Raw genomic sequence first — 144,179 nt, 5'->3', positions numbered from 1 at the left:
AGCTCAAATGACAAAAGACAAATGTTAACTGGTTGGGGAGGAAATGGGGAATCTCTGAAATTCATATCCAAAAGTGGTACTTGACAAAGCTCTCCTACAGGAATCCTGGGAAGATGGTGGTCGGCGTCCAGAATAATTTTTGGATTTTTTTGAATCCCCACATAAAAATAGAGCAACCAGAAAGCAAAACAAAAAAGCCACAGACAATGATTACAACAAAGAGTAGGTTACAGAGTATCCCATTGAATCCCACAGCACAGGTGGGTGGGACAAAGCAGCAAACAGCCACAGACCTGCTGGTTATTGGCAAAGTGCAGGAGGAAACAGTGGGAAATAATGCAGCAGCCGAGGGACCTAAGAACAGGAGAAGCCCTAAAATAACCAACAGGGGCCAATCTGAGACCAGCAGCTGAACCTAGAGGTTTTCCCACTCTCTCGCGGGTAAGGGCAAGACTGGAAGGGCTGGAGGAGTCTAGTCCCTTTGAACTCTTTTTTGGTAGCTCTGTTGAAATACAGTATATATTATATAGTTCATGTACCATACAATTCACCCATTGGAAGCATTTTTCACATATTCAAGGAGTTGTGCAACCTTCACCACAATCAATTTTAGAACATGTTCACTACTTCAGAAAGAAAGCCTGTACCCATTCGCAGTCTCCCCATTTCCCCCTGGCCCCAGCCCCTGGCAACCACTAATCTACTTTCTGTTCTTATATATATGCCTTTTCTGTATCTTTCATATAAATGGAATCATGCAATATGAGGCCTTTTGTGCCTGGCTTCTTTCACTTAACATGTTTGCAAGATTTATCCATGTTATCATGTGAACTGAATCCCTTTTTGTGGCCAAATAATAATCCATTGTATGAATATACAATATTTTATGTGTCCATGTGTCCACTGATGCAAGTTTGGATTGTTTCTGTATTTGGGTGTTATAAACAACGCTGCCGTGAACATGTGTGTACAAGTTTTTGTGTGGACGCATATTTTCATTTTGCTTGGAAATGTACCTAGGAGTAGAATTGCTGGGCCGAGCGGTAATTCAGGTTTACCTTCTTTGAGGAACTGCCAGGCTGTCTTCCAAAGTGTCTGCACCATTTACATTTTTAACAGCAGTGTCCAAAGGTTCTAATTTCTCCACATCCTCAACACTGGTTATTGCCCGACCGTTGATTCTAGCCATCCTAGTAAGTGTGAAATGATATCTCATTGTGGTTTTTTTTTTAATAAATTTATTTATTTATTTATTGGCTGCATTGGGTCGTCTTTGCTGTGCGGGCTTTCTCTAATTGCGGAGAGCAGGGGCTACTCTTTGTTGCGGTGCACGGGCTTCTCAGTGCAGTGGCTTCTCTTGTTGCGGAGCACGGGCTCTAGGCGCACGGGCCTCAGTAGTTGCAGCACGTGGGCTCAATAGTTGTGGCTAGCGGGCTCCAGAGCACAGGCTCAGTAGTTGTGGCCCACAGGCTTAGTTGCTCTGCGGCATGTGGGATCTTCCCGGACCAGGGCTCAAACCCATGTCCCCTGCATTGGCAGGTGGATTCTTAACCACTGCACCACCAGGGAAGCGCCTCATTGTGGTTTTGATTTTCATTTCTCTGTTAACTAATGTTGTCTTGAAGACTTTCCTCCATGTTGTCTTCTAAAAATTTTATAGTTATAGCTCTTACATTTTGGTCTTTGATCTATTTCAGTTAATTTTTGTATGTAGTGAGAGGTAAGGGTCTAACAACATTCTTTTACATGTGGGCATCTATTTGTTCCAGCACCATTTTTTGAAGACGATGTTCTTTCCCCCATTGACTGGTCTTGGCATCAGTGTCAAAAGTCAACTGGCCATATGTATAAGGGGTTACTTTTGGACACTCTATTCCAGAGGCCTTTCGTGTCTGTCCTTATGCCAGTATCACACTATTTTGATTATTGTGACTTTATAGTAACCTTTGAACTTGGGAATTTTGAGTCCTACAATTCTATTCTTCTTTTACAAAATTGTTTGGGCTATTTGGGGTCCGTTGAAATTCTGTATAAATTTTAGGATCAGGTTTTTTATTCTGCAAGAAGGCCATAATGATTTTGATAGGAATTACATTGAATTTGTAGGTCATGCTGGGGAGTATTTCTGTCTTAATAATATTGTCTTCCAGTGCATGTACATAAGTGGTCTTTCTGTTTATTGAAGTCTTTTAAAATTTCTTTCAGCAATATTTTGTAGATTTAATTTACAAGTCTTGAACCTCTTTGGTTGATTTTATTTCTAAGTAGTATTTTTTTTCTTTTTAATGATATTGTAAATGAAATTTTTAAAATTTCCTTTTTGGATTACTCCTTGCTTGTGAATGGAAATATAATTCATTTTTGCCTGTTGATCCATCAAAGCCTGAAACTTTGATGGATTTGTTTATTAGCTCTAACAGTTTTTTTTGGTGGATTCTTTAGGGTTTTCTTCATCTAACATTACATCATTTGTGACATGTCTTAGTTCTTTCTTTCCAATTTGGATGCTTTTTATTTCTTTTCTTGCCTAATTGCTGTGGCTATGACTATGGTGAACAGAAGTGGTGAAAGTGGGCATCCTTGTCTTGTTCCTAATCTTAGCTTTCAGACTTTCACCACTGAACATGATATTAGCTATGGGTTTTTCATATATATCCTTCATTATGTTGAGAAAATTCCCTTCTACTCCTAGTTTATCTAGTGTTTATCTTGAAAGGGTGATAGATTCCTCAAATTCTTTTTGTGTGTGTGCATACTTTTTTAAAGATTTGGGAATAACACCCAAAGATTACTTTATACTTTTCCTCTATTTCATATTCAAAACATACGAGGAAAAAGAAAGAAAAGAGAGTTTTATTTTCCATTGTGATTGACTGCCATTAAGCCTTCTTAAAGTCATTAATGTAGTAATCTAGTATTTGGCTGAGGAAGTTTTTAAAGAAAGACAGTCTGAGGATTTCTGGAATTTGTCTTGGAGTCAGTCTTGGCAGGGTAAGGGGTAGGTCTATTTGAAGCGACTTCCTTAGCCCTGTACCATTCCACCCTCAATAAAGAACACTATGATAGAAGGAGTTTCATATCTTGCCAACAGAATATAAATGTTACTCAAAAGAGACAACAAGGACTAGCAGCTCTTTTGACTAGATGAGTTCAAGTGTCAAACTGCTCAGGAAACAGAAAAATCTCCACTGGACCGTACAGGCATAACACAAGAGACCTGCCAAAGAAAAACAGAGAAAGAAAACACTCCGTGACAAGATCATCTGGGAAGTGGAAAGCAATTTGAATGGAGAGCTTCGTAACACATAAAGTGAGCTCCTTTAAGGCAGCTTAAGTCCAGTTTATCTATTTCTAAAAAGACTTACAATAAAAATCAAGATAGAGCTAGTTTATTAAAATTGTTGCAAAGGAGGGGGAAAGAAATAGGCAAAGATAATTTCTACAATTAAGAATGAAATATGAACCATAATGAGATACCAGTTCACACCCACTAGGATGTCTGTAGTTTTACAAATGGAAAATAACAAGTGTTGCTGAGGCTGTAGAGAAATTGTAACTCACACATTGCTGGCGGAATATAAAATGGTGCAGCTGCTATGGAAAACAGCTGCTGTGGAGAGTTGGGTGTCTCCCCAGGAGGTTAAACATAGAGTTACTGTATGACCCAGCAATTCCACTCCTAGGTACACACCCAAAGGAATCAAAAACAGGGACTCAGTTACTTGCATGCCTGTGTTCATCACCGCATTATTCACAATAGCCAAAAGAAAAACCCAAGTGTCCATCAACAGATAAATAGTTAAACAAAATGTGGTTTATACACTTCAATCCAATATTATTCAGCCATAAAAAAGAATGAGATGTTAATACATGTTACAACGTTGCTCCTGCCTAGATGCCAAGCTCCCTTCATGCCCCATTTGCATCAGTGGAATTTTCACCCACTTGCTTTCCTTCCTCCAATTTAGTTCCAATGCTGACCCATCATAAAAACTACTGGTGAACTTCCCTGGTGGCACAGTGGTTAAAAATCCACCTGAGAATGCAGGGGACCTGGGTTCCATCCCTGGTCCGGGAAGATCCCACGTGCTGCGGAGCAACGAATCCCGTGTGCCACAACTACTGAGCCAGCCCTGAGCCTGTGAGCCACAACTACTGAGCCCATGCACCTAGAGCCCGTGCTCTGCAACAAGAGAACCTACTGCAATGAGAAGCCCATGCACCACAACAAAGAATAGCTCCCACTCTCCACAACTAGAGAAAGCCCAAGAACAGCAACAAAGACCCAATGCAGCCAAAAATAAATAAGTAAAAAAAAAAAAAAAAAAAAAAAACTGCTGGCAAAATAATACTCCTAAACACGCAAGCGCAGGAGTGGGACAGCATAGTGGCACATGCCCTGGTCCCCCTCTCAACCTCCCTACATTACGTGCCAACATCCCAGGAAGGGGGAAGTGTAACTGCGATGCAACAGTCAACAGCTGATAAAACAGCTACGCACGTAGTGAAAGTTGGGTCCAGGTTCTACTTGGCAGCAAAGTGAAAAATAGTGGATTTTTGTTAAAATAAGTAAAATTAGGAGTGATTTTCAATAACTGGCATTAAGTATTACCATGAAATCTCTGCCCACCTGGCCCCAACAATGAGTCAGTGTCACTGATACCTGTATAAATTTCCTCATGTCCTCAGCTGCTCCAGTATGCCTAATTGTTCCTTACCGCTTGTGGATATTGGATGTCACAGCCTGGCTGTCAAAGTTGTTCCAAATCTAATATTTAACCACAATCCAGTGTATCCAAATCATATATCTAGCTCCCTTCCATCCCCTCCCCCCACCCCACCCCCCACCCCAGTAAATGTGGTCTGCTTTGCCCTCCTGAAACTCCTGTTTCACACACTAGGGATGTTCAGTCTAAAATCGCTTGAGTGGGACTTCCCTGGTGGCACAGTGGTTAAGAATACAGCTGCCAATGTAGGGGACCGGAGTTCAATCCCTAGTCCTGGAAGATCCCACATGCTGTGGAGCAGCTAAGCCCGTGCGCCACAACCACTAAGCCTGTGCTCTAGGGCCCACATGCCACAACTACTGAAGCCCGCATGCCTAGAGCCTGCACTCTGCAACAAGAGAAGCGACTGCAATAAGAAGCCCATGCACCGCAACGAAGAGTAGCCCCCACTCTCCGCAACCAAAGAAAGCCTGAGCACCAATGAAGATCCAACGCAGCCAATAATAAATAAATAAATTAGTTTTAAAAAATAAAATAAAATAAAATTGCTTGAGTGATTCCCTCTGTCTAAAGCATCCTGTGTTGTTCCTTTTCAAATACTTCCCATTGACAAGTCCCAGGACTTACAACACCTCCTCCAGGAAGCCTTCCCTCACTACTCTCACCCCATTGAAGTTTTCCTGTGAATGTGTTGTTTGAACAGTAACTTACAACTCTTTGTTAGCCATCATCTTGTATTGCTCTCAACCTATTTAGTACTTTTTCATCCACCAAATTGTATCTTCAACATCCTACATCATCACAGCTGTTGCAGGTGGGGTTCCCTAGGACACAGAGGCTGGGATAGAGATTAGTGTGCAGGAAGTTTATTGGGGTGTGACTCAGGGGAAAACATCGCCGTCAGGGAATGAGGGAGAAGCTGAGCTGAGACACAGTCTCCAAAGAGTCGCAGCTAAGCCTGTTGGGGGTTCTGAAGCTGAGATGACCCTTCTGAGTCTCAAGTTGGGAAAAAGGGGCTGAGAATTTATACTCTGTGTTGATCATGACTGAAAGGTCCTGGGAGGGGCTGTGACTTGAGCCAGGGACACCAGAGCCAGAGGCAATTCCAGAAGGAGCTGGGGGTGGAGGACTATCTGTGGCAGCTCCCCCAGTGGCCAGGAGACCAAGTCCTTTGATCCTAAAGGGGAAGCTGGTTGTCAACTCTGACAGCTTAAAAGGAAGTGAGGAAAGAAAGGGGGGATGGAAAAGAGGAAAGAAGGAGAGGGGTCCATCATGTTACCTTGGGTCTTGTTTGGAGCATGATATGATAAGGTAAGTCACTCACTCTCAGGGTGATGAGCTGCAAGGAAACAAGAGGACAGCTGTGCAGAGCAGTAAGGTGTCCTGACCGAGGGGCTCTGCTGGCCGCTAGCTGAGCCGAAATTTGCACCTACGCCTGTCAGGCTCCAGAGTCCCCCTCCTTTGTCCTCTCAGTTGGCACACTGAGCCTTGGGTCACATCATTGTTTGGAAAGTACCTGGAGATGCTGAAGGAAAAGTGGGCACAAAACCAAGAAAGAGAATTTTGAAAGTCCTCTGATTGCTCTGTAATCCTTAGAGACTGAAGGAAAAAGTTCACAGAAGGAAAATAATTTCGTGCACAATAAGTTATTTTTTAAAGGTAAAAGTTTGCCTAAAGTAAAAGTATCCAGAGACCAGACTTTCTGTAAAGTCCAAAGAAGAATTCAAACTTTTGGAGATAAAAGAGTGGACCTGGAATGTGCTGGAATCAGAAATTATAAACATCAAAGAAAGTCCATGGCGGAGACATGATAATGACTCCCTCTTACCACCCGCAGAGAATCAAATTCCAGTGAAGAGAAAGATCAAACCAATAGCGGCAGGGAGGAAAAAGCGGGAGGCAGAGGGGAGCCCAGCTGGCATGACTTGAGCGACTTGAAAGTATTATTCCTGCTTCCAACTCTGAAGCTCATTTAGCGGCCAGTTATCACACCAGGGAAATAGGAACCACGGAGGCCTCTCCTGCAGCTCAAGAATCTGAATTCATCTCAGATCACCCCTCCCTTCCCCCAGGGAGGAATGAAAGTCCAGGGCTTCTAGAAATCATAATACCTTCTGCCCCCAAGGATCTTGGGCTGAATTGGGGTTTTCATCCAAGAGTGTGAGGCAGGGCAGTGAGTGAGGGATTTTTCCTGGAATCTGTACTTAAGTCCATGCCTTTCTCAAAATATTTAATGCTTTTTTCTAACACCTTACAGTTAAAATTCACCAACAAGCAGCAAATTGGTAGGACATTTCTTTATGGCCCTCTGTATTCATCCTATAAATCTATACACTAAGTTTACCAAGTATCATGTGGTCTTGATCAATTTTTCTAATCTGTACTTCTCTCAATGAGGTGTTCCCTAGTTAACCTTTCCAAATTAAAAGACTTAGAGATCTTGGATTCATTTGTTTTCTAAGCTCTCTTCTCTTTTGCTCCTCTGGCGTTAGAAATTGCAACGATTGCTCATTCTAGGGCCGATAGTTCAGTTACAGGATCTGGGGCTAAATCAACTGGTCCTTGAAGCTCAGATGGGGTGCAGGATGCAAATTAGCCTGCAGGGGGAATGTGGATAATTCCAGATCTCATTACACCCCTGCTTCCCAATGTTGCCTTCCTGGAACTGCTTAACATGCAGCAAAAGTCCACTGAGACACCCCCTCTCTTCCATGCGCCCCACTGCCTTCCTTATTCTGCTTCTAGCTCCTTCTGATGCTGGGAGGCAACATGTGGGAAGAGGAGCCAGAAGAAATTAGACTGCAGTGGGAACAGACCACCGAGCCTGGAGAACACCCAACTGGGCGGAGCCCTCAGTTCAGTGGAGCCAGCCTGGGATGTGACCTATTGGTGCAGGGTGCTGGGAGCTCTAGCTTAGTCTTTATTATGGTCATTGATATTGGAGAACGTTCAGCTGTAGGCCTGGAGTCTTTGCTAGAGGCCTTTGCTTTGGTAAGAATGGAGGGATTTTCGAGGGTTGAGGTTTGAATGCACAGGGAAAAAAAATTATCTTTGGTCATGGAAAAGAAAGTAGCTGGGGAAAAAATGGATCCCACCTGCTAATTAAAACTCTGAGAGTTGTAGGAAGAAGAATTACTCTAAGGCACCATCTCTCCCACATTCCTGCAAAGAAATTAGCTTCACACCCACACACAGAAAAACAAAGGCCAATTATGCCTGGATGTTTCCCTGAACATGTTTTCTCTTCCCCATGGCCAGCTGATTGGTAATGTTACTTTGATAGTAGTTTGCAGATAAGTTTGTTGCTTATCTGGAAAGGTTATTTTCACCCACTTGTTTTTTAAGCTCTTTATTGGAATATAATTGCTTTACACTCTTGTACCAGCTTTTGAAGTACACCAAAGTGAATCAGCTGTATTTATACATATATCCCCATATCCCCTCCCTCTTGCAACGCCCTCCCACTCTCCCTGTCCTGGCCTTCTAAGGCATCACCCATCATCAAGTTGATCTCCCTTTGTTACACAGCAACTTCCCACTAACTATCTATTTTACAGTTGGTAGTGTGTATATGTCTATGCTACTCTCTCGCTTCATCCCAGCTTCCCCTTAGCCCCGTCTCTCTAACCCCGTGTCCTCCACTCTATTCTCTGCACCTGCATCATTATTCTTACCCTGTCACTGTGTTCATCAGTACCATTCTTTTCTTTTCTTTTCTTTTTTAGATTCTGTATATATGAGTTAGCATACAGTATTTGTTTTTCTCTTTCTGGCTTACTTCACTCTGTATTACAGACTCTAGGTCTATCCACCTCATTACATATAGCTCCATTTAATTCCTTTTTATGGCTGAGTAATATTCCATTGTATATATGTGCTACATCTTTTTTTTTTAAACTTTGGTGTTTTTATTTAAATTGAGATATAATTGACATACAATATATTAGTTTCAGGTGTACAACATAATGATTCAATAGATATGTATATTGCAAAATGATCACCACCGTAAGTCCAATTAACATCCATCACCATGCATAGTTACAATTCCTTTTCTTATAATGAGATCTTTTAAGATCTAATCTCTTAGCAACTTTCAAATATATGTGGCAGTACTATTAACCATAGTGACCATGCTGTATATTTCATCCTCAGGATTTATTTTATAACTCAAAGTTTGTACCTTTGATGCCCTTCACCCATCTTAGACATTTTTTTAATTTCAATTTTTAAGGATAAATAAGTTTTCAGTTTAAATAAAATGCTAGGTAGTCAAGTTCTTGGATATCAATATGGTACATGAGAATGCTAGGGATACACAGTGACTGCAAAAAATAATGTAAACATGCTTGTGGAGATTGAAAAATGTTTGTATGGACTAGCTACTTGTTCTTCCCTGGAATAAACATTGCGGGCCTTCTTGATTGTATTGGAGTAAAACAGTTTTTAGGATTCATACTTTTTTTTTTTTCAATAGTTCAACAAACATTTATTGAGTACCTGCCACATCCAAGAATTTTTTTTTTCTCATTTTATTTCTTTATTTTATTTTATTTTTTGAGGTACACCAAGGTCAGTCATCTATATTCATACGCATATCCCAGTATCTCCTCCCTCCCTCGACTCCCCCCCACCCTTCCTGCCCCAGTCCTCTAAGGCATCATCCATCCTTGAGTTGAACTCCCTTTGTTATACAGCAACTTCCCACTGGCTATTTTACAGTTGGTAATATATATATGTCTATGCTACTCTCTCACTTCGTCTCAGCTTCCCCTTCATCCCCCGCCCCCCCAAACCTCGAGTTCACCAGTACATTCTCTGCGTCTGCGTCCTTGTTCTTGTCTTGTCACTGAGTTCATCAGTATTATTTTTAGATTCTGTATATATGAGTTAGCATACAATATTTGTCTTTCTCTCTCTGGCTTACGTCACTCTGTATGACAAACTCTAGGTCTATTCACCTCATTACATACAGCTCCATCTCATTCCTTTTAATAGCTGAGTAATAGTCCATTGTATATATATGCTACATCTTCTTTATCCATTCATTTGTTGATGGGTATTTAGGTTGCTTCCATGTCCTGGCTATTGTAAATAGTGCTGCAATGAACGTTATGGTACATGTTTCTTTTTGGATTATAATTTTCTCTGGGTATATGCCCAGTAGTAGGATTACTAGATGATATGGTAGTTCTATTTTTAGTTTTTTGAGGAACCTCCAAACTGTTTTCCTTAGTGGCTGTACCAACTTACATTCCCACCAACAGTGCAGGAGAGTTCCCTTTTCTCCACACCCTCCCCAACATTTGTTGTTTCTAGATTTTTTGATGATGACCATACTGACCGATATGAGGTGATACCTCATTGTGGCTTTGACTTGCATTTCTCTGATGATTAGTGATGAGCATCTTTTCATGTATTTGTTGGCCATCTGTATATCTTCTTTGGAGAAATGTCTGTTTAAGACTTCTGCCCATTTGTGGATTGGGTTATTTGCTTTTTTGGTCTTAAGCTTCATGAGCTGCTTGTATATTTTGGAGATTAATCCTTTGTCAGTTGTTTCATTGGCAAGTATTTTCTCCCATTCTGAGGGTTGTCTTCTTGTCTTGTTTATGGTTTCTTTCACTGTGCAAAAGCTTTTAAGTTTCTTTAAGTCCCATTTGTTTATTCTTGATTTTATTTCCATTATTCTAGGAGGTGGGTCAGAAAGGATCTTGCTTTGATGGATGTCATAGAGTGTTCTGCCTATGTTTTCCTCTAGGAGTTTTATAGTGTCTGGCCTTACATTTAGGTCTTTAATCCATTTTGAGTTTATTTTTGTGTATGGCGTTAGGAAGTGTTCTAAGTTCATTCTTTTACATGTTGCTGTCCAGTTTTCCCAGCACCACTTACTGAAGAGGCTGTCTTTTTTCCATTGTATATTCATGCCTCCTTTGTCAAAGATAAGGTGCCCATATGTGCTAGGGTTTACCTCTGAGTTCTCTATTCTGTTCCATTGATCTTCCTTTCTATTTTTGTGCCAGTACCATACTGTCTTGATCACTGCGGCCTTGTAGTATAGTTTGAAGTCAGGAAGCCTAATTCCACCAACTCCATCTTTCCTTCTCAAAATTGCTTTGGGTATTCAGGGTCTTTTGTGTTTCCATACAAATTGTAAGATTTCTTATTCTAGTTCTGTGAAAAATGCCATTGGTAATTTGATAGGGATTGCATTGAATCTGTAAATTGCTTTGGGTAGTACAGTCATTTTCACGATGTTGATTCTTCCAGTCCAAGGACATGATATGTCTCTCCACCTGTTTGTATCATCTTTGATTTCTTTCATCAGTGTCTTATAGTTTTCTGCATACAGATCTTTTACCTCCTTAGGCAGATTTATACCCAGGTATTTTATTCTTTTTGTTGCAATGGTAAATGGGAGAGATTCCTTAATTTCTCTTTCTGCTTTTTCATTGTTAGTGTATAGGATTGCAAGAGATTTCTGCGCATTAATTTTGTATTCTGCTACTTTACTAAATTCATTGATTAGTGCTAGCAGTTTTCTAGTAGAGTCTTTAGGGTTTTCTATGTATAATATTATGTCTCCTGCAAAGAGTGACAATTTTACTTCTTCTTTTCCAGTTTGGATTCCTTTTATTTCATTTTCTTCTCTGATTGCTGTGGCTAAAACTTCCAAAACTATGTTGAATAGTAATGGTGAGAGTGGGCACCCTTGTCTTGTTCCTGTTCTTAGAGGGAATTCTTGCAGTTTTTCATCATTTAGAACAATGTTGGCTTTTGGTTACTCATATATGGCTTTTATTATGTTGAGGTAATTTCCTTCTATGCCCATTTTCTGGAGAGTTTTTATCATAAATGGATATTGAATTTTGTCAAAAGCTTTTTCTGTGTTTATTGAGATGATCATGTGGTTTTTATCCTTCAATTTGTTGATATGATGTATCACATTGATTGATTTGCATATATTGAAGAATCCTTGCATCCCAGGGATAAACCCCACTTGATCATGGTGTATGATTTTTTTAATGTGCTGTTGGATTCTGTTAGCTAGTATTTTGTTGAGGATTTTTGCATCTATAGTCATCAGTGATATTGGCCTGTAATGTTCTTTTTTTGTGACATCTTTGCCTGGTTTGGGATCAGGGTGATGGTGGCCTTGTAGAATGAGTTTGGGAGTGTTCCTCCTTCTGCTATATTTTGGAAGAGTTTGAGAAGAATATGTGTTACCTCTCTCGAAATGTTTGATAGAATTTGCCTGTGAAGCCATCTGGCCCTGGGCTTTTGTTTGTTGGGAGACTTTTAATCACAGTCTCAATTTCTGTACTTGTGATTGGTCTGTTCATAGCTTCTATTTCTTCCTGGTTCAGTCTTGGAAGATTGTATTTTTCTAAGAATGTATCCATTTCTTCCAGGTTATCCAATTTATTGGCATATAGTTGCTTGTAGTAGTCCCTCATGATCTTTTGTATTTCTGCAGTGTCCGTTGTTACTTCTCCTTTTTCATTTCTAATTCTGTTGATTTGCATCTTCTCCCTTTTTTTCTTGATGAGTCTGGCTAATGGTTTCTCAATTTTGTTTATCTTCTCAAAAAACTAGCTTTTAGTTTTATTGATCTTTGCTATTGTTTCCTTCATATCTTTTTGATTTATTTCTGCTCTGATCTTTATGATTTCTTTCCTTCTGCTCACTTTGGGGTTTCTTTGTTCTTCTTTTTCTAATTGTTTTAGGTGTAAGGTTGGGTTGTTTATTCGATATTTTTCTTGTTTCTTGAGGTAGGGCTGTATTGCTATAAACTTCCCTCTTAGAACTGCTCTTGCTGCGTCCCAAAGGTTTTCAGTTGTTATGTTTTCATTGTCATTTATTTCTAGATTTTTTTGATTTCCTCTTTGATTTCTTTAGTGATTTCTTGGTTGTTTAATAGCGTAGTGTTTAGCCTCCATATATTTGTATTTTTTACAGTTTTTTTCCTGTAATTGATACCTAGTCTCATGGCATTGTGGTCAGAGAAGATGCTTGATATGATTTCAATTTTCTTGAATTTACCGAGGCTTGATTTGTGACCCAAGATAGGATCTCTCCTGGAAAATGTTCTGTGTGCACTTGAGAAGAAAATGTATTCTGTAGTTTTTGGATGGAATGTCCTATAAATATCAATTAAGTTGAGATGGTATAATGTGTCATTTAAAGCTTGTGTTTCTTTATTTATTTTCTGTTTGGATGATCTGTCCATTGATGTAAGTGGGGTGTTCAAGTCTCCCACTATTGTTGTGTTACTGTAGATTTCCACTTTTATGGCTATTAGCATTTACCTTATGTATTGAGGTGCACCTATGTTGGGTGCATAGATATTTACAATTGTTATATGTTCTTCTTGGATGGATCCCTTGATCATTATGTAGTGTCCTTCCCTGTCTCTTGTAATAGTCTTTACTTTAAAGTGTAATTTTTCTGATATGAGTATTGCTACTCCAGCTTTCTTTTGACTTCCATTTGCATGGAATATCTTTTTCCATCCCTTTACTTTCAGTCTATATGTATCCCTTGGTCTGAAGTGGGTTTCTTGTATGCAGCATATATAAGGGTCTTGTTTTTGTATCCATTCAGCCAGTTTGTGTCTTTTGGTTGGAGCATTTAATCCATTTACAGTTAAGGTAATTATTGACATGTATGTTCCTATTACCATTTTCTTAATTGTTTTGGGTTTTTTTTTGTAGATCTTTTCCTTATCTTGTGTTTCCTACTTAGAAAAGTTCCCTTAGCAATTGTTGTAAGGCTGGTTTGGTGGTGCTGATTTCTCTTAACTTTTGCTTGTCTGTAAAGCTTCTGATTTCTCCATCAAATCTGAATGAGATTCTTGCTGGGTAGGGTATTGTTGACTGTAGGTTTTTCTCTTTCAGGACTTTCAGTATATTCTGCCATTCCCTTCTGGCCTACAGAGTTTCTGCAGAAAGATCAGCTGTTATCCTTATGGCTTTTCCCTTATATGTTATTTGTTGCTTTAAATATTTTTTCTTTGTGTTTAATTTTCATTAGTTTGATTAATATGTGCCTCAGTGTATTTCTCCTTGGGTTTATTCTGTATGGGACTCTCTGTGCTTCTTGGACTTGATTAATTATTTCTTTTCCCATGTTGGGAAAGTTTTCCACTATAACCTCTTCAAATATTTTCTCAGACCCTTTCTGTTTTTCTTCTTCTTCTGGGATGCCTATGATTCGAATGTTGGTGTGCTTAATGTTGTCACCATGGTCTCTGAGACTGTTTTCGATTCTTTTAATTCTTTTTTCTCTTTCCTGCTCTGTGGCAGTTATTTCCCCCATTCTATCTTCCAACTTACTTATTCATTCTTCTGCCTCAGTTATTCTGCTGTTTATTCCATTTAGAGTATTTTTAATTTTGGTTATTTTGTTGTCCATTACTGTTTGTTTGTTCTTTAGTTCTTCTGAGTCCTTATTAACTGTTTCTTGTATTTTCTGTATTTTGTTATCAAGATTTTGGATCATCTTTACTCTCATTACTCTGAATTCTTTTTCAGGCAATTTTCCTATTTCCTCTTCATTTATTTGGTCTTATGCGTTTTTTTCCTGCTCCATTACCTGCATGGTGTTTGTTTTCTCATTTTGTCTAATTTATAGGATTTGCTGTCTCCTTTCCCTATGTTGCCTAGTAGTAATTCCTCTCATTTCTGCCCTCTGCCCCCTGTGGTGGGGTTTGTCCAGTGTCTTGAGTAGACTTCCTGGCGGGGGGTCTGGTGTCTGCTTTCTGGTGTGTGGCTCTGTGTCTTTTCTCTCTGATGAGCAGGGCCGTTTCAGGAGGTGTGTTTTAGGGTATCTGTGAGGTTAATATGGCTTTAGGTAGTCTGTGTGCTGATGGGTGGGTTTGTGTTCCTGTCTTGTCTGTGGTTTGGTGTGAGGTGTCCAGCACTGGTAGCTGCAGACAATCAGACGAAGTCGAGTCTTAGACTCTGATACAGGGCTCTGTGAAAGTTCTCTGCAGTTAATCTTCCCTGTGTCTGAGGACTCCCTAGTAGTCTAGCATCCTGGATTCAGTGCTCCCTACCCAGAGCCTCCTACTTGACTTCTGATGGAGTATTCCAGACTTCAGAGGTTGCTTGTCCCAGTTATGTCAGGATCTTTGCAGTCCTTTCTGGTGTCTGAAGTCATTTGCTGGTGTTCAGCTGGTTCTCTGTGGGAATTATTGCATCTTTTGGTGTATTCCTGTTGCATCTGTGGAGAGGGATGCATTCCATGTCCTTCTACTTCACCGCCATCTTTCTTCTCCCTTCATTAAATTTATTGTAATAATCATTTCATGATGTATGTAACTCAAATCATTATGCTGTGCATCTTACACTTACACAGTGATGTGTGTCCATTACATCTCAGTAAACCTGCATGTGGCTTTAGGTGATTCAGCTCTGCTAGGGATGCTGTGAGAACCAGCCACAGTGCCTCTGCTCTCATCCACAGAGCGCACTGTCAGTCTTGGAACTGGCACAGCTCACGTGGAAAGCTGGGCGGCCATGGCGGTGGCTCGATTCTGCTGACTCACCTCACCCACTTTTACTCTAAAGCAAAGCTACAGCAGTGGGGAGGCTGGGACCAATACCAATTCCTTTGTGTGTGAGGTGAGAAAAAGACTACCTTCTTCAACTCCAGAGAGAACACAGATCTCTGGGTGGCTGAGGACCAAAGATAGTCATTCACAGCATAGGAGAGGAATATGCTTTTAATTGTTAAATTTCAATGTAAAACATAATTGAAGAACTGTAGCTAAAAAATAGTTTTATAAAGGCAGATGACACTATGACATATGTTAGTGTATAAAGGATGTGCTTCTAGATTTATTTCCAACTATAGTTATAATGGGGTACCTGGCTGAGACTAGCCCCCGTGCTTTTTAAAACCCTGATAAAGACAAGCAGTAGGTGTGAGGAAGAGAGATGACTATTTTAAAGTTGCAGGGACCTATTGCTTTCTCTGGAGGTGGACGCCTGAGTTTCGTCTTTGCTGGCCAGCAGTTCCTTTGAGCATTTTTGTTATGCCAAGGCAGGCATGCAATCCTTTCTGGAACAGAGAAGTTCAGGAACCATGGGGAGGGTAACTTGTTCTCATGGCTCCATAAAAGAGCTTGTTCACTGAGTGTGAAATACTGGTCACATTTCCTTTAGGGGAAAAAAATTCCTCCAAATGTGGGTTTAGACCATACTGCGCTTAAATTTTCTTTGTTTTTTTTGGGGGGGGTGTGTGTGTGTGTGTGCGCGCACGCACGCATGTTCATGCAGAAACATTCTTGTCCAAGAATGTAACCATCTGTATTAGGAGCAAAAAGGAGCTGGGACAGTAGCAGGAAGGATGCAGTAACATATCTTCATTTCGCATTTGCTTTGTAAAGCTTCATACCAGGCATCACTGCAGATTGAATAACTCTGCGTTCAGGGAAGGTACTTCTTTGGGTTTTGGTATTGTCTAGGTGAGGGGAGCAACTAAGGGAAGGCCTTAAGAGGAACATTTGTTTCTGATGGGAGTGAACATTCTAAGGGCCAGACATCCCAGAAGTGGGCTGGGCTGTGAGGATGGAGGGCTTGAGCTTGAACTCCAGACAGGTGAAAACTCCTCATGGGTCCCCCCTTGAAGAGCGCCCACTTGTCACCTACAATATGGTGATTCGGAACAGCCATATCCAGCCCCTGGTGCTGCTCTCTACGTGATTCCTGAAGAAGTGAAAAAAAAAAAGATGTAAGGCCATGCCAATGTGGAGGAATGTTCTCTGGAAAGCTGTAGGAAGGGAAACTACAGGACTAAGGACTAAGATTTCTGTGGTCAAGCAGGACATTTGAGAGGGGAGATGCTGGCCAGAGAGACACATCTGAATTACCTAAGTCAGTGGTTCTCAACTGCAGTGGTTTTGAGCTCCAGGCAACATCTGGCAGTGTCTGGAGATATTTTTGGTTGTCACACTTGGGGAGGTGCTGCTGGCATCTAGTGGGTGGAGGTCAAAGATGCTATTAAACATCCTACAACAACACCCCCTTCCCCCACAGCAAAGAATGATCTAGCCCAAAATGTCAATAGTGCTCAGTTCGAGGAACTCTGACCTAGACAGGGGTAGTAAATGCACTTAGATGTTCATATGTAAATATAATAAAAGCTGAGTCTCAAAAAGACTAGTAACGTAGGTTTTAAAAGAAAAGGTTGTCTGGCAAAAAACAACACAATGAGATGTGTTTATTGAGGGTCTAGTTTGTGTCAGGTTTTGTTATGTGTTCTGGCGTCCCAGAAACCAACAGGACAAACTTCTTGTCCTCATGAAATTTATATTCTCATTGGGAGGGTGGACCCCTAAGAACTGAGTAGGTTTCGGATCATAATTATGCTATCGGCTCTTATGAACTAACTCATTAACTTCTCCCAACAACCCTGTGAGATATGTGCTGCTATAATAATCTCATTTAATAAGACACTGAGGCCTAAGGAGGAAAGTACATCATCCAGGGTCCCACCACTGAATGTGAGTCCCAATCTTCATAGCATTTATTTATTTATTTACTTATTTATTTTTATAAATTTATTTATTTATTTATTGGCTGTGTTGGGTCTTTGTTGTTGTACGCAGGCTTTGTTTAGTTGCGGTGAGTGGGAGCTACTCTTTGTTGTGTTACACGGACTCCTCATTGCTGTGGCTTCTCTTGTTGTGGAGCACAGGCTCTAGGCACGTGGGCTTCAGTAGTTGCGACGTGTGGGCTCAATAGTTGTGGCGCACGGGCTTAGTTGCTCCACGGCATGTGGGATCTTCCTGGAGCAAGGATCGAACCCGTGTCCTCTGCATTGGGAGGCAGATTCTTAACCACTGCGCCATCTAGGAAGCCCTTCATAGTGTTTAAAATTGCTCTTATCAAACAGACTTTAGAGCTTCACTAGCTATGTGATTTTGGTACTATAATTTAATTCCTCTTGCTTCTTCCTTTATGTGTGGAATAGAGATAATAAAAGTATCACAGAAGGTTTTGTGAAAATTAAATGTGTCAGTTGATAGAAATTGCTTGCATACAGTGAGGGTAAGTTGTAGAAGGAAAGTGGAAAGTGGAGACAGAACAGCTGAAAACCTGCTTTCGACTGGTGGCCCTCAAAGTGTGGTTCTGGAAGCAGCGGCAGCATCTAGGAGCTTGTTAGAAATGCAAACTCTGGGCCCCCAGCTCAGGCCTAACTCTGGGGCTGGGCTCCAGCCATCTGGGTTTCACATGCTCTCTGGGCAACTCTGATATACCTTGAGGTTTGAGAAATAATGCATGAGACCATTCTGAGGCAGTGGTGTTTGGGCTGTGGCACTAGGGCGCTTCCCCACCGGGTCCTAACTTTCTCCCCAGCTAGAGACTTTTTTTTTTTTTCAGTTTTTTTGGAAATTCTATATTTCCTCCCTTCTCTTTTGCTGTTTCCTTATACTTGCTTGGCTTCATGCTTAATGGATCCCTTTTCCTCTCCTTCTACAACCGGATACCTTCCATGATATCCTTCCACACCCTCAACTGCTCTCCAGCTTCAGTGAGCTGGTTGTGGGCTCTCCTCATTCATTCACTCCCTCATTCATTCATTCATTCATTCGTGCTCACCAAGCCATGCCAGGGGCTGTGTAGATGCCAGCAGCAAGGGCAGGAAGTGACCCAGCCATGTCCTCAGGGACCCTGCTGCCTTCCAGGGGAGAGGCAGACACATGCTCTGTCCCAGGACTGGCCTCAGGGCCCAGCCAGAGCAAGGGCACCACCGAGGCTGGGGGTGGGGCAGAGGTGGGGACCAGGACCAGCTGCTCAAAGGAGGTGACACTTACACTTGGTCTGAAACTTCATGAAAGAATAAGAAAAGAGCCTGATAAAATGATATTAAAAATCACCTGCAAGAACACAAGGGCAATAATATCAAAGAACAAATGCTTTTTTAATAACAGCAGAAGAAGGTAACCGTGGGAGATGCATGGAAGCACTGAAGGGAAATAGAAGGATCAGCTGACTAAAGATGACAGAAATGTTCTACCCCTGGTTTTTTTTTTTTAATATTTATTTATTTACATATTATTTGGTTGTGCTGGGTCTTAGCTGCGGCAGGCAGGCTCCTTAGTTGTGGCAGGCTCCTTTCTTGTGGCACGTGAACTCTTCGTTGCGGCATGCATGTGGGATCTGGTTCCCTGACCAGGGATCGATCCTGGGCCCCCTGCACTGGGAGCGCAGAGTCTTACCCACTGAGCCACCAGGGAATCCCCCACCCCCCCACCCCCGTCCTCTTTAAAAGCAAAACCTGACAAACCAGAAGTGAATGGATGGCTATTCAGTCAACGTCAGGCACTTCCTGATCATTTTCTGCTGATGCTTTTGTTTTGTTGTCATTTTTGTTCTGCTTTTGCTTCTAAGCCTTTGCTCACCCTCTACCCCTGCCAGGTTTGCCTCCCTCCTCCCCCACCTCCATCAGGGAAAATCCTCCACCTTTAATGTCCAAGTCAAAGGCTGCCTCCCTCTCTGCTCCTTCTCACCAGAGGAGACTACTCTCCCCCAGCAAGAGCAGACACCTTTGTTTCTACCTCTAAATAGCTGCTGGCACATTTTGCTGCATTCCGGTCATGCGACAGATAGAGTTTGTTCTGTGCTGGAAGAAAGGTCCTTGGGGTCAGGACAACATCTCACCTGCCTCTGTACCACCTCGATGTCCTACTCTCAACAGTCAGGACTGGGCTTCCCTGCACAGGATCACACACAGTCTGCGGATGAGAAAGCCGATCACCATCTCCTGCTGCAACACACTCAACAACGATTCCAGAGGAATCAGAGTTAAATTCCCAAATCATCCCATAAACTTTAGTTACAGAAAGAAAGGGCAGGAAATCAACTTAAACAATTACAAAGTAAATTATAGACATTGGTGAAGACAAGATCAATGAGTCCTATTATGTAAAAGAAAAAAATTATTCAACAAAACGTAATAAAATTATAAATGCAAACACAGGAATGACAGAGAAAAAAGTATGTGACAACAACACAGATGAAAATCTGCTCTGTAATTACACTGATATTGATCGATAGTCATAAGGTCAGTACCCAGAGTCCTGTGTAAAATAGTTAAAAGGGGATGAACAGTTTCTATACAAGAATATATAGACATATGTCACCATGTGGAAAAATCAGGTTTTTTTAGCTATTGAAGAAATGCAAATGAAAACAATGAAAACATATCATTATACACCAATTAAACATTTTTTCTAATACAAAATTGATTTTGGCAAGTCTATCAGTCTCTCTCTTGTTTCTCCAAAGCCAGGGCCAACACAACAGTGAATCCATTAAACCTCCCTAATGTACAATTTGAAAATAAGTAAAAAGAACGATCGCACAGTTCCTACAGTTCAACTCAGTTATTAGATTTGGGAGAAAATGTATCAAGGAAATAATCTCAAAAGGGCAAAAGTATTCTGCTAATTTTAATTTAAAAATCAGTGAGCCAAAGGCCTGGCAAGTACTGTGCAGGGCCTGGGAGTTTACCCTGCTTGCAAGCTAACAAGCTACCCTGTAACTGTTTCCTAGATGCTGTCAGAAGACAGGAGACTCCCAGATCAGAGACAGAGGACTTTATTTCTCTGGGCAAAAGCTGTAGCCAGAGCTCCACATTCATGTGTGCCGGTTCCCCACAAGTCCCAAGTCCCATGGGGGTTACAGAAAGGGCCTGGGCTGGATCTTGTGCAGGCAGGGGACAGTGTTACAGGGGGGAACACTGAGCTTGGGGACTCACCACGGCCATAGGAATGGAAGCAAGCTCACCCTTTGCCCAGGAGAAGAGGTTACTTCATCCTTTAAGGTGGCTTGCTGCACACACAACCCTGAGAAATGGCCTAGACAATGAAGAGTCAGGGCCTTGTAACCTTTCCCTGCCCTGCATGAACATGCAGGGGGCTCAGGGGCCCCAGATCACCTCTCCCAATAGTGCCTCATTTACTCATTCAACATATCCATTTAAATGTATTGTCCCCTTTTCTGTACCTGGCACTGAAATACAGTTGACCCTTGAATAACAGGGGTGTGAACTGTGCAGGTCCACTTATACACGGATTTTTTTTCTATAAATACCTGCTACTGTACTGTGCAATCCATGTTGGTGAATCAGCAGGTACGGAATCGCAGATAGGAGGGGCTGACTGTAAAGTTACAGCTCGATTTTCCACAGCGCGGCACCCTTGATCCTCGGCATTGCTTGAAGGTCAACTGTAGAAGCTAAGGATACAATGGTGAATAAATGTCCTGCCTAAGAAGCGCTTACATAGTAGGGGAGGCAGGTATCAAAAAGGAATTAAATAAATAACATGATGGCGCTTCTGTGAACAGTTGTGAAGACAGATAAAGCAGAGGAGTGGGACAGAGCCACCTTTAGACAGAGCAATGGATTGTAGATCCGATGGTCAGGGAAGGCCTGAGATGGTGACACGGGACCAGAGACCAGAATGAAGTAAGCGAACGAGCCACATGTCTCTCTGAGGGGAGAGCATCCCAGGCACAGGGAACAGCACACCCCAAAGCCCTAGAAAGGGATATGCCTGTCACCTTCCAGGAATGGAAGCCAGGGCATCTGGAGTGTGGGGGGCAGGGGAGAGTGGTCTGAGATGGGAGTAGAAAAGCCCAAGACGACTTGTAATAGAGACAATATAGTTTTCAAAATGATGAACAGACTTCTTACATAAAACAATTTATATAAAAGAGTTAAATGAAAACCATCAGACTGAACCCCCAGTCCAGTGTACAGAGAGTCGCTTGGCACTTGGCGTCATGGACGAATGGGGGATGGGGGGACAGAAGAGCTGGGTCCCCACCGTCAGTCACCAGGCAACAAACCTCTCGCTGTTTCTCCACCTGCAAATGGGAAAGATGCCTGAAAAGCTTGTGGGTAAGATCAAGTGAAATAAAATGTGTGGAAGTATTTTGTGGTTACAAATATTTGAGAGAGTAAAACTGTAAAAACGTGATCTGCATCAAAAGGTCACAAGAGAATGGAATGTAAGCTTTGAACTGGAAGTTAAAAATAGCAAATATTCATCATTTATTGAACACAGTCAACTATAAAACTACAGTTTTATAATAATCTTCTGACAGATGTAATTATCCTCATTTTTAAAATGAGGAAACTGAGTCTCAGGAAGCCAGAGTTGCTCAAAGTCTCCCACCTAATACATGGGAATTGATAAAAAGTGTAACTGTGCAGAGAGTATACAGCAACACGAAAAATGTTAAGAGAAATCTGCAAAATAAAAAATTGATTTTAGGAGTGAAAAACATGTGAATAAAAGCAAAGATGGGAAAATAAAAGCATATCCTGCATCTGACTGGGGCAAGAGGAATGCTTTTACATTTTTGATATTCTTTGCTCTCATTATAATGTTTGCCCCAATAAAATAGGGAGAAAATTCTTGTGCAACTATTTCAAATGCTATTTGAACTATTTCCTTCTAAAGGATGGTCTCTGTCATGTCAATTTTCTCAGCATTGTCCCAAATCTAGCATTTTCCACAATCAAGTGCAAACCCTGCTCCTCCACATTTACACTCTGCATGTCCAACTCCTGGTAGCTTACCCCCAGCTGCTCACGCTCTGGTGAGGTCCCACCCTCCATTCATCTCATCCAACATCTAAATGCCTTCCTGGCAATTCAGTAAACCTAAGGGCTTCTCCAACCACAGCTTCCCCCCATCTCTGTGATCCCTGAATAGCGTATCATTTCTGATATCCTTATGGGACAGTTATGCCTGAAAATCCAAGTATTTTTATTTTGACTCCTTTGCCTATTGCTTTATGTGCCCCAGGAGTGAGTCTGTGTGTGTAAGCAAGACCAGTCCCACAACAGGATGCAGAACTGTGAATGGATGAGAAAGGGAGAGTAATGAGGATATTCTTGGTGTCCCTCCTGCAGGGTCCAGATCCCCAAAGATTGCCCCAGATGCCAGAGGTGGGATGTTTAGAGGACCAGGAAAGAAACCCCTCCACCCATTGCAACCTAGGGCACCTCTTCTGGGTGCCTTGCTCAGCCTGAGCCTGTTTCCAGGGTGTTACAAAGAAGCCAGTGGATGACCACCAGTCTAGCTGCCTGGACAAGAGAGGGTGCAATTTGGGCTCTGTGTTCTTTAGGGTTCTATTGTACTCCCAGGAACAGAAGCAATGCAACTTTAGGTTGATTTAACTATGATTGAACTATTTTTTAAAGTGTAGGAGACTGAATATGTGGGCTGGGTGGCGGGTTAGGGGAATTTCACTTCTCATTGGTTTCTACCTTTGTCCAGGGGTCAACAAACTATCAACCCATCCTCACCCTGGATTGGAAGAACTGGAAGACGTATGCTAGGTCAGGAACTTCAGCAACTGCAAAGGGAGGGCAGGGTGGGAATGCAAGTAGGGATGTGATGGGACAGGTTAGGGATGGTGAGGAGGTGGTGAACCCTCGCTCCGCAGGGCCTCTGCCATACTGCTTAGAAGCCACGTTCTTTCTGCATGCAGCCAGTGAGTGAACTTCTCCAGGAAGCAAGAAACCCTCACGGGGCAGAAGTGTTGCCAGTGAAGTGGCAGGCAGGATGGAGCCGGGTTGAGGAGCTTCCTGTTTGACATACCCAGTACCCGAGTCTCCTAGGACCTAGTTCACATATACTTAGGATGGGGATCGAGGAAACCAGAACCTTTCTGTCCTGGACAGAGCCGATCCTTCTGTTTCCAGATGTCGAACTGTGCCCCAGACCGGTCCCAGGGATCCGCGACGGTGGCAGCTACAGAATTCCTAGGCGATTGTGAACCTTCTCTGGGGACTCCAGCATCAGGCTTCTCTCCTTGCGGCAGGGGCGGGGATCCCCGCCGGACAGACTGAAGACCTGGCTCCAGTTGGCGGGTTCTCCAGACCAGCCCGCCCCCGCCCACCCCGGATGCAGCTGTGCCCCAAGGGCCGCCGGGTTCCGGGTGGGGGGCCACTCTCCAAGCCCGCTCTGCGCGCGGACACTCGCAGCGCTCTCGGATTCCCAGCCCTTTGACAGCCCGTAGCCCCTGGGAAGGCGAGGAGAGGCGGGAGGGACTGGCGCGCCAGGCGGAGCTAGACTCCTGAGGGGTCCCACTCTTTTTTTTTTTTTTTTTCCTCCGCTGGAAAAGAGGTCCACGAGGGCTCCAAGCAGAGGCGCCAAAGGAGGGCTGCGGTCCAATGAGGGACCAGAGTAGGACGAACAGGACCCCTCTCTGCTCTCCCCCCGGTGCACAGGGCCCCCCTCCCACGCCCCCACCCGCCCTGTCCAAGCTGAGCCCCAGGCGCGCGTGCGTCTCCGCAGGGGAGCCAGGATCCCGCGCGCCGCGCGCCATGGAAGTAGCTAACCTCTCGGTGGCCTCCACCGGCATCGCCCCTCGCCTGGGACCCGAATCCTGCAGCACCAGCCCAAGCCCCGGCGGGGTCGTGGGATCAACCCCAGGCGACGCCGCCTTGCCTGGCCGAGAGCCGCCCTTCTCCGTCTTCACGGTGCTGGTGGTGACGTTGCTGGTGCTGCTGATCGCGGCCACGTTCCTGTGGAACCTGCTGGTTTTAGTCACCATCCTGCGCGTCCGCGCCTTCCACCGTGTGCCGCATAACTTGGTGGCCTCGACGGCCGTGTCGGACATGCTAGTGATGCCCCTGAGCCTGGTGAGAGAGCTGTCGGCCGGGCGACGGTGGTGGCTGGGCCGGAGCCTGTGCCACGTGTGGATCTCCTTCGACGTGCTGTGCTGCACCGCCAGCATCTGGAACGTGGCGGCCATCGCCCTGGACCGCTACTGGACCATCACGCGCCACCTGCAGTACACTCTGCGCACCCGCCGCCGCGCCTCGGTGCTCCTGATCGCGCTCACCTGGGTCCTCTCTGCGCTCATTGCCCTCGCGCCGCTGCTCTTTGGCTGGGGCGAGGCGTAGGACTCTCGGCTGCAGCGCTGCTAGGTGAGCCAGGAACCCTCCTACGCCGTCTTCTCCACCTGCGGTGCCTTCTACCTGCCGCTTGGCGTGGTGCTATTTGTCTACTGGAAGATATACAAGGCGGCCAAGTTTCGCTTCGGTCGCCGCCGCAAGGCTGTGCTGCCCTTGCCCGCCACCGTGCAGGTGAGGCGAGGGTTGAGGGATGGGGATTTGGGGAAGCGGGTCACTGCGGGAGGAGGAAACTTGACGAAAGAGAGAGCTGGCGGTGGAAGTTTACACACTTGGCGCACGTGCGAAAATGTTGGCCACCAGCGCACCCGGAGCGCATGGGGAGTTTGCCATCTGCTCTCCCGTAGCGCACACCAAGGGGCTCATCACCTGCGCCTCGCGCGCACGCGAAGGGTTCGCCACCTGCGTAACTGGCGCGCTCTGGGGAAGGGGTTTCAGCACCTGCACACTAGGGCTGGAGCTGGACCCCGCACCGGCCCACCACGCGGCTGAAGGGGACAACAGGGGCAGCGTTGCTCGGTAGTGGTGAGGGCGCGTCTGATTCGCTGCGCCCTCTCTTGCTTTTCCCCTGGAACTACTGTGTCCGTGGGAGTCCTCAGCTGCCAACTTCCTAGTCCCAGATAGACCAAGCGCGACTGCAGGGGGCTGGGAATTCGTCCTGCAGGTGAGCAAATTCCTGTGACCATTCGCCCCTATATTTAATGTCTCCACTGCGCCCTTGTTCACACCCTGCTGTCCGGAAAGTATTCCCCAACTCTCTCGGCCAGCTCCCTGCCAAGGGGGAAGTGAGGATAAAAATGAATCCAAGTGTCACTTATCTTTCACTGTCCCAACTTCAGTGCTATCGTTTAATGACTTTGGAACGAGATAGAACCGTGGGTTCAAATCCCAGCTGGGGACATTGGGGCAATTGCTTAATTTCTGTGGGCTTTGTTTCCTCGTTCATAGGGCTGTTGGTTTACAGGAGATGAAGAATGGGAGGCACATAGCACAGTGCCTGGCAGATGGGGGATGGCGGAGGAGCTGGCTGGCCATAGCTAGGAGATCCACGGGGCATTGCCTGGCAATCTACCATGCGCCTGCACATAACCCTGGAAATGAATGAGATGGAGGAACCTGCATTTGGTAGAACTTCTCTCCATTGTATTTAGAGTCGTGGCTTTCTGCCTTTCAGCTGGATGCTAACAGATGCCAGTTCCCTCCTCACCCTGGAAGCCCCAAACTTTCCTTTTGGTTGAGTGGGGGTTTCAGGCTCTCAGTCCTAGAGAATAACAGGACTTACTGCCCCTTTCCTAATACAATATATGGACTGGGGAAAGGGAGCATAAGGGGGGAAGGAAAGGGACAAGGTACATTCTTTTGTTGTTAGTTTGATTTCAATTTTGAAAGTTAACTCAGATACTTAAGCTATTCAAATATGTGTATTTTTAAAAGCAGGCATCTCTTCCGCCCCCACACCCTTCATTAAATGGCAGAGGAGTTTTGTAGGATAAAATAGGAATGTCAAGTCTATAACTGGAAAGTGTTGGTAGGGGAGAGCTTTATTCAGAATTAATGATGTCCTTTGAAAGGTCCCTTGGAAAATTCCTGAGACCTTTTCTATCTGATTGCTGAAGTAGGGCTGACTTTTACTAGCTACATCAATCTAGTGTGCACCAGAGAAATCAGGGTGAAATGGATGCCAGACAGGCTTGTCAAGCCTGAGTTTAGTGTTCATTTTTGACAGAATCCATTCAGGCAGGTGATACAAAGCAGATGTGCCTGGACAGGAGGCTGGCCAATCAGGGTGGCCATTGGTGTGGAGAAAGTGCTCTGGGAGGCAGGGGCAGCATGGTGATTTAGCCACCTGCTGGCCATGGGACCTGGGGCGAGCCCCTTCCGTACTTTGGGCTGTAAGTTCTCTCCTCTAAGACACAGCATTGGTCTAAGTCATGGCTAAGAGTCTTGAATCATATGGTGCTGAGATATATCTACAGATACATCTACAGATGGGATGGGGTTCGAGAACATCCTGCTTCTTTAGGCTCCAGCAAGCTGTCACTCAAACTCCTGGGTAATGCTGCTAAGTCAACATTTGCAAGCTTGCTGACCACAGGATACCCAAACAGAAATTTTAAATAATGTGCCAGGAATACTCTCTGTGCGCCTTCTCCTACCTGCTTTTGTCTGCGCTCTGGGGGAGATGAGTCCAGTTGAATTTAGGTCCTGCAAAGCGTCTTTACTGCTTTCTGTGGGTGATGGAAGCGCTTAGGAAGACAGAAGGCCTCTCGTCGTGAGGCTGTGCACACCCTTCATCTTTTTCAGGATTCTGCAGCTGGGTCCCAACATTAAAGGAGTAGCAGAAAGCTATTAGCAACAGGGCCTCAATTTTTGAAAGTACAGAAGGAAAGAAATGCTCACTGAGTGACTTCCCTCTTCCAGGCACTGTGACGCTTTACCTTTGTCCTCTTATTTAACCCTCAGGGTCTGGAAAAATTGGCATTACAGTCTCTGCTTGTCAGGATAAGCTAAGATATGCTAAGTAACATAGAACCCCGAGACTGACAGTTTATCTCACTCTCAAAGTTCAGCGTGGGTCTGGCGCCCCTCCCCTGCTCGGCTCTCCTCCAGGCAGTAACTCATGGATCCTGGCCCCTTGTCATCTTTTAGTTCTGTTGTCTTGAACACGTGGTTTCCAAGGTTGCTGTGGAAGAGGAAGCAAGATCTGGAGATACAGCAGCTTTTACCTGCCTTACCCTGAAGTGCCCCTTCTGATCACAGTCCATTGGCCAGACACTGGCTGCAAAAACTCAGGGAGCCTGTGGCTATTTGGCGAGCACTAACGGTCTCTGCCACACAATTCTCATTTTACAAATGATCAAACTCAGATACCATAAAGTGAGTTCATCCACGACCACACATTTATGGGGTGGAAAAGCTAAAGTTTGTCCTGGATCTAAAAGTCACTATTCTTTTCATCCCTTTTTCATTATGCCATGCTCGCTCAGGAACTTAACTTCTGAGCACTGTCACAAGCATCTCACGAGCATCTAGACCTTCATGGGAGTGTGGCAATCGTATCCAGTCAAAGCAAGTCATGGCAAGGTCAACTAAAGGAAAAAAAAAAAAAACACACAAGCTAAAGTTGAGAATTATGTTTTATTCAGCGGACTTTCCTCTGAGGGACTGCTCCGAAGAGGTAAGAGAGTAGCCAGATATATAGGAGTTTTTGCAACAAAAACCAGATAGTCAGAACATCAAAAGATTACTGCTAATTAAAGAAAACCAGATATCTTAAGTTAATGACTTTAGCACTTGTCTCTGTCTGGAAGATGCAAGAGTCTGGGCTCACTGAAATCATTCCTTTGATTTGCACCTTAGCTCTCTGGGACCAATATCTTCCTTTTCTTTGTCCTGAATCCCCTCAGGGTGCACAGTACAGTGGCTGATGGCTTGATGGCCGCAACATCCTCTGTTTACTGATATGGCAGGTGACATTTTTCTTTCACAGGGAGCAGGATCTCAAAATTATGCCTGTGAACACCTTTCCAGGAGAGCTGAACACAGTTGCGCACAGAGGCACTGCCAGCTTCTCTCAAGAGATGGGATGAATTCCCACCTGCATCCTTTTTTTCAATCACATAGACTGAGCACGACACCTACAGTGTATTCTGCCCCCGATTGTTCCATACTGCCCTGTGCTTTAACTGCTTAGAAGAAGAAAGACAAAGTCAATAGAGATTATTTGTTTGGCTTTTAAAGTGTGACATCAAACATTGTGTTCTTTTTAATTGTCTGTCTGATATCTGTGCACTAGTTCATACTGGGGCCTGTGTATTCATAAGGCACCGCGGGTACACCACTGAGAGCCACCAGACTTTTAGGGGCCCATGGAAATGGTTTAATTTCAATTTCTTTTAGAGGGAAATTTGAATATAATTGTTAATGAATATGTAGTAATGAGCCCAGCCTTGGTTATATTAGTCTTTATAATAATATGGTCAGAAAATATAATTTTTAATATTTTTTAATGGAGGAAGGGCCCACAGAGGCAAGGATGCCTCAGGCTCCTGAAGGTTATAGTGCAGCCCTGGTTGATACCCTTCACTCATTCACTCAATCAATAAACATGTGTTGGGAGATGGTGTACACAGTGGTTCAGAGCATGGGATTTGGAAACAAGGAGACCTGGGTTTCAATTCTTTTTATGCCACTTATTAGCACTTCCACCAAGTAAGTTCACCTGCATCTGCATTTCCCTGTAGGTAAAATGGAAATATTGCCATCTGCCTCAATAGCCTTGTGAAGAGTAGATGAGATAACGGTGTATATGGAGTAACTAAGATAGCAAACCCTGAATGATAGATGCTGTACTATTTTATTATTATTTTTGAAATTCTTTGTATAAATTATAAATAATAAATTATTATTTTATACCTCTTACTCACCATTATAGGTGGATTCATTATGTATTTCTTAACAATTACCCCAAAGCTTAGAGTCTTAAAACAACAAACATGTATGAACTCACAGTTTGTGTGGGGCAGGCATTGGGAACGGCTTAGCTGGGGGGTTCTGGCGCGAGGGCTCTTGTGGTTGTTAGTGGGAGGTCTCCACAGTGCTGCTTGAGTGTCATCCAATATAGCAGCTGGCTTCCCATAGTCCGAGAGAGAGCAGCAAGGAGGAAACTGCAGTGCCTTTTATGATCTGGTCTCCGACGTTATAGTCCATCACTTCCCTTATATTCTCTTCATGAGAAGTGAGTCACTAACTCCAGCTCACACTCAAGAAAGGGGGATTAGACTCCACCTTTGGGAGACATGTCAATGAACCAGTGGACGTATTTTAAAACCACTGCAAAAGGACACACAGATGGTGTTCGAGGTTACCTGACTGACTTGTACTGACCTACGCAATGTGGTAGCCTCTGAGGTTTCATAGAAGTGGTCTCTGCTCTCAAGGAATTAATTTTAGTAAACCACAATTACAGAACTATACATGCAGTAAAGTCTTATAGGCGCTCTGCTAGAAGTGTGTCGGGAGTGCAGTGGTCCTGAAAGACTGGATGATTATGGGAAAGCACTGTGTAACCTATAAAGGTCAAAATAAATGTGTAGTATTGAGCTATAGGGTTTGCGACGACTTGGGTCTGAATTTTAGATAATGTTATATTACAAAATATTTGGCTCTCCAACCCAATTCTCCACATTAGTAAGTTTGTGTTGTAAGCATACAGTATATAACCCTGAGCGACCCGAAATCTGTACAGAAGCCTCGATGTTTTTGTCAGTTGTCCAATGTTCAGTTGTCGTCTGTTCCACCCCAAAGACTAAGTGGCTGGTGAGCTTGTGGATGGAACCATGTGTGGGACCCGGGTTCAATCAGAGCCCAGATACGGGAAGACGATGGTGGAAAATCACCACCCTTGTTCTGATACCATCTGTTAAAAGAAATATGACTCAAACACATTTCCCTGTTTTTAACTTTAGAGAAGTTATTTTACTTTAGAAAAGTAAATTTTATTAATCGAATTGTATCAGTAGTAACAATACATCTGGTTTATGGTTTGATTCTTTTAAGATTGGCACCTAATTGAGAGTTTCCAGAATTACTTGGGAGAATGAAGGAGTTTTCTCTACACTTTTGGAAATATTGCTGGCCTTCCCCTCTCTGTAAATTTCTCCCCTGTCCACGTACATCATTACATTCATTTTGTCTTTTTACATCTACTTCCATTTCTCTTTTCTCCGATTGGGCTGTTGGGGAAGAGTGGAAAGTGCAGGAGAAACGAAGGGGAGTGTAGACCAGCATGGTGCGGGATCATGTGTTTTCACCAATGACCTTGCAACAAACCACTTCTTTTTTCTTGTTTGTTTTTAATAAATTTACTTATTTATTTATGTATTTATTGGCTGTGTTGGGTCTTCATTGCTGCACGCAGGCTTTCTCTAGCTGCAGTGAGCGGGGGCGACTCTTCATTGCGGTGCGCGGGCTCCTCATTGTGGTGGCTTCTCTTGTTGTGGAGCACAGGCTCTAGGCACGTGGGCTTCAGTAGTTGCAGCACGTGGGCTCAATAGTTGTGGCTCATGGGCTCTAGAGCACAGGCCCACTAATTGTGGCACATGGGCTTAGTTGCTCCGTGGTATGTGGGATCTTCCCAGACCAGGGATTGAACCCATGTCCCCTGCATTAGCAGGTGGATTCTTAACCACTGTGCCACCAGGGAAGTCCCAAACTACTTCTTAAATCTGTGTAGCTCTTGGAGAAGATTGAGCTTCTTAGTGGAAGAATGAGATCCAAACTGCATGGTTATTAGCCCTTTGTTAGATCATGGAATTCTTTGAAAATTAAGGCAAGCTTTGGACTTGCTGCCCAGAAAGGCCTGTAGGTGCTGGCTTGCTCGGTGTGCCTAGGGCACTGCCTGAAGCCCGTCTCTGGAGACTGATGCTTAGCATTTCCTCCCACCAGCTTTCCCAAGGAATAGAACCTACAGTGCAACAGGACCTGGGACTCTCTGAGGCAGGACAGTGGTGGTCAGTGCAGCCACGGCCCCCTAGGAGGGCATGTCAGAACACTGAGGCTGGACAATGCATATGCGAAAGGCAAAACCTCCCCTCTTTCCACTGTGCTCTCCCTCTGTGCAGAGACTCTCTGGCCTGAGAGTCTAGGGACCTCAGGGTAAGAACTCCTGCCTAAACAGAGGATCTTCCATTGGCCTCCACCCGTAAAGGGGGATGACTAGATCAGATGATATTAGAGCAGAAACAAATGTCATATAAATTTAATTAACACACTTGATTACAATTTCCCCTTCTCAGCATTAACTTCAGTGGTACCTTAGCCATTCCAGGGTGACTAACAGCCCCCCCACCTCCATGTTTTCCAAAGATAAGTGTGACGGCAATTGTATTTTATGTTATGATCATACCCAAAAGTTTAGCAAAACTGTACTCTGTGGTGTCCATAATTGCACTCAAGGGAAAATTAATATTTCTCAAGCCCAGCAGTGCTTTGCTTTTATTTTTTACAAGAAAACATCCTTAATTTATTTTCTGGTGTCTTTTGCACAAGAGAAGCAGCTGAGAACATTTCCTGTTCTAGTTTGTCAGGCAAGCTAGACAGCTCCTATTTACTTTGAGAGGCTATTTTGGTTAGTTACCTCTTCAAGGCACTTGAGAAATGCAGCTTGGCACGTGATCTCAGTGCATCGTGGGCAGGCAGAATGGAGCCCTGGGTATTTCAAGTCCTGACCCTCCGAGCTCTGGATAGAAGTGGGGGATTCCAGTTACAATCCAGATTGCTTTCAACCAAAGTTGGAAACCTCTCAATGCCCTCTGCCCCTCTCAGATGTCGCAGGGCTTGATTAGGCACCAGAATTAGCGTGGCCCCCCTACACCAGCCTTGTGAAGAGCCTTGCTGTGCTGGGTGCCTGACCATGTGTCACAAAGCAAATGGGTTGGTTCCAGAAGTAATGAGAGACCTCCCTTCTTTCTGCTTTCCTTTTCTATTTCTTACTAGGGTATTCAACTGACAACTTAGAGGTTTACAAATGTTTGTGGGTGTTTCCTACGGCAGCTGGATTTTTTTTTTTTAATTACAGAGAAGGGAAGGGACAAGAGGACATGAAGCTGACACTTCTGAGGTCCTGCCATGTGCTGCTGTCTCACTGTCATCCTCCAGGAAGCCCACCATAGAGATAAGTTTCTTCATGGTTGGAGATGTAGAAATGGGGGCTCAGGTTGGAATCCTATCTAATCACTGACTTGCTCTGAGCCTTGGTTTCCTCATTCCTTCTTTACTGGCTGCTGTTATAACTGAGTAAGATGGTATATGGAACCATAAGGCCAAGTACTAGATGACTGTCAGGAACTGTGAAGGTCTGAGGTTTTTCCCTGCTTGCAAGCTAACAAGTCGGCCTACCCTAGTTTACTGGTTGCTGGAGACACGAGACTCCTGGATCAGAGTCAAAGGACTTTATTACTCATGGTACACGGGCAGCATGAGCTTTATGTTTGCATCCTTTCCTTCAAAGTCCCATGGGAATGACACAGACTGGCCCACTGGATTGGCATCACAAATAGTAGAGAAACTCCCAGATTAGAGAACTCAAGTCTGTATTGTCCAGAGCTGGTCAATAAGTAAAGCTGCCCTTTGCTCTTAAGAAACCTGAATCTTTTATAATGGGTTGCAAGTAACCTGCCTTCTTTTCTAGTAGAAGACACTGTATCTTCCAAGGTTATTTGCTATATAAACATCCTTGACAGGCTAGTCCAAAACAAGGGCTGTGAGTGCTTTTGCTACCAAATGTGCAGAAACGCAAGAGACTTAAAGAGACTTCTCTCCTCGCAATATCTATTCATTCCGTATGTGTTTATTGAGTTTTTGCTATAGCCCATACCTTACACTAGGTGCTGGGGACTCTTCAGTGGACAGGACACTTGTGGTCTCTGCACTCCTGGAGTGAAGATTCAGAATCCATGCCCCGATATCAGAGTGCTTATGGGAATAGTGGGACAGAATATTTGAAATTGGGACTCGATGAGAAATTCCAGTACATTGTCCATATATACACGGTAGATGACTAATAAATGTCTGAGCATATATTGCCTGGCAGATTTGGTCCTTAATCAATTTTAGATGGAAAAGCCTCAGATTCTATGGAAATGTTTAGGTGAACTCATCTTTTGGGGCACATCTGATAGTGACACCATACAGAAACCATACAGGCCTGGAACAAGACAGACTGGGCAGGCACCTCGGTTCTGCTTTGCCCTGCTTGTGTGGCCTTGGCCGTGGCATCTGATGTCTCCCAACTTCTGTGTATTCAGAGCACCTGTTCTTTTATGCAGGACCAAAAAGTGCCGGATGCTACTGGTTGTATGCATTCGACAGGCTGTATTCCTGCCTTCAGATTAATGGATTCTAAGCTGGCGTCAGAGGGCTCTTAAACCTGAATGGTCAGTTTTCCCACAGGCACATAGAGGAAGGTCACAGTGAAGAGGGTGAGGAGACATCCAACCAAAGATGAAAGATGGAGAAGCTCAGGGATGGCCCCAGAGCTGGTTGCTAGAGCCCCTAGACATCTCCCAGGAAGCCGTATATGTCCATTCTGAAACATCCCAAGCATAAATGTGATCCTAAAACAGGTTCTCTTTTCTCAACGATAAAATGGAGATAATCCCTTGAATGTCTGGCATGAGGATGAATGAAAGTCATTCATTACAAGCGTTTAGCATCATTTCTGTTTTACAGTGGCTTTTCCAACGTTGTTCTTCTTCATGTCTTTTGGTTTTCTATTACATTTCAAAAGAAAAAAAAGCCAAGCTTGTCAGTCTTCTAGCAAACCAGGTTCATCCTTGATTGACTTGTATGCTTTCAGGCTGTTCTGAAAACATTCCACTGTCTTCCCCTGTCCCTCTGCACAGGGTGTAGCAGGCTCAGGTGAAAAGCTGTGAACACAGGCTCCACTTGGGTGGAGCAAAGGGGGACCCTACTAAATGCTGCGGTGGTGGAGGCTAGAGTGTTTTAAACCTATTTAATCAGTGGACTTGCCTTTTTTGTTTCTCTTCCCCCAGGATCCTTTTGAAGTGCATTGACCCCAAGTCTTTACTTCAGTAGCGTAACAAAAATTTGGAATTGCATTAACCCAGGGAGGAACTCAAGTGCCTGGGAAGTCATTGGGGTCAGTAGGAAAAATGGCTGGGAAGGTGCCCATTCATGAGCTGAGTGGGAGGAAAACGAATCAATCACCTGCGACTTCCTCTTGCGTCCCAATAATATTTTTCCCTCTGGACAATAGACTGCTAGTATTCACAGCTAATTTCAGGATGCCACACTTTATCCCTCAGGCTTCTTTTGGTGGATGCTGGTGGTCTCTATTAGGGAATTGGTCAGTGTTATCTCTTCTAAAGGGGAGAGGTGACCTGCAGCTCCCACCTGCCTCAGTGGCGGGGGTTGGGGGCGGATTGGAAACCTTGGAATGGCTCATTAAAGGGGGGGCATCCGCTGCCCCCCAGAGGGCATGTATTTGCCAAGACAGGCCTTTGTAAGGGGCAGAGGGATGGGGAGGAAGGACGTGCTAGTTCGTCTGTTGTGGAGTTGCTTGCCTTTTCCTTCTCTCTCTCTGAGGGTCAGGCAGGAAGGATGCTGGGTTTACACTCACAGAGGAAAAGACTCAACTTGGTCCACATTGCCATGATTTGTTTCAGTCTGACAGTGATTTCCAAATAAATAGAGGTGGGGGTGGGAAAGAGTAGCAGAGACTGAGAGTTTGAAGGTAGAGCTGAGAGTCAGGAGCCCTGGGTTTGCGCAGGTGGCTCCACCTGGGGGCTCCTCTGCCTTCTTAGCTCCAGCTGTCCTGCCCCAGGTGAGAAGAGACAGGGCTCTTCCCTCTGTGGACACTGTGAAGTGTCCTGAGGCCGGTGGCTCTCCTGATGCCTGCTTCCAGTTGTGTCTGGGAGAGAAACGAGACGCAATCCTTGCCTGGGAGCCCCTTGCCTCTGTATTTTCTCCAGCATCATGACGGGCAGTATTCGGGGAAAGAGGAGACCTGCAGGGGTGGACCCTGCTGTTGAAATGATCAGTCAACTCAGCAACTGTTTCCTGGGCACCTACCAGGTGCCCGGTGGTGCTGCCAGGCAGCTGCTGTACAAGGAAGACCCAGGTCTGCTCTGGTTCAGCTTGGACCGGAGGGAAGCCACATGTAACACTCATGATCACACACATTGCTACAAAGGAGGGGAACATGGTACCAAATCACACGGAGATGTGACTGAGTTTAGAGAGGTGCCGACTGAAAAAAATTACACAACATGAGAGTTGTGAGTTAAGTTTTATTTGGGACACAATGAGGACTATAGCCCGGGAGACAGCATTGCAGATAGCTCTGAGGAACTGTCCAAAGAGGCAGGGGGGAAGGTCAAGATATATGTGATTTTGGTGAAGGGGGAGTACATGCAGTCAAGCTAATACTTTTTGCAGAAGTTTTCCGCTGGTCTTGTGAAGGTTACTGCTATTCACGAGGAGCAGACGTCACCCTGAAGGACTTTACTGCTTTTCTGGATACGAGGAGATGCAAGAATCGGGCTATGAAAGTCAGTCTCCTGAAAATATCTATCTGAAGACCTGTTCGGCCAGTTTTTCCCAGAGCACAGAGTGCCTCATTCCTGATCTCCGCCCTGAACTCCTTTCAGGGGGTGTTGAAGGTCAGCAGCTGCAGCGGCTCATGATTTAATCCTTGTGGGAGCAGATGGCACGTACCAGTTTGTAGTTAATGGGAGCAGGTAGGGTGCTCTGAGAGGGCTGGTGGGCTTGAAGCTGAGACTCAAGAGGTAAATAGGAAGTGACCAAAGAAGGGGTGTTGGGGTGGTGAGAGGGTGGAGAGTGTGCCGGAGGCTCCTTAAATGGTAGCTAACTATCACCACACAGGCATTTACAGTTTGTTTATTTTAAGCTAAGCAATACAAAATTATCCTGTAATGGAAGTGAATCCATTAAGCACAGTTGCTGTATAATTTCTTGCAAATGTTGATGTTGTACATAGCCTCTCCAGCTATGAATTTTGAGGGGCAGGCCTGGGTCTCTTCTATCTGGGGTCCTAGACCCAGCACCCCCTCCATGAGTACTGAATGGTGAGTGCCTGTGCCAGGGCCTGTGCTGGCCACCCAACACATGTCCCCAGTTCTTGACCATGATGGCCTTAGAGTGAGGGAGGGGACTGGTCACCCAGCTTCATGGGTGGGGGGATGCCTTGGCCAGCGGGGCTGGGGCTCAAGCCAGGGTCTGACCCCAAGGTGCCTGCTCTTCACTGCCTCCCCCCCATTTTAGATCATATTATTTGACATTGTGGGGACCACCACGCTCACTCCCTGAAGAACCTGCAGAACTTATTTTAACCTACAGTTTCAAGAACTTTTTCATCTCATATTCGTGGGTGGATTGAGGCATCAGCGCATCTTGGATGAGGAGGGGAGGGGTTGGCCAAGGTTGGAGTGACTTCATGTCTCTTTATCACCACGTGCTACGTTTTCTTTTTGAATTCCGCGTTTCCTTCGCTCCCACGTGAAGGAGGCCCCTCAGGCGGCTGAGATGCTGCTCAAGGGCGCGTTGCCCCGCGGCGGCCTTTCAGATGCGCGGCGCCTCGTGGCGGGAGCAGAAGGAGAGGTGCGCGGCCGTGATGGTGGGCATCCTCATGGGCGTGTTCGCGCTGTGCTGGATGCCCTTCTTCCTGGAGGAGCTCATCAGCCCCCTCTGTGCCTGCAGCCTGCCCCCCATCTGGAAAAGCGTATTCCTGTGGCTTGGCTACTCCAACTCTTTCTTCAACCCCCTGATTTACACGGCATTTAACAAGAACTACAGCAATGCCTTCAAGAACCTTTTCACCAAGCAGAGATAAACCCAGGGCTTGGCGAGAGAGACACGCGGGTAGGGTCGTGGGCAGGGAACTGGGATTTCTCCCCTTCACCAGGGATCTGGGTGGGAGCCTGCCCCCCACAGCTGAGTATTAATGACGATTGGGGACCATACGCCTTGGGCCTGGACTCTAGCAGCAGCAATGCTGCAGAAAAACAGCAGACGTGTGGCAAGCGTGCAGCTCTGTCCTCTTGCCGATTGTGGCGGACTTCGCGAATGATCTCGGCGCATCTCCCCGCTGAGCAGACACTCGGGGCCGCAGAATTCTTTTCAGACAGCACATCCGGGCACTTCCTGCTAAGTGGTGAGTCACACACAAGTGGAAGCTGATTTGCCCTTCCTTTATCTAATTACCATATTCCTCGGAGAGGGTCTCTCAGCGCGGAGCCCCAGGGGTCTGCTTCGCGGCCCAATCAAGGAGCCTGTCTTCTTCGTGAAACAGCCCTCCCCCACCCTTACCCACCCATTCAGCTGATCTTCCCCAGACGCCAAGGCAGTGTATCCCAATTTGGGTGACAAGGATCCTATGAACTTTTTTTTTTTTTAATTGTCCGGTTCAATCCATATCTACTGAATCAGACTTTTAAAGAAGAGGTCAGGTAATTTATGTTTTATTAAGTTCTCTAGATGGTTTTTTTTAAATCAGTGAGGGACACTGCTGGATGCTTAGGCTGCTCTTTAGAGCCATTAAATTGGCATTTCTGGGGGTGAGGTCCAGGCAGTAGTGCTTTTTAAAGCTCCCTGGGTGAGTCCAGTGTGCAGCCAGCATTGGAAACCCCTGGTGAGGTCTTGTCTTTGCTTTGTGCAAGGGAGAGCAGCTGTGAGAAATTTTCCATTATTTCACTATACTGACTCGTACGTGTAATAAAATACTTTTGAAGCATTCATTTCTAGGTTCAGAATCATTCACATATATAATTGGTCACACACATATGTATATATGTTCATATATATATACACACATGTGTGTGTATGTCATTGAGATGGGGAAATGCCTGTTGTGAAACTAAAACACAAACACCACTGACAACACTGAACCCCGCCCCCCAAAAAAAACTGCCATAGTGAATCTAGGCCTTCCTGAAAATATTAAAAGTGGCCCAGGATGGAAGAATCCAAGGGCCTGGATGAGGGGGGTGCCTGGGCTAAGTCATCTTGGCCACTGTCTACCTGATTTTGGAGGTGGCTGGTTACCTACTGGTTAGGTGTTTTAATTTACACAAAATTATTCACACTGCCATTGGCTCACTTGATGTCTGAGGTATGCAGACCATCTTTCAACCTACACTACAGAGTACCTCTACTTTGGGGCTTATCAGAATACAGGGCCACTGGGCCTTTTCCAAAATCTTTGGGACAGATGGGTTTTGGTATTTAGAAACTTTTTTAAGTTTTAGAAATGCTATATGGTGTGTAGTCCACAAATTAAATTACATCCCTGACTGGTCTGGGCCAGCAGTTTCTAATCAAACACATGGGTACCTCCGCAGTAAAATGCATGAATATTTACACTCTGAGAAAAGAACTAAAAATAACCTCACACTGGGTCAGATCAGATTTTATCATCAAATAAGTTAGAAACAACATTTGTTTCCTGAGCTTTCTGTGCTTTGCTCTTGTGGACCCATATAACCTCAAGCCACCTGAAGCCCCAAATTTGCTCAGCCCTGCTGAGAGGATGAATTGTGAGGGGAGTCTGGAAAGAGTACCTGGTCCAACCGTTTCTTTGTTGCTAGAGGATGGGACATCACACAGTGCTTGGCAGGGCCCCGAGGACAGCCTTCTGAGTCGTATTTTGGAATCCCATTCTTCTCTTTCATTGAAGATACTTCAAGAAATAGTCTTATGAAACTTATCAATGCCTTTCACACAAAGCTGTAGTGGAAGTCATCCGATTACAGTCTTTGTGAAGGCATGTTTTCTTATGATAACGGGGATGTTTAATTGACCATGTTTCCATTTTTATTCTGATTAGGAAGCAGAACAAAAATTTATGGCTTAACTTGGCATCTATGTAGGATGGGGTAACCTACTAGTGTTTGATGTTCCTAGCCAGTCTATAATCCTAATTCTTATTTAGGTTCTCCTTATCTTAGTGTTTTATGTCTGATTTATACTTTACCACCATATTCTGTGTATTTCCTACAAGCTACCTCAATTCCTCTGTGAACTGAGACAGGGAGGAAAAGACCGGGAGATGACTGACAACCTGGATGCAGTGGAGCAGGTGGGCACATAACTATTGATCAAATGGTGTCCTCAGGCATCTTCACTGGTGGGTTTTAAGGGCTAAAGATCAAGCTTGGGGCTAGTGGGGATTGTCCCCTCTTGGCTGAAAGACGCTAGGTGGTGTTAACAGTCTTCTCCCTGTCCCTCCCCTCAGAAAACACACAATCAGGAATACATTTAACTCTACTCTTTATTGAGTGCCCACTGTGTGTAGCTGTTATACTAGGTTTCATATACAAATACTTGTGTAATCCTACATCTATCCTACAAGCTAGGTACTGTCCTCATTTAACCATGTTCCAAGAGGGTGAGTAGCTTGCCTGTGACCACCCAGTACATGGCAGAACAGGTACCTGGACTCAAGTCTACCTGAATCCAAACATAGCAAAGTGAAGGGAACACAATAGAAGTCTGACTGGGCTCCACGTTTCAACATTGGCTTGCATTTTGCAGCAGGGGACCCATGCCTGGTGTAGTGGATACACTTGCATTGTTCTGGTTGAATTCTAGACAGGAGCCTTAGAGGAAGAGTCTAGGTATTGTTGGTGGGCTGGGTGGGGGGAATGAAAGTTTTTGGTTTACTCTCACTATTGGATAGGATGCTTTATCATTGTGTTCATTTGGCCTGGGCTTTGACTTAATGTAGGATCATTATGGAAGCATCACAGGCAGAAGGAATCATTTATGTTGAGATTTTTAAAAAGTAATTTTTTTTTTTGGCTGCATTGGGTCTTTGTTGCTACACGCGGGCTTTCTCTAGTTGCAGCAAGTGGGAGCTACTCTTCGTTGTGTTGAGCGGGCTTCTCACCGTGCGGTGGCTTCTCTTTTGCAGAGCACGAGCTCTAGGCACGCGGGCTTCAGTAGTTGTGGCACACGGGCTTAGTTGGTCCAAGGCATGTGGGATCTTCCCAGACCAGGGCTTGAACCTGTGTCCCCTGCATTGGCATGTGGATTCTTAACCACTGCACCACCAGGGAAGTCCCTGTTGAGTTCTTCTTAAAAGGAAGTTGTTTGCTGGCTAATTTGATGGCAACCTCTGCTGGACGTTTCAGGGTTGAACTTTTCCTTCAGTTAGTGAGACCTTCCCTGACTGCTCACTGTAATTACAAAATGCTCAATTCCTGAGACAGATCAGGTGATGATTAACTTTATGTGAGGATGTACTTGTAATTCCTTTTAATACAGAGTATCAGAAATAGAAATCTATTGACAAAATATCAGAGTTAGAATGAACACTGCAGGAACTTCCTTAAGCCTAATAATGTTTCTGTTCTGCCTCAAATCTCTCTGCCTGCAGGACATGAGGGAGACAGGGCTGGGAGGCTGGAAGAGGAATTCATCTCTTCCTCGTCAGGATTTTTTTGCTGATGTTATCACTAAAGGGTCTTCACGTCCGAATCCAGTTCCACAAAGTTCCAGGCCTGTGGGGTGGATGTGGCTAACCTAATAGTTCTGTTTTATAAATTTCATCCTGCATAAAGTATGCTACTTTTTCTCCCCTTTATCACGGCCTCCGTGTTTCTTTAAGGGTGTCTGAAGGGAATCTGGATCTGCTCACGACAGCTGTCCTCTGTGAGCATCTCTTCCACGTGTGGGTACCACCCCCAGAAGCCCTCTCTTTGGCCCCGACTGTCCCTCCACACTAAAGCTGGATGGTATAGAGAAGTGTCTTTTAAACTCCAGGTCACAACGTGTCATGAAATCAGTTGGTGATCGTCTTAGCTCTGTTCTCAGTATCTGTACACAGTCACTACAGAACCCCAGGGGTGTAGCCTGCACTCCCTGCTGAGGTGTCTGTGAATTGCTGGGATTTCACTGATACAGGCTGGGCTCTTCTGGGCTCAGCTTCAAGCTGCGGTTGGTCTCCATCTGCTCCATGTGTCTCTGAACCTCCTTGGGTCAGCAGGTAAGTTCTTCTCCAGAGAGGTGAGCAAGAGGGCAGCACGGTCTCAAACCTTTGCTCCTATCAAGGCTGCTCACAACCCACAGACCAGACCGAGCCCAAAGTCAAGGGTTGGGAAGCATATTCCACCCGCCAGGGCGCCACGCCAAAGTGTCCGCTCTGGGGAGTGAAGAAGGGAATCCAATAATTCGATGCTTTGCATTTTTCAGAAGTTAAGTAGAACAGGAAAAACATCAGAGTGTAGTGTGGAAAGGGTCGGCGCTGTCTCATAGAACTTTCGTTTCAGGCATATTTCATCTGGATTATCAAGTCACCACTGAGCTGGGCTCCCTGCTTCTGTCCTTGCCTCCCCTGCAGTCTGTAGTCAGCACAGCCACCAGAGGGGTGTCTCTTGAAATCTTCTCCATCCCTCCAGTGGTTTCCCACACAGGCCCCCTTCCTGCTCCCCAGACTCAGCTGCTGGGCGTGCTCCTACCTACACCTGGATACCTGCCACTCCCTTTGCCTGGAATTCCCCTCACACAGGTATGTATCTATGTGATTCACTCCTTCACTAGTAGTGAAATTTTGTTGGTTTATTAATATCTACTTAATGCTAAGAACACAGATATCCTAAAGAAGGGGCTGACAATTAAGGAACAGTTTTTTTTTTTTCTAAATAGGATTTTCACAGTAAAAACACTAGTGATTCAAACCTCTAAAACAGAAAAGCACACCAATCTAGAAAAATGCAAAACACATTTTCTCTCTTACTGGAATTAACCTGACAACACCTAATATTATCTTTAAGAGAGAGCAGTATAAAAACCATGTGAAAAACAGCCCCCACAGCATTTAAACCATGAAACCAATACCTGGCTTACACGTGACAAAAATCAAACAAAAACATGTAAACTGTGTGCAGTTTATAGACTTCAAAGAAAATCAGGGTGACTAAAAAGTGAAAGGAAAGCAGGTAGGGACAGGAGACACTTTGTAAAGCAGGATGCTCTGATGATGTGTACCGCAAGCTTGGATGAAACCAGGATGCTCTGAACAGTCGAGAATCACTGATTGGACGGATAAAGTGTGACATCTATAATAGGTAGCAAATTATCTGGCCTTCTGGTAAAATTTCCAGAATATAAACCAAGGTAGTGTTCAGTAAAGAATGTTAAGTAGTATTCTCTGCCTACTCATTATAAAATTGCAACCATCACCACCAACCCAGACACTCCCGATCCATCTTTGCTTTGAGTCAGCACACTGAAGCAATATATGATGCGTGATACCTGTTTGCACACTTTTCCCACAGGAGTGTAGCGCTAGGAAAACAGGTTCCTTTGCCTACTTGGGTCGATTCACAGGGCCTGACCCAGAGCAGAAGCTCAAATATTTGTGGGTTGAATGAATGAGTGAACAGGGATTTATTTTTCTCATGAAACAAGCAATATGGAGGCAAGTGGTCCCCAGGTTGGTTCAGAAGCTCAGAGAGCCAGGCTCTTTCCAGCCTTTTACTCTGCCGAGCTCAGGATGCCAGATGTCCTTTCTGATGGTCTCAAGAGGTCGAAGGCTGCTCCAACCCCTTTGCCCTTCCCCAGTGACCTGCTGGAACAGAAGCTCTTCCCTGCATCTCGTGCAAATTATCAGCAGGAAGGTCGCCTCTGTACTGGCCATAACTGGGTTAGACACCCAATTACGTACATGTCTGTAAACCAATCCTTGGAAAACAGAAATAGAACTCTCATGACTGTTTCGGAACAGGTGTCATGATTCTTCTCCTGGGACTGGACACATTGCCACCCGGAGCTGGACAAAATTGGTCCTGCTGGTCAGGAAAGGGATGGAAAGGGATCACCCCACACAGGCGTGGCTCCCCCTGGACCATGGCTCAGAGGTACCATCTCCATCTTTTAAAGCCCAAAAGCCAGAAGAACATGGGTTGTGCTGTGATCCTCATGAGATGGAGGCAACTGTACAGCAGCCCTGGTCTGTGCCCAGCATGCGGCCACTTCACCATCCCCCCTACCCCGTCCCCCTACCCTGTCCCCCTTGCTGCCACCCAAACTCACTCAATCAGAGCAGAGCCACCCTCACTGCTTCGTCACCCCAGAGCTGCTCCTCCGGAAGAGGAGGGCCCCCGCTTCACTTCCCTATTTCTCCCAAGACCCGAGAACAGGAGATCAACTACTTTGGGCCCAAGGACTTTAAATTCCTAAGGAAAGCAGATTCACTGAACAGGAATCTGATGTTTCTATTTTTTAGAAAAGGAAACGAAGTTAACATTTAAAAACTTTATTTTCTGAATAGATAATACATGTACATGCTACAAAATTCAAAAGGTACAAAAGGTTTACAGTGAAACGTAACCCCCACCCCTCTTCCCAGAGGCAACCAGGGCTGTCAGGTTCCCGTGGACCCTCCCAGATGCTCTCTGTCTGTACACACACACATAAGTATATATACAGCCACAGACATTTTTTTCCATCCTCTTCCTCTTTTCAGAAATAAACACTAGTAAACCAAGAGCCTCTCTGCCTCCACTTAACCACGCATCTTAGGGATCATTCCCTGGCCGTGCATACAAAGTGGCTTCCAATTCCACTGCACGGATTCACCACAATTTATTTAACCATTGCCCTATGTTGGTGGCAGTTTCCAACATTTTGCTGTTACAAATAATGCTGTGATGAAAATCCTTGTATATAGGAAAAGTCCTCAGAAGTAGCACTGCTGGCCCGAAAGGTTTGTGCATTTGCACTTTTGATAGATATTGTCTGACCGCTCTCCATGGGGTTGCACCGTTCATACTTTTGCCAATGCTGTCTGCAAGGGCTGCTTCCCGCTTCTTGGTTTCATGTGGCTCAGTCATTTCAACCAGCCAAGGTACCTTTATGTATGGCTTACTCCTGACCTAATCTCTAATGGTAATGTGCTCCCCTTCTCTGCACCAACCCCCTCCCACAAGAAAAATCGTCTGTAAAACAAATTCCTCTGACACCTGTCTCACTCCCAACCATCGAGGTTAGGGTGTAATAAACACTGAGACCCTCTATAGCTGTTGAAAATCACCTCTTTCTTCTCAAGCTAAGCATAAACTAGATGAAAGGCTCAATCTAGATTTTGCTCATTCAGGGATGCTGAAAATTGGAGCTGCAATTTGGAGAACATATTTTATGCAGCCGGAATTTCCTGATCATCCAACTCTAGCCAGATGCTGGCGAGACCGCGGGGAACAACACACGCGAGGTCTCTGCTGTTGCTGCTCTTACACCCCGGAGCCAGGCAACAGCTGTCGCAAAGGACTAAGAAGGGTCAAACAGTGACACGTGCCATTAAGGCAGAGCACAGGGGAGAGGGCAGCCTGTGGTCAGGGCTGCAGGATGACCCTGAGGGGTCTGTACGAGCAGCAGGGGCTCTGGGAAAGCCCTTGCCCACGATCTTGGAGAGCGTGGTCAAGGCAGAGGGAAAGCAGGTGTGAGCCTGGCACTCTTGAGGAACTGACGTAAGAACTGATGCGGAGGACCCACAGTGGTCCCCACGTCAGAGAGGCCGCAGACCAGCTACTAAATCCCCTCTAACGTTTTTACACATTTATTGTGAGAATAGGGGAGACCATACGTTATTTTTTTTAGTAGCATTTTCAGCCTATCACCACATGCTGTGAGAGGGACGCCGTGGGCTGGAGAGTTAAGGACAAAGAGAGGGCCTTGGGATTCTGAAGACACGTCCCACAAGGCCCCTCTCCTGGCCAGTGCCCGGCCACTGGCACAGACAGCGGGCCCATTACTGTCCGGCTCTGCAGCGAGTCGTGCTTTTCCTTGAGGCCAACGCTGGCCACGAGTGACTGGTAAAGCACTTCCTTCCTCAGAGCGTGGTCCAAGCCAACTAACTGCAGCGCAGGCTCAGCCAAAGTAGCTGTGAACACTGGCTGCTAAAAGGCCCACGTCCCCCTCACACTGATCACCAGTCACCTGCAGAGAGGGCAACACAAGGCCCTGCTGAGGCGACAGAGATCAGGGTGGCCCAGGCCATGGCTGACAGCCCAGAGTGCCCTCAAGCAGGACTGCTGCGGTCACTAACGACGTGATTGGGGCCATCGACCTGACAGCCCGAGGCCTTCCCCCTCCCCTGCGCCTGGTTTCAGGAGGCCCAGGAGCTGCAGGGTTTGCCGGGGGCGGATCCTCAGCCTGGGAAAGGCCTCCTGTTTTCTACCAGCGCCTCTGCCTTCTGGCTCTGCTGCAGGCCCGGTGGACACTGGTAGGACCCAGCTCTCCACAGAACACAGGCAACGAACCAGCACCCAATTAAAACCATACCCTGTAGACTCTAAAGGGAGCTTACATGTGACAAACTTGGGCTGTGCCCTCTGTTAAAAAGGGAGACAGGCCCCTGGCATGTAACCTCACCACCTCCCTCCGGTGAGATCAGCTCAGTCCAGTGACCCAGGAGCCTGTATCCAGGCCACAGACAGCAACAAATATGTCCCCAGATGCCTCGTGATAGTCTAGTCTGTCCTGCTCACAGCAGCTCTGATTTTCATTTAAACCAAAGCAGCCCCATGTACTCCCTGGGTGCACGTGGGATGGAGGGAAGCCCCAGCCCAGAGGCTCCCCGAGAATCCCGGGGCACCTGCTGGTCAGCAGGCTCACCGCTCTGACCAAGCAGGGATGACGGACCGCCCCGCGGGGAAACCTCGTTCCTCCCGAAGCACACTTCATAAACGTAACTTATTTTTCAGCTCCAGAAAAGCCTGTGGACTTAGCAGAACAGCCAGCCACACTCTGTGGGCACACAGAAGGACACAGTCCTGGGAGGGCCCCCGAAGGGCTTCTGAAATGATCGGGGTCTTGGGGCATCTCCTCGGCCTCCAAGGCCTGACTTTAGAGCACACTCAATGTCCTCACTACTCATGAAGGCACCATCCGCCCTGTGGGTTACCTTCTCAAGAACGGCTTCCGCAGTTTAGTTCAAAATGTGTTCAAGGAACGGAAACTGATTATCTACCGTAGGCCTTGTAAATAAAAAACTGGGAAAAGATACCTACTGATACCTCCCTATACCAAAACCAAACCAAATGAGACTCTTTAGCAACAGCCTGAAGGAAACACCCCCACATTTAGAAGAATGACCCGCTGCTCCCCAGTATTACCCGCTCCGCCTCGCTACCCCCGGGCACAATGCATGAATAACCTAACTGCTCACAAGTTGTCAGCCCGGGAGTGGGTCTATGAGCGTCTCAACAAGATGAACGAGATGTTTCCCCGAACCTGAAATAGTTTACGTTCAAACTGTCGTCTCCTTCCCCCTCCTCGGAGCGCCACCTGCTCTTTGGCAATCACTTGCTTCCACTTCACTGAGTCCTTTCAAAACCCACAAAGGACCAGGGCCCAGGGCAAGTGGAGAAGCGTGTGGCCCAGGAACAGTGCCCTCGGCACGTGGGGCGCCGGGAGCCCCCCTCACTGGGCGGGCCTCCCTGGGCGGGCACAGCAGCCAAGGGCTGTTGGTCCAGAAGAGATTCTGCAAGTCTGTACGCACCAGCCCTGCTTAGAGCATACATGAGGGAACTAAAAATGAGCAAGGTGGCCCTGTGGCTGCCCTGAGCGCCCCAGTTGCATGTTTAAGCTTCTATGTTTTATGGCCCAAACCTGCTGATTGCTACGTGTGCAAGCCTCATGCTGGGTTCACTGACCCTGAGCTGCCAGATTCCCGAGGGCCGGGGCAGGAGGAGCTGCTTTGGATGGACAGCTCTTTCCAGGGGAGAGACTCAAGTCCTCTGCCTTCCCTTCAAGGCCCTGCAATGGCGGGTCCCAGCCCACCTTTCGGGACTGGTCTCTAAAGCTCCCTGCAGAGACCGGCTGCCTACTCTTCTCCCAACAAGCAGGCCTTGTGCTCTCCCTGCACCCTCTTGAGTTTCAATCACAGTCGTACTTTATCCAAAATGGCCTTCCCACCAACCTCTGCTATTAAATGGCAATTCCCCCTCCAGATCCAGCCCAGACCCAGCCTGCTCCACGAAGCCCCTGGATCTCCACACACCTCGCGGCTCTCCCTGATGGGACGCCCTCTGGCACCTGCTCATGGCCAGCCCCTCTGGGACTTACACGGCAGTGACTGCTGGGCAAGCCCACCTCTGGGCCCAGCCCTGACCTGCGCAGAGCAGAAGGCACGTGACGTGCTCTCAGCGAGGGGGACGCACAGGACCATCCGCAGGTTGGCTGAGACTCCCAGAATAGGGCGTGGTAAGGTGTCATTCTTACTTACGTGTCCTCAAGCTGAGGCCCCCGTTTTCCATTTCTGGTGAGATGAACTTGAGAGGAGTGTGAGGATGGAGCCAAGGGCAGGCGCTGAACTTTCATTCTCTAGCTGCTACACCATTAAGCCTGCTGGCTGGCACCCGAGGGGCCGGGAACAAAAGGCACCACGGGCAAGTGAAAGGCCCAAGTGAGCAACACTTAACCTGGCTGGTCAATAAGCTAAAAGCCTATTCACTGAGAAAAAAAAATCCCAGTGGTCAAGCTCTGAGGCCACTTGCTGGGAGCCTGGGTGCAGGGTCTGTGTCACCCTGCTCTCTCCCTCAGTGCTTCCTCCTCAGCAGCTGCTCAATTAACATTCAGTGAACAAATGAATTCCTCTTTATTCAGAGTCCACACACACATAGGTACCTTCATATGTGCAATGTTACTGGAGAAACAAAAGCTGAATCGACACAGAGAACAAATACTGCCCACATGTCTTCACTGGAGGATGAGTGTCATTTGAGCCACAATGTCTGCACCTCTGATTCCATCGACAATGGAAGCAAAGAGGAGAAAGGAAACATCCAGGTGTTGAGATCATCACAGCTGCATCTCTGCTGCAGTGTTCAGGACCGTTTCACCGTCTTGTAGTTGACACACGGTGTTTAGAAAAAGACATCAACGACGTGGGATGCCGTCTGGGAATTTTCAGGAGGCCTTGGCTTTCACCTTGGACAGCAGCATCTCGTTCTTGCGGCCCTCCTGGGGGGGAGGCAGAGAGAGAGAGCAGAGAGGTGGGGGCCGCGTCGGCACCTGCGTGAGGCTCAGACGGCCTCTCCATCCCTCCCCACCCTGCGGGAAGCCCTGTGGACCAGTGGACCAGCCTCCTCGCACGCTGCCACCAGCATGGGGGAGCTTCCTGGCCACATGCTGACCTTCCAGGTCCCAACAGCTACAAAGATGACTGGTTTCTGGACTGTCAGAGTGAGGATAGGAAAGGATTAGGCACTATCTTTCCAAAAGACTTCAAGAAGCCTCTAAAATCCCCAAGGGGCAGAAGCAGAAAGCAGACACTCATGTGCCCATCTTGGAGCCCTCCAGTGAGGAAGGGGGAACGTCCTGGGATACTGCAGCCCAAGGAGTCATAAGAGGCAGCCCCAGTTCACACAGCAGGCAGAGCACGTAGAAGAGCTCTCACCCCGCAAGAGTGAGGGTTAAGAATACCCTCAGCTTTAAGAGAGAAACCCACAGGGAGGGAGAGAAATGCACCAGAGAGGCTTCCCCCTCAAAACGAGCTGTGGGGAACCCATCACTGTACGTGCTGAAGGGTGTGACTGAGAGAGGTCACCGGCCCCGACCCCTGCGTGCGGAGTCTGGCGTCCAGGGTGCAAGGCCACCGCTGCACCATTTCGTATCCCTTCTTCCAAAGCGTCTCACTGTGCGTCCTCGTCCCCCTTGTTTGTGGTGGCCCTGACAGCTCAGGGTACCTCCATCTGCTAGCAGGCCGTCCCCACCCCTTCCCCGGGCCACGTCACAAGGAGCCCTGTTTAGAGTGAGGGGTGAACACAGTAGGGGAAGGGCCTGGAGGGGTCGGGCCCGAGGGCGCGGGCCCGGCACTGTGGCCAGGCCTCCAGTCGCCATGCTTCCTAGAGAGCCACTCAGTGCGGAAGAAAAATTTTCTGTCACCCTTGGCCCCTCTGCATCCGAGACTTCCGAAGTCCGTGTCCCCGTCTCCCTGGGCCTGGCTAGCTACTCCCAGCTCTCTGGAGGCCCTGTGCTCTTTCTGGTTGCAATTGTACAGTTTCCGCGTATCTTCCACTCAGAGCTGGGCAGGCTCTGGGCTGGGCGGGGGTAAAGCTGAATTGTTCTGCCAGAAGCAGGACACTCTGACATTTTTTAAGTGCATGTTTTTGGAGGGGGGGATAGTTAATTTTTTCTGGGGGTGGGAAGAGAAAGAAGGTGAAGATGGGTAACATCTGTTGTTTTAGAAAAGTTGAGAAGAAGGTTTTCTTAGTTAAAATGAGTTATTGAGGTCTGCTTGGGGGAAAAACCTCCAGCCAAAAAATAAATAAAAAAATAAATAAATGGAAAAAAAAAGTGGGGAGGGGTAAAGACAGAACAAGAACAGGCAGAGTCCTACTATTATATTATTATACTACTTTCTCTACTTCTGTGTGTTTTTGAAAATTCCCATAATAAAAAGATAAAATAATAAAACAATGAATAAATAAGTTTTAATTGTCACCCACCTCACCTTTTACATGGAGCAGGAAAAAAAAACAACAACCTTGCAAGCATCAAAACACTGCTGTGGCAGAGTCCCCACCAGGGGTGATTCTGCTCACCACACCACACTGAGGTGATGCTTGAGGTTTTCAGTAAAGACACTGTAGAATGTCACCTGGTGTGTGAGCACTGATTAAATTTCATGCCATCTCCTGGAAGCCTTTCGGGAGACTACAGAATGATACTGTCTGTCTGTTCAAAGCAAATACAGAAAGGGCCATTCAGGTATTTTTTTCTAGAAGAAAAGGGAAAATGTCTCCTTGCCTCTGCTTCCTTCCTGCTGAAGACCGTATGGGACTCGCTACGTGCCAGACACCGTGAGTTCTGCTCACTCGAGATTACGTGCCCAAAGCCAGAGTCATAAAAATGTACGGCTGGCATTCATCAGAGCCAGGCTAGAATCTAAATCTTCGTCTGGTGACCTTGTGAGAGACTGTGCTTTGAGAAACAGAATTAGTTGGTGTAATAATGCAATTAAGGTGATTCCAGAGTATGTGTTTTTTCCTGGCAGACTTGTTATTAATAAACCCTCCCAGGGCAAGCAAGCCAACGGAATTTTAGAGATAACCCAATGTCTCCACTCAAAAAGGCCTTGGCCCAGAGGAGGCTGGAGTCAGGACAAGGGCACGACCCGGTGCCCGCATGGAGCCCACGGGCGTCACGGGGGCTCAATTACTGCGGAGTCCACTAAACCCCATAAAGGGACGACTGTGATGGTCAAAGGCCATGCACTGGATAACGCTGTGCTCTGCACGGCGCTGGGGACCAGGACGCAGTGAGAACTCAGAACTGGGGAGCAGAAGAGCAAGCAGGTCAGGTCGGGGAGAGACAAATAAAGGAGGCAGGACAGAGGGTTCTGGCAAGATTCCATCCTGGGACAGAAGTCTGACTTTTCAAACCGTTTTTCTTCCACAAAGGAGATCTTACCTGAAACGGCAATACGTAAAATAGCAGAATTACTCTGCCTGGAAGGATGGGGTGGGAATCAGGGTGCAGTAAGCACACCTCAACGCCTGTGGTGGCCCCGAGCTACCTCGGAGGAGCTTGAAAAAAAAGGTAAGATTTGGGAACGCTCACCTGTGGTTGTTAACTTTAAATTTTTGCCAGGTAAATCGATTAAAAAAAAAAAGGAGTACACACTGTCACCATCATTTTATAAAAGAGAGGCAATTTTCACATCAAAAAACAAGGGGACATCTTTTTTAAAAAGGTGAGTCTTGGGGCTTCCTAGGTGGCGCAGTGGTTGAGAATCTGCCTGCCAATGCAGAGGTCACGGGTTCGATCCCAGCTCCAGGAGGATCCCACATGCCGCGGAGCAACTAAGCCCGTGTGCAAAAAAAAAAAAAAAAAACCGGCACAGCCATAAATAAATAAACAAAAAACATAAGATAAAAAAAAAAAAAAAAAGGTGAGTCTTTAGGTGAAATACACTTAGCCATCTGAAGAACACACTACATTCCCTCTCCCCTCTTGTACCAACTTGCTTTGGACTGAAGGAAACTGAGGCCAGCACCGGGTCAGTCCGGGGTCTTCTCGGGCTCTGCGGGACCCACCCTTGGTCTCCGACTGACAGTAACTGTGCGAGCAGGCGGGAAAAGGGGAATCTCAATCTTATCAGACCTGAGGGAACCTTTCCTTCGGAGATCATCTCCCCAAGCCTTCAGCCCCAAGAGCCAGAGGGGCAAGAATGAGCTTTTCCGTTTCACTTTTATTTGCTTTCATTTTGACAGCTTAGACGTCTCCTTCTCAACTCATTTGCTTTCTGTTTCTGCTGTCAAAAGGGCAGTGCTGGCGTTCAAGCAACACTGAACTGTAATTCTCCTCTGGGCCTTTTCTCTTTGTGCGTTATTTGGGAAAAAGGAGCTCTGGTGGGGAGCAGCGGGTCCCTATTTGTTCCCTGTCAGCTCACTCACTGGCCCTTTGGCTCCAACCTCTGCCGGCCACAGGGGCTCCCAGACCCGGAGCACCTCACCTAGTCACTCTGTCCAAGGCCAAGTCCTTCTCACTGGAGAGAGGCCTTCCCTGACTGCACCCTCTACATTAGTCTCCCCTGCCAAGGCAATGGCTGGAATTACTTCAATTTTGTTATTACTTGTTTAAGAGGGTCTGTTTCTCAGCTTGCTATCTGTCTCCCCCACCACAATGTAAGCTCCTGGACACAGGGACCCAGTCTATTTTACGACTTGATGTATCCCAGGGCCATGGCAGGAGCTGGAAGAACACTTACTGAAAGGATGAGAGATTTTGAAATGCTTGCCGCTGTGCCTCTCCAAAGTTGTTACAAAAAAGGGCAGGAGACGTAGAGAAGGAAAAGACAAGGAAGGGAGGAAGGAAGAGAGAAGAGCCTTAAAACAGGTAAGACCAAATTACTGGTATGGAAAGACTGTATTTTTTATTCCATTGACCACACACAAGGATACCACTACCTTTAGTTCCTCTGTATTTTCAGCAATCTCTAAATTCACTAAAACCACATGGATTTACATTAGGAAGGGGGAAAGAATTCCGGAAAATGAAGCTGATGAGATCTTGGCAAGCGACAGAATGAAGGCTCCTTTCTGGAAATTTTCTTAAGAAAAGGGCACGTTTCTTTCTGGAATGTGGGAGAGTAATCCTGCACAAATGCACAAAATTCGGCTGTGTGTGGGCATGACGGGTGCCAGACACAGGTTAGATGCCGTCCTCTCTCGTCTGAGCCCCGAGCACAGCTGGCGCGTGGCGGCATCTGAACCCACACCTGCCACACTCCAAGTGTACTCTCCGCACTTCGTGGCTTCTCAAGGTCCCTCTCCAGCGTAAGACTGGGAGGAGGGAAAATGCTGCACCTGAACCCATAACAAACACTGTTTCCAGGTGGCCCTTGATGTAGGCTGATGATGCCGTTTTACTTGTGAGTTTAATGTGGTTCCTGACTGTTAGGAAACGGATGTTTCTTAGAACGTTCTATCAGAGCCTCACGACGGGCCACAGAACAACGCAATCGTGATGCCCACTTTACTGTCACATCCACTGACAACCTGCTACGTCCCACTTCAGACCAGTGGAAAACCAAAGAACTGCTCTGGTTTGCAAAGGCTCATCTGCAGGGGAGCACAAATCTCGCCCAGCCTTATGTGCCGGCCCAGCCCTCCTCTTACCTCCTTGAACTCTTTCACAGTCTTAAAGTACAGCCTCTGTTTTTCTAACAGTTCCAAGTACTGGTCGTTCAGTTGGTCTCTTCTCATTTTGTTCTCTTGCTTCTTCTTCTCCATCTGTTGAAACATTTTGGGAAATGGTAATGAAAGGCATGTTCTGACCAAGGGCGGCTGGCAATATCCAAAAGGCAGCTATTACTAACATTTTCATGGATTTCCCTCCAGTAGTTTCCTTCTATGCATCATTTTTGAGGTTGATTTATTTATTTGCAAGATATTGCATGGAGACTCTATAATTTACTCACCAATTCTCCTATCACTGGACATAAACTGTTTCATTTACAGTTCAGTCCCCTACACACGAACCTTCAAGCTTTCAAAGATGTGAACATGCATTTGCCTGTCCCATCACCTAAGTTAGTTCACGTGTCTGGTGTACACTGTCACGTGTGTGCATCCTCTACAAGCAGTTGTGCCTTTGTGTACTTTACTGTACAGCACCGTATAGAGTACAGTAGTACAGTATCTTTATTTCAAACCCAGGATGTCCGGAAGCAAGTGTAAAAGCAGTGGTGATGTAGCTGGTACTGTACCGTACTTTTCAAGGTACTGTAAGATTAAAAATGTTTTATTTTTTGCGTTTGTTTTTTATGTATTATTTGTGTGAAAAGTATTATAAACCTATCACAGTAGAGTACTTGTTTAGATAGCCGACTGTGTTAGCTGGGTACCTAGGCTAACCTCATTGCACTTATGAACAAATTGGACTTATGAACGCACCCTTGGAAGGGAACTCATTCATACGTAGGGGACTTAATGTAATTATTTTGTGTGTGTGTGAGTACAAACAATTTCACAAGAAACAGGGTGGCGGTTCCCTCTTCATTCAGCAACTCTCCCACAGACACCTATTCTATTACTTGCACACACTGCCAGCCTGTTCCGGTACACCCTGCACCTGCCAGTTCTGGGCACACCTATGCTCTGGGGACACATGCTCCCCTGCCACCTCTATCTGAGCAGGACACATCATGGCAGTCAGATACAGAGGGCTATGTTATTATTTTTTTTAAAACAAACACAACAAGAGACATCCATTCAAATGAGCACTGTTCTGCAGAGCAGACAGATTTACTCCACTCAAGCGCCAGTCAGTATTCAAACCCTACCTGGAAGCCTCGTTGAGGACTGCTTTTGGAGTCAACTGAATGAATTCACGCGTTCAACAAACAGTTCTTGGGTGCCCGCCACGGGTCAGGTGCTGTGTCAGCCACCAGCAACACAGACATGAGAGGAGAGAGCCCTCCCTGCCCAGGGACCTGCCCGTCCTGGTGCCCGGCCCCCTCGCGGTGGGACAGGCACAGCGGCAGCCTCCTTCACTGGCCAGCACCGAGGTGCTGTCACCATGAAGCCTGGGGAGGATGGAGAGAATGAAGGGGTGGGGCCCACTTCCTCCCCCAGGAATGCATCGGATAAAAACAGAAAGGGGAAGCCAAAGGAGTTAAAAACCCAGGGACGTCCTGTTGTGCTTTGCTATGAGCAAGCGCATCTCCCTGAGGACGAGCACGGCGGGTGGAAAGGTCCCCGCGTAAGGCTGGGTTGTTCCAGGCCTGCGGTTGGCCAGGCTCTCTGTCGCCTACCTCCCTCACACCTCAGATCATCAAGAAGGGACTCCACTCCCTCTGGCAAGAGAGCCTGCCCTGCCCTGGGAAAGTGTCCACGCACAGGACAGGTGCTGCCTCATCTTTGCCCTCATTTTTGTGGCTGAATAGTCTTGTCACCAGTGATACTTTCGTTTTGCTTTTTTTTTGCTCTTTCACATGATTTTATTGACATCCTTAATAGGAAGATGCATATTTCACTATGGGGAAAGGGAAATGGCGAGCTTTTGCCCACAGTTCCTCTCTGGTGAGATGGGATGACAGGCAGCATGAATGAGTGGAGTTTTAGGACAGGTCCTACAGGCAATCCTTTCCTTCATGTGTTTACACTCTGGCTGCCCTCACTGGGCCACTTTGCCCCAGGATCGTAACAGGAGGTCCCCTAAGTCCCCAGAAGGTTTCACTGCCGTGCCCGAGGACCAGGCGTGTGACATGTTTTTAAAACAGGACTGAAAGCAAGAGACGCTGGAAGCATGAGTTAGGATTTGTAGGCTGCGGCTGCGTGTCTGGCTTCCAGACCACCAGCAAGTCTCCTTCCCACTGACAAAGTGTGCACGTGCAGGGCCATGAAGCCAGGAAATCCCCGCACTGTGCCCCGTCTGCAGGGTTCTCTGCAAAGCTATCTCTGGAGCACCCACACCCCTCCTCAGTTCCTCCCTTTTCTTCTCTGACTTCTGAGGCTCTATATGCTCTCACTTTAGCAGAGTTCAGCAATGACCTGCATTTTTATAGGGGGTTCCTGGAAACTAAAATGCTCTTGAGATGCTAAGGAATGAATCCCTAACAGCAGAATGTCAGGAACCAAAGAGAAGGCCTGCTGGTGAAAGTCAGTTTCCTCATCTGTGAAACGGGGGAACACCAGTCACTTAAGAGGGCTTTTAGGAGGATTAGTACAGTGCTTGGCCCTCGGTAGGTGTTCAGTTCACAGAGCTGTTGCTAAAAGCAGCCTCTGAATGACCAGGGCAGGCAGCCTGTGGAGCTGGCCTGCCCTCTACAGGGTCAGAGGCCTGGTGGGACCCCTTGCAGAACCACTGAAGATGTGTCTTCAGAATTGAGAGGACGTTCCCAGGACAAACAGAAGAGGCCTGCCTTCCTCAGGGCCTTCTCCATCACCAGTGTGAAACCTGGGCCACATCAGAGAAAGGAAGCCATCTGACCTTCATTCGACTTTGCTTAATTCCTTCTACGATCTGCTCCATCTGACGTAAAAACTGGTCCCGGGAAGCAGGGGAGGCCATGGCTCTGAAAGAAAGACCAGCAGAGGTATGACCAGCAAACAGGACTCTCAGAAAAGGGGAGACACTGGAGAGTCAGCCCTGTACCCAGATAATGCCCCAAGAGGCAGGCAGGCCTTTGCAAGGCAGGATGGACCCCTGGGGACCCTGCCACCCCAGGCAGCCAAACTCTGAGGAAGGCATGAAAGCAGCCTGGTCTTGCAACCAAAGAGTAATCTTTTTTTCCCACTCTCCCTACCATTTTCTTACTGATATGTATTTTCTTAAATAAAATGTGACTAAAATTAACTTTTTTTTTTTTTTAATTTTGAATGATGGCAGGTACTGCTTAAGAAATGAATTTCACTTAGTTCTTAAAAATCTGCAGATTTAGAGGCACTGCTCAAGACTGGGAGACATTTTCTGAGACTTTGCTAAAATCAGGCTGGGAAACCTGATCCCGTTTCCAGGAATAGCAGTTAAATAAGTGATGTCCTAAAACATGCCCCTACACTTCCAGTTCTGCAGAGGGAATGACACCAGAAGGATCAGAGCACATGGATACAAGGATAAGAATTCTTCCAAAGGACGGGCTGAGAGAGCAAAACTCACCACAAAAACACTCAGACCTTGGCTTCTCTCAGCCATCAGGGCATAGGGATGAAGGAACCATTGTTAGAAACGTCACAAGGTTGTAAGTCACTCACTGGATCTGAATATTAAATGGGGCTGTGGGGATTTTTGTTCGTTTTTAGTTAGAAATGAAACAAAGTCTAGGGCCTGTAATCAATCCATTAAGATCTTACTTGCTGGTCACCTGCCAGGGGACAGCAGAGACCTGTGCTGAAGGAGAGGAAGCCTGCTGGACAGAGAGCCAGCCTGGGGCTGCTGGACGGCGGGCAGGCCAGTGGCCATGCTTGAGGGCTGGTATCATCTGGGTACAGATGGGCCTCACCACCCAATTTTTCGAGGAAACATTTATATCTGAACAAAGAAGTTTATTCACATGACTCAAAAGCCAAAATCTACCACAAGATTTGAAAAATGTTTAAAAAAATCATATGGTTTATTTTACTATTTTATTTTACTCCTATTCTATTCTGTTCTGTTCTATTCTATTCTATTCTATTCTATTCTATTCTAGTTTCCATGCCACATGGCTTGTGGGAGCTTAGTTCCCCAACCAGGGATTAAACCTGGACCCTTGGCAGTGAAAGCATGGAGTCCCAACCACTGGAGCGCCAGGGATTCCCTAATTAACTAAATTTTAAAGCATTTCTATGTGCTCAAAAACAAATGTTATTTTTTTCAAAAATTTAAAAAATATTTTATTTATTTATTTATATTACAATTTTTTTTGGTTGCGTCAGGTCTTAGCTGAAGCGCATGAGCTTTTTGCTGTGGCTCGTGGGCTTCTTTCTAGTTGTGGCGTGCGGGTTTTCTCTTCTCTAGTTGTGGCGTTCAGGCTCAGTAGCTGTGACATGTGGGTTAAATTGCCCTGCGGCATGTGGGATCTTAGTCCCCCGACCAAGGATTGAACCCTTGTCCCCTGCGTTGCAAGACGGATTCTTTCCCACTGGACCACTAGGGAAGTCCCCCGAAACAAATGTTATTAATCTAATCTTAGCAGGACAAAAGTAACCTACAAAGAAATCATAGTAGTTAGGCATAGTTAAATTATCTGAAAGTTAACTTTTTCCCTAAACTATTCCTTGGTGTTTTTAAAATTCACTGTATCATTACGTTTTTGCAAGAACTCAAGGTCTGCGTAAACTAAGACACATCTGCACATAGCAGCAGGGGTGAAAGTGTAAGAATCGCACCCTGAGCACTGAGCCTTGCTAGATCAGGCAGAGGTGACCTGACGCAAAGTGCAGGGCACACAAGGTACTGACGGGAGGAGGACTGACAACACTTACTGTGAGAAGTTCTCATGAATTGAGTTCAGCAGGCTAATCTGGGGAGGAAAGAAAAACAAAAACAATAAGCAAAGGCTGAAAGATGCCTGTGCTACCCCAACTGCTGAGAGCTGGTCATGTGTCTCTGGATACTGCTTCTGAAAGGAACACCCCTTGTTCAAGCAGATGCAAGCAACATGAAAATAAAAGAGCAACGTGTTCTTAGCACCAGAGTTTCCCCAGGGCATCTACCTTCCGACAGCCACGACCACAGGAACGATGGAACCTAAATCCCAGCTGAGAAGCCCGAGCCATCATTAGGGCTCTTCCGGGAAGCTGTACCACAGCCCTTTCCATCTTGCCAAACACTGCACTTTACTTTCAGGGCCATCAGCTTAGCGGAGGGTCAGTGGGGGTGGAGGGTGAGAAGACTGGGCCCATCTTACTCTTTTCCACAGAGTCTCTGCCAATGCGGCCAGCTGCTAGGCGGCTCTGAGAGCCAAGGCAGGCCTCTGAGTCTGGAGTCTAGAAACCTAGGTCCTCTCTCCGGCTCTGTCACTGACTAGGCTTGTGAGCCTAGGACTAAGCATTTACTAAACTTGGACTCAGGTTCACACTCTATAAAATGGAGATGATATTCTTGTCCTTATGACTCCACAGGCATGTTAAAAGAAAAAACATCACAGGTATAAACAGACCTGAGATAAAATGTACAATTTACCCAAATGCAAAGTTCTAACTGCACCAATATGGCTTGTAATTTAAAAAGCCCCCACACCCCTGCATACTCCTAGTTTTTAAAAGAATGCAACAACTTTAAACACTGCTGAAGAAGGCAGGTCAGTGGGGTTCAAGGCTTTCTCAGAAGGGGCTGGCCTGCCCCTGAGTTAGGGTTGGCAAGTCTTCCCCTCACCAGGTGGGAAGACCCCAAGGCCAGGGTGTGTAGCTGAGCTATCCCCCAGGTCTGACGTAAATCCCTCCAAATGCACTCATCTATTCAAACATTTATCAAATGCCTGTTATGTGTCTGTCACTGTGTAAGGCCCCGGATACAGAGAAAACAGAACCCAACCCCTCCTCAAGGAGCGCCTCCTCTTGGAGGAGAGAGACTGATCTGGTTTGACTGACAACAGGCAGTCAAGGAGACAATACTCACAGATGCCTCCATTTGGGTCCAGGTAAAAGATGCAGCTGTAACATTGTTCTTATTAAAGTGGTAATAGGTACAGGTTGTAAGATGATGATGAAATTAAAACGGGTTCTGTCACCTTTAAGGTGAGGGGGAGGCAGGAGTAATTCGTATCACCGCATGCAAGCAACTTCACAGGCATTTTCTCATTCTGTCTCCATCACTGCAGGAGTTATCCCCATTTTACAGATGAGGAAAACAAGGCCACACTAAAACCCAAACCCACGTGACTCCAGAGTGCCCGCTTCTGCCACCACACTGTGCTGCTGCCGTGAAGACAGCACTGCTTTTTTCTAAACACAGCTGCACACCTGCCCCAATCATTCGCCTTCCATGCAGGGAGCCCTGACCACCAGCGGATTCGACCTGAGTGAGAGTCGCAGTAATATGGAGGGGCTGCCCACAGTCACCCCTTCCACTCCTGCTTCCTATCTCACAGTTCTTTTAGCTCACGCCTCTGTCTGCCACTGATGACTAAATAGCCATTTCCCTGTCAGCTCTGACGGCCCGCCCTCCCATTTCCTTTAGCTGGTTCTTTCCTTCCTTTACAGTTCATACTGAAATTTCACCAACTCTAGGCCCTCCTCTGTATGCACCCTCGAGCTTCCAGTACATTTCTTTTTACTATGACATCTCTCACAGGGCACCATATAACCGCTGCCCACCCTGCACAGCGGGAGCCCCAACGAATCGTGCACTTTCTGACTCTGCACCCGGCACTGGGCACAGGAGAGACACTCCTCCCACTTCCACCGAAGGCATCCCGCCACCAGGTTCATGCGAACTCCCCGGGCCGGCGGCACTGGCAGCTGCTCCTCTGACTACATTATCTTCCTTCTATAAAGGCTCTTACCTCTTTTTCCAAATAAACCTTTTTGTCGTCCAGGGTATTGTATAAAGTGAAGAACTGCTTGGTTTCTTTGTGCACTGCTGAAACTGCAAATGCAGAGACATGAGCACATGAGTGAGAACACGTATCAAAACGATGCTGAGTACCCTCTCCCCGCTGAGGCACTGCAGGACCGGACCTGCCGGCACTGGAGCTCACTTGCCGTCCGTGCGGAAGCCCCAAGGGGCACAAAGGCTGGTGTGGGGCTGCTGTAGGCTGACAGTATGCAGCAGCCGTGACAGGTCTGCCGAGCTAGAGGAAGCTCTCCATCAGCGTGCAGGACTCGGGTTTCTCAGAAGCCCTCCAGGTAAAGGGTCCTGGGAGGGAGGTGCAGGGATGAGGAAGCCCCCTGCCACCTCTTCCTGTCTCTGTGGCTCCCTCCCTTCCCACACCCCTCAGGAGTGGGAGCCACGGCCGGCTCACTTTTGTGAACCCCGTACTTAAGGAGAAAGATTTAACTTAAGGCAGAAACTATTTTCTGCTAAGAAACTGCCATCATTGACTCCTGTCCTGATCATCGAATCATATATGAGGACTGCATAAAACATCGGGGTGGTAAGGCAACACGTGAAAGGAGGCACGCATCTGGATGCATGCTCTGGGTAGGGACGGTGCTCCAGGTTGAACCAGGAAGGATGCTTGAGAGGCCAACCTTTTAAGGGAAAATCTGGGGTGTATTCTGAAAGAGAATCTGGAGTTTTCCAAGTAGGAACTGCAGAGCACTGGCCTCCTGGGCCTGGGGACCAGCTCACAGGGGTGAGGGACACAGGGACAGCAGAGAGGCCAGGTGGCCCAGATGAGGCAGGACTTTGATTAGTATGTGTAGGATTCTGAAGACTGTCCATCCAGTTGTGGTGAGCTATTAAATACTGACGCTTTTAAGCAAGGGTGTAAAATGATCAAATTTATGTGTGAGAAACATCCCTCAGGCAAGAGGGCAGACAAAGGGTTAGACGCTGGGCAGTGAGGAGAAGGTGGCTACAGTAGAGAAGACGGGGGAGGGGCGGTGTCTAATGTAGCTCGACAGTGATGGCAGTGAGTGAGGGGGAAGATGGGTAGGGAGGCAGATTCAGTCTTGTACCTGCTGAGCTTGAGGTATGCAGGAGACATGCAAGAGCAGGAGCCTAAGGGAGGGGTGATGGCCCAGGGTCTGTTTACAGAGGATATGTGAGCTGGGCCTTGAAGGATTTTTTCTAACAGAGTGAACCCTTAGACTGGGAAGGATCCCGGGCAGATAAGGAGAGAGGCTTTCTTCAGTGGGTCTAGAGAGGTCGTGAGGATTTGTCCCTGGAGAGAAGTGATATGACTGGAAGGGTGGATGGAGGACCCAGAGAAGGGGCTAATGCTCGCTGGGCTAACCCAAGGGCTATGACACAAGGGAGAACAGATACGGCAGCAACACCGGGAACAGAAAGGCACTGAGAGCTCTGGGGGTCCCTCTGAGCCTGACAAGATGCGGTCACTGATTCAGGCTGAGGGAGACCCAGTCCTGGATCCCTGGGTGAATGTGATGCTGTTAAAGGCAAGGACCACATGAGCAAGAAGGTTTGCAGAGGAGAACAACGCGTGAGGACTGATCTAGAGATGCCAGGGTCACGAGACTCCGTGTGAAGCTGGAAAGTGGAGCCCGATGGCTGACAGGGGTGAGGGCGGGCTGGAAGCATCACTCTAAGAGCTCAGTCAGCTTAAGCCATCTGCCCAGGGAGAGGGCAGTCAAGGCTCTCCTGGGATTCTGGGCTATAGGAAATGAGTGGGCCTGACGATGAGCTGCAGCCCCTCCCAGGGGTGGCGTTCCCGGACGGCACTACCACAGAAGTGGGACAGAGCCCCTCGCCTCCTGCCCCTCCCAGGGCCCGCCTCAGGAGCTTGTGTGTGGTCGATGCACCTACTCTGGCGGTAGAGTTCGATAAATCTCTTCTGATACTGTATGAGCTCGGCTCGGCTGGGCACTTCATCAATCTTGCGATGCAAAATTGCTATTTCTCGATTTCTTCGCGCCTAGATGCAAAAGGGAGAGGGAGACAACACTATTGGGTGAAAGGCCTTATGTGCCTCCCGGGAGCCAAAATATTACCGCCACCCACCCTGTGCCCACACACAGGGTGGAATGCAGGCACCCGACACGGCTGTGGCTTGAGGTTCCCGTCTCAGACTCTGACTCTCACCTGGCAACACAGGGAGAAGGCATGGCTGTGAACTGGACTACAGGAGGTACCACACTAATAGATCCGGAAGGAAGATTCTGAACGGGATGGCGCCCCCAGTCAGCCCACCAGACCTCCAAGGACTCAACAGCAGCTGATTCCCCAGCGCCAGGTGTGGACCAGGCAACAAAAGTGCTTCCCAGATGACAAGGGGCTGATGCTGCCTGCTGCCTCTATTCAAATCCCAAATCCCTTAGCCTGCTCGAAAAGCGCCTACAGTTTCCTCCTAAAGCACCTTTCTGGTATTTTCCCCCTCCCGTGAAATGAACTGGGCTCTGTTAGCTGAACTGCCCCCGACTGTATCTGGGAGGCAGAGCTGTGCACGGGGCAGGGGAGACCTTGGGCTCCGAGGCGGGCGGCTTCCCCGCAGGGCAGTGCTGGAGAAGGCCGCCCAGCTCGCACCACAGGTTCACGGACTCGGGAGTAAGGGGGCTCTCAGTGCTGCCCTTCTCCTGAGCCTCCCCTGTCCTCCCCCCTCTCCTGGCCTACTTTACCACAGTGGCAGGTGGGGAGCTCTAATTCATTAGGGTGCAAAAACCCCTCCAGGTGCAAAACCCACTATCAACTCTGGTGATCAAACCAAAATAGTGTCTGCTGCTCTGGCTAAAGATGTATTTCTCCTTTTGGCCAAGGCTACACCCGCCATGGGTGCTCAGGCTCTGACTCCTGTACCTTTCTTCAGGAATCCAAAGATAAATTCATTCACTCTTTTCACTGTATCTTTAACCTCTCCTTTTCCATGGGCCGCTGGCTGTTCCCAACACCCACTGGAACTGCTCTTGTCAAGGCCGCCGCAGAGCTTCTCTGTGCACCTGTGGCAAGTCTCAGCTTCCAGCTTTCCTGACTTCTGGCAACACTGACCCTTCTCTCCACTGAGCTCTCTGCTCAGCCCCTGCTTTCCCTGGGCCCCTGGCTGCCAGCTCCATCTCAGCCCTCACTGGTGGAGTCCTTCTTGCCCTCTTCTCAGCCTGTATTTTCGCATCCTTGGTTATCCCCTACACAGCGCTGACACCCAGACCTCCAGCCCAGACTATTCCTACTTGGTTGAGCACCCCAACTTTTAAAAGCCCCCGACAGATCTCATTAACACTTCTATTCACACTCCCATCCCCTTCATCCCTACCCTTTCTCCTTTAGGCTTTTCCTCAATGCCCAAGTCAGAAACTCTCCACCATCCTTGACTCCATTTTTCTCTAAGCCATCCCAAGTTCCACTGATCCAGCCGCTCAGCCCCTTGCCCGCCTGTTCATTTCCATCCGCCTTCACTGATCCGGCCCTGGCTCGGGCTTCAGCAGGCTTACGGTTCTACTGCCGCTTCCCTCTAGCCAGTGTGAAGCTGCCCACAGTATGCAATTCACATACACGCTCCCCTGCACTCTGATGTATATGGATATATCTTGGTTCTCAAACAGCCAACCAGCTCCCAGAAAATGGGGCATTTCATTTACTATTCCTGGGATCTGATGCAACACTCAATACATTGCAAGCACATAGCCAAAAAGTTTCCAAGTATGCTGCTGAACTGCCCTGATTTTATTTAACTCTGTGTCTCTTTCAGCAGTGACCTTGTATCAACGACAAACTTGACTCCCCTGAATTTACCCAAACAACACAATAAGCAAGAGCCAGAGAAAGGAGAAACAGGGTCCCACTGGCCCCTGCAGCCCCTTGGCCACTCCCACCAGAACTGGGCCTTCTTTTCTCAGAGAACGGAGAGAAATCCTGGGCCAAAGTGCAACACAGGTTAACTCTTGGCTTTTGAACATGCGTGAGCCAGACCCTGGCAACGTTAAAAGATTCTATAATGTAATTTTGATTTATGTGAACTTATTTTTTTAAGAACTTTTTTTGAGACATAATTGACATACATCTACATGAATTTAGAGCCAACTTTAAAACCTACCTCCCCATATCTGATGGCCTCCTGACAAACCCCTAATGTTATCAACTAAGCTAAAATGGGCACTTAATTTTAGGGGAAAAGTACTAAACAAGAATACAATATTTTTAAATCTACCTTATCCTCTCCCCTCTTTTTTTTTTTTTAAACAACTATGAGATACAATTCACAGACCATACATTTCACTTAAAGTATACAATTAAATGGTTTTTAGTGTATTCACAGAGTTGTACGACTGTCGCCACTACCTAAAATTGCAGAACTTTTTCATGACCCCCAAAAGAAACCCATACCAATCAGCAGTCACTCCTGTGTCTCCCAACCTCTTACCCCCACCATTAGGCATCATTAATTCACTTTCTGTCTACAGATTACAAGTTTTACAATTCTTTTGTTAAATACATTCCTAAGTATTCTGTTCTATTGTAAATAAAATGTTCTTAATTTCAAAAAAAAAAGTACTAAAGAACATTAGAACTCTAATCTTGGTTCTGGCATTTACCAGCTGCTTGTACTTAACAGATGTGAGTCAATTTCTTCATATAGAAAATGAGGCTAGGGACTTCCTAGGTGGTGCAGTGGTTGGGAATCCACCTGCCAATGCGGGGGACACAGGTTCGAGCCCTGCCCTGGGAAGGTTCCACGTGCTGCAGAGCAGCTAAGCCCATGCGCCACAACTGTTGAGCCTGTGCTCTAGAGCCCGTGAGCCACAGCTGTTGAGCCCACGTGCCTAGGGCCCGTGCTCCACAACAAGAGAGGCCATGGCAATGAGGAGCCCGTGCACCACGATGAAGTGTGGCCCCCGCTCACAGCAACTAGAGAGGGCCCGTGTGCAGCAGTGAGGACCCAACGCAGCCAATAAATAAATAAAATAAATAAATTTATATATATATATATATATATATATATAAAAGAGTTTATCTAGGAAAAATGACAAAAAAAGAAAAGAAAAGAAAATGAGGCTAATAGCTACTTTCCACCCATCTCAAATCAAACGAGGTGATGGTGAAATAACAGATCAATGTGAGGTGTTATAACCAACATCTCAATTCACTGAGTTACACTCCAGATAGAAGAGCAAACAGCAGCCTTACCGAGTCTCTTCAGCTCTTAGATCCTGAGACGTTCTACTGCTAAGAACACACAAGCCTAGTTAGATGTATTTATTGGCTCTTGTTTTCACTCACCTGTAGTAAACGGATCTTGTAAAGCTTCTCTTTCTCCATATTATACCGTCTGTCTAGGTCTTCCTGAAATTGAAAAAAAACACAATTATCTGGGAATAGGAAATTTTCATTTTTTGATGAAATCTTTTGAAGCTGAACGGTTTTTATATATCTCCCTCAGCCTGAGGCCCCCAATTTTTTTTTTTTTTTTTTTCCTCAAATGGCTGAGTTCAGGGTCAGCTCCTACGACCTATGAGACCCCTGACACTCTTTCACACCATTTTATAACAACTCTTCCTTCGTCTGGGACCCAGGCAGAATCCAGGGTTCTTAAGTGAATTATCCCCCAAATCCACATGCCCTTCCCTCCCAACAAAAACACACCCATGAGGAGGAGGAGATAATTGTTACTTAAAGAGCCTGCTGTCCTATGCCTCTGTGTTTGGAGATGATGCTGGCTTGCTTCCTATGTTTCTGTTTAGAGCTGCACTGTCCAATATGATGGCCACCAGCCAGCCACACGTGGCTATTTAAATTCACATTAACCAAACTTTAAAAAGACTCGGTTTCTCCACTGCCCTAGCAATGTTTCAAGTGCTCAGTGTCCCCATGTAGCTAGTGGCCACCCTACTGGACAGCACAGATAGAGAACATTCCCACCACTGCAGAAAGACCCTCTGGACAGCGCTGAATTATCAATGAGAAACTAGCCCCCCACTGAACCCAGTGGGGCAAAACACACGGCTGGATGGTTTGCTGTGCTGGAGAAAGCTACAACGGTGTCAGAGGTACCCCCCCTCAGTGTGTGCATACACACCTACACCCGCCCCCCCACCGCAGCTCCTCCACAGGCCTCCGCTGCAGACAAACCCCAGCATCCTTCACTGTGACAGTCCCAACGCTTACTCTCTAGGAGCCTCTGAGGGCACAAAGGGAAGAGAAACCCTAAAGGAGGCGAACGTGAGGCTTTCCTGCTTCTCTCTTCCTCCTCCTCTCCTGGAAGCACCTGTTTAACTCAGAACAGGGGTCTGCAAACTGCAGCCCAGCAACTAAATCCCACAGCCCTTGGGCCAAATTTGCCTCTATGCCTAGTTTTGTAAATAAAGTTTTATTGGAACGTAGCCATGTCCTATCACTTATATGTTGACTATGACCACAGCGGAGCTGGCCCACAAAGCTGACAATATTTACTACCCAGCCCTTGACGGTCTGGGGACCCTGGAACGTGCCCCACAGAGAGAACTATGTCCCTGTGCACTGCCTGCCCCTTGGAGCCCGTGGGCTGTGACGGGCACACGCGGCCCACACGGGCCTCTCCCCATCCTGGCTCAGATGCCAGGGTGGAGACGGAACGCCTGCACCAGGTGCTGGGCTGTCAGGGCTGTCCCCGGGGAGGCCCTGTTCCACCCGAGGGGCAGGTGTGCAAGATGGAGCCAGACTCCCAGAGCCCACAGACGAGGAGGTGACCGCAGAGAAGAAGAAAGGAGGCGCGAGGAGCTGTCAGAGGACACAAAGCTGGCCGCCACACCCGCAGGGACAGCAGTGGTCCTGAGAACAGGCATGTGCTTACGTTGTGCGTCACGGCATGCGGCTCTCCCCCGGAGACGGTCTGCAGTGAGAAGTAAGAAGGAAAAAAAAACGTTTCTGAGGAAAGGGATGAGATAGAAGCTGAAGGTCCAGATGTAGGAAGGGGGGGTTGTGGTGAGCAGTTCACTGACCATGTCTGTTCATGAGCCCCAGACGTCAAATTGTTCTTAAATGTCTGTCAGTCACACACTAATAAGCTCAACTCTGTCTTTGAATGCGAGTCAATCCCTCCAACAAGCTGTGGCTGCTAAGAAGAGAAATGCTGTCCTGAAAGTCCGTGATTTGTGCAAACCCACAGGCTGGCTGAACTGATGTGAGCCTCAGAGCTCAGTCTTAGAAACACCTGGAAAGGCCAGCTGTGTGGGGTGATCCCAGGACACCACCCACTGCATGGCCACACTCTGCTATTCCTGTGCCAGTCCTCATGGCCGTGGCTGAAGGGACACCACCCATCACAACAGAGAGGCGGCACCTCCGCGGCCGTCTCCCTGCCGAGCAGGGCAGCGTCCCGCCCAGCCCCGGGCCCAGACAGGGTGGAAAGCACCTGGGCTTCTGCTGGCTGCTTGGACAAGTCCCCTCCACTCCCTGAGCCCCAAGTTCCCCATTTCCCCAAGGGAGAGGGTGCAGTCGCTGCGGTCCGAGGCCACACCCACCTCTCACATCCTAGGCACAGGCAGCCTCAGCAGGTAAGCTTTGAATGGAGTGTGAGAAGGGAAAGCACACCACAGTGATGTCTATAATTTCATTTGATGAAATCCTTATTTTTCTGGCCTTGTCCACACTAGCTCCTTGGAAGATCAAGGCCTCTGTTCAGAGCCAGCGGGCCACGTTCCTGAGCCCAGGAGGCTCCCGTGTTGCCAGAGCTCTGAGCTCACACCCCGTGCTGCCCTCTGCTGCCTTCCGGTGCCCCCAGGCAGGAGCACAGGGTGTGATGAGGAAACTGATACAGAATTTACAGGCACATGGGACGAGTGGGACAGAGCTCAGAGGACTCCTGGAATCACCCCGTCCCTGACGGAGGGGGCGGCCGGGCTTGTAACGCGCTAACTCTTACCTGGGGTTGCTGCTCTCCACACCCACGGACGCTTTAACCCACAGAAGGAAGACAAAGGACAGGGAAAACTACTTGAGAAATATGTGTTCAGGGGACCTGGCTGAGGAAAGGCTGGGATTTTTCAGCACCAGACTCTGCTGGTGAGTCCTGCAGAAATCCTTTCACGGTGGAAGTCACAACACCCCCCAGCAGACTGGAGCTCTCCTCCACAGGCCATACCTTTTCCTCTCCGCCCGGAGCCCTCTCCGCCTTCAGGCTTTGGATTTCCTGCTGCAGCCGTGCCATCTCCTCCTTTAAAAGTAACATGAACACTTACAAGGTTTGGACAGGCTAGTAACTGGATGTGATCAGTCACCTTGACCTAGAGTCTTATGTTCACATTTGGTGAGTTTATGTGGGGACAAAAAGTCGATTAGGAACTAGCTCCTCAGACCCCCGACTTTCAGCCTGGGAAAGTTTATTCAGGAGGATACAGGCAGCTGTAGCTCAGTCAGAAGGGGGCTTTCTTCCTAAAGGGCAGGTGAGGCTCACAGGAACCACCAGGACATGGAAGGAATGAGTAGCTTAGAGCCTAGTCCCAAGCCTTCTTCTCTTTCCACTCTTCTCCACTCTTCCTGGGACCTTCTGGCCCGGAGCCCTGCCTCATCAAGGCCCTCCTCCACTTGCCATGCTCACCTGCTTACGGCAGATCCAGCTTCCAGATGGCCCTGGTGCCACAGCAGCCTCTTCTCCCCTGGACTCACACAGAATTCTGCTCTCCTTTCCTGCCTCTCACGTGGTCACCTGTGCGTGCACCGCCCCCACTACCAGACCACAAGTTCTCACACGGCAGAACACGTGACCCATGGACAGGCCAGCTTTTCAGGGTGGCTCTGGTTTCATAAGATACTATTCCTTTCATACTTTGTAAGACTTTTCTTTTAAACACATTTGTAAATTAGAAAACTATTTTTTAGACTGTGCTCTCATCTAACTCACTTGCGGTGTCCTCGGAGGGCACCTACCACAGTCCTCCTGTCCTCTCACTCACTACCACACACCTGCTTGCCTGGTGAACCTACTTTTCCGACCACACCTGGATAGGACCTGCAGTAGCACGAGGGAGGGAAAGCAGGAGACTGTACAAGAAGCTTGGTTAATGTGGGCCGACACCAAGCAACACTTACTCGACAATGTGCTTTAAACTCCTGTTCCTGACTTTTCAGATTTTCATTCATGGCCACAAGGGCTCTCAAGTTCTGCAGGATGCTGAAGAGAAAAGACCAAAAAATGACTGACTTCCAACAAGCCATTATGATTTTATGAATCACAAGGAAAACCAAGACCCCAGATAAAAAGGGACTTTTTTCTTAATTTCCTTTCTCTCTCCCAAGAGTGTCTAATGGGCTTCCCACAAATGGTAACAACTACTACGTAACTGACATTATTATTCATTTATAAGACAACCTCATCAGACCACATTCACACAAACACTACAGAATCCAGAATTAAATTGGCAACTGCGGAAACATCAATGAGTTTAAAGATTACTGTATATTTTTAATGATACCAATTACTTAACAGACTTACAGCATAGACAGTATTGTAATTTTAATTTCCATTTCTAATTTCCCTTCTGAAAGGAAACAAGTTGCTTAAGGTCATTAAAAGCACTAATTTGAAATTAAAAATGTCAAGTATCTAATAGCACTTAGCTCCACATCATGAAAAGAGGGTTTCTAATCATACAGCCAAGCAATCTGTAGGTACTTCTTTGTTAAAAATGTCCATCAAGCCCAGAACTGCTCAATCTGTGCCTGAAGCATTTTATTATTTCATAATTTCACTCAAGTGAGTGACACCTGGAAGATTTCACCACCCAAACAGTTTGGTGCTAAAACGGTCAAATGTAAGTGCTTATATTTAAATTGTCTAAATACAATTAATTAAAAAAAATAAAACCAAAAACCTGTGTCTTGGCCAAAAAAAGACTGTACCTTCATTCCCAAAGGACAGGGCTAAAATGTGTGCTCTTAAAACCTGGTAACAATGGTTGACTCCAAGGGAGGAGAACCAGGTGGCTGGGGGCAGGGACAGGAGGAGACTTTTCAGCGTATGTCTTTTTGAACCTTGAATGTATTACTTAGTTTTTAAAAACAGAAAAAACAAAAAAAGACAAAATGCAAGCTGAGCTGCTCCCAGCCCCAAGGGGAACTGGGAGGAAGAGGAGGCTGGCTCAGTGCAGCCTGGGGAAGGGCATGCCCCGCATCAGCAGGGAAGTAACTGAGCGGCATGGGGCCAGCAGCAAACACCCCGGGCTCCTCCACCCTGCGCTGAAACCACCAGGAACCTTCACAGACAAAATAAACACACGCTGAAAACTCTTACCTTGGATCAGCTTTGGCTTCTATCTTCTCTAGGGCTGCCTGCTCTTTGTTCAGTTTCTCACTGTAACTCTTGAGCTGCGAGAGAGAGGGAGGCATATTGGTGGGACAGAAGACGTCCTCTCCTTCCTGGCTCACACCTGCACCCCTTTCCTGACAGCCCACTGGACTGTACATTGAGAAAACAGGTGGACGAGACGAAGAGAATGGGGGTGCAGGGACAGCATGGAAAGGTCAAAACTAGACCCTTCTCGACACATTCTGTTAGTAAAAGAGACCTTGGCAATACCTTTAAATCACAGCAGCAAATGGGTAGAAAGCCAAAAGTAATGCTGACAGCAGATGCCTTTCGGTAGGAAGAGGTAAATGAACACAGTGGCTGTGAGAGACAGACCAGGCTTCCAATTTCAGGATACCACTATCACTACTAACAGGGGCATGGTAAATCTCCTATCTTGAAAAATTCCACTTTCTTTTTCTGAGTCAGACAGTTGGGGATTTTCAAAAAGAAATTTTAAGGAAACTCAGATTTTAATTTTTAAGATGTGCAGATCTATCACACAATAGAACACTAAGCTGCTATTAAAAAAAGAAAGAATAAACAGCTCTTTCATGATGACCTCTAACATCTACTGTTAGCTGAAGGAAACAACATATAAAACCGTGATTCCAATGTGCTTCCAATGTGCATAAAGGAATGTATACACTGGATGCACACATGTATGAAAGAACTGAAAAGATTCACAAGAAACTGGTTACCCTCTGGAGAGAGTCACTGGAGGCTTGGGTTATAGGGGGATATATCCTTCGTACTTTTTGAATTTTGAACCATGTGAAAGTGTTACCTACTAAAAAAAAAAAACGGCAAGTTAAAGAAGTTCCAAGAGTTCTAGCTGGAAATGGAAGACCAAGCACAAGTTGCAGCAAGCCCTTCTTCCAAGTCCTAGAAAATCCAGGTGATTTTGCTGGATCACAGGAGTGGGTACCTTGGGGACAAGAAAGATGGCAACGTGGGAGGGGCTGGTGTGCAGGGCTGGGGGCTGCATAGGGAAGAGCCAGAGGACTTTGCAGTGAAGCCTGGCTCCATTAACCCCAGAGCTGGTGCGTGGGTCCCAGAGGCAGGGCAGCTCCCAGAGAGCTGGCGACACTTGGGAGGAGGGGCAGTGCCCGACCCCGAATATCGGTTACCACCAGCTGATTCCATCATATAGTGGGACCCACCCTTCCAGAATAGTCACGTGAAGCAGGCTGCATAGAATGGATACAGAACCCACACAGGTGGTAACAGAAAATTTCAGAATCAACAATAAGCACACCATCAAGAATTATCAAACATTTGAAGAAAGATAAAACCATAAAAAATGCATCAACTCAACAAATGAATTCTGATCTGAAGGAACAGTTTATAGATCAAGAGAAACTTCGGACACAGTTAATACCCTCAGAGAGGCAGGAGAGGATACTGCGTATATAAAAAAGGAGTCAACCTCACACATACAAAATCAAAGCTGTGACTGCTGAAATTAAAAGTACACAGGCTAGGGGCTTCCCTGGTGGCTCAGTGGTTAAGAATCCGCCTGCCAATGCAGGGCACACATGTTCGATCTCTGGTCCAGGAAGATCCCACATGCCACGGAGCAGCTGGGCCCATGTGCCACAACTACTGAACCCGCATGCTGCAACCACTGTTTGCCTAGAGCCCGTGCTCTGCAACAAGAGAGGCCATGGCACTGAGAAGCCCATGCACTGCAACAAAGAGTAGCCCCCACTCGCCACAACTAGAGAAAGCCCACACACAGCAATGAAGACCCAATGCAGCCATAAAATAAAACAAAAATTAAAAAAAAAAAGAGTACACATGGCTAGACTCCCCCACCCCCCCCACCCTGCCCCAGCCATGTCAGGGGTGTCATCTGTCCTCTACCTTCCATGCTCTGCTTTACTTTTCCTAAATTTACTGGAAAGGCAGGTCTTCCCTGTTTTCCAGTGCTACCAGGTTATCCTGCAAGGGCAGGTTTGGCTGAAAAGGTGAAACCTGGGCACACTGGCATGAAAGGGCTCAGAGGGCTCCTTTTGCCCAATTCTTGCCTTGAAGAGATAAGGAGACTGCGGCCCAAAGGCCAAGTTCATTACTGATTCAGGTTCACGGTCTTCAGTATTCTGACCAAATCAGGCTTCTATATAAGTTGTTCGGAACTAGGTTTTGGACAGCCTCGCATTTTTCTGGATGGGAATTAGTCTGACTGCCCTCCTACACAGTAAGCTAGTTGAGAGGTCGCTGGTCCCAGATCGCCAGCACGGGAATCTGCACAGCCTCTCTGCTTTAGTTTCTCCAGCTGCAGAACAGGGATATTAACCGTGTGTTGCCAGGGTTGTTATGAAGATTCCATGACTAATACAAATGACGTGCTCAGAGCACACCCAGCACACTGCAATGCTAGCTGCTAGTATTACGTGAGGACAGGAAGACTATCTCCTATTACTCACTCAACTCATACCTTCCACCTTTCTAGCACATATAAAGGGCTCAAAAAACATTTAATTTAGTGTTTAATACGAAAAGTGACTTGCTAGCCATTTTGGATTTAGATACTAAGGCATGTAAATGTTCTGGGAAATTGATATCAAGATGTTTTGCCTTTAATCTCTTCCAGATTGTTACAGAAAGATGGATCCATGCTTGGCAAACTTCAAGCCAGGGACTGTGCAGAATGAAAAGTAAGACAGCAGCAGGGATTCCACCCCAGGAGTCTACCATCTACTCCAGGAGGAGTGGAGTCACAGACTAGTGTAAAGACAGCTGCTGTGTCCAAATGCAACATGGGTATCTTTATAAAGAATTAAAAAAAAAAAAATTCCTCTAGTCATTCTTGTGCTTGCCCTTTTCAAGCATTCTGACAATAACTGAAGAGACCCATCCAGGTCAGACTTACAAAGCTTTGTCAGGTTTATAGTGAGGCAGTGAACTAAGTGCTGCATACTGCTAGAGAAATGACAATTTTAAATGGGCCAATTTCATATGAAATTAAAAAAAAAAAAAAATAGGGACTGCCTTGGCTTCAGAAATGTCTTCGAAGACCAGTCCTGCTTCCACCTGGTCCAAAGGTACTCGGTGGGGCTCTCGCAGCGAGGCCCTTGTAAAGTACAGCTGTAGCCTGAGCACCAAAACCACAACGAGGGGAGCTTTTCAAACCCGGATGAGGATTAGCTTTCTGTGGAAACAGGGACAGAAATAAAAAGGTCTAAATTCCCCTCATGACAGAGCTGGCATCACAAGTGTTTGTGGTCCTCGCCTGGTTTCCTAGGCGATGGGAAGTGGGAGGTAAGCTATGCTATGATGCTGATGGAGGAGCACAGTTGCGATCTGGATTAGGAGATGGATCACAGGGTCACAACAGACCCACAACCCCCATCTTCCATTCTGCCTAGGAGATCACCGGCAATTCTTAGCAACAAATCATACCCTCTGCAGCTGTGTCACCTTACAAGAAGAAGCCTTCTCACTCTCAAGGAATCCAGTGTCCTGGTGCTTTCTGAAGCCTGCGACTTCGGGAGCAGAGGCCACGTACCGTGAATGACCCACAGTGTTCTTCTAAGTGGCCACCCCATCTGTCAGGCCCCGCCATCCTCAGGAAGCTTCCCTGACCCTCGCAGCCCACGGAGATCTCTCCCACCCGGACTCTGATGGTTTAGAACACGGCAGCGTGGATAAACCGATGGCCTATGTCACACGCTACCAGGTGAGGGTCCTGTGTCCCCAGATGCACCTGAGCCCTGAGAAGGGGATCGAGACCCCTCCACATGACTGAGGATGCAGGCATCCCGTTAGCAGTGTAGGTCAAACGATTCCCAACAAGACCCAAGGAGGAAGGAAACCTGCTCACCTCTGTCAGTGTTTTCTTTTTTTCTTCATATTTGGCTTGTAGGTCGGTACGATTTGCCTGCAGCTGTAAGTGAAAGATAAAAGACATCTGTTCTCATCTGATCCTCACAATGGCACACACACTACGGGAGGCACCCACATTTCACAGATGAGAAGACGGAAGCTCGGAAAGATTTAAACGGAACAAATATGAACATTTTAGATTCAATTAGCACCAACTACATGTCAGGCGACATACTAGGTATTCTGCATAAATCCTAACAGTGAATCCTTACTAAATTCAATGGAAGAGACATTATTCTTATTTAACAGACAAGGAAATAGAGACTCAGAAGGGTTAAGTTACTTTACTAAAGTTCCATAGCTGACAACTGATAAGGCCTGGATTCAAATCCAGGTTTGAATTTTTTGTTTGGCTACCATCAGCTCAGTTAACAAACTTGCCCGTTCACAGGATACAAACTTCATTGCTGCACTCAAGAATCTAGCATAGAATTTGACCAGATGGCAAACAACATCAGAGAGAAGAAAGGATTCGGGGCTTCAACATGAAGAGAAAGAAAATGAATTACCTTACCGCTCAAAGCTACACAATCGTAAACGTGCATCTCAAAAACGTCATTTCCCTTTTCCTTATAAAACACGTATATCTTGTGCTATGAACTTTTAGGTATCTGAAAACATTCCATTCAAAGCTCAAAGAGTTGTACATTTCTACTTCTGATAAGGGGATGTGGTAGAAAACCACAATTAGATTCGTCAGACACTCTGGCTGTTACCTGTATACAACTTAACAATGAGAAACTGTATCTATTACCGCAACAATTATTTCAAAATAACTCAGCCCATTAAAAAATATTTATTTATTTATTGGCTGTGCTGTGTGGCTTATGAGATCTTAGTTCCCCGACCTGGGATTGAACCTGGGCCCCAGCGGTTGAGAAGATGGAGTTCTAACCACTGGACCGTCAGGGAATTCCCAACTCAGCCCGTCTTTGAACCTGTGAGCAACCTATAAAGACATGCCACCTTCAAAAATCATTACTCCTGAACTGGCTTCTAGTCACCATTCTTCACGACTGATGAATTTCCAGCCAGGCCTCTCTGGAAGCCACCTCAAGCAGAGGGCAGGAGATAAAGGAGGGAAGCAGGGGGCTCTGGCTCCTTGCTTGTCAAAGGCACCATCTGTGCCATAAGCACTTTAATCAAGCTGCCTGTGTCACTGGTAGATGCGAGCATTTCTGCAGAACGTCAAATCCTAGTGATTTAACTCTTGAAGCTCCAGGAGGAGGTCCAGCCAATTTCCCACCTGCTTCACCCACTTTCCTGCCCCCCTCTCTCCCCTGCACCCACCCACCCATCTGACATTTACCTAAGGCTCTGCTCAAAAGAGGTGTGCAGCGGAAGACAACACGGCACAGTCCCTGCCTTCAAGGAGCCAAACCAGTATACTGGGGATTAAAGTATGAGAAGAGCTGGCTCAGAGACAGGCCCTGGGGAGGCCAAGGAGGGAGTCAGCTTGCTCATCAAGGAAGGCTTCACCGACAAAGACCCACGGGGGCTGGATCCTGGCAGGGAAGTAGGAACTTGCTAAGGGAAGACATTTCTTCTCCTTAATTAACTAATAACAGATCTGCCCATCTTTTCTCTAACAGGGACTGTCCCAGTGGCTTAGCTAAGTTTTCGTCTTGCTGGAGTCTCCGTGATTCTCCTACCTCCATCATCTTCTTCATCATTAACCTGAGACAGACCCCCAAACTTCAGCCGCTGGTGAACACTTCCTTCCTGGATTCCTCTCTCCTCAACCTCAGGCTTCTTGTCAGCTATCTACTCGCTGCCTTCCTGTTCTATGCCTTTGCCGCATATGCCCCTGTTGGACCATGAGACGTTCTTTATTCCTTCTTGTTCTTTTACTCCTCCTCCCATCTCTCTATTGGGCTAAGACTCTCTCTATGGTTCTCATCACCAAGGCTGCAGGAGCATCCTGGTTGCTCTCCACCCTCAAGGCCTTGTAGGAGAAGTTCTTGGATTTAAAGTTTGGATTTTCTCGCATATTATTGGTAGCAGTATAAATTAGTAAAATAATTGGTGAATAATTTGACAGTTTCTAGAAAAGTTGAAAATGCATATTTTTTTGATCCAGCAACTCCACTTCCTAAAATCCACTTTACAGAAATATTGACATGTTGGCACAAAGATGACTGTACAAAGATGTTGATGGTAGCATAAATTTACAATCGGGGGAGAAAAACCCTGGGGAAAAAACCTCATTAATAGAGGACAGGTTACATAAACTATGGTACATACATACTGTGTGTGTATATACGATGTGTTTCATCAGAAAGAATGAGGTAGATCTATATGTTCCAATCTTGGTTCCACCGCTAACAAGCTGTGTGACCATAGGCAAAACTACTTCACTCCTCTGTCTCAGGTTCCTCATTTGTAAAATGAGGATAATAACAGTACCTCCTTCACAAGGATGTTGCGTGAACTGAATGAGTTAATTTTGAAAAGCAGTTTGTAATTACTCTAAAAAAAAGTCCTATTAGCCATTACTACTACTGACAGAGATATATCTGTGATAAAACACATGAAAAACATACTCAATTTTTATAACCAGACAACCCCCTCTCCCCAGGTGAACGAGCATATATTAAGAGCTTGCAAAGCCTAGAAAACAGTGGGTCGCTCTAAGGAGCGGGATTGGGCGAGAGTACCAGGGGATCCCACTTTTATCTTCGTTCAGTTCTATACTATTTGGTTTATTTACAGGGAGCTTGTATTATCCCTAGGATTAAAAAAAAAAAAAAAAGGTGGCTGAAGCATTTAAATTGAAAAAGACAGAAAAAAAATGATGTATTTGTCTAGCATATGCCTCCCCATCACTACCTTCAGACCCTGAGAGCAGAGACCATAACCTGTGCTTCTTTCACCACCACGGCCCAGTTCAGTGCCCGGCACAGCGGTGCTCAGTTAATCCTTGTGAATTAATAAATGCTCTTCTTGCCCTGCGATCTTCTTCTAGAACAGAGGGGGGCAAACATTTTCTGTAAAGGGCCAGATAGTAAATAGTTTAGGCTTTGTAGGTCTCAATTCTGCCACTGGAGCTTAAAAACAGCCACAGAAAATATGTAAACAAATGGCTGTGCATGTATTCCAATAAAAAAACATCATATTTACAAAAACAGCTGGCGGCTGGATTGCCCAAGGGCCTGAGGGTGCCGACCCCATTTTAGAACCTCCTTTGACTTCTGACACGGAGATCTTAACTCCTTCCCCAGTTTCTCCCTTCTTGAAGAATGGTTTTATTTTACTTGAATAAAATTATGAAAAGAAAACACCAACCTCTTTTAGTTGTTTGGTCTTCTGCAGAATCTGCTTGTTCAAGGAAATGACTTTGCGACGATGTAGTTGGGAGGGTCCTAATTTTTCTGGACTTTCTTCGGCTGATAGCTCAGACTGCTGTGGGAAACAGACAGAAGACCCAAAGGATTCCATTAGCCCACCCCAGCTGATTAAGACAGCCCTGTCCCTGCTCCATCTGGGCAGAACACTACTGGGCAGCCAGTCACAACCAAGCCAGTGGGGCCCCGGGGTCCAGTGCAAAACCCAATTCAGAGAAGAAGACACTGACACAACGACCAGAAGCCCTATCAAGAGAGTCTACGTTCCTGGCAGAGTGAACAGCATGTGCAGAAGCACAGGGATATATAATTGCGGTTAGGTTGATATCACATAAGCAACAGGGTCTCATCAAAGGGTTCAGGCAGAGGAATAACAAGGTCATCTTAGTATCTTCATAAGACCATTCTGGAGTCATCAAGAATGATGACTTGATTCACTTTCATCAAAGTATTAATAAATATACAGTTAAAAAGTTTCACCATTCAGAGGCACTTAATAATGAAAAGAAACAGTCTTGCAACTTGTTCTCCCTATCCACCAGCCCATTTCTTCCTTCTATTCTTCTGGTGTTCACAGAGGATAGATTTGAGAGGGGTGAGAGTTGCTAAGAGGGGCCAGGAGGAAGGTCCTAAAATTGTGTAAGTAATGAGGGGACAGAGAAGAAGGACTGGACAGGACGTAGAGACTGTCAGGACCGAGGTGAGGAAGGCAGAGATTTCTTGTTGGGGTGATGAGGTGAACGTAGCAACATTACTGAGAAACCATACAAAGAAGGAGGCAGCTTGGTGCAGATACGGAAAATAAACACTTGTCTCAAGACCCCAGAGGGCTGCCCCGGGAAGAAGAAACAAGAAGGTTGACCCTATTCCAATAGGCGTCCTTAAAACACTTCTTGGGTGATCACAAAATAGACAGCTTCAGGAACCAGCCAATGAACACCCATTATAACCACCTTGCCTTCTTTACTGGAAGTATCCCAATTCCAAGCTAATCACTGATTTTTAAGCCCAAGCACAACAAAACTATTTGAATATTTGATTTTCCCTGCATGTTTTAACAGTGATCACGAGCTTCAAAGTTTTCGAAGTTTACCTCTGGGGGGAAGAGACAGAAAAGTGAGAAGGAGTAGAAACTGGATGGTATAGTCACCATTTGTCTTGGTTAAGGACTTCCATGCCCTGAATAATTCAGAGGCACTATTCATAGATGATGTTTTTTTGCTGCTTAATGACTCCGGAGGTGGGAGTCAACCAGCAGGATATGGCCGCATAAAATGGCAAGAAACATCATTTTCTATCTCATGAGCTGCTAGTCCATAAAGGAAAGAGAAAAACTAAGCATTAGAAAAGCGCTAGCCTTGAAACCTGGGGTTTTTGGAAAATGTCAACTAACATACTCTAGCTTATCTGAATTTCCTTGAATTGGAGTTAACTTTTAAAATGTAATTTACTTTGGGCACATCAAGATATTTATAACCTGTAGTCAAGGGAAGGAGAACTGTTCCTGAAAATTATCTGAGAGTATAAAAAAGGGGGGAAAAGGAAAGAGCACTCCCTCTTGATTTTCAAATCACGTGTCAGAAACATAATTATAATTAACATTGTATTTCCTCCACTTTGACTACATCATCCTGAACTATGTTATCAATTTGGCCACTGTTTGTTATATATTTAGTAGCTTTCCTCTTACAGTTAATTTCAGTATCAAGGAATCCAAGCTGGTTTTAACATCCAGCTTAGATTCCTTGATACTGATTTCCAAAATGTCACTGGCATATCCTCAGAGCATTTTACTTTACTAGCAGAATGACGTAAACCTTCTATCTCATGATTTATTGATATTTGAAATGGAATTAATTCCCCAGTCACGGGAACTAACCCACATGGTATGTCTCTGTTTGATGTCAGGATTATCTTGAGTGCCCTGACCTCCTCTGGCTGTCTCTCTGGCTCTGGATCAGGACAAGCTATGGGCAAGCAGTCTCCAGGGTACCCTCACCTCGCAGTGAGGCTGCCTCCGGTCTGCGGGGATGAGGGGGTAGGCACGTACTCATTCAGTGTTGCTCTTCACCTTGGCATGAGTTAGATGACGTCTCCAACTCTTAGGATGCCTTCCTGCTGATAAACTGCTTTTATGGCCAAAGTCCCAAGAGAATGAAAACTGCATTTCCCACCCAGCTTCCACACACTCTGATCAGGGTACCTGGCCACATGCACAGCTTTGTTTAAGACTATGACCTTCAACCTCACTTCCAAGAACTCTTCTTACGGGAAAACCAGTAGCTGGCTTGCAACCACGAAAGAGGGTTTCCAGGCTAGCTGGCTATTCAGCAACACCTCACCCCTGCCTCTCTCTCAATTTAAATTTTTAGGCACATGGTCCCTTAAGATCCTTCCAGGGGGTCTTTGAGGTCAAAAACCTTTTCATAATGATACTATAATTCTTTTTTCTCTCATTCTCTCATGATCGTACAGTGAAATTTTCCAGCTGTTACATGACATGTGACAGTATCATTGCTCTGATGTTAATATGTAATGCATATATCATTGTCATTTGTAAATGAATTAACATGTAAGCTTTTAGGACCTCCTTAGGAATTTTTAAGAGTTCTTATGGGGTCCTGAAACTAAAACTGTTGAGAACCATTACTTTAAGGGGCTTGGCTCACTTGGGAATCTACTCACTGACTGGGGCAGCCTCACTGACACGGAGCTCCAATCGTGCAGTGGGCCCACCCACAACTCGGAGAGGGGAAAGTTCTTTCTGATTCCACTCTTACCAGACAGCTGCTTCAACCAACCAGACAGAAAATACTCGTAGTGCACACAAAGGATGCTCAAGTCTCCATACACACTTAATATTACATCTCTGTTACGATGGTATATGTTGCAAGCAAACATGGGCTTTCAAAACCCTTTCTCTTGTTGCTAGGTAGCAATTCTCACTGCTCTGTGCAGTCCCTTACATTTGCCTCTGCAAAGCATTAATGTACATTAATATCAGGCTATTAAGTGCCATTTCCACGTCCGACATTTCTCCAGTGCAATTAAAATGAATAATATGCACGTAAACAGGCCCAAAGTACGTATAAATTTGTGAATTCCTCCATTTGCCTGAGTCTAGACATGGCGCTATACAAACTGCTTTGTTTAATGGGAAGTTATTTTTGTAACAGAAAAAAATCATTTATTCCAGAGCTGAACTGAAGAGAGTTCTTAACCTAGTCAACAGAAAGCTGATTTCAAACACACTTTTTTACTAAGCAATTGAAAATTTTCATTTCTTTCAAATACCCTCCTCAAAGCCAAAAGAACTAGACTGATGAAGGCAGAAACAGGTCTCTGAAACAATGTGGCTCATCTGACATTCTGTTCCCTGAGAGTCACAGTGGGAAGAAAACTAAAGATCACCAAGTTGGATCTCAAAGGATGAGACCAAGTTGGACAGTGGAGAATAGGAGAGGGAGCTTTAGAGTAAATTCTTGACAGAAAAAAATTAAGTCCTTGGGGCATATTAACTGATTTCTACTTGAAAAGCCCAACATCTCTCAAAGAATGCCAACCAGCTATAAATATTCTACTGTGTTTACATTCGAGCAAGAGCTAAAGTGCCAATCTGATTTTGTTCAACGATTTCAGATTAAGAACGTGCTTTCAAAACCACAGGGTGGATTAAGATGACTTCTAGCACAGATTCAATGTTTTCTAATAACTGACAGATGTTTGCAACTTCTATTCTTAGGGGAACCAGATATAAATGTCACTCGATAATATTAGTCCAGTTCAAAATAGTAAATTCCTAAGAGAAACAAAAAAAATGATTACTTTAGCTAAAACTATATACTTTCATAATGAAAGAGACCCAAAAGGTTATGTACATATCAACCTTGTAATACAGGAATTTCTCCTACATCACCCCCTCCCCCCCACCAAAATATGGCCACTAAGCTGTCAATAACAAAGGATCCCTATCTCATGAGGGTGCCACAAGTTCTCCATACCGAAAAGATGAATTCCAGTTTCTGGACCTTGACAAACCCTCCCACTGAAAACAAGTAAACAGACAATATAAAACATTTATTTTTTGAACTTTAAAAAAAATCTATGTGCTAGAAAGAATGTAAGAAATCCTAGAAGGCCAAAAAGTTAGTAAAAGTGGGAATCCAAGAGGTAGGCGTACCCACGGAGGTCAGCTTTTTTCTTGAGAGTATTTGCCAAAACCAGTTGATCTCAGGCTTTGATTTTTATAATTCAACAACTGTTTTACATAATTCTTGACACAGATGTAGGAGGGAAAAAAAATCTGTAATGAGACTGTGTAACAACAGATTTGCCCTTGGGCAGTTCTATAAACTAAATTCACACACTACCTGGATGGTCCAAAAAACCTATAAGTCAAGACTATGTGTACAATGGGCCTGAGCTGGGGTGTGCCCAAGTGTGTGTCAGAGCAAAAGAAAATCCCCTCTGGAAGAACAGAGCTTCAACAGTAGGTCTCAAAGAATTTCTACAGATAAATTTCCAAGCAGTATGAACTCACAGTCAAAAACCAAAAGCACACAAGGAATCAAAGCATCATGAGAAAAAGCTGGCAGAAATGAACAGCAGAAACGTACCCGCAAACTCAAACACACGTGCTCATTCCTCCCGGAAGTCACAGAGATAAAGTGTAATCACTCTCATGTAACAGTTCAACTTTTCTAACACCGAAGCATCCACAGCTCTGTCTCCTTTCCTTTTCATACTAAGATGACAGCTCCTTTCACCATCTAGGCTATCCCCTGGACACAGCTTAGCTCATAATCCTTTTCAAGCATTCCCAATGGAATCTGAGCTCTGCAGGTAAGATGGGATCATCCACTTTCCAAAATCCACACTCTGCTTTCATTAATGAAACCAGATACATAAACGTACTTTTCAATATTCTTGATGCCCACTAATGAAATCCCATGAATTTCAAAGACCCAGATTCACGTAGACTTGCTGGGTCTGATGCACAGCTCCGGGTCCCGAGGTGAGCAATACAGTCTACCCGCCCAGGATGCGACTAATATTTAGGAGCAAAATCCAAGACCTCCCACTTTTACCCCATGAACTAATGTCGGGTTGGATGGCATCTTCATCAAATCCTGAATTGGAATGACTGATTTTTCTGAAATAAAACAGTTCACTCTTACCTCCCTAAAAAAATGAATTTATTTATTTGGGCTTAAAATTTCAATCCAAGATATTTTTGAATGTTGATTCTATTCTCCAATCTATTAGCCACTTCTTCTTTTCTAGCTTTAAATTTAGTTTAAATCTGACAAAGCTAATTTCTATGTCTCTATTCAAATTGATAAAGACCCTGAAAGGTATAGGTTAGGCTATGTGACTTTAGACAATCCCATCAGGTCAACAACTCATTAACTAATACCATTCTCTTTGCTGTTAGCTTTTGTGTGTTACATAACTCAGTATTTAGGAAATCTTGGAGCAGTTCCAAACACAAACATATTAGCATTATCCTCTCCAGCTTTACAGGGTTCCTTTGTCTCTAAATTCTGATTGCTTGAAATCTCCTTCCCCACCTTCCTTTGTTTCATCAACTAACCTTTCCTCAGACCCTGTTACATGTGGGGCACAGTGTTAGGTACTGGGAATGTGGAAGAAGTCATGGACCCCACCCCCTGGGCCCTCAGTCTCGTCAGGTAACACCTGCTCATTCATAAAGGTGTTGTGCCTGCCACGTTCTCTCCAAGTCTTCACCGTGCCAAAGGAGGAGAGAGTTCTGAAAGCCCTTCTCGTTCCTTCTTCTTCCTCCCTTCCTTTTCTGCTTCCTTCAACAAACGTTTATGAAAACCCCATTATGTCTGGCACAGGGCATGCACAACGCTCCCAGCCCTGGTTGACAGTGCACACCCTAGTCCTGGGAGACAGGCACAGATACATGGAGCAGTGCCTCGTGAGCAGTGCTACGAGAAGACAACAGGGAGCAGGTCCACACGTCAGAGCAAAGCCTTAGGAGGGAGCATCACCTGCATCAGCTACGGGCGCGTCTCCGCAGGAGCTTCCAGGCGTCCGTCAGCCTCTGCTGAGTGCTATCATGTGCCAGGCGACAGGAACATGGAGGTGAAAGATGAAACCTTGGCCCTCCAGAAGTTAACAGATTTAGAATATGCCCTGTCTAATCCCTGTGACCTCATGTGAAGAAATGGAGCCTAGAAGGAAGGGGTTTAAAAATCACCCCCTACCTTCACCCCTTGATCCCAACCTGGGATTTTCTATCTGTGGCCACAGTAGGAGGGCCCCAAGAGGGCAACTCCTCTCCTGGACCACACTTCTTCCCCAACCCTACATGCTAATGCTGCTAGAGAAAAAGTTTTTTGGGTGTGACCAGATGATGAGATTAGAAACATTCATACCTAAGCTTATTAGAAATCACGCTGGTTCCAGCTCAGGACAGATGCTCTAACAAAAGTCAGGGTCTCCTAGGAGCTAAGCATCCCATGACATTCTGACCCAGGCAAGTTCCCTGGGGGCTGGTATCTTTACTCAGTGCTCAGCCCTCTTAAAGTATTCTTTTCCATTTCACCTGAACTGGGTATAATTTTCAAGTCATCCTTTCTGCCTAACTAATAAGAGAAAAGTTCAATATCAAAAATACCAAACCACTCTTTTCTTTGGGCAGATACTGACATTCTGAATGGCAACACCAACCAACTACCAACTGACATCCATTTGAGAACACACAAATTACATCATTCTGTAATTTACCTTTTTACAGGTTGATTGACTCCTACCCGGGAGCTCCTCAGGGGAGCACCCATGTCTCACTCCTAACTCTATCCCCGTCCCTACACCTGACACTGCCTGAGACACAGTACTGTTCAACAGATGTTTGCTGAAGAAAGAAATCACCCCATCTAGGGGTCAGTTCTGTCAGTTGCCTGGCAGAAAAGAAATGAAGCCGAAGGCTTAAAATATCTCTAAATTATAGAAGTCTTCTTTATTTTGAGAAGACGTCATAACACTAATTGGAACTACAAAGCCAGGGTAGAGAAATAACATGAAGAGGGCAGATGATATACTAGCTGTTGACTCTCTTGGGTCAGTGCCATCCAATGTAGTTAGACAGATTTCCCGAGGGCCTTCTATGAACAAAGGCTCATGGCAGTACGGGCGTCATATGTGCCCAGAAACCCCTGGGTTTAGTAAGAGCAGCCCCTTCCTTTGGGGAATCACTGTCTCCCACTCTCTCTTGTTCCAGAGGGGCTGCTGATCAACAAGCCCACCTCCTGGCTGGAACCACTGGCCGAGGGAGTAATATGTGACCTGAGCCATGCCAAATAGTAGAGAATCTTTCCTTAGGATTTTACACACATATGTGGGAAGGATGCTGTAGACTGAAACAGTCTGTGGTGAGCCCCCAAGGTGACAGACAGGCAGAGTGACCAAGGGCAGAGAGATATGACAAGCGGGGTGAGTCTCTAGGACCCCTGCATTCATGGACCTCCCCTCCCCTCCCCCCAGTTATAAGAGATGAAAAAGGCTATTTTTTTGCTTATACCATCATTCTGGGCAGAGTTTATATCACTTGCAATCAAAAGGCTCCTATAAAGCTACTGTGAATGACAGAACTTGAAGCAATTTTCTCTGCTGGTTACATCATGAAGTGGAGTAAGCAAGACCGTGGTTGAGGGGGTCAAAACCTACTCTAGTGCAGGCCAAACCTACCAATGTAGGCTGCCTGCTTTCTCTAGAGAAGACTTGCCTTCCATTGTGTTTTTATATATGCACCCCTGACCAGACCCTAGCCATTACCTCTCTGTGGCTATACACAGGCCTTAATCACCTAATGAGATTCCCAAGACGGTCTTGAAAGATACAATTTCAAGATAGGTTTCCTATCTATACTGTCAGAGAATCACTCTCAGGATTAAAAGGTCAGAAGCAATGGTGCCAAAATTTAATTGCTGGATAGGAAAATTTCCAAAACCTATTGAGAAAAAGAATTCCTTCCACAAATAAGTCCCCTGATGACCCCAAAAGCATCTCATCTTAAAACAGGATCAAGAGGTTTACAGTCTTCTGGCTAGGATGTTACACTCTAGACAGCTGGATGAGAATATTTTAATGTGGCATTTCCCAGGGATATGAAAAGCCACTCACATACCCCAAACAGAAAACCCCCCAGTTTTCAGCAGCTTAGGTGTGACTGTGTGTGAGTGCTTGGGCTGCATCATTTTCTTTTTTATTTCTGTGGTTAGTTCCCAACACGACCTGGCCTCTTCATTCCACACAGCCCACGGTGGGCAGCCGGACAGTGGGAGAGTCTAAAGAGGCTTGGTCACTGCAAAGCCTGGGAGGCAGACACTAAGGATGGCCAAGGAGGCAGTCACCGCTGCCCCTTGAGGACACCCTACCCTGCTGCAGAGACCGGTTTCAAAGTCAGACAGTCTTTGGAGCTTATTAGCTACATGGTAGTAGATGAACTACTTAACCCCTCTGATGATCATCCCACTTGCAAAACAGATATAATATCACATACTTATGTACTGAGCGTCAACAGCAGGGGCTTGGAGAGGCTCCAGGGTTACAGAGAAGAGTATGATGTGGTCCACATACACATAAACAGGTAGTTTCAATTGCACATGAGTAAGCACCAACATAATGATGGAGGAAGGCAGATAAGTGGGGAGGCAGAATGCTCTTTAGAAAATTAAACAAGATAATGGTATAAAAAGTACCTGGAACAGACATCGATCAAGATGGTGGAGCAGGAGGAGATGGAACTCACCTGCCCCGTGAACACATCAAAAACACACCTACATGTGAAACAGTTCTCACTGAAAACTAACTGGAAACTGGCAGAAAGACTCCTGTACAACCAAGGCTGTAAGAAATATCCACATGGAATCTGGCAGGAAGGGAAGAAAAGCAATTAGGCCAGGTCCCCTGGGAGGGGACTCGGAGGAAAAGGGAGACCACACGGGTGGAGATTCACCCCGGGGAATGAGCCGTTCAAGTTGCATGTTGGGCTCACCATTCCCGGGGTCCAGCACAGGGAAGGCGAGACCTTTGAGCTGACTGGAGTACCAGTGGGACTAACAGGAGGGTGTGGGAAGCCTGGACTCTACTCGTGAGAAGCATGTCTGCCATGGCTTGCTCTCAGGGCAGGGTGGAGGGCGGACTGAGGACTGCTCCAGTAGCTGCCCGGTTTCCCACAGCCACCCTGGCATCTGCCCCAGCCTGAGACAAGTGAACCCTCCAGCCCTGCTTATTTCATATCACAGCTCAACAACGGACGGAGGGCCGTCATGACTGGGGAGAGAGTTCGGCCACTGCTGGCACTCGCTCAGCCAGTGCATCAGAAGCAGCCCCAATCTCTGTTGGCACCTGGACCCCACAGCCCACACCCCGACAGAGACCACCAGCCCACGCAGGTCCCGTCTGCCCTGTGGCACGGCTCTACAACAGGGCAGGGAGGGCAGAGGCTGGGGGGAGTGATTGGCTGTGAGGGACAAAGAAGACTTGGACCTGAGGCTGTGTCTGAGCAGGGTGGGGGCAGCCACTGCTGGTGCTCACACAGGCGGGACATGGGAGGCAGCCCTGATCTCCGTCTATGGCTGGCCCACCACAGCCCACACCCATCATGAGTCAAGAGCCCACACAGGCCCCTCTTGCTCCAGCACTGCTCCCCCATCTGGAGCAAGGGTCCCAGTGCTGAGAAAAGGGAGAACACATACTTAAAGGGAACAGAGCCAGCTTGGAACCAACCCTCAGGGCTTCTGCTCCAGCAACTGGGGAGCTGCCCCTGCCCCTGATAGGGCAGTAATGGCCACTGAGCAGAGGGGAAGCCTGAGCTCATAGCGGGCTCCAGCTCTAGCCCCTCCATCTCTAGCACCATCTTCTACTGAGGTGAGAGCTGCCAGCACACCCTGAGGAAAGACTCACTTTGATGTCACATCCAGCTCTCCCACTAAGGCAGTAGGCACATTCAGTCTGTATAGGGACACTCCCACATAAGGACACCCTTCAGGACTGTAATAGGTAACTGTTTCATACAAATTCATAGAGGCAGAGAAAGTTAAGCAAAATGAGAAGGCAGAGGAACTGGTCTCAACTGAAAGAGCAAGAGAAACCCCTGAAAAAATAAATAATGAAATAGAAATAAACAAATTACCGGATAAAGAATCCAAAGCATTCATAATAAAAATGCTAACTGAATTAGGGAAAAGAATAGATGAACACAGTGAGAATTTTAACAAGGAACTAGAAAATATAAAAAAGAACCAGTCAGAAATGAAAAATATATTGACAAATTAAAACACTAGAAAGAATTAATAGCAGACTATGTGATACAGAAGAACACATAAGTGATCTGGAAGAAAGAATTATGGAAGCCACCTAGTCAGAACAGCAAAAAGAAAAAACCAAATATGAAAAAATGAGAACATATTAAAAGATCTCTGAGGTAACATCAGGCACTATCAACATTCACATTATAGGGATCCCAGTAGGAAAAGGGTGCCAAAAATATATTTGATAAAATTACAGCTGAAAAATTCCCAAACCTGAAGAAGGAAACAGATATTAAGGTACAGGAGGTACAGAGGGTCCCAAACAAGATGAACTTAATCAGACCTACACTAAGACTTATCACAATTAAAACGGCAAAAGTTAAAAATTGAGAATTCTAAACACAGTAAGAGAAAAACAGAGTCATATACAAGGGAACTTCCATAAGGCTATCAGCTGATTTTTCTGCAGAAACTCTGCAGGGTAGAGGGAGTGGCACGATATACTCAAAATGCTGAAAGGGAAAAACCTGAAACCTAGGATACTCTACCCAGCAAGTTTATCACTTAGAATCGAAGGAGAGAGAAAGAACTTCTTAGATAAGCAAAAATTAAGAGAGTTCATCAATGCTAAACCCACTCTAAAGGAAATGTTAAAGGGTCTTCTCTAAGTGGAAAAGAAAAGGCTATATCAAGAAGTAAGAATCTATAGGAAAGAAGAAATCCCACTAGAAAAGGCAAATATACAGTGAGGGCTGAGGATCAACCACTTAAATAAGCTAGTATGAAGATTAAAAGACAAAAAACTGTAAAAGCAACTATGACTACAATAACAGTGAAGGGACAGACCTGAAGATGTAAAAATGCAACATCAAACCCACAAAACATGGGGGAGGGAAGTTAAAAAATGTAGATCTTTTATAATGTGTTTGAACTTAAATGACTATCAGATTACAAGTATCAATAGATACAATTACAAGACAAGATATACGAACGCCATGGTAACCACAAATTGAAAACCTGCAATAGATACACAAAAACTAGAAGGAAACACAAGCCTACTACTAAAGAACCACAAGAGAAGAAACAAGAAGAAATGAACAGAGAAGAACTATAAAAAAAAAAAAAAAAAAAAAAAACAAGTAATAAAATAGAAATAAGTACATACCTATCAATAATTACTTTAAATGTCCCTGGACTAAATGTTCCAACCAAAAGACATAGGGTAGGTGATTGGATTAAAAACAAAAACAAAAACAAGACATCTATATACTGTTTATAAGAGACTCACTTCAGAGCTAAAGATGTATACAGACTGAAAGTGAGGGGATGGAAAAAGATACTTCATGCAAATAGAAATGACAAGAAAATAGACGCAACAATACTCATATCAGACAAAACAGACTTTAAAACAAAGTCTATAACAAAAGACAAAGAAGGGCACTATGTAATGATAAAGGGATCAATACAAGGGGAAGATATTTTACTTGTTAACATACATGCACCCAACACAGGAGCACTTAAATATATAAAGCAAATTATTAACAGACATAAATGAAGAAATTGACAATAATACAATAACAGTAGGGGACTTTATCACCCCACTTACATCATGGACAGATCACACAGAAAGAAAATCAATAAGGCAACAGTGGTCTTAAAAGATACAATCGACCAGTTGGATTTAATAGATATCTACAGGACACTCCATTTCAAAACAGCAGAATACACATTCTTTTCAAGTACACATGGAATGCTCTCTAGGATAGATCACATGCTAGGCCACAAAATAACAACTTTAAGAGGACAGAAATTATATCAAGTATTTTCTCCCAGCCACAATGGTATGAAGCTAGAAATCAATTACGGAAAGAAGAAGAGGAAACGCACAAACACATGGAGACTAAATAATATGCTACTAAAAAACCAATGATAAAATCAAAGAGAAAATCAGAAAACACCTCAAGACAAATGAAAATGGAAACAGAATTTTACAAAATCTATGGGATGTAAAAGTTCTAAGAGGGAAATTTATAGTGACACAGACCTTCTGGAAGAAACAAGAAAAATCTCAAATAAACAACCTAACCTAACATCTAAAGGAATTAGAAAAAGAAGAACAAAGTCTAAAGTCAGCAGAAGGAAGAAAATAATAATGATCAGAGAGAAAATAAAATAGAGACCAAAAGAACAATGGGAAAAAAAAAATCGATGAAATTAAGAGCTGTCTTTCTTTTGAAAAGATAAACAAAATTGATAAACCTTTATCCAGGCTCACCAAGAAGAAAAAAGAAAGAGGACCCAAATAAACAAAATAAGAAATGAAAGAGAAGAAATAACAAATGATGCCACAGATATACAAAAATCATAAGAGAGTGTTATGAACAATTATATGCCAACAAATTGGACAATTTAGAAGAAATAGACAAATCTCTGGAAACATACAGCCTGCCAAAACTGAGCCAAGAATAAACAGATAACTTGACAGATTACTAGATGTGAAACAGAATAAAAAAAATTCCCTGCAAACAAAAGTCCAGGAACAGATGGCTTCACTGGGGAATTCTATCAAACATACAAAGAACTTATATCTATCCTTCCCAAACTGTTCCAAAAAACTCCCAAATTCATTCTACGAGGCCATCTTTACCCTGACACCAAAACCAGACAGAGACACTACAAAAAGAGAAAACTACAAGCCAATATCTTCGATGAATGTAGATGCAAAACCCTCAATGAAACATTAGGAAACTGAATCTGACAATATATACAAAGAATCATACACCATGATCAAGTGGGGTTTATTCTAGGATTTCACAGATGGTCCAATATTTGCAAATCAATCAATGTTATATACCACATTAACAAAAGGAAAGATAAAAATCACATGATCATAGACACAAAGAAAGCATCTGACAAAATTTAACATCCATTCATGATTAAAAACCTCTTGAAGTGAGTATAGAGGGAATATATCTCAACATAATAAAGGCCATTTATGACAAACCCACAGTTAACGTCATACTCAATAGGAAGAAGCTGAAAGCCTTTCCCCTAAAATCATGAACAAGAGAAGAATGCCCAGTCTTGTCACTTCTATTTAACATAGTATTTGAAGTCCTAACCACAGCAATCATACAAGAAAGAAAGAAAGAAAGGGAGAAAGAGAGAAAGGAAGAAAAAAAAAAAGGCATCCAATTGGAAGGGAAGATGTAAAACCATTACTATTTGCAGATGACATGGTACTAAATATAGAAAATCCTAAAATCTCCACCAAAAAAACTATTAGAACTAATAAATGAATTCAGTAAGGTTGCAGGATATAAGATTAATAGACAGAAATCTGTTGCATTTCTAAATACTAATAATGAACTATCAGAAAAGAAATTTAAAAAAAAGTCCCATTTAAAATTGTGTCAAAAACAAAAACAAACAAGCAAAAAGCAAAAACAAAAACCCTAGGATTATACTTAACCAAAGAGGTGAAAGACCTATATTCTGACAACTATAAGACATTGATAAGGGAAACTGAAGATAATTCAAAATAGAAAGATATCCTGTGCTCTTGGATTGGAAGAATTAATATTATTAAAATGGCCATACTACCCAAAGCAATCTACAGATTTAATGCAATCTCTATAAAAATACCCATGACACTTTCCACAGAACTAGAACAAATAATCCAAAATTTATATGGAACCATAAAAGACCCCAAATTGCCGAAACAATCTTGAGAAAAATGAACAAAGCTGGAGGTATCATGTGTCCTAACTTTAGACTATGCTACAAAGCTACAGAAATCAAAACAGCATGGTACTGGCCCAAAAAACACACACATAGATTAATGCAACAGAATAGAAAGCCCAGAAATAAATCCACACACCTATGATCAATTCATCTAAGACGAGGCAAGAATATACAATGGAGAAAAGACAGTCTCTTCAACAAGTGGTGCTGGGAAAACTGGATAGCTACATGTAAAAGAATGAGATTAGAACATTTCCTAACATCATATACAAAAATAAACTCAAAATGAATTAAAGACCTAAATGTAAGACCTGAAACCATAAAACTCCTAGAAAAGAACATAGGCAGAACACTCTTTGACATAAATTGTAGCAATATTTTTTTTTGGTATGTCTCCTAAGGCAAAAAAAGTAAAAGAAAAAATAAACAAATGGGACCTAATTACACCTAAAAGCTTTTGCACAGCAAAGGAAACCACTGACAAAATGAAAAGACAAATATCGGAATGAAAGAAAATATTTGCAAATGATATTACCAATAAGATGTTAGTATTCAAAACACATAAACAGCTCATACTACTCAATATCAGAAAAACAAACAACCCAATTAAAAAACGGGCACAAGATCTGAACATTTTCCAAAAGAAGACATACAGATGGGTAACAGGCACATAAAAAGATTTTCAACACTGCTACTTATTAGAGAAATGCAAATCAAAACCACAAGAGCTATCACCTCACATCTGTCAGAATGGCTATCATCAAAACGTCTACGAATAACACATTTGGTAAGGATGTGGAGAAAAGGGAACACTTGTATACTACTGATAGGAATGTAAATTGGTGCAGCTACTATGGAAAACAGTATGGAGATTCCTCAAAAGCTTAAAAATAGAACTATCATATAATCCAGTAATTCCACTTAGAGGTATATCTCCAAAAAAACCAAAAATGCTAATTCATAAAGATACATGGACCCCAATGTTCATAGCAGCACTATTTACAATAGTCAAGATGTGGAGGCAACCTCACTGTCCATCAACAGATCAATGAAGAAGTTGTGGTATACACACACACACACAATGGAATATTACTCAGCCATAAAAAATGAAATTCTGCCATCTGTAGCAATGTGGGCGGACCTAGAGAGTATTATGCTTAGTGAAATAAGACAGAAAGACAAATACTGTATTTTATTACTTATATGTAGAATCTAAAATAAAAACCAAATTCACAGATATAGAAATCAAACTAGTCATTACCAGTGGGGAGAGGGACAAGATAGGGATATGGGATTAAGAGAGACAAAGTACTACGTATAAAATAACCAACAAGGATACACTGTACAGCACAGGGAAATACAGCCATTATTTTGTAATAACTTTAAATGGAGTATAGTCTATAAAAATACTGAATCACTATGCTGTACACCTGAAAGTAATATAATATTGTAAACCAACTATACTTAAAAAAAATTTTTTAAAGTATCTGACACTGAGAGGGCACCCAGGGTTCCCTAAGACAGATCTATGCCTCTAGATCTACAACATGTTTGCAGATGGTGACCAAGAATGATTTAGGTGCAGATGAGTCAAAATGGTGTACATCTGGTTAACATGCGGTATTGAGGAGAGTCTCTTCCTGCCCTTCTAGGGACTCTGCACCTTCCCTGGCCCAGCCTTGCCTGGCTCAGCTTCCTCCCCTTCCTTCTGGGACAGGAGAGTGGAAGTATTTTGGGGACAGTTGAGCTTTTAGTTTTCTGCAAATCACAGTACTAGATTCTTCTTCCCTATAAAAATGAATAGGGACTTCCCTGCCAGTCCAGTGGTAAAGAATCCGTCCTGCAACGCAGGGGGTGTGGGTTCGATCCCTGGTTGGGGAACAAAGATCCCACATGCCGCGGGGCAACTAAGCCTGTGCGCCACAACTGCACCCGCACGCCTCAACTAGAGAGCCGTGTGCCACAAACTACAGAGCCCATGCTCTAGGGAGCCCACGTGCCACAACTAGAGAGAGAGAACCCAAACGCCACAACGAGAGAGAAGTTGGTGCACCGCAACGGAGAGCCCACATGCCACAATGGAGATCCTCCCTGCCGCAGCTAAGACCCGACACAGCCTAAATAAATAAGTAAATAAAATATTAAAAACAAATGCATGCTAAGATGCAGCGGGCATGTTAGACAGGAACACCATACAGCACAGTGGCGCCTCACCAAGCATATTCTGGGGAGGCTGTCACCCTCTGGAAACAAGGGAGACGGCGCTCCCTGGCCGGGGTCTGCTGACACACATGAGCTGCATAGCTGGAAGCTTGTTCGTCTTCTTCTCCCCTGCTTTACAGGAACCTTATTAAATTGAGTTACGTATCTCAGGGACTTGCTCTGGAACACACAGATTATGTGCCATGTGACACTGTTGTAAGAGCCTGTGAACTTTACAAATGAAACAGAAGCCTGTACATGTTTTTTTACTTCATTTTTATCTCTCAATGCCTGTCAACTTTCCAACCACTTGCACCAGGCAGGCTGCTTGATTCATTCCCCAGTCACAAAGTCATTTTCACACTTTCATCCTCCAAAAATGATTGTACTCCTTTTCTTCACTAAGCAAAAATCCATCCTCATCTCAGCCTAATTTGGGTTTCTTTCAAGTGCCACCAAAGGCTTTCCTCCTGAGCATTCCTCAATCCCATTTCTACTTTCGAGGGTTTCATTACTGAGGCCCTGAAGGTACAGGCATGGATTTTTAGATGAATTGCCAGTGCCTTATTTCAGCCCAATTTATGGCAGTAAGATTAAAGAGAAAAACAAACACACAGGGACAACCCTGACAGAGCTCCACTATCTCTGCACACATGATGGGATGCATGTGCTTGCATGTACATAATTATATCAAATAAAGCTGCAACGTCTGTCTTGTGAGGAGGTACTTGCCTTGCTGGCTTTGATGAAATAAGTGGTGATGTTGGAGAGGCCCACCTAGCAAGAAACTGAGGGTAGCCTCCAACTGACAGCCAGAACTGCTGACCACTAACAACCATGTGAACTTGGAAGTAGATCCTTCTCCAGTCAAGCCTCAGATGAGACTGCAGCCCAGGTCAGTACCTTAATCGTAACCCTGAAAGAGTCTGAAACAAAGGACCCTGCTACACTGTGCCAGCCACTGACCCCCAGAAACCACGCGATCATAAACTATGTCATTTTAGGCCACTGCATTTGTGGTAATATTGCTATGCAGCAATACATAACTAACTTCACAGAGAAAGAGAAAAGCAGCTTGACATCTGAGAGCTATTCTGGTATTCTCAGCAGGGCCTGGATGTTGCTGGGAGCTGGCCTACACTATTATTAGGCTTTAGTGTTAAATATGAATAATCCCAGAGAACATCATCAGACAAGGTCACAAAGATCGACCATTCTGTAATCATGGACAAAACCCTGAACATTGGTAAAATCCCCTAAATGATCAAACGTCCCCTGACACTGGCTAATATGAGCATGCAGCTTTAACCTTGACTCATTTCCCTTGTCTCATAGAGAAGATTTCTTTAGAAACCCATTCACTGAATTGCCCCTCCTTAATGTATCCAACATAGAGCAAAGCTCTCTCTTTCTATTTTTTTTAAAGATGGCAGAAATTATCTTTTCTTTTTTTATTTTCATTTTATATTGGAATACAGTTTATTAATAATGTTGTGTTAGTTTCAGGGGTACAGCAAAGTGATTCATTTCTACATATACGTGTATCTATTTTTTAAAAATTCTTTTCCCATTAGGTTATTACAGAATTTTGAGCAGCATTCCCTGTGGTATACGGTTGGTCCCTGTTGGTTATCTATTTTAAATATGTCAGTGTGTGCATGTCAATCCCAAACTTTCAATCTATCCCTCCCCCCACCCTTCCCCCGGTTACTATAAGTTCTCATTCTCTAAGTCTGTGAGTCTGTTTCTGTTTTGTAAATTAATTTGTATCCCCTTGTATTTAGATTCCACATATAAGTGATATCATATAATATTTGTCTTTCTTGAACCTTCCCCCAAATCACCTAAAACACGTCTGAATCCCGTAAGTCTTTTCTAACACCTTGTTTCTCAGTTGCTGTATGATTCCCCATTGGTGTGTGGTCTCTCTCACCACAACCAGCAATAAACCCAACTTGTTCAACTATGGGTGTGTTCCTAGTGGTCTCTGGCTAGAGGACATTGACAAGACAACAGCAAACAAGTGAAGCAAATAACAAAAACAAAAAGCAAACACAATTTTATCATAGAACCTGCATAAAAATAGAAGCATAAACCAATAAAGCAAGAAAATACAGAGTTTAAATTAGATCCAAAATACAAAAATATAACAAAGCATCTCCAAATGAGTATAAAGAAATTATTTGATAAATGGTATTAAGGTAAGTGGCTAGCAACAGGAAAACAAGGATGGATCCACATTTTGGACTAAATAAAAATGAACTCTACATAGGTTAAAGGATTAAATATAATTAATAAAAAATGAGCTGAAATGTAATAAATTACTTTATCAGATCCATGTAAAAATGATGACACTGTCGCTTGGAAACAAAAACAGAAAAGAATGATCAATTTAGGTACAGATACCTTGCATAAAATGAAAAGCAATACACAAATAAAAGAACAGCAAGAGAAACCCTTGCATAACTGTGACAAAATATTTAAATCTAGAATAGAGAGTTTATTCAAATTTACAAGGAAAACATCACATATCCGAAAGATAAATCAGTAAAGGCTATAACAGAGAAGTCACTTAGCAGAAAATAGAGCAAACAAAAACATGGAACCATGTTCAAGCCTCTCAGTGGTCCAAAGAGGTGCTATTTTATAGCCACTAAAGTAGCAAGTTAGGCAAATGACCACTCAAAGCTGGAAACTGTGGGACAATGCTGGGAAACCCCTTCATGGAGAGAATATTTTATATTGTTACAACTTATTTATAAACCAACACAAAGGAGTCATAACCCAATCATTAGACTCCTAGGATATCTTTTTGCAGAAACTATCTGCTCAGATTTTACAACAGGATTATCTACCACGGCAAACAAAAATAACTTAAGTCTAACAATAGGGAAATGTTTAATGAATTGTGCTTGATTATCTAATAGTCACATAATTATGAAGACTAGAAACATGGAAACTGTTTAGGATTTCATGTGACCAAAAAAAAAAAAAAACAAGACGCAGACTGTAAAAGTGCAAATAAAGGCTACCATCAGCTAGCTGCACAGCTATAATGTACCAGGCACTGTTTTAGGTATTTTGGTCACATTTCACTTAATCTTTACAACACCCTGCCAGGAGAGTTATATTATTCCCATTTTATAGATGAAGATACTAGAGCAAAGAGGTTAAATAAACTGCCCAAGGTCACAGAGCTGGGAAGTTGAGGAGACAGACATGAACCAAGAAAGGAGTCCAATGCTGTGTTTGTAACTACACTGTTCTACCTCTTTTACTTTTTTTATTTCATTATTTGTTTTTAAAGATTTTTTTTTTTGATGTGGACCATTTTTTAAAAGTTTATTTATCTATGTATTTATTGGCTGTGTTGGGTCTTCATTGCTGCACACAGGCTTTCTCTAGTTGCAGCATGCAGGAGCTATTTGTTGTGGTGTGCAGGCTCCTCATTGCCATGGCTTCTCTTGTTGCAGAGCGTGGGCTCTAGGCGCGTGGGCTTCAGTAGTTGCAGCACATGGGCTCAATAGTTGTGGCTCACGGGCTCTAGAGCGCAGGCTCAATAGTTGTGGCACACGGGCTTAGTTGCTCCATGGCATGTGGGATCTCCTGGAGCAGGGATCGAACCCATGTCCCTTGCAATGGCAGGCAGGTTCTTAACCACTGCGCCACCTAGGAAGCCCGTGTTCTACCTCTTTTAGACACACATGATGACTGCGACTAGGTGCTACTATGGATATCTGGGGAGAAACACTGGACTAAATATGCAAATGTGAAATAACTGTGATATGGGAACAGGATTAAAGGCAATTTAATTTTAAAAACCATTGTCTTTAATGCTATATGATCTACCCAATGCAAACAAAACAATCAAGCAATGCACTGGTGAACTCCAATTCTCCATGAGAAGCTTTCATTATATATGTATGTCCTTAGAAAAGGACCTATCCAAAACTACTTCTAATTTCACTCTTTTCTGACAGAATAGAACAGAGGCAGAGAATACAGAAGAGCAGACTGTGGCCATCAGATCACTTACAAGGATGTGGGAGGGAAAGTTCAGGGGGTACAGGAGACCCAGCAGGAAACATGGAATTGCTGAGCTGATGGGAAAGACGGGTACACTTCAAGACTCCTAGGCAAGGACAGGTATACTAAGGAGGGTCTGCCTACATGCTTCCTCTCTTATAATAATCTGAGCTCCTATTTGCTTGCAGTGGGCAAGTATGAAGATAAAAATCAGAGTCCCTGTAGGATCAGCAGAGAGTGCTCTATCCATTTGTCTTTTTGTAAGAACAGGATCAGAAATGCTATGTGGCAACCTAAGGGCAGGTACACTCACACTCTTGCCATCCAGGTGTGTGCGCTGACAGCAAACCAACATAACTTCTTCTCAGGACAGTGAATTAATCACTCTTTCCACAACTATGTCTTCAAGTCTTTTGATTTTACTCGTACTTTTAGGGTGACCTAAATCTTTTTCTGGTCAAATCTCAGATGACACTTTGACCGCTGTCACCTTTCCTAGGTGGCAAATTAAAATACAAGATACTCTGGATTTTATGAAAGTTGGATTAGAAAATCCATGGAGGGTGGGGAAAGCAATGGAACTCCACTCCCCAGACATTCTGTGCTGTTTTTTAAAAGTTGGTTTATAACATGATATGAATGTATGTGTACAACATTTTATTTTGACTTCTGAGAGTGTGCTCACCAACAAAAGTTCAGTTTCCAGCTGTCACTATACTGTTGACTTCCTTTACGCATTTCACCCTCCCTCTGCCATCTTCCCCTCTGGTAACCACTACTCTGAACCATTTTACTCAGTCTTGCTCAGAAGGTCCCTCACTTGGTGGGAGATGACCACCTGCTGCATTTATGCAGATCACAGCTCCCAGATTACGGGTGACACCCGTTCCCCAACTCCATCATCTGGGCAATCGCTTCAGAAGAATATCACACAGAGCTAATTTGTCGTCAAGGCTTTTGAGACATGGAAAGCAAAGCTGGATGCTTCAACAGACCTCAACGTTTTAGGGAGGGAGACTGAGTAGGGCTGGGGAAGGAAGGATGTGAAACAATGCCCTGTAAATCTGATTTTACCGATACTACATTTCAGCCAGACCAGAATCAGTTATGTGCGGAATGATTAATCACTGTCTCCCTGAAATATTCAAGGTCCTGCTGCCTATTCTTAGGATGGAAAAAAAATCTAATGCTGAAATATGACTTTCAGGCTTTTGTTCATTCTATACCCTTTTAACAAAGCAGAACACAAAATTTTGCCTTGGGCTTGGCTGAGTTATGGGGTTTTTCTCCTATGTGGCAAAGCTTCATCCCTCAGCCCCATCGCCAAACGGAGCCCGAGTTATAAGAACCCTGGTAGAGAAGGAAAAATGCAGGTGCTGTACCTAACGCAGCCATTTATCAGATGCAATACCTGCTCTGAGAGACAGGTCTTCTCTTTATATTTATAGAAAAATAGGCACTGCAGGAGAAAATGAATTTAGCTAATGGGCAAATGTGGATGGCTCTGCATGGTGTATGTTTTTGACAAATGTGGCTGATGAATTACAACTTGCCTCCCACACTGCTGGGAGCGGGTAGGGAAGTAGAAGAAGAAATCCTTGGGACATTATCTGGGGCAAAGGCTCCAGCTGGGTCCCCACATACCTTCTCCGCATACTCAGACACAATCTGTTTGATCTCAGCAGAGCAGAGGCCCACGATCTGGCCCACGGAGCTCGCAGTCAGACGGTTCTGCAATCACAGGGAGGGTGTGTTCTCAGGCCGTGTACTGTCTTTCACACAACTGGAAACCCTGAACACTATTACGGCAAAAGAGATGATATTCCCAAGGGAAAAAATAATTTTGCTTTTGCTCATGTGTTCATCAACAGGGAAGGGAGACAAGAAGCCTCAGGACAAAGGTTAAGTCACCTCCCTCCACCTGAGTCATTCAGCAGACAGTTTTAGATTCTTCTAAGACCCTGCATACTCTGGAAAATCATTCTTCACCATTCACATCCCATCCCAAGGGTTTTATTGCTGAGGATCACTAAAAAGAGCCTGAAGGAAACTTGGCAGGCACAGGACGCAGAGAGAAAAACTACAAATGCAAGAGGAAAAGGGATCTCAGAATTCCTGAACTATCTCTTGCCTCCCACAGGGCTTCCCTGCCCTAAAAAGCAATTCTCCTTTCAAGGCATTTGGTTAAACCTTTTGGACAGGTCGTGAGCTCTGGGAAGAGTGAATATAAATTTGGTGCCCTGTCATCTACCTAGATGGCACAGGAAGGAAACAGAAGACAAGGGCTCCTTTGGCATGGGGTGCCACCTGTGGTTACAGAGAGGCAGGGCTGAACCACAGCTCTCCTGCAGAGGCCCTGTGATGCCATCCCAGCTGGGACACTCTTTCTTCACAAGGGTCCTTCAAGTCTCCCTCCTAGAGGTTCCCATGGATGGCAACACAGTGCATGTATAAAAAGGTCCCCAAAAGAAAGATCCCAAGGAAACAGGAAGCAGAGTGCTAAAATGAGAAGGCCCTGAAGCTGGACACTCGGAAGTGGCCACCTCATAGCAGAGGGGGTGGTCCCAAGTCTCCATCTCTACACCACGCCCACCCACACGACCATGCCCGCCTCACCTCCTCCTGTGCCATGGCAGTCATCTTGGTCATCAGGGACTGAATACGCTGCTAAAAGAGGCATGGGGAGAAGTAGCAGTTAGCAGGTCTGACCACACAAGACTAAAGCAGGGTGTCTACACAGGTCTTTGCAGTGGAATCCAAAGGCTGTTTTACCCGGTCTGGTTTTATGGTGAGCCTCATGAAAGGTGACGAAAGGAAACTGAAAGGAGCGAGAAAGGCCAGCCAACAGCAGCTGGTTGTGGGAGGCAGCTGGCCATTCTGGAAAGCTAGGGATGAAAGTGAAATTTCTTCCCAAACGATTTATGCAGAAACCTCAGAGGGGCTACATGGACCACTCACCTCTTCAGCAGCCTGAAGCTCATCTTCCTCGTGGGCATCAGCTTTTTCTGCAGCCGAGAGCCCTGCGGGAAGTGCTGTTTTCTTGTCCTCAGCCTGGAAGGGAAGATGCAAAAACAGCTGAGCACTGCAGTTGGAGATTTGGCAGAGAAAGCACAACACTGAAAAGAAGCATAAGTCTGTGAAAGAGAACACACAGATCTGGACAAGTGACCCAGGCCTGGGAAAGAAGGCAAAATCCAGAAACCCGAGCAGGTGGAGCCTCAGGCCTGGCCCAATGCCCACCTCCATTTCTGAACTGCTCGCTGATGAAATTCCTAGCAGGTCATACACCTTTGCCAGACTTATCCTCACACTTTGATTGGGTCTTCCCCTACCTTAATTCCTGCAAGAGCAGATCACTGCCTTAAGATCACTCCCTTTTTTCCAGTTGAGACCCATTAATGGGATATGAAAGTAATTTAGCAGGTATGATTAGTATCTAAATAAACTAAACAAAAATAACACAACACAACGTATCAGAGTGCACCACAAGTAGTAAAGGATTATGTGCTGCTTTGTGAAACTATTGTTTCTGGGGTTGCGTCTGCATGTGTGTGTAATGTGTGAGTGATGAAAAACAGAATTCTTACTGCCAAGACTGGTCAACAAAGTTTGAAAACCACTGGTCTAAACTGCCTGCCTTGGTGCTCAAGCTCCACGCTATGGACCCAGCTCAGGCTCTCACCGGACCGCACCGCACGCAGGACACCTGGAGTAATGGCTGCTCCCCAAACCTGGGCTGCAAGTCTAGGGTTCTTGGCTTTAGCTCCATCTTTGCCATTCACCAGCTGGCAACCTCAGGCTTACCTTTTCTGGATACTGGGGTCTTGTGGGGTTGAATGAGAGTACTGGCTTCAGACACCGTTCTGAAACCATCCCAATTCTGGGATGTGTTTCTAGAGCAAGCCTATGACTGACCCCAGGGAATGGCCTGAGCACCTGGGGATAAGACTTCCCGTTCAGATGTGCCATCTGCCATGAGAATGAGAAGGCAAGGCCAATGCAAACAATATTTCATGGGCATCTCATGATTTTTCCAATCACAATCAAATTGCCTTATTTTAGAATACAGTCATATAGACATTCTTTTCAGACTTAAAATTATATATTACACATACACATCAAATTCTTATCTACTGGATGCCACATGACACTCAAATCCAGAAAATAAGCTTGCTTTGGAGGAAATGGCTGTTTGGTTAAATGAAAACACAAGTGTGGAAGAAATAATGAGAAAACCAAAAAAGGAGATGTCATAATTAATGCTTAAATGACTGTTAATAATAATAATAGTGATGATGGTTAACACTTGGTAGATGTGCATTATATCCAATGATTATTCTACATCCTTTACATTTCAATCTTCACAACAATGTTGTGAGGTAGTGCAATTTCTGAGCCCATTTTACAGATGCTGTGAACTAAGGCACAACAATTAAGTATGCTGACCAAGATCACACAGTGAAGGGGAGGAGCTAGCATCTGAAACCAGCCAGTCTGGCTTTAGAACATATGCTCCTAGTCGCTGTGGGTGCCCTCCGAGGACTGAGACAAGGACCACAGGAAGCAGAGGGAGGCTGGCGTCAGGGGAGGCTTCCTGGAAGGACTGAGGATGGGAGATCTGGACAGATGAGGGGTGGCAGGAGAACAGCAGGAGGAGTGGTGTCTCATTCAAGAAAACCTGGGCATCAGGTGGGGAATGAGAAAAGGGGTTTTACGAGGTCTCGAGCTGTGGACTCCACTTTTTAAGAGGCCACTGGCCACTTAAGTCAGCACTTTATTATTGAAAAGGCAGTGGATAAGAGCACAGGCTTTGACGTCACACAGATCTGGGTTCGAATTCTTCCTATGGCACTTTAGGAGCTGTGTGATCTTAGCAATCACTGAGCCTCTCTGAACCTGAGCTTCTTGCCCTGAAAAACAGAACTTAGTATCTTCCTCATAGAGCTGTTCAGAAGAGTAAGTGAAAAAATACTCATACAGCCCTAAACAAAGGGCTTGAACACAGGAAAGGGTTGGCAATGTAAGATTTACATGCCTTCCCTGCTGCTGACAATGAAGAATCATGAATAAATATTGATACATACACAAAAAAAATACATGAATGAAGAGAAACCTTTGAGACTCCTTTATGAGGTTATAAAACCCCATCTTGACTTCCTGTTTCTTCCACACCAGGGTTGTCTTAGTACAGGGCCAGCCTGTAATGTATGCTGTGCTCTCTCACTGCCAGCTGCCTGCTCACACCCGTGTAGGGCTTCTCTCATCAGATGAGGAGTGCTCAGGGCCCTGGGAGTGGACTTCATCTCTACAGTTTTAGAATTATTAGAGGCCATCTGTTTGACCCTGGGGCCACGACTTTTCAATCACCCTTCACTTCTAGTCCCACGATGAGCTGTTGCTTCAGTTCCCGGGCCTGCAGAGGCAGCAGGTCAGGGATGATAGGAGGGAGATGTGGGGGCCAAAGGCAGCTGGCACATCCCTGCTGTCCAGGGTTGCCCAAGGACCAGAGCCCTGCCGTCCCATCCCTGCTGAGAGCCTGTCAGTGTCAGACGGGGCAAAGGGGAGGGGCACTTCCATCCCTCAAACATTCTCTCCCACTAGCCAAGCTTTTCTTACCTTCTCTGCTTTGCTCTGGCGAAATCCGTATCTCCTGCAAATCACAAAAAAGGGGAGCTCAATTACTATTAGAAAAATAATTTTGATCACATGCATTTTAGTTGGATTTTTATATGAAAAGCACCAAAGAGAATTTAGGCTATTTGGTGCCTGGAGAATATGTTTCAAGTGCCTAAACCACAAACTATTCCACTGTTTGTGAATAAAGAGCCCACCATTCTATTTGCCATATATACACCATAAATGGAAACTCTTCAGGCAGAGCACAATATTCTCTTTAAGTGCAATTATTACTCTTTGAATCAGAAACTGTATTTCAGATCCACGGTTTAAGCTAAAAGCCTTAAAAATAGCTGTATAACATGTGAATGTGTTTGCTGTAGCTAAACATGTTCTCTAATGACTACTTTCACAAACCTCACGTCCAACCCATTTTTTATTCTCAAACACAATTCAAGCATGATGCCAATAACGTCGCGTGCTCACTTCATACAAGTTTAAATTCAAAGACACTCACAAATGCACTTTAGTCTAAATTAGCTTATTTTCAAGTTCAAATTAATATCTATTTTTTAAAGCAATGCAAAAACCATTCGACCTAAAACAAACCATAATGCGAAACATCCAGACTCATTTACCTTTAATAGTTTATAAGGCAATAAGGTCACACGCAACCATTTAAGAAAAACAAATTAAGGGCTCTTGCCCTGCTCTCACTCACACCTCGCTGCACTTGCTGGGTCTTGTGCTGGCCTATGACCTAGCCTCGGGCCTCCGCGCCCTCTCTTCCTCCCCATCCCTTGTTCAACCTCCTGCTGGCCTGGTCCGCATCTGTCAGTGGCAGGGATTATGGGCCCTCATGGGCACTGTCACTAGGGCCTCCCTTCCACGGCCCCGCCTAACAACCGCTGAGCCTCACCGCCAGCAGCTCACCCTCCCCGTTCCTGTGCGTCGCCCCCTAAGCAGAGCTCTGCACACACTGTGCTATTCTCCTGTCGGCTTCTACCTTCCTATTCACTCCTTACACCTCAGCTCTAAAGCCACCTCTTTTTTGAAACATTCCCAGACTTCGCTTTGGATGTTTTTGGTCATTTCCAAAAGTCAATTCCACTCTCAACCTGAAAATCTCAATGTGGGACCAGTGCTTTTTCTGCCATGTGAAGACTGTAAAGGGAAATACACACTAGAGCACAGGATTTCTTAGAACTTTGCTGACAAATCGCAGGCTTAGTTTGTAGCTGAATCTGGTATACAGGGTGGGTTGGGCAGTAGAACGTCAGGACAATGGGTTCAATTAAAGTCTTCACTCTGGTCCCAGCCAACTGTGTGACATGGGGGAAGTTGCTTCACCTCTCTGAGCTTTGTACCACTGATGTGGGAATGCAAACATGACCTCAAGCCCTGTTTAGACAGCTTCCATAGGATTTCTATCTGTTAGCAATGACGGTATGGGAGGGCTGGAAGGAGACACAAGCTACAGGCTGGGTAGTTTGGGTTGGACATTTTTCAACTGCACAAGTACTCTGCCCTGGCCGATCCACCCCTGTGCCCGTATGTGTTCCCCCTACTTCCTGGACAGCAATCATGTCCAACTGCCTGTTTGCATGTCTGCATCTTTCTCCAAGAGAATGCAGAAACTGAGAAGCCAAAAGTATCACCTGACCTTGCAATAGGTTGTCTTATAACTGGAGAGACCAAAAGTCACTGCTGGGTACACTGTGCCCATTCACTAGGCACAAATCTACAGGCTCACAGTGCAGCAGATCAAAGTGAAAATGTGAGTATCCACCCAAATCCTGGACAGGACCTCACGGCACATTCTGTGAACTGGCTTAGTCAGCACCTAGCATCTTTCTATACTGTGAAGGCAGGAACACAAACAACTCTATTTTCCATACTCCCTTGCACCTGGGGTTCTGAATACCCCTTAGCTTCCATCAATGAGATGCACTTGCTGGAGTCTGGAATGTGCAACAGTTAGAGGAGGAGACAGCAGGAGCATAAAGGCTTCACTGCACTGGTGTGGATCACAGGAGAAGTAACCTGCTTCTGGGGCCAGGAGCTATCACAGCAGCTTTCTGATTTTGGCAGAAGCGGGCGGTTTCTTTGTCAGCAGCTGTAGTACTCCCGACTCCACAGGCTGTTCACTAGCTTCCTGATCATGGGGGCAAAAGCAGCATCCTAGGCAGCCCACATCTCACGTGACGCTCGGGAAGTGACCCTGCTCAGCCTTGATCTCGTCTCTTAACTCCTCCCACCCACCCCTGTAATCCATCCCTTCTGCTGAAACCAGTGGGGAGGTTTTGTGTCCTGAACCAGGGAACACTGACCAACAGAGGATCTCTCCAAAGTTTCCCACTCCTAGGAGTGTCCTTGCACCCTGGGTATTCTTTTGTTTCCCAGGCCTTCAGTCTGTGGAGACCTTTATCACATAAGACATACCCTCAGGCAGGCGGGCCTTGTCTAAGGCCCAGGAACTTTACAGATTTTCCAAATAAAGCAGTAAACAACTAAATCTGAGTAATTCAATTCCCAGGTCCCAGCTAGTTCTGCTTAATGACAGAGGCTCTAGGAAGATTTTTCTGACCACCCAAAACTAGGTTAGGCCTCCAGACATGCACTCTGTGTTGACACCCTTGGGTACAATAATGATGTATGTGCAATCTGTCTGTTGAGCCCTGGAGGAGAGGAAATTTGCTTCATTCACTTTTTTTTCCTTTACATTTTTAAAATTGAGGTATAATTCATATAACATACAATTCACCATTTTAAAATGTATTCTTCAGTGGTTTTTAGTATATTCACTATTTTGTGCAACCACCACTACTGTCTAATTCTAGAATAGCTCCATCACCCTAAGAACTCCATACCTAACATATATAAATAGCAGTTAGTCCAATCTTCCCCTCTCCCCTTCCCCTGGCAACCACGAATCTATTTTCAGTCTCTGCAGATTTGCCTATGCTGAACATTTCCTATAAGTGGAATTACACAACTCGTGGCCTCTTGTGCCTGGCTTCCTTCACTCAGCATGCTTTCAAGGTTCATCAATATTATAGCACGAATCAGCACTTAATGCCTTTTCATGACTAAACAGTATCCCCATGTATGAATAAACCACATTCTATCCATTCAGCAGCTGATGGACACTTGGGTTGTTTCCACTTTCTGACGACTGTGGCTCATGCTGCTATGAATATTCACTTTTGTAACCCCAGTGCCTAGTGCACTGCCTGGCACATAGCAGGTTCTCAATTAACGTTTGCTGAATGAACAAAGAGGCCCACTGACTCTTCTAAAGGCCTCCTTCTCTATGTGACATGGTGGCAATGCTTCCGTGACAAAGAAGAGCTGACCTCAGCTGTCTATCAACGCCTGCCTCATTTGCGCACTGGTCCCATGTCTCTGGGAGACTCTTCCATGTTGTTTGAGCTTCACCAGGAGAACACGATACCCTTTTGCAGCCTATCATCCTCCCCAAGAGCAGGGAGATGCTTCAACTTATTTCTGCTACAAACACATTTACTTCTCTTTCATCCTTCCTAGGCAGGCTGCTCTACCCTACAAACTCCCTTTCCTCTTGCCCTGTCGGCTGGGTCCTTTCCTTTCAAGCGCCAGCCTGACATGCAGTGCCACATGCTCCAGTGTGCTCCTGCCTTTCCCGCTGTTGGCTCTGACCCACCAACCCGACTGACGTCTACACCGTCAGCACCAATGGAGCTCTGACCCTCGTACCACCCAGTCACTTCCTCACACTCTAGACCCAAGACTTGGGTCTTTAACATCAAGGATGTATATTTTCTAGAAGAGAAAAATCCAAAATAAATATTAGAGAGCCACACATATAACTTCAAATTAGTACTCGCATACCCAAGGTATTCCGAACATACTTAAACATATTCCAATAACTAAATAAAGGATGGATTTAAAAAAAATTAAATTTAACGTAATTATTAAAATTCTGTTCCTGAGTCACACCAGTCACATTGTAAGCGCTCAACAGTCACATGTGGCTACTGACTACCATACTGGACATCAGTTCTAGAAAACAAACTAACTTTCTGCCCTAGGGCAAATTAAGATAGATATCAAATTATCTGGAATCCGGAACTAATCAGGGACATAAAAAAGCCCTAAATACTAAGGACTGTGGATTCTGTTCTTTGTTCATTCAATAAGCATTTACTAAACACCTTCCATGAGCATGTCATGGGCCTTCAGAGGCGACACACGGTTGGGAGAGACATGTCATATGCACTTAAAATGCATTTCCCCACACTGGCAGTTTCATAGTGTAGTTAGTTGTTTAAGTTAGCTCCTAAAAGTTGACGGGACCCATAATATAAGCGAAATACTATAAAGATACAATTGTGTTGAAGTCTAAAATCAAAACTATGAGTCTTATTTTTCCAACAACATTACATTTAAATAAATATACCCAACATGTTTTTAACAAGACACACAGTCCTTAAGGCCCTCAGCAAAGTTGGCCAGGCTCAAAGTCTAGCCTTATTTGAGCAACTCAAAGTCAAAAAAGGGAGAAAAAACTGGGATGCCGGCCTCAAAGCCAGATGCTCTGTGGGCCTAGGCTGATGAGTGACCTCTAACCCCAAAGAGGAAACACTTTTTCAGACCTTCTTACTCTAGGAGTCAAAGTATTTTCGCTCTTATCAAGAGGTGAGATGAAGAGGAAGACAGGAGCACTAACAACAGAAAAGGGATTAGGATTCCTAGGTGGGGATGAGCAGGGAGGAGCGCAGTGAGGCCCAGAGGCAGCAGGGGGCAGCCTTGCCTGACTAGGAAGGGAAGGGAGGACGGTAAGGTTTCTCATACAGGGGCTGGAGGGAGGGCTAGAGCTGGGGGTAATGAGAACATAGGGACAAGGAGAACTGAAAGGAGAGGTTCAGGATAGGCTCCTCATTTGAATCTAAAGGTCATATTTAAGGGCATTTGAGAACTAACAACTGCTGCTGCTAAGGATGATGAGGATGAAGATGGTGATGACGGTGGTGATGGTGGTGGTGGTGGTGGTGATGATAGTGCTGGTGGTGACAGTGGTGGAGATGAAGATGACAGTGGTGGTGGTGATGATGGTGGTGATGGTGATGGTGGTGGTGGTGGTAATGGTGGTGGTGGCGGTGATGGCGGTGGTGGTGGTGATGATGGTGGAGGTGGTGATGATGGCGGTGGTGGTGGTGGTGATGGTGATGATGGTGCTGGTGGTGACAGTGGTGAAGATGAAGATGACAGTGGTGGTGGTGGAGGTGATGATGGTGATGGTGATGGTGGTGGTGGTGGTGGTAATGGTGGTAGTGGCGGTGGTGGTGGTGATGGTGGTGATGATGGTGGAGGTGGTGATGATGGCGGTGGTGGTGGTGGTGATGGTAATGATGATGGTGCTGGTAGTGACAGTGGTGAAGATGAAGATGACGGTGGTGGTGGTGACAGCAGCTAATAGCTGACATTTACTGTTTTCTACATGGGACAAACTGTTCAAAGTCCTTCATAAAGACATTGTTATGTAATCCTCATGTGATGGGAAAGCTCTCCATGCAGTGGAGAGTATTGACCAGAACCCTAAGGGAAGAGTATGACAGACAGAAGAATACTTTTGGGGGCTGTAAGTTTTATCCAATTTACTCTGTCAGTTGTAATAACCACTCTCTGCTTGTTTAGTCTCAGACCAAACAACCAAGGCTGGGCCTGTCTTCCGAAAACCAAGAACCAAACTCTCACCGGAGGCTCAAACAACATTTGCAGACAATAATGACGACATGCTTTTGGAGTCCAACAAAGCTGAGTTCGAGTCCCAGTTTGAGGCTCTTACTAGGTTTTACCAGTTAGTAGTTGACCTTGGGCAGGTTATTTTTTAACCTTTCTGAATGCTGTCGTCATCATTCCTAAAGAGGTTAATGAGCTGAATAAACCATCAGGATTCTCCACCTTCACAAACTCACCCTCTCTTTACCAGAAAAGCTTAAAAAAAAAAAAAAAAAAAAGGCAAAATAACCCCATCTCCTGGAAAACAAACCAAAAAAAAAAGGCTTCACTGAACACCCACCCCAGGCTTAGACATCAGGAGTCAGCACGACCCCACCAGCAAGCGCTAAGGCTAGTACTGAGACACAGACCGGCTATTGGAAAAAATGGAGGTGTGAACAATACAAACTCACAAACCACACTTCCCTAAGTTCTCTCTGGCTCTGGAACACGTGACACTCACAAGAGGCTGTCTCTCCAGCTCTGGATCCCCCAGACCAGTGCAGCCTCGTCTGCCCTCTTGCAGCCGGCGGGTGGCAGGAAAGTCCCCGTCCCAGTCCAGGTGCACAGGGCCCCCACACCCTGAACGGTCCCACACTTGGTTGTTGTTGCTGGCGTGAAATTCTTAATGATTAATCATTATTCATGATTCTTAGGGGGCCTAAGGGGCCCTGCAAATTACATAGCGGGTCCAGAGGTGCCTGACTCAGAAGAAGCTCAATTCACAGCAACAACTGGGGAGCTGTGGGGCAGCCCTCAAACCCAGGTCAGGGCCAGAACTAACAACTTCCTCTGAAAGAAACAGACTAGCTTTCATTCTCAGGAAGAAAGGGTCTGAGCCCACATTACTCTCTCAAAAACAAACAAACAATGGCAACTGCGATTCCATTTGAGAGATGCAGTAAGTAAGGCAGTTAAGCCTTAACTTCCCTCTGGTTCTCTCCAGTACCCTTGAGGGAGAAGCCACAGGAGGCTCACTCGGAGATGCTAGTGGCAGTGCCATTAGCTCCAGCCCCGCAGTGAGGGCTGGGTTATGAGCAGAGCAGCACACAGCAACCACTGCGAGCAGAGGGGAAGGAAGCACCAGGAGACATACTCACATCAAGGAATCAGTGACCCTAAGTGGAAAATGCAGGACATAAAAAAAGGTTAATACCCAGAGTCAAGCAAAAAATTCAATGAGGAGAAGCACTTCCGTCTGTGTGCGTGTCTGTGTGTGTGTGTGTAACTGAAAACTGCGGCTGTAAGAATTGTTTTTTTTTTAATTTTAGAGAATTTTTAAGAAGGGACAAGACTACTTCTAAATCCTTCATTTTCCTGGTCAGAACAATGCTTTACAGGAAACCAAAACTATTACTCTAACACACACAAAAAAACTCCTGTAACTGCTTCTAATTCCTTAGTTTACCTGAAGATGTTCGCAGAGGGCAGGGGCATGAATGGCAGCCCACCCGAGCCTCCACGAATGCCCCACACTCCCCAGCTCCCCAGAGAGGGCAGAGCCAGGGTGGGGGAGGAACTTCAAAGATCAGGCTTCTACCACCATCACAGAAGCTACCCACGGAAACTGGGCGAATTCAACACCAGGGAGAAAAGTCCCCAGTGCTGGAAATCACAGGCCAAACACTGTACACGCAATCAGGTGAAAACCAACCAAGTTCATCCCAATGAAGCGATTTAAATTAGCTTTTCTTTTCAATGGTTTTATAAACCAGACACTTTAGGCTGGGACCCTTTGTTACCTGCCATATTCCAAAAGCGTAGCGTGGATCCGTGATTCTTCATCCAGCAGCTCCTCTGCTCCCTGCTGGCGTTTGTATTTCCGATGGGGCTTGTAAGCATCCTAAGAAGTGGATGAGGCAGAGTTACGGAGTGTGAGGAGGCTGGTCCAGCCTGTCAGGGGTGGGGGTCCTTCCCTATGGCGGTGGGTGTGCAGCTCCCCTGCAGGAGAACAGCTGGCCCGGATGGCTGCCTTCACGGAGTCTGCCCGTTTCCTTTTTATATTGTAGCAAATATTTCCACCCCATCTATTACTTGTCAACTTTGTTTAACCTTGTTGGGTTTTTTTTTTTGTCCTACGACATTTTAATATTTCACGCAATCAAACTTATCAATCATCTTACTTCCTAATCCAGGGATTGCAGAAAAAAAAAAGCTTTTTTTTGTATGTTATTTTTATATTTAGCCTTTTAATCTATTCAGAACCTTTTTTGGGGGTATTGTGAGAGGTAGGTATCTATAGATATATGTTTTTCTCTGAATGGAAAATTAAGAATCCCAACATCATCGATTTAATAGTCTATCCTTTCCTTGATTTAAAATGGCTACTGTATATATATATATATAATACACGTACCAATATTATCCTCTTCAATTCCTCTTGCTTTATGAGTCTTTATCCTGTCTCCACTATTCTTTTCTCAAACTTCCTGGCTATTCTTATACATTTTCTCTTCCAGATGAATTCTAGTATCAGTTTGTCGAGTTCATTATGAAAAACTATTGAGCTTTGATTAGAATCATACCAAATTTATACATTAGTTTGGGAAGAACCAACATCTATATAATATTGAATCTGGCCTTGAAAAGCAAGATTTATCTCTTTATTCAAACTTTTTTTATTCCTTAATAAAATTTTCCAGAAAAAAATACAAATTATCCACAGTCACTACATAATCAGACCTTTCTACCACTCAGAGACATAAACCGTGCAACAATCACGGATATAATCTAGAATGCTTAAAAAAAGTTAACCAAGCATGCTTAAAAAAAAATTCTCTCATGGCATAGAAATCTCTGTTTCTCAAATTCTAATACCAGAAAAGGTAAGTAGATACAAACCCTTCAGAGATATATATCTTTTTACAAAAGTGTTTTCAGGTTTATCTCAAAAAACTTATAAAAACACAAACACTCTACAAACTTTCAACGACTTTTTAAATTATTAGAGTATTATTTAGTTATAAATGTAGAAATAAATATGGACCTATTTTGTGTAGGACACATTCTGAAATTGCATACATATATCTATATATATGAAACATCTATCTATCTACCTACCTACCTACCTACCTACCTAACTCCTAAACAAAGTACATGTCATGTAGTAGGTGCTCATCTTCACCCTCAGATGACCTGGTTTGTCATTCTACCCCAAATGAGTGTCCTTCTTGACTGCCAAATTGGCATCAAACAATACCTTAATAATATTGGCTCAGGGCTCTGGGTGCAAACAGGCAGCTGTCTGTGCAAGGTATTCCAGTTTGCCCCTGGATCTTCTCTCCTCCACTGTCAGAGTTCACCACACCTAATCCCTACCTGGACATCACCAGGACAAGCATTACTATCAGGTTTCTCCAGATGGTGATATTTTTATGCTAATTAGAACTACTCTCCTCTTGATAATTCTGGTTAACATTACTATTATTTCACTTTTTATCATGCAAGGTTTCAAACATACAGAGAAACATCCTTTCTGTAACATACATAATCTCCACAATTTTGTGGAAAAGGAATGAAACAGATTCTGGGATGATCCTGGAGGGTTGTTCTTGCAACTTGCTGCCACAAATATTCCTAGTTTGCTGCTGGTGCCTACATGAACAGGAAGCTATAAATAACATAAAACAGATTTATGGGGAAATGAAAAACATAATAAACCCATATGACGTCAGTTACCACGTACGATTTAATTTCCACAGAGCTCTACTATTACAGCAGCACTATATAATTGAGCTTAAATGCTACCTTCCTTAGTTACCATTCATAGAGTCAATGACCCCAGACAGGAAACTGGATTCTAAAAAAGGACTGACTCCAAAACAATAGCATACTGAAACCAACAGCCATAAGGACCTTTTATTCTGCCAAACAACGACAATGTTGGCCTTTGTGTAATTATTCCTTATACTTTAAAGCACTTCATATACATCTCATCTTTTACATTTTATAACTACACCATGAGATAGAAGCAGGGTAGATGCTATTACCTCCACTTTGCTACTAACGAAGCAGAGATTAAATAATTCACCCCTTAGTTACAGTGGGCAACCCCTTCACAAAATAACCAGTGGGCAGCGCAACAGCCACCAACAGCCACTACCCTCCAGGGCTTCAGGGGGCTGGACCACACCCAGCTCAGCAGGAAGCACATCTCATTATCCCTGGGCTCACTGGCAGCCCAAATCCGACTCTAACAGACACACCTCCACCCACCGGCGCCTGAACAAACGGTGCCTTCTACCTAAAGGGGCTCCGTTGACGTTCCCACCAGCAAGGGCAGGGCCCTGAAACACCCCATGAGAAAAAGTTATTATACCTGGGACAAATAAATTTGCTTTCTTCATTTTCACATTAACAACCACCACCACCACTACAAAAAATAAGCCCCTGGGAACTGAGTGAAGGGAATGATGAGACAGACAGATGGCAATAACATCTATGGGTAGGAAAGTTAGCTGGGGAGGCAGGGTTTTCTCCAGACCACCCTCAACCTTGTTTGTCCTCTATTCTCTTTTACATGAGCTCCGCTATGCAGGCCTGTCTTATGCTCTTTGAGGTCTGGCACAAGCCCCACTTCAGGTCCCCTTGAGTCTGTACCAAACAGTGTAACTCGGTGGGTAAGAACGAGGTCACTGTTTTGTATAAATGAGCCAAGCTGGCTTCTGTCTAGGTTTATTTCTGCACAGCAGGCTGAGACCCACAGCTCAAAATCCTCCAGCGCCAACCTCAAACTTTTCACAGACCCGATTATTTAGGCCCCACTAAGCAGAGTTTAGCTGTTTACAGCCTGTCCATGCAGCATGCTCCACAACACTGCACCTGACATTTGCGAACCACAGATAGGATAAGCACCTTGGCCATAAAGACCCCAGGCTGTGGCTGCCCTTCAAGTATCTCTAGCCAGCCCTGCCCCTGGGGTTCCCGCGCTTGCTTTCCTCCCCTTCTGGATGATGGCCCCTGCGCCCAGGTCTCGGGATGGCTGCACCGTGAGGGCCTCCCCACCCTGCATGCAAACCTGTCAAAGTGTCGCTCAAATAGAGCCTGTGTGTGCTACTGCCACCCCTGTCACATCTTTTCCCTTGATGAGCCCCAAAATCCCTTGAATCCCTTACAGCTGCAATGCCCCTGCTTTCACCTCACACCCTAGAATGTGGTCTGGCACACAGTGAGCGCTCAATCACTATTACTGAGTGAATATATGGAGTCAGACAGACAGGGATTTAATCCTTGCCCCATTACTACCTGTCTGATTTGGGACAAATTACTTTAACCTCTGAGGTTTTCCATCTGTAAACAGGTATATGGAGGGAGTCGCAGGATTAGTCAATCTACTTAACATTATCTGACACACATTAAGGGCTAAAATATACATACATATCCTCACAGCGTTTCCTATGGAAGAACACAGCGGAGGTACAGTTTTAAATGACCTGGTCTCTTAGGGGACCAATAAGAAGTCTTTTATTTGTCCTCTGTTCCTTCTGTTCTCATACAAAATTCTAAACATTACCAAAAATGCCCAACAAACAGTAAACAAATATATCTTTGGGGGCTCTGCGTAAAATTTCACTGCTACTCTTTACTCAAGGTTGAGAGGGAATAAGAGACTTCACTGCACAGGTCAGATACTTCATGAATACGCAAAGCTGACAGCTCAGAAGAGGAGGAAGTAGGCTGTACAACAGAACATTAGGTGAGACAAATGAGTGATTACGATTGTGATGTGAAAGTGGAAGGGGTAAGGGGAGGCCTGTCCTGGGGTGGCAATAGTTTCGCTTTCTTTTATGTCCTTTGAAAATACCACCTCCCACCAAGCAGGCCTTGACAAACCAGCCAGCTATTCTATAAAATGGAGGCATGGAGAAGTCAAGAAAAGAACACATTTCAAAGGAGAAGCAGAAGTACTGGGAATAATCCCCAGAAGCAAGAAAAATGAGGCCAAGACAAAAAGACAGAATACCCAAAGGGGATGAGCTCAGAAGTTATATGTTCACACAGCAGCCTTTCTGCCAGGCAATCTGGCAACAGGTACTAACGGACTGAGCATAACCTCTGAACCAATTCCACTTCATGGAATGTAACCCAAGTAAATAAAGGTAAAAGAAAGAATTTAGCTATGGGGATGTCCTACATAACAGCCAACCCCCCCCCCCAAACAAACAAATCCAAAAACACACAAACTAAGCTAGTTAAATTAGTACCACACAATGAGTGATGTACAGCCACTAAAAATGCTATGAAGGTATATTTATTGGCATGGAAATATATCCTTGATCATATTGTAAAGCAAAATAAGCACACAACAAAACAGAACGTACAGTATCATGCCATTTTTTTGTGACCTCTAATTCTCTATATTGATATCCATAACTCTGTATTTCCTACTTGGAATATCAGTGGTAATCCCTGGCTGGTGGTATCATGGTGATTTAGTCTTCCTACTTTCTCCATTTCCTAATTTTTCATTATTATTACTACAGTCCTAGGATAGAAGAAAAACAACTTTCGCAAAACAAAACAAAAAAAAATCAGGCACCAAAAAAATAGATGAGCTACATAACTAAGGATGAATGCAAAAAATTGGAATAGTCCTACAAAGATGGCTAAAGATAAGAATAAGCTAAAAATTTTTGAAAAATATTACAATGTTTAATATTTACTTTTAAGAAGAGGTTCTATCTAAGCAAGAGTAAGTAAAGTCTGCTTGCTGAGGCACAATGATAACATGTTAATAGATGGGAAAAAAAGACAACACGACGATCTCCACTTGGCACTCATTCTCCAGCTGGAAAAATGGTCTTCAAATGGGCAAAGGCAGAGCAGATGCGCTCATAAGGGCAGAGCACCCAACCACTCTGCATGCATTTGAGTCTCTGGGACCCTGATAAATAATATCCCAGGATCCTGAAATCAGTCAGGAACATTACTGCAAAGTCAGTGTCAGGGATGTGTGGGAAATCAGAGACCAGGTGAAGAGTGAGAAAACCAGAGAAGCACCAACACCTGTTGTGTTTGAGGAGCCAGATGTAAAATCAAAGCCTGGCTCCCTCTACTCAGCTCTGCAACTGTGCAGGGAATTTATTAATTTCTGAGTTTCAACTTCCTGACTTATAAAATGGAAAAACAACACACAGGTCATTGAGTTCTGCTGAGGAGTACATGAGATAATGCTTGTAAAATGCCTAATTAGGCACCAAGCCCATAGAAGGCACCCAATCAGTACACGGCAGCTACATGCATATTTTATAAAAGGCTGGGTCTAGAAACCTGGCAGCGCATGCTCGACCGAATTTTAATCCTTAATTTACCTGTCAGGATTTAAATTTGAGATTCTAGATTTGTCAGTAAGGGGCAGGTAAGAAACAGTGATGGGCCATCTGAAGGGCAAACTGGCGAGACGCTGGAAGGAGAAGAAAACATTCTTGAGAACCTGAGACTTGCAAAGAGCCACAGTCTTGGTCCTCTAGGGAAGACTTCATTCCCTTTACGAGGGGAGGGACTCTCCTTGGGGACAGTGATAGCAAACAAAATCCAGCAAGCTGTTCTGTGTCTTGTACTGACTCCCAAGAAGAAGACAGGGACATGGAGCCCTGGAGTCTCTGACAACCTCCTGGGACTGCCACTCCAAGGCTGAGAGGAAGCATGTGCAGAAGTTGTGGGCAGGAAACATGGAAGCTAATGGCCACAGAGCTCAGCTAAGAAACTTAAGAAGACAGCATCTGGAAACGAGGAGTATTTTCAGTAGACAGAGAAAGAAAACAAACAAACAAAGCCCAAAGGCCACTCTGGCCATCCATAAAAATTTTTTATCATTCCTGCTGCAGATGTATTGACGGTCAACTGAGGCATAAGTTCACACGCAAAAAAGGAAGTAAACTAAGCAATTTGAACTATTATCAAAGAGATGTCCAACTTTTTTTTCATTTTTCTTTATCTTGATATTATTTCCTAATGAGTGCAAACAGCATTTTATCTAGCATTTTACTGCATACTGGCTCTATCATCACCAATGTGACCTTGGGCAACCTACATAACTGATCTGTGCCTTAGTTTCCTCATCTGTCAGAAAATGTTATTACTTCATAGGGTCGTTGTGAGGACTCGATTAAGTTATATACAGATGCTTAGAACAATGTTTGGGCACTATATATTTGTCACTGTCATTATCTTCTTAAATTCCATTAAAAATTTAAGTCACATGGCCAAGCAGAAGATGATTAAAACTTTAAAAACTCCATTACAAACAAGAAGAAGAAATAACGTGTCCTCAGAGGCCTGAAATGTTTAATAGGTAAAGAGACATCAGGCCCAGCTGCATTGACAGGATGATCAACAGCTACACTGGCATTTTATTCTTGGTGCTACGGTCAAAAAATGTAATGTTTCTCACTCTACCCAGGGCTCCGAGTGAGATTTACACATGAAGATATTCAATTAAACATTAAATATTTTTCACACTATTGATACTATGTATAAAATGCATAACTAATGAGAACCTACTGTATAGCACAGGGAACTCTACTCAGTGCTCTGTGGTGACCTAAATGGGAAGGAAATCCAGAAAAGAGGGGATATATGTATACATATGGCTGATTCACTTTGCTGTACAGTAGAAATTAACAACACTGTAAAACAACTATACTCCAATAAAAATAAAATAAAATAAAAAAAAACCAACAGGCTGAAAATATATAAAAAAAAAGAAAAATGAATTAGACTTTATAAGATTTGATACAGTAATATAAACCTGCAGGATTTCCTACGTGGTGCAGTGGTTAAGAATCTGCCTGCCAATGCAGGGGACACGGGTTCGAGCCCTGCTCTAGGAAGATCCCACATGCTGCGGAGCAACTAAGCCCATGCACCACAGCTATTGAGCCTATGCTCTAGGGCTCGTGAGCCACAACTATTGAGCCCATGTGCCACAACTACTGAAGCCTGTGTGCCTAGAGCCCGTGGTCTACAACAAGAGAAGCCACAGCAATGAGGAGCCTGCGCACCACAATGAAGAGTAGCCCCCACTCGCCGCAACTAGAGAAAGCCCATGTGCAGCAATGAAGACCCAACACAGCCAATAAATAAATAAATAAATAAATAATATAAATTTGTAGTTGTAACTTTGGAAAAATAAACTTCCTACAGTTTCTTAATAAAAAAAATTAAATATTTTTTACTTTATTGTTTTTGAATAGGTAATACACAGACTTAGTATAAAATTCAAATAGTACAGAGTCCCTTCCTCTCCTGCCCCTGGCTCCCCAGCTTCCTGTATCAGAGCTAATGCTGTCATCTAATTCTCAGATCTTTCCAGAAATGAAGCATCATTTAAAACAAGGGAAAGCAACAGCACACCCAACCAATTAAATGGTTATTATTTGTCATGAAAAGTATAATTCTAATTCACTATAAAAATGCCCATTAAAAACACAGAAGAAATATGTCTAAGCATCAAAACTGGCTGCTTCTGTGTTGTTAGATTAAGGTCGATTTTCTTCCTCTGATCTATCAATGTTTTTAAAGAACACTTTAAAGATGTTCTAAACTGAACATCTATTTCACAAACAGGAAAAAAGTTACTCCGCTTTTCTTTCATGTCCTCTTATTGTCATTAGTTAAAACTGACTCCAAATCTGAAAACAGCACCTGGCTTCAGAGTGTAACTACCTTAAAGGTTTCCCATTCCTCCCATTTCCAAAATGAAATTGTGGAAAAGATACAAATTATCACCATAAACTGACAAAGACTTTTTTGTTTTAAATGAGCATTTCATGTCTTTCACCATCAAACTATTGTTATTCTTTTTACAGTAATCACCTGGGGAGACCACACATTTATTCTTAAAGTAAAAACAAATTGCAGAATAACTACACATTATTTTCTAAAGAAAGAGAATTTACACCCAGGCACTGAGGCTCCATTCCCATCAGCTCAAGTAGGAAGGCTGGGAGGTGAGGAGGGGGTGAGAAGGGGATAGTCTTTACAAGGTTCTGCGGGGCTCTCCTGTGTTTTGAAAAGGCCCAAAGCTCTCCTCTGGCTCCTGCGCTGGGGAACTGGGCACGTGAGTGCAGACCCCGTGGTTAAGAAACACTGCACATGCAGACAAAGGCTGCCCCAGAGTTTCCCACACAAAGCTCAGAAGCTACTCTGCCTTTCCGAAGCCATCAGGGCGGTGGTAACCTCAGTGCATCAGCTCCAGTTCGTCATCTGCTCTTTGGAGCTATGTGAAGTGTACAGCTGCCACTGGCACAAACAAGGACGGGCTGTGAGTCTGGAAAAGTGGAACTGAGAGAAACACAGGGCAGTGGCTGCATTCTACCCTGAACGCTGGCACCGGATACTGGGCAGGAGTGGCAGGCAGGGCCGCCCTCACACACGCACCTGAGTTCACCTCCTGGGCAATCCTGGCAGAGAGGAACCTCGGGGGGCAGGGGCTTCTGTGATCTAAATCAAAGGGTGACTTGGAGGCTATGACCCTATGCTCTTCTCTCACAGAAGAACTCGGGCAGGGAACTCACTGAGAGGTCAACAACTGTCTTGATGGCCTTTTCTTTTCTCTTGATGAAGTCATCATCCTGCAAGACAAGACAACACAGGGATGAGACAAATCTTCTTGCGTAAAGGCTGAAACTCAACTGAACTGCTCAGCGGTCTGTCTTAGAAAGTGAATTCTCATCACAGCTTTGCCGGAAGAAGTCTCAATTTTCTAACAAATTGGAATATGTTCTGCATAGGAAGTGCTAGGGCTCTGCAGGTGGTTCCGAAACAGATCCCTATAGCCGGTAAGAAAAAGGGGGACCACAGGGTGCCATGATGAAGACAAGCGTTCTCACTTCAAATCCTTATGAGCTCTGAAACCTCAGCAAGTTACCTAACCTCTAAGCCTCAGCTTCTCCACCTATAAAATGGGGACAATACCACCTATTTCAGGGAGCAGTCGTGAGAAGGCATGTGATGGGCTGGCACTGGAAAGTAGTATCTGACAGTGATCAGCTATTACTGCTGCTGTGATTATTATCCAACTGTTACTATAGGTGTGTTCTAAGCAGGTGGTCTCTCAAAAAGCTTTATATGACTATACAAAAATACACTCATGCTCTTGAAATTTAATAAAAGGTCCAGATCAAGTACCAAAATCAAGAGACAAGGACAAAACTGTAGGGCTTGACACTCAGTGCCCATTTAAAGAGGCAATTCTAATGAACCAGGAGGCCCAGTTTCAGTACTGACCAGGTGGGGACAGGGATGCCACGCAGGCGGGTGGGAGTGCAGGGGAGCCTGAGCGTACTCGGCTCCTTCCCGGGGGTCCCTCACTGTGCACTCAGGTTCTCAGCTGAACAAGAAAAGAGCAGAACACCGACCTCTGGGAGACTGTAGGTTTTCTGGAACTGGGATATGGAGTAGGAGCGGATGTAGTCACCCATCTCTTCTTTTGTTTCTATAGCTCGTTTCACCAGCCACTGGGGAAGAAAGTGAGGAAATGTGAGAAACACACTGCAGTAAAGGCCAACTCAGAGTTGGCACAGGTCCTGCACCCGAATCACAGAACACGAACTGCCCACGCGACGAGGAACCATCAGCACATCCCACCCACGGGCGTCTGGATGCTGAGATCCAGGGGGACCTGAGCTGACAGCCGCGCGGTGGCCTTCAAACCTCACTTCAGGTGCCCAGGCCTCAGTTTCCCTCTCTGCTAAAGTGGAGGGGAGGGTATCAGTTCCTTTCACATCACAGAGCGACTGTGGGAGCAAATGAAACACAGGTACAAGAAGCTCTGCAAACACCTGGAGCCCAACACAGACACAGCTGTTTCCCAAACCTCCTTGTGTCTAAGGGCAGATCTTATGTAACGTTCTCCTTCCCATGCTGCTCACATCACAGAGCAGAGGAAGGGAAGAGAACCAGAGAGAACGTCTAGTGTAACCCCCGCTTGATAGATGAAAAACTCCCCCCAGTATTCTGACTTGAGGCCAGGTATACTGAGTCCATGCCTGAGGCTCCAGGTTAGCTCGGCACTCACAGCATTGCTCTCACATCCCCGCAACGCTATAGGGTAACTGGCACTGGCTGCGTTTTACAGAACCAGAAGCTCGGAGACACTACATAATCGGCCCACCAAGCCACAGCTGGCAAGCCACACAGCTGCTGGCCACACAAGGACACTGCATGTCTGGGCTTCACGCCACGTTTCCCAGGTCTACGGGGCTGATAGGCACAGGGAGTGCTCTTCATGTCCGCTAAGTTACAGCTCCAGGGAACTGAAACACACACACGCACACACCCACACCCCACAACCTGTGGAAGGCCCAGGCGCTCTGAGCGTGAGAATACAAAATACAGAAAGAGCCTTTGTTTCGCCTCCCGACTCTTCATTCATCCCTGCTACTAATGAAGAACTTTATGCAGGGATATCATCCTCTCTCCAGAGGGCTACTACATCTCAGGAGCAGTTTCTGGACAGCAGCTGTGCTTCCCCAGGGCACGGTCACACATGGCAAGGTTCAGACACATGCACATGACATGGGGCTCCTGTGGGGATGGCAGGGACGCCTGCTCATGGAGGGCAGCCAGCTGGAGCAAAGGACACACTTAGGCAGCAGCTGCCCAGGAGAGCGGTGTGCAAATAACTCTATGAGGAGTGTTCTTTTGTTGCTAGTATCTTCCATTTGTTTCCATCACGCCACTCCATCCCACCTCCAAACAATGACCCTCAGGCACCAACTAAAATCCAGAAGGGCGGGGGCAGAAGATCAGACAGAATTTGGGGCTACTCCAGCCCCTCACCTGCACCCCAGCACTGGCCCCGGACATCTAAGGAGGCTAAGTCACTGCCCAACCCAATTTCACTCTGCTTTCCTTTGCATCGGGAGATCCAGTTTCTGGCCTTTCATTGTTATTGCCTTTTCAGATCTGCCTCTGTTAATTACATCTACACTGAGTTATTACTTGGCTGGATCCTGGAGAATGTGCTCAGATGAAGAAGGTGAAGCTCGCTGATTCACAGGATTCCCTTAGAGACTTGATTGCTCTGTTCTGGAGTTCCCAGCATGAGGGGCTCAGGAGGGAACCTCTAGGACAGCCAAGCTCTGCCACAGGCCCCTAGCACTCGAGAAAAATACCCACCCTTACAGGATTCACGTGCTCCACATGGGAGAAAAAGATGTGACGTGAAACTACCAGTAGCTGGAAGTTAGCTCTGCTTTCCTCCTGGCTGCATTCAGAGCACAGCTGTGCTAAACGGCGTGAACGAGGGTGGTGGACCTCTATACCCACACAGCACAACCATTTCAGTGGTTCCCAGTAGCTAGTCTATGACTGTTCTTTCACTGGTGTACGGCAAAACAGAAAACAACTACAGGCATGTGGCGAGTTTTTCAAAATGCTAAATGCATTCCACTGGAAGGGCTGTCCTTCGTTCAGAGAGTGAGGGTTAAATGGCCTTTCTTTTAGGAAATGATAAAGGAAGCAAAATAACTGTTGCCTTTAAAAATGTCCTTGCCTGTCAAAATACAGGTGCAAACCACAGGTCAACCTCTGTGCTTTAAAATTTTACAGATCCACGAAATTAAGAGGTCTGGTAACCATTAGCAAAGCTCTCACATCTAGACAGGAAGCCCTCCGATATTCCACTCACAACACAGAACAGTAGATACTCAAAATGCCCAAACCAACTGTAGAAAACCACTTCCCTTTCATCCCCTTCTCACATCTGAACTAGAGTTTTGGTCCTCAAAGTCCTAGCATAGGAATGAGTAAGGTCTAGTCACTAGAGATCCAGGCCCCAGAGGAAAAGGCAACAAGTTCACAGAATGATGATGGTGGAGGTTTCTGTTAGAATCCACACAGGCTCCCTACTTCCTATTTTCACAAAATGATTGGGTACCATCCCCTGACAAACATACAAGTCAAATCCTGAGTTAAAGTCCTCACCTCGAATTTACAAATTTCAATGATAAATTTCAATGTACTTGAAGTCTGGTGCAGGGGGAGATTCCCTAGAACAGTAACAACAACAGAAACAACTATATAACACTTACAGAGCACTCACTGAAACCTGCCAGCCCTTCAACCAAGTGCTTTACACATACTCACTTACTCAGCTTTCATCCTATCAGGTAGGTGCTATTATTATTTCTACTTAACAGGTAAGAAGTTAAGTCATTCGCCCAAGATCACACAGCTGGGAAGTGGCAGAGCCAAGATGTGAACCCAGGAAGCTTCCAGAGTCCAGGGTCTTTTAATTGCTACACTACATAATCTCAACAGAATCACAAAACCTCTCTAGCACAGGCTATGTGGCTTTTCTCTGGGTGGCTGCATGGCGGTGGAGGAGGAAAGTACAGGCTTAAAGACAAGGAGTTAGAGGAATCTGCCTCTCCACTCACTAGTTCTCTGCCCTGAAGCAGATCGATTATCCTTTCTGAGTCTCACTTTCCTCAGATGTAAGACTGGGATTACAATAGATGCTTCAAGGAACTCTATTAGGATCCTAGGCAAAGTACTCACCAGACAGCAGGCAACAAAGAGGAGTGAGTTCCTTTGCTCCTCCTCTTTATGAGTTGCCTGGAGGAGGGGCTGAGACACAAGAACCACACAGAATACAGGGACTTGTACAGCATGAGCCACTTAATCCCGGGGCCTCGGGAAAAAGCTGGGGTGGAGATAAGTCTCCTGTTAGAAACTTAGTCCTCAAGTAAGGACGGAATGCCTACAAAGTGCCGGTCATTCCATGAAGTGCTGAAGACACAACAGCAGGCAGGACGACCAGGGTACCTGCCCTCAAGAAGCTTACAGTCTGATGGCAGAGACAGACCCTTGAAGGGACACAGTCACAAACTGCAGTAAGGAAGATGGCTGTGAGGGTAGGGAATGTACCCTCTAAGAGGACACAGCAAAGGAAGCTGCTCTAGACCCGGGGATCAGGGCCTGCTTTCCTGAGGAGGCCTGGTGGAACTGAGATCTGGAAGATAAAGCTAAGGAGAGAAGGAAGACCTTTCCAGGCTGAAAGGCACCGTGACAGGAAGAAGCACAGTGTGTATGAGGAAATCTGAAAGAAAGTCAGAGGGGCTAGAACAGAAAGAACAAAGAAAAGCGAAGCATAAACTGAGGCTGGAGAGGTTGAAGGGGACCAGCGCATGGGGGGCTATGGAGTTCCATCTCTACCAGAAGGGCAATGAAAGGCTACTAATGGGAACATTCAAAGATCAGAACAGGTGATGGTGTGAAATCAGGGTGGACGGAGTACCCGCAACCTTCCAAGGAGTGCTGTCATGTTCTGCTGCCACCAAGTCCGTTTCACACCCACCAGACCCAGGATCCAGGCCAGACGGCCCAAGAGCCAGACCCGCTACAGGAATTCCAATGTTCAGAGGACAAGAAACACCACAGATGCTCTTACCTGGACAACAGGAAATATGTGAATAAAATCCATCCCCTGGATCTGGTGGGGCTCCAGCTGGTGTGGACATTTCATTCTTGGCAGGACGGAGACAATTTTTTCTGACAGAGCTCTGCTCGGAGAAAAACAAGCCAAGAGTGAGAACATACTATGTGGCTCTACGACATTTCTCAAGTCTGGGCCACATCCCAGAGGGAATACCAGACCATGACCACATTTCTCTTGGCCGATGGCAAAGCAAGAAAAATAAGCCCAAGTTAGACGTGTGTGTGCATGTAAGGCCTCAAAACTGACGTCATCCTTAATTCTAAGATCGGGTTCATCCTACTTTTTATATCAAAATATTTTGTTTCTTTACGAAGTTATGGTGATGTTTGAGGTAGTAGTTATTTTTTTTTAACATTCTTACATGGTAAAATAAAAAGTTACTAGTGCTGCATATTATTTTACATTTCACTTCACTGCCCTACTTTTTCCAAAGTCTGGAAACCACTAGGTTAAACATTTAAAAAATTGTTCTAAATATCATTTAGGCAACAAATAATTACCAGACCCTGTGCAGGTACCAAGAATATTAAGACAAAACATGAGGCCTCAGGCTCAAAAAAAAAAAAAAAGTTCTCTACTTCAATACAAAATATTTTTGAGATAAAAAATAGCCTTTAATTTTTTTGATACTCTAAAATTAATCCTAGATTTGGAAGAACCATGCACCCTCACTCTTCCAGAGAGAAGGTGTCTTTCTCTTGAGGGACACTTGATCTCTCTCCGTCACCTTGCTCAGTCCTCTCCTGAAGTGGCTGGAGGAGGAGAGCAGGAGTCAGGCTCCTTGAGGCCCAGAGCATCTCCTGCCTCAGTCGAGAGGTGAGCACCCGCCCCCGCTGGATGCCCAGCTGAGCCCTGGCCTGGGTGGGGCAGAAGTCCATTTCACCACAGATTTAAATCTTCTCTAATCAGCTGTTATTTGATCTCCAACTATCTGGTTCCTTTTTCTTACATTTTAACTGGACCAGACTCAAAAGGAGTGAACAGGGGCTATTTAAGGGGTCTGCTAACCCCCAAAGCCACAGTACACAGCCTAGGAACCCTGAGAAACCGTCACAAGCTGTGGCCTTGTGTGCGCTCTGGCTCTGCCTACGTGAATAGTTCAGGTTATACCCCATCTAAGATACTAAAAAAATCTTACCCAGTTACAGCAGCTACTATGGCCTCATCTACAAGTGTCAGACTTTCTTCTAATAGATGAAGGCCCTGGTGAACAAGATCACCAGGTTCTTACTAGATGCTTCAAATGCAGTAAGTTTTGGATCTATCTACCAAAAGTATTTCTTATTCAAAGAAATCTCGTATACTTTTGTCTTTCTGCAGTTCCATAATCCTTCTCAGGAGACAGACACGCTTAAGACCAACATCTAACTCAGGCCTGGATGAGAGTACTTATCTTACCCATGTTCCCTTTAGTATGTTTCATGCCCTCACTCTTGGTAGAAACTAAGCAACCTAGGGACAGAAGCCTAACAGCTCCCAGAGAATGATTCCCGGAGAACACACTACAAAACCACCTTCATATCTACAGTAGTTTACAAGGTGGGACCAAGGTTAAAACTGCTGAGGGGAAACAGTCACACCCCCAGCTCCCCTGATTACAATATCAATGTCAAGTCCAATATGTCAAGAGAAAAAACTTGGAGCGGGAAGACACCCCTACTGCACACATTCACAGAAGGAAGGACTACCCACCTCCTAGGAGAGAAGTACATGGGAGGACATTTTCACTGCAAACAGAAGGGGGCATGTAGTTTATCCAAAAGGTCCAAGATGCGGAAGGAAGGACAGTGTCATCTGGCTCCCAGCAGCGCCTGCAGGCCCTCCTTTCTGAGCAGCCCATCCTCAGGACATGTGCATCTTCTCCGCCATGAGGCACATGTCCTGCCCCCGTGGGGAAGCCTCTGGTTGTCCAGCTCTTCCTGGGGCCCGAATGGGACAGTTTGGTAGGAAGGACTGACAAACCCATTTTGTAACACATCTAAGGCTCTCTCTCTGATAAGCTTTACTTTTAATTTGATTTCCATAAGACTCCCACTCCTTGTTTCCTAATTTCTTTGAAACTTGTGAGGGGAAGAGATGGGTGCTTAATTGGCTCTCCTCCCCTCTCTAAGCTTAGCAAAGGAAGATGGTTACCAACTCTGGCTTGGTGTCTTTGCTCAGGGCAGCTCTTAACTCTTCACTCACATCTTGGCTCAGCAGGAGGAGAGCTCCCTCTAGTGGCTACAGATCTGTGGGTCTGCGTAGGGTTGCTGATTGCCTACAATCATCTTAAAATGTAGGCAATCAGCTTAAAAATCAGGGGCTGGGATCCCAACACCATCCGGCCAACCCTCTACCTTCAGACAAGGTTCTCATGACTGCCAAGTCTGCAGTGTCAGCAAGGTGTGGAAGCAGCTGAAGGCACTAACACTGCCTGGGGGGAGGGGGGTGGGGATGTGAGGGAAACACAGGCCTGTTGGGGCTGGGGGGGGTGGAGGGCAAAAGTCAGGAAGACTTCTTGTGGAAACCTACCAGCCCCCATTCGACTTCTCCTTGGAGCTCAGAGTAGATCCTCTGACTCTCTGAAAATCAGGGAGAATAACAATCTCAGAGGTCACCAGGTGGGTTTCCTAATCTAAGATTTTAACACGCCCACTTTTCATTACAGGTGATTGGTTTGATTCCTTTAGTTTGCTCAGTGTTCAGTGCACTGTTTCCTCCTCCACTGCAAACAGTGTGAAAGAGAGCGAATTAAACCAGGGTCTAAATTCCAAGTTCCATGACCTACTCTGGACCTTTTGGCAAGCTGCCCAGTCCTGCTGGTCTAACATGCCCATCATAAAACAAGGGGTAATCCCTGTCCTACCTATTCAAGGGTTGCTATGAAGGTAAAATAATAAAATGCACGTGCAAGGGCTCTGCACACAGGTGCCTAGTAAATATGTGTTGTAGAAATGAACTCAGTTATAAGCCTAAAATCTTTTATCGACCTCAGAACAGAGCACTCTGCGGTAATGGGGTTTTAGGACAGGTCGGGGATAGAAGGCTGAATGAAGCTCATGGAACCCACATGAAAGAAGGATCAAGGAGCAGGACAAGGCCCCAAAGGAGCACACACGGAAGATAATCGTGCCCTGTACAGGCAAGCGAGCTCCTCAGAGGTGCTGCTGGCCCCTCTCCCCGCAGCCGGGATGCGCGGAGGCACTGCCAACACACGGCAGTATGAGTCTGAGTTGTACCTGACCAGAAACTTTGTGGGGAGGACCCCAAACAGAGAACACATTCCAAAACAAACAGAAAAGATTTCTGGATAATTTAGTGCCCTATGGCTATGCCATTTCTCCTACAGATCATAAAGACCCGACTGTCTGATGCACTGCTAGGTGTCTGCTGGGTCTTTACAAGTAAACCCCGGTCAACAGCTTTGCCCTCAACTGTGTAGTTCATGGCTCTGCACTTAAAAGCTACACATCAAGTACTTACTAGGGAATTTAATACATCCTCAACCCCTGATTCAAACCCTCTAGGGGCAGACGTGTTTCAGAAATCTGGATTCTTTAGATGTTTGTGTACCTAAGGGACACATACTATGTATCATGTAAGACCCAGCGAAATCTAGAGCAGCACCCTATAAGGAAAGAAGTGAATATTTCTACAGTAAAATGTATGAATATTCACATAAATGGGATCAATGAAGACTATAAATAGCCTTAAGTCCGTTCGGGTCATGTTTTGCTTCCAAATAAGTTTGTATCCACACTTGAAAGAAAAAAAAACCCTATTTTCAGTATTTTTTGGATATCAGAAACACACATAAGGGACTGAGAATCATAGCCCAGAAAGAATGCAATGCAAAGAAATTCCAAGACATCAGGGTGCCACAGACGTAAGAAGCAATCAGCTCAAACTAGGGCACAAAGAGGCTTCAACCAAGAGTGTGCTCAAGAAGACGGGGAATTCATGTTAGTCAACAGACTGGCTGATCTTAGCTTCAGGTCGAAGGACATGCTTCTTTGTCAACAAGGGGGAAAAGAAGGCAATCAGAAATGCAAGGGAAAAAAGCTGTAGAAACATGAAGCAAACTGCAGTGTGCCTTATTCTCCGTGGCTTGCAGAGACCACCTCCGCTTGCTTGGGCCAAATACTTCCGAATCATGCTCAACTCTTCTCTTACTCATGCTTCAAATCCAATCTGTCATAAAATCCTGTTGGTTCCACCTTCAAAATAGACCCAGAATGCCACCACTGCTAGCCCACTCTTCAGGGCACCATCATCTCCTGAGAGGACTACTATAACATGCTAAAGCAGGGGTCTCCAACCCCCAGGCCCCAGACCTGTATGGCCTGTTAGGAACCTGGCCACCTGAGCGGTGGGCAATCAAAGCTTCATCTGCTGCTCCCCACTGCTTGCACTACTGCCTGAACCATCCCCCACCCGCCACACCATCCTAACTATCTTCCACAAAACCAGTCCCTGGTGCCAAAAAGGCTGGGGACCGCTGTGCTACACAATTATCTCTGATTCCCCCTTAATTCAGTCATCAGACTAGGATTCCTTCTTAAACATAGAACAGATTATGTTCTTCCTCTGCTCAAAACCCTCCAAGGATTCACCATCTCCTGCAGAGTAAAGCCCAAGTCCTTACTCTGATCTACAAGGCCCTACACCTGATCTGCCCCCAGGACCCCTCTGCATTTACGTCCTCTGCATCCCCTCCGCACTCCACTCCAGGCAAGCTTCTGCTTGGGGCCTGCAGGCTGGCAGTTCCCTTTGTCTGGAATCCTCTTCCCTCAAGTCTTAGCTCCAGTATCCCTTCTCAACGGGCCTACATTAACTTAAAACAACTGCCTCCCACTCTACGTACGTCCTCGTACTCCTTCACAGCTTTAACTTTTTTCATAGCACGTATTATTCCTATATATAATTTAGTTATTCATTAGGTTAGTTTTTGGTCTGTCTCCCCCAATAGACTATAAACTCCATGAAGGCAGGACAGTTTTCATTAATGTATCCAGAACAATGCCTGATTGTTCAATAAATGTAGGAGTTCAGTAAATTTTACTCAGTCAATCAGTAAATGAAAAGAGATTGCTTTTGACTGTGATATTTTGAATATTCTCCTTTAAACAACACCATTACGGTCCAGAAGATTACAGCTCCTTTCTTCTGACCCCGTCACAATTCTTAGTTCTTATTGCAAATACTGTTTATAGATTTACTTTCAGAATGTACCTGTAGATAAAGCATGGAAAATTAACTGCTACCACAGAATAGACTATAAATATCATACCCTAAACATTATAAAAGTGATGCTATGATGGTACATGGAGGCTGAAGGATAGAAGGAAAGATGGAGATACTAAAATGTTTACCCTATTTAGAACCAAGGAGAAATTACCTTATGTTAATGGGTCAGGAAACAGAAGCTTAAGTAGGTTAAAATTATGCAAGTGATCATAGAAAAAAACAGATAATTAAAAGAGTGGAGGATGGAAGACGAAGAGGATGTAGTGAGTGGTACAGGTGAGTCAATTTCCTCCTCTCATTAGACTTGAACAAAACAGAGTGTATACATGGTTGGAGATGTACTAGTGACCACTCTGAAGAATCTAAGACCTGGACTGCCAAAGATGACTGTTCCCAGGAACAGAACTGGGGTGTAAAATGGGAAGCAGGAGAGACTGTATGTTTTACTCCTTTTGGTAGTATTTGAATTTTTTTTTTTACCTTCACATATACAGCACCTAAATAAAAACAAACAAAAGAGCAAGAATACAATCTTCCTCTGGATTGAGCCGGACTGGCAGGAAGCAGAGCCACATACCTGGACTCCATCGTGCCCTCCCAGTGGAGGCCTTTTCACTGGGGGTGGCTGGGCATGATGCTACAGCCCCACACACAGGTGTCAGGCTGCAGAGCCCACTACTCATGGCCGGGCACTGATGAGAGTGTCTGTGTCAAACACCATGTCCTCCTTGCCAAGAGATGCCTTTTGGTCTTAGTGTTAAGAATTTTGGTGAGTCACAGGGACCTATTTTTCCTCTACTGTATGGAAACTGTAAATTGGATAATTAAGCATTTTTTTCCTTCTTTTCACAGTCAAATCTGTGTCCCACCCTTAGAAAAACAGGACCTTTGGGGCCCCTCCCAGGTGTGTCCCTTATCCCCAACTCTGCCTTTCCTTTTCTTTTCCCCTTGCTTTGCTTCACTTTTCCACTATTACTGCTCCCCAGGCATGTTTGTAAACCATCTTTAATCCATTTAGGGGAGGACAAGGCTTCAGAAAAATGAATAAGTCAGTCACAGAATCACACAGATCTGAGATCACAAACCCTCCTTCTTACAGATAAGGGACAAGGCCTGCCTAAGGTCACACAGCTGCCTGGAGCAGGGCTGGGGGGAACTGGGGATCCCAGTGGTCTCAGGAAATCACCAAGCCCCTGGCGAGCTACGGAGGACCAGCCAGGGCACCCTCCCATGACATCTCTAGCGAGGAGTCCAGGCTGCCTTCTCTCAACAGCAGGCAAGAGAGGCTCTGCCTTACGCAGGAGCAACGCTGCGGGGAGATTCTCCTTCCCTTACCTATTCAGCTTACATCCAAATTCACTGCCTTTGGAAAGAGACACACGAGCAGTCGACAGAAATTTGATCAAGAAAAAGCAACAGAAATAGCCTCTATAACGTTATAGTAACATTAGGCGGCTGTCCTGTGTTAGCTGTGAGAACTTGCCTTCTTCCAGCCTATGGGTAAAGAGTCTAACACGACTTCTGGCACACAACACACGCTCAAGAGTTACCTCTTTTCTCTCCCTTCAGGCTCTCCCATGGAAAGCCTGATAACTTACATTTTCTGACCTATCGTAGAGTTCTCCTGAAAGAGCAAATCGACATCCACGTCAAAACTGCACGTGGTGATGCACCAGGTCATTCCTCCCACCACCTGCAAGACACAAAAAACACCTATTTGCTCTCCCTAGTTTGGGAAGAGGGGAAGAAGTGGAAGGTAGATAAAATATAAGCAGTTTTTATATAGAAAATTGTGTACCCTCAGAGAGAAACAATATGTGTCCTGACTGCATCCACTACAACTCACCTAAACAGCACTGCTGAGTACTGTAAAGCTTTCTGCAAAGATGGGAACAGTCTGTACCTGCGCTGTTCAGTACAGTGCTGCTAGCCACCTGCGCTTACTGAGCACCTGAAAGGTGGCCAGTGGACTGAGAAGCTGATTTCTATTACTAAATGGACCTATGATGCACAGATCTCCTTTATACTGATGGGACAGACATTAACACTCAGCTGCGAGACGTCTCAATCCAGTTACAGGCAGGTGCCAGACGGCAGAGGAATTATGTGTTTTATGGACCAGATATGTGGGTAACAAGGGTGACATTCTGCGGCTCCTTACTTAATTTCCATACTTCTCATTTTTTTCTTCTACCTTAAGGAGATGAGAATCCCTGCTATAGTTTTGTCATGGGATTTCTCTGAGATGCAGATGAGATGAAGGCTAAAACTCCATTTTGAGACAAAACCTTTTCAGACACAGCTTGATGTCAGATGAGAACAACCGTGAATCTTATTTCTTGCCAAACTGTCGACTCATGCGAGATGCATAATAAAAATGCAGATTCCAGTCCCCAGCCCAGACCTAACGAACCAGAATTTCAATACCTGGGGCCTAGGCATCTGTATTACAAAAGAATCTGTTGTGTGCAGCCAGGGCTGCGACCCATCGGAGGACTCACCGCTCCCCTCCACCGGGAAGCAGCCTCATCTCTGTGCAGAGTTCACTGTGGCACGGACCGAATTGTGCCACCTATTCCATGTGCGCTGGTTTACTCGTCTCCCTTCCCTGCTCTTGAGAAGTCAGGCTCTCTGGGTACAAAGCCTTTGTTCTCATCCTTGTGCCCTCAACACCTACGACTATGCCTTGTGCATAAGAACAGTGTAAGGTTCTGCTGAATTAAATGACTTCATCCTATAGTGGCGTCTTCCTCCTCCAAACCCAGCAATTACCACCCAGAAAATACCTGGCAGTCGTCTGTGGGCACCCCGACTTGGGATAGCTCCCTATTACCTCCAATTATTTTATCTTAAAAGTACGCTTTATCTCCCCACCCGAACTTTAAGTTCCTTGAAAGGAAGAGCTATTTGTTTTGCTTATTTGTATTTCTCAAAGCTCCGTGCACAGAAAGGACTTCAAGGTGTATCTACTGATACATGATTATTTTCTTTTAACAGGAAATTTGAACACTTCCATAATGAATCTGAATCCAGGATAAATGGCAATAGGGACGTAGAGGAAGTGAAAACACAGACTCTTCCGCCTTTCCATGGTAAACCATGCCATCCTAACCAAAAATACCCTAATGTCACAGTAAACCATGCCATCCTGACAAAAACTAGCCTAATGGTTAGAAAGACTTTGTCTTACCTTGTCAAAAGGGGACAAGCCTTTAATTCTTGCCCTGAAATACCCAGCTGCAACCAAGAGCTCCAGAATCTCAGTCAACTTGACATTTTGTTCTTCATCTAGTCTTGTTTCCACCTAAAACAAAAGCAAAAGACTGGTAAAAGCTCCCTTGAATAAAGGAACACCAAGTATGTTCCCGATGCCACAATCTCACTGCCAAGGAGCAGATGACATTGGCTGTATCCCTGCGTTCATGCAGGAACATGGGGACACGGTGCTGCCAGAGTCACACAGAACAGGGTCCCTGGTCCTCAACGAGCTGTTCATCCTCTTAGGTGGGGGAAGAAGACATGCACAGGCAGCATGGACTGTTCATCCGGTGCTGAAGGAATCCAGGGAAAGGAAGATTCCAGCACGTTACCGTCCTGTTCTTTAACACGTGACTTATAAGGCAGGCTTCTGGACTGGATTATAAACTCCCTTCAGATGGAACAGGTACCTTGTTTTCTTTAACTTTATACTCATCTTGGTCCTAGAAGTTACTGACAAAGAGAGGCAAGAACAAAGAATTCAAACGTATGTTCCCCTCTGCACTTTGATCTCTACAGCAAATATAAGGAAGGCTTTCAACTCAGATATATCACAGGGCAATTACTGCCACATAACAGGATTGCCTTGAAAATAATAAATTTACTTAATATATTTAAATAGGGATTTGATTTAAACGTTTTTAATTAATATTCTACCTTCACTCTCAGGCTGTTTATCTACAAGTTCAATATATCTAAATATTCCAGTACTTTTGCCTCCATTTATCTTTCCTGAACTGTGCCTTTCCGTCTTCCATTACTGCAGAAAATAAAAAACTACCTCTCTATAGAACACAACGCTAAGGTTTTCTGGTTCAAATCCTCATACCCACCTCTGACTACTCCCTTACCCAACAATGCCTGCGAAACCTTCCTTAACTACACATCTCACACTTATCCTCCCTTCCCCTTTATTTGCACATCATGCCAGGACTATGGCAACTGCCTCTCAATCTTTCTTCCCTATTAATCCGACTTGCTCATTCCTGCCTAAACCACAGCTTTCTCACCATCTCTCTTTAGCTCAGCCCCCAGCCCTCGTCATGAAGGCATCATTCACTGTCTATCAGATAAATTCCAAATGTCTTGGTTTGGCATTCAGATCTTGGGCTCCAGCCTATCTTTTCAGCTTCATCCTTTACCTCCCGCCAAAACAACCCAGACATGGCTGGGGCCAACTGAGACAAGCCCTGCTCACTGCCACTCCTTCACTGCTCTCCTGATATTCTCTAACCACTCAGACACCATCTTCAAACTCTAGCTCCTATTCAAAGTCAACCGTACCGTTTTAAAGTGGTCATTCCTCTGCATTTCTATTTTATTTATAGTCTGTCATTCATACAACTGTCAACCTCTTCTGAGTGACACGCCTGGTGTTAATGTGCATGCCTGTCTTTACAGACATACTACTAGCTGGTTCAGGGGAGGATCCATATATTCCATATATTATCCACCCACGTTTACTTCTCTGTTCTGAACAGCATTAGGCTCCAAGGACACACTTATTAAATATGGAATGGCATGCTCAATCATTACATACAGTGCATGACCTCAGCCAGCCATGTACCAACAACATGTTTTCATAGTCACGACACTGATAAAGGAAATTCAAGTTTATTTTAAAGTACAAACTGCCAAGAGAAGGAGCACACATGTTAACACATAGCTGAACATGGAATTATTAAAGTGACAATCTCTTGCAACGGGCGGTGATGGAGGGGACAGCTCTGCGACATCGCTCATTTTACTTCCCTCTCAAATGACCCTGGTACAGCCTATCAAGGATTCCGAAGCATTCACTAGTTTCTAGGAGACATGCAAAAATAAGTATTCATTATTCACACCTTCTCTTACTTGGCAAAAGATCTATGATGGTTGAGAATCATCTACAGGTTGAGAGACTCAAAGAAAACAGGAAATAAAGAACAGTTATGGTTCACAAAAATAGAATAGAAAAGGAAAATGGGATGATATAAGTATTTTCTTAAAAATCCTGGGAGGTAAAACAGGAACCCTTCATTTGTTCAATCATTTATCATGAAGACACTTCCAAGGAGGGGACAGTACATTGGGGTGGGGGGGGGGGTGTGGAGGGAGGACACACCTGCCTCAGCTTGCATCTAATGAGCACCCACTGCCCACACCACGGCAGGCGTGTGGTCCATGCTTCCCATCCGCTCACCCTCAGGATGGAGAACTGTACTTTTGCAATGCACCCTGTGAAGTAACTTTTTGGCACAAAACAATGAATGGAGAATGTTAACAGGACTCCAAATTCACTTTACAGATTAACACTAAAACAAAATGCAAAAGGGTCACTGGCTAACACGCAGGGAATGAAAGAATATCCTCTCTTGAAGCCATAAAAAGTCACCAGGCTGGGTAATACATCCAACTGTTAAAACTAAAATTCTGATAAAGATGAATGCTGTGAGCTCTTAAACCAGGCACACTAAAGTGTCAGTTGTCTCATACTGCAGCTCACGTAAACTGGAAGGCAGGGCCACGTCTAGCTTCACATACATACAGTAAAGGGTTTACAAAATTGAATTTAATGAATTAACTGGACTAGTGACAGCTTAATGACACAGACTACCCACATTCATTTGCACTGGTCTTTGCACTAAGTGATAATAATTAGATTATATTCACTCTGTTTGCCTCCTAATTGACAGAAACTTGGAAAAGTGACAAATCAGACCCAGTCTCCTGAAAGAGAAGGGTTAAACAAAGGACAAACAGGAGGAAGTTGCTTTGTATTTTAGAAAGACTACTGGTAGTACAGAGGGGCAACTAATTGAAGGGATTTAAGGTAGAACCTGGGAGACTAGACAGAAGCCCACAGCAAAAGGCCATGCAAAAACCTAATGAGAGCCTAGAATAAAGAAGGCACAAAAGAAATATCAGGTCAAATCACGGTACAGATTCTAGTCTTCACAATCCCTGGTCCCATCAAAGCAACCTGCATGTCAGGAGTTACCCAACAGAAAGGTTCTGACATTACCCTTGCAAGGTTTTCTGAAGATAACAAAATGTATTTGCATTCTGGGAGCACACACTGACAGATTAAGTCTGCCCTTCCATCACTACATCTCCAGCTTTCACGCACAGAACAGTCAGTGATCCCTCAATCAGTGGCACTAGTGGGATTTAAGAACTAAGGGTTTGGGGAGGGGGCCAAAGAAGCAAGATAAGCCACAGGCAGCTAAGTGTGCAGAGACCATGCACCACGTCAAAGAATCAGTCCCTCTGCCAAATGCCTGCTTCAGAACCTTACAAAGGGGACAGAGGTGTGGCGTGGATTCCATTTCTTTCAAGAATCTAGTCAACTAGACTAGCTTTTGAGCAAATCAACTGGAATAGAGGACAGAAGCAAACCACCGAGCTAAGCGGTATTTGCAGCCAAAAGAAAATGCACTTTCCCTTTCCTCCTAGGTAATGTGTATGTGAATCCAGAAACCGTTGATCACCCTGTCCCTCAGGATCGAGTGAGTACTTAATAACAAATACCTCTGGAAGGAAAGGCACCCGCTACCTTCTGGAGAAGCAGCGACGTTTCCGCCTGGCCACTCCACACAGACGGAGCGCGCGTCGCCACTCCGGACCCTGCGGCGCGCTGACCCGGCCGGACACGGCCTGGCGCGCGCTCGGCTCCCAAACTTCCTCCCGCCGGCCCGGCGGGGTGCGGGACAACCGCAGTGCGGCATTCCCTCCCGACACCAAGGCGGCGGGGGCCGGCCGCCAGGATCCCCCTGGGCCCCGGGAGGCGGCGGCAGGCGCCACAAGGTCACCGCCCTTTGCACAACCCGAGCCCCGACCGTCCCCGCGCGCGTCTCGTGACCGCTGGGCGCAGCGGCCCCGGGCCCTGCAGCGAGCCTCGTGGCGCCGGGGGGGGGGGGGCTGCCGGGGGAAGCCGGAGAGGTGGGACCCGGGGCCCCGCGGCGTCTGGGGCTGCGTCGGGGCAGGGACTGGGCAGGGACCGGCACTGGAAAACTACCCCCGTCCCAGGAGAGCCAGCGCCGCAGAAGTTTGTCCGCGCCCGCGCCCACACCGGGGGTTGCTCGGGCCGCAGGCACGGCGCCGATGCTCCCGGCCGCGGACACACCTGAGAAAGGGGGCGGGGCGCCCGAAAGGCGGCCGGATCCCCCCGCGCCGACGGCCCCGCGGGCTCGGCCCTCTGTCGCAAACCCGTACGTGCCAGGGAGAGGGGTTTCCTCACCTCCGGGAGACCCTGGCCTTCCGGCCCCTTGGGCAACCCCATGATCCCGTCGGACCGCCGTGCGGCGGCAGCGAAGCCCGCGGAGCGTCTGGAGGAAGCCGTCCCCGGCCCCGAAGCTGCTACCGGGGTGGAGTGCAAAACGCGAACTTCCTCAGCCACCGCCGCCACCGCCGCAGCCGCGGGCCGGGAGCGCCGCGGCTCGGCGGAGCATGCGCGCTGGGGCGGGAGCGCGGCGCGACTACGCCTGCGCGAGGGCTGCCGTGGGCGAGGCCCGGACCCGAGCAGCCCCCTGGGCCGCAATTCAGGCCGCTAGCCGCGGTCCACGTTCTGCGGATCTTCGCGGCAGGGCTCTGCATTTCCCTCCGAGGTGCTTTGTGAAAGGGATTATTCCTCTATCTTGGGGAAGTTTTGCCTCCTGGCTCTCGTCTCTGCGTCTCACGGGCATCGGATGCCCCAAGTGGGTTCGGTCCCCTCCGCGAGCCGGACTTCGGAAGCCCGCTTGCTCCCGGGTCAAAGCTTGAGCACTGATGAGCTTGGCGATTCAGACCCGGGCTGGTTGTAGCTCAGAATCGGGGTGTCCCCTGATTAACGCGCACTTGGGCAAACTTCTTGATATACGGACCAGGGAACCGAGTCCCCGAAAAGGAATTCTTCACCTCTCTGCCTCCCCAGGGTCCGAGCCAGTGCATCGTGTTCCCCGTAAACTCACCGCCCTCCCCACCCCCATCCCCAGTTTCAGTTTCTTCCTGAGGAGAAGGTCATCTCTAAGAATGCGACTCCGGTATTGATGTCATTTTAGCTACATCATTTACCTGACGCACACCTTGTCTGTCCCAGAGGATGGCAGCTGTATAAGGGAGTGCTGTCCCTAGCCACAAGCCCCTCGCACCCGCTACACAATGGGCTTCTCCAGCCTTTCTTTCCTTCCTTTTTTTAACTGATGAAGAAAGAGGTGACATGTGAAAACTTTTCTGTAGAAAAGATCCTTTCCCGGGTGTGTGTGTGTGTGGGGGCGGGGGGGGGGTGGTGAGGAGGGTGGCGGGGCAGAGCGATGAGTGTGAGGCTATGAGCCCCTTGAGATCAAAGAGGTTGTGCATCTTAAAAAGTAAGTAGTCAGTTAATGTTTGTCCTTGAAGAAATTCTTTGTGCCTTGTACTCCTCCTGGAGTTTATCCTGACAGAACAGAGATTTCTCCAGAACCAGAGTAAACAAATTGTTGGCAACAGCCTAAGAATGACCATTTCCTTTTAAAATGTAGTTGGTAAATAGTACTAACAATATTTAGCAATAATATGAGCAACTTGAATATGCAAATTAAGATGTTATGAGAACTCTCTTGCCTGTGTTGTGTGACATTTTGCTCTCACCCTTGTAAAGCCAGTGAAACTCAATGTCTAAGGTGCCCACTCTCATAACTTCCCGGGTGTGTTATTTCTGTAATCTTAAAATTGTCCTTCTCTGAGATGGTATAGGATGAGGGGGACTAAAGGTTGATAATTTGTAGCCACTGTTGAATGCCCAGACAGGTGTTGATGCCTAGGGGCGGGTAGCACAATGTCAGTGGTGGCAAGCCTAAATAGCTGTTTTTAAAGCAGCCTGGAGAATAGGGCCTGAAGAATAATAGGACTCAGGTAGGCCACACAGGAGTTCCCCATTGTAAATGCCTTTGCAATGCTTTAAAGAAACATGAGCAGCTATCTTTCCCAGTAAGAAACCCTCCTGTTTTATTGTCTGTGTAGGGTGACAGTAGCAGAGTCAGGGTGGCAACATGCCTTTTTTTTTTTTTTTTTTTTAAGATCCAGCAAAATAGCCATGGCAACAATCAAGAAAGCTTGAGTAGCCCACGTGTTTGCCTTGGAGAAGACCTCAAATAGACAATAGCAGAAGAGGAAGTTTGTGAGGACCGAGATAAATGCCTCTCTCCCCTTCTTCTGGCTCAGGGTATCCATACACACATTGTATCTCCCTAGTGGGATATTTGGGGATTAGGGATCAGTCTGTCCCTCCTCTGCACATCCAGTACAGAGATGTGTGATGTTCTTCTAGGTGCAAGATTCTTGGGAACCTCACAATTACTTTCCTTTCTGGGTAAAAGTTTGCCATAGTAAAGAGCTTCCTGTTAGGATCACCTTTATCCTGGGTGACATTTTCATAAAGCCTCCATCTTTCTGTCCTCATGTTTCTCCCAGCTCTTCCACTCTGGGGCTCTTGCTGTAACCAAGAAGGGGAATTGTGAAATCTTGAAGCAGGAACTTAGAAGGCAGCTATGGGTATTTAGAAAAGTAGAGTGACACAATTTAGGGCACATAGCATGTTATTGGCGGTGCTGGGACTAGAGCCCCAAGTTTCTGATTCACAGTGTCCTTTTATCCTTCCATAATCCGTCCAACAATCCAACAAATATTCCTGAGTTCTTTTTATGTCAGTGGCTCTCAAACTTGGCTGCATGTTGGAATCACCAAGAGAGTTTTAAAAGGTACTAATGCTTTGGGTTCCACTCCCAGAGAGTCTGGCTTAATTGATCTGGGGAGAAACATGAATATGGAATATTTTCCCTTGGAATATATTGTTTATATATAAAACAATACAGGTATGTGTACTTGGGCAATACAGTAGTAACTGCAGTGACTACGTTATTATTATGTTTCTTTATAGATTACAGTGGCACACAAAATTTAAGATCCATAAACCAACTAAGAATCTTTAGGTTAAATGAGTTCTTCCCAAAAATTCTTAATTGCGTGCTGACTTATTCTCACACAGTAAAATTTTACAACACACTATCCTATATTTAGCATGTCACATTTCTATAGTAAAAAATAGAGGCACAGATGGTATAAGCAAACCTTACCCCCTCTGCTTCTGGACACAAGCTAGGATACACACACACACACACACACACACACACACAGATGAGTTCTTCTAGTGCATTTTCCCAAACCTGATAGTTTTATTAAGGAATTCCAACAATTTCCATATTTTTCACAATCACACCCTATTAACTATATTAGAAAGGTCTTGACAAGGATCCAGCTACACAGCAATGAATAAATGCTTGGGAACATCTGTTACATCCCGTATCCCCTGTAGAAAATGATATCTAACATTTTCATGGTAAAATGATTTAATTTAACATTTCTTACTTTGGGGAGGCAAATGGATTTGAAAACTTCACAGGTGATTTCAATGAGCAGCCAATTTGAGAACCATTCTCTCTGTGCCAGAGACTCATTCCTGGTGCTGGAGATACTGCAGTTAGCAAACCAGACAAGATGATTGCTAACAGAAATAAAACATGTAAATTAATAAGATAATATTGGATAGAAATAAGCGCTCTTCACAAAAAAGAAACAGTGTAATGTGATACAGAATAGTTGGAGTCAGAGGCTCTTTTAGATCTGTCATCATGTACATCTTTTAGATGAAGGGGTCAGGATATGGCGCCATTTGAAGGGAGACCCAAATCTGAAGAAAGTGCCGTGGGAAGATCTCCTTCCAGGCAGAAGGAGCATCTAGGGTATTCTGGACAACCTCTCTGCCCTTCCGGACCCACTCTTGCCCCTCTCAACTTGTTTGCTGCTATACAAAGCTGGTCAGTAAGGGTTCATCAGCAGGGCCTGGGGTGTGGGTGCTTAGGATGGAAGGACTTGGAGTGTCGATCCTGGAGGGGTGGGGGGTGGTCCTGGGGTGTGGGGCTGGAAATAGTGTATCACTAGTAATTTGGCAAACTTTATTAAGTACTTAAAAAAATATCCTTGGACATGATACTTCCACTTTTAGGACTTATGTACAGAGATCTTCATCATAATGTTATTAATGAGAGAAAAACCTGGAAACCATGTAAATAACCCATGAAAAGGGAATAGGTAAATACATTATAGTTATGTCCTTTGGGTGCAACACCATGTTGCCAGTAAAAATGTTCACTGCAGCAGGCCAGGAAAGAAAAGGGTGAGAGATGAGGCTATATAAATATTAGCAATGTCTGCCTGTCAAAAAAATCATTAAAATATTTAAAAGGCAAAGTGGAAAAATATTCATTCCCCGTGACAGGAGTTCTTACAAATGAGGAAGAACAATTTAATAGAAAAATGAGCCAAAGACTTGAATAGAGAATTACTCAAAGAAATTGTCACTAAATATATGAAAAAAAATTCTCAGCCTCACATCAAAAAGTTATAACCTTTGCGTGGAAGAAATAATTAATGTTTTGAGGACATTAAATTAATGCCATAACACTGCCTCGTCATTAAGGTTTTACAAGGGTTTTGGAGGGCAATTTGGCAAAGTTAATTTTTCACCAAATATCCATTGAGTGCCTCCTGTGTGCCAGGCCCTGAGAAGCGTTCTCACTGGGGGTGGGGGGCTTGATTCAGCACCTAACGGGCATTTGCAGTTTTCACAGTGACTGGGAAGTATCATCAACAATTTAGCACCCAGCCATTACGGATGTCCAGTGTCCTGTATTCACTTTGAGTCATAAGCGTTGCTTTGGCTGGAGGAGTGTGGGAAGATGTGAGAGTGGGCCAGTTCTGGGTGGAGATGCTAGGAACTCTGCTGCTCATCCCATCCATCCTGAGCACGTACCCAGGCAGCCCCGACTCCCTCTGCCTGGGCCCTTGAATGAGAAACAGAGAAAGCAGCAGAGCTGAGACCCAGCCCAGCCAGGTCCAGCCCAGCCAGCCCCACGAGGGGGTTATCAGTGTGTGCTGTGAGCACTGAATTTTGGAGGTTGTTTGCTAACATTGTCATCACAGTGTAGTCGGACTAATGCACCACACGAGGAAGAATTGTCCCTCCAGATGCCACAAGCCCCCCCATGCCTCTGATGGAAAAACACTGGATACGGTAAGTGAACAAAAGGAGATGACCTGTGAGCTGTGAGATGAAGGTGCGTGATCAACAGATAATCACATCAAAACTGCACGACTGCCTGTGAGATAAGTGCCTTTAATGGCAGGTTGAAAGGCAGGTTGAGAAAGAGGAGCAGGAAGAGTGGGAAGTCAGAGTTTCTCCAAGGATATCCATTTAAGACCTGGGGTAGAGTAAGGGACACAGTAGGGGAAAGCGTCTGGGGCCAAGGGACCTGCGCAGGCAGAGTAGGGGGGGAGCTGGGGGAGCTTGAGGGGCTGCAGCAGGGAGAGTGGGAGGTGGAGGGGCTCTGCCCATGCAGGACCTTGTGGACCACCTCAGAGTGTTCGGATTTCACCGAAGCACAAGGACAGTGATCAGAGGGTTTGAAAAAAGAGTATTTCATGAACATGTTCATCTTATCACTGGAATCAGTTTGGCCCTTGGTCTATAGAAATGGACTTAGAGTTTCAAATATGCCCCAATGACAAGATTGCTCATGGAAAATTGCCATTGTACATGATAATGGGGACTCAGAAAACAGCAACAGCCAAAACCCAGCCCTTATACCACCTGGAAATGTCAGGAGAGGAAACAACTGACTCAGGAAATGTACTTCTAAATAAACTGCATTTATATAACATTATCCAAGGAATCACAGTTCCATCAAGTTTCCATGTGAAGCTAAATGAGAAAACCCAAAATTACTTTAGGAGAGACCAAATAATGATGTTTTTCTTAATCAATAGGAGAGACTTCTTAAATAGTATTAAAGACATATAATGCTTTTATTATCTTGAAATCTAATAGAATGGAAATAACTTACTAGTAAGATTCACAAATACATTGTAGATTCTGAAATGTTATCCTAAGACCCTTCACATTTCTTGGCAAAGACAAAAGATTGCTGCCATTTTTCTGGATTATTTGATTGGACTTTTTAAAATGACAAAAATACTCTATTTACCTACAAATAGAATGACATGGAAGTTGTTAATTTATAAGATTTGCATTTAAATAATCTAAAATTATAAAACATCATCCTAAAAATACAATTCTAGTGGGTTTCTATTTGAACCATCATGTAATAGCAATAAAAGTAAGAGAAAGAAAGAGAAATCAGAATTACATCAGGAGAGAGAGAAAATATCATCTTGTTGCAGTTCTGGATCCTCAGAAGTGGACTCATTACAAGGTGGGATCAACTTGGAAGTTAAGTCACTTCTGTTCTCAGGTTGTGTAGATAGAGGACTGAATCCTCTATATAGATATATAGAGTGACATTTCTTGTTGCCAGTAGAGGATGTGATGGGCGGGCAAAGACCCTCAGTAGAGAGAACACCTGGAGAGTTTCCTCCTTACTTTCTAGAACAGAACAGAGAGATCTACACATATGGACAAAGAGGCGTGCATGAGATTGTTCATGGCAAGCATTATTTGAGGTAGAAAAATACTGACCTAAATATTCATTAAATGAAGAAGGGATATATATATATATGCAATTTGGGATATCTTCATACAATGGTTTAATATCCAGCAGTGAAAATGAACTAGAGTTGTATGTTTGAAGATGGATAAATGTGAAAAATATAAAGTCGAATTTTTAAGAAAAGCAATATTATTCATAAGGATTTGCTAAGTTTACAAACATTCAAAATTATATTATTCAATGCATATGGATACATAAATATGTAGTAAAAGTGTGAAAGCCTGCATGGGAATTATGCTCATGATTTGATTCTCTGGGGAGGGGGGCAGGAGATGGAGCAGGAAGGAGGATCAGAGATCATCTATTCTGTCTGTAATGTTTTATTTCTTGGAGAAAGAAGATCTAAGGCAAATATGATATAATGTCAATATTTGATAAAGATGGGTGATAAATACATGGGCAATTTTATTATTCTTATTTTCTGCATATTTTAATTATTTTATAATAAAATATTTTAAAAAATAAAATAAAAGGGCAGAGTCAAGTTGGCGGCATGGTAGGATGCAGAGTTTGCATCTCCCCACAACTGAGGCACCTGCTGGATGCTAGTGCGGGACCTCAGTGCCCAAGATCCAGGAGGAAGCCCTGAATGACCAGGTAGGATGTGAGAAGAAGTGGAGGTCAGACAGGAGTGGTGCTCCTGAGGGGTGGCTGGGGAAGGGGAAGTGTTCGCATGCCTGGAAGGACCCTCGGGGGCTCAGAGGATTAGGGGGAGCACATCTATCTTTTCCCCTGCTCAATCAGTCCAGGAAGCCTGCTGTGCTCCTGGGCAGGTCCTCCATCCTTTGAGGCCCCCTCTGGGCTGCCTGGGCCCTAG

General features: G+C 45.3%; 2 protein-coding genes across 3 annotated transcripts; one reads left to right on the top strand and one right to left on the bottom strand.

Annotated features, from left to right (window-relative positions):
- Positions 1–24,077: 24,077 nt before the first annotated feature.
- On the top strand, positions 24,078–37,041 carry LOC130858049 (5-hydroxytryptamine receptor 5B-like). The gene is given in 3 exon segments (XM_057743794.1): positions 24,078–24,842; positions 35,719–35,744; positions 36,735–37,041. Coding segments are annotated over 3 exon segments (1,098 nt in total).
- A 10,531-nt stretch (positions 37,042–47,572) lies between these two features.
- On the bottom strand, positions 47,573–137,231 carry CCDC93 (coiled-coil domain containing 93). 2 transcript variants are annotated; one of them, XM_057745279.1, is made up of 24 exons: positions 137,023–137,231; positions 132,736–132,849; positions 131,144–131,238; positions 124,272–124,383; positions 120,235–120,333; positions 119,392–119,448; positions 110,617–110,717; positions 103,115–103,148; positions 100,457–100,549; positions 100,115–100,165; positions 99,143–99,229; positions 77,185–77,301; positions 73,838–73,900; positions 69,958–70,031; positions 68,757–68,838; positions 67,810–67,881; positions 66,520–66,558; positions 64,971–65,033; positions 61,569–61,677; positions 59,644–59,726; positions 57,623–57,660; positions 55,647–55,731; positions 52,832–52,945; positions 47,573–48,170 (listed from the first exon to the last, which is right to left on the bottom strand). In XM_057745279.1, exons 1-24 carry the CDS (start codon positions 137,062–137,064, stop codon positions 48,117–48,119), a joined length of 1,878 nt encoding a protein of 625 aa, XP_057601262.1. In that variant the 5' UTR covers positions 137,065–137,231; the 3' UTR covers positions 47,573–48,116. The 2 variants fall into 2 exon arrangements, with proteins under 2 accessions (XP_057601262.1, XP_057601261.1); XM_057745278.1 differs by having other exon boundaries at positions 136,909–137,196.
- Positions 137,232–144,179: the final 6,948 nt, after the last annotated feature.

Source organism: Hippopotamus amphibius, chromosome 8 (genome assembly GCF_030028045.1).
Source record: "Hippopotamus amphibius kiboko isolate mHipAmp2 chromosome 8, mHipAmp2.hap2, whole genome shotgun sequence".
NCBI classification, from domain to species: Eukaryota; Metazoa; Chordata; class Mammalia; order Artiodactyla; family Hippopotamidae; genus Hippopotamus; species Hippopotamus amphibius.
This window is presented reverse-complemented; position numbering and strand designations above follow the sequence as displayed.

Coding starts and splice junctions, on each gene's coding strand:
- CCDC93 (XM_057745278.1), bottom strand. CDS start 137,064: ATGGGGTTGCCCAAGGGGCCGGAAGGCCAGGGTCTCCCGGAGGTGAGG. Junction 77,302..99,142: donor TGTCTGAGTATGCGGAGAAG/GTATGTGGGGAC, acceptor TGTTTCCCACAG/CAGTCTGAGCTATCAGCCGA. Junction 70,032..73,837: donor AAAAGAAAACACTGACAGAG/GTGAGCAGGTTT, acceptor TCTCTCTCGCAG/CTCAAGAGTTACAGTGAGAA.